Below are 132,012 nucleotides of genomic sequence, written 5' to 3' on the forward strand. Positions count from 1 at the left end.
TCCACACGTGATTTCAACTGGTTGCTTCGAACATTGAGTTAATACAGGTGTAATTTGGGCCTCCATGTGTGGGTGTGGGGGTGAGGTGGGTTTGGGGTAGGGTGTGGCCCTGCATGTTGAACCCAGACGATTAACAACAAGTTGACAATAACTAACAATCACCTGACTGAAAGCATGATACAGAACAACAAAAACAACTCGAAACAAAGAAATTAACAATGTGTCGCATTGAATGTACTAAACTTTTCTTTTATAATTCAGTTCTGAGCCTTCGAAGGTTTTCAGGATAAACGTGATGGCGTTATCGAATATATGATTCAGCTGGATTTTCACCTCCGTTTATAACGAGCAGTCCTCACACGCAGCACATGCGCAGAACAGACGGCTCCCTCCTTAATCATGGTATTTGGCAGGACAAAAATCAACTGAGAACTGTCAGCTGGTGGGTGGTCTAAAAATGAAGAACGTGGTTCGAGTTTTCAAAGCTAAGTATTAAGGAGCAATTCTTATTTTCTTTTGTTAAAACGGGGATATTTTAGGCATATTTTAATAATTTTATAGCCCATCTATATTCAGTATATTGGGATTCTCTTCTGTGTTTTCTCAATGCTTGAAGCAACTAACCCAAAGAAGAAATGGTAAAACAAAAAAATTTGTGCCGGGAATGATTTTTTACGAGGATATTCCGGGAGTGATCTTGTCTGTACGCATTATTTCAAATGAAAAAATAACGCAAGATTTTATACACTTTGTTTACTAGAATACTAGTAGATCAATAAAATTGCACAATGCACACGATAAACCTTTCACATACACTCGTAGTGATAATTTTCACTAGTGATCAGTTATTTGAGAAAAAACGATGACTTTACTCCAGTGATTATCATCCAGTAAGTCATTAGTTTAATTTCGATCATTCTGACTGTCCTTGTTTGACAACACAGTCAAACTGTGCACACATAATTTGATTATATTTCGAGCACTATATGCCGAAGTAATCTGGAAACTTCGTGTAGTTATGTAGGCATGACTCAATTTCAGCATTTTATTTAAATTTCATGTGTATCAGTAAGGCATACAGTTGCATCATGATTCAATGTCAGCATTTTATTTAAATTTCATGTCATGTGTATAACAGTAAAAGCATACATTTGCATATGATAAGCTAATGAAAAAAGTTGCAGCAAATGTCCTTCACAAAAGTGCGCAGTTTGAAGTCGAAAAGCATTCATGAATAACTAAATTAACATAATCCGCTCCAGACCACCAGGCTCGTCTGACAAAGCCTAAGAATGTCTCCCCCCCCTGTTCATCACACAATGACTTGTTCCTGCATGGTCTTATTGCATGATTTCCTCACTGAAATGGCATTGAAATTTAAGGAATTTGTCAGACGAATATTACTGAATAACCAATATTAAAATATAAACACCGAGAACTCCGGTTTATGAAAAAGCAATCAATATGGCGAATCAATATGGCGACTCGACTAATATATTTGACAGCCGGTCAAAGATGACGCAATAAACCGGGGGGATTGTGTAAAGCAATAAATTGGGGGGATGACTGTCCCACTCTTCAATGTCGGAATTTCAAAATCAAAAATATCAAATTCGGACCGCCGTATGGTAGTCTGCGTTACAGCCTTGGCTATGCCGCAGACCACCTGGAGGGTTTTTCACCGGGCACTCCGGTTTCCCTCCTTTTCGTTTGGCTTTAAAAAACAGTGTCCATGTTTGGGGCCAAACAAAGATATCAAAAATTACTCCCCCTTTTTTATACACTATATACAGTCTAATGCTAACTCGTAGAAAGTCGGTCTTCAGTTGATCAGTTCTGGGACTGAAATTCCCAGTTGTACAGTACACTAGGCGTTGACGAAGACCATGCACGTCATATCTTTTAACTGCAACTGAATAACATTTAAATGCATTGTTTGGCTTCTGGGTTAAAATCCCGGAACACTGTTCAGTATCAGAATAATTGGCAAAAAAATTGGTATATTATAATTGTAGAGACAAGCGACCATGTTTTCGAGTGCGGTTTGACATTCGAGCTATGGTTTGGACTTGTGTCCTGCGGCCGGGTGTACGAAGGTTGCATACACTGGGTTGGATAGCGCTATCCTCCAGACAGTGATTTTTCAGTGTGAAAATGCTTAAAAATAGTAAAATTTTCCGATATTTGGACAACAATGAATAAAAATAAACATAACAGAATAGGCAGGTTCGACTAAAATTGTGCAAAAACACCGGCAACCTGGGAACGAGGATGACAATGAGATGGATGAGATAATCTCGTTCCCAGAGCCCGCGAGATATCACATTACATTAAGTCAGTGTTTAAGTCATATGATAGCTGTTCACTCTGGTCTTTGAGTAACTACGAGTTTTTCAGTTAACATCAGGTTCTACAATATAAATCTACTAAGTTCTTGGTTGTTGGCCGATAGCGACGCCCGTGAGGTAGTATTTTTTCTGTTCTGGGTCTCCAGAAGTTAATTATTCTTGTTTTATTTCTTATAGATACCATTCAGTGCCCTGCCATATTGTGGCTATATCACTGGGCAGTCTGGGCTATATTGGTACAGCTGGGAATCTTGGGATTTCACGAAACATGTAATCGTAACACGTGACAAAACCAGTATTTCCTGTATCCAAACGCTATAGCGACCATCGGACATCGTCTGATCGTAAAAGGCGTTGTTCCGTTGTTCGTTCCGTGGACCGTGGTGTGTCGCAGTGTCTATCGCTAACTGGCTTCGACTCTTAAAACTGGTTTATTGCTCCATAAATCAAACGAGTATTTCCCAAAAGCAACCAAGAAAACGCACAAGGTATTTAATATTTACATTTATTTATGCTGGCACACAAAACATCGAATCGACGTTGGACCACACGACACTTCGAAAGCTCGAATTCGGAACTTTCTCGTCAAATCATTGATTTCAATGCTTCAAGCACGCCTATTTACTATGTAAATTACGATGTAAATGGTGAAAATATAAACGTGTCCAAAGTCGTGTCCGTCCATCCCAAAATACATTTCAAATCTGCGATTACTTTCTTTGACTGCTCACATTCTCACATGCATGTGTTGTTTGTCCCAAGTTTGTCCGTGGTTGATGATCTCTTGCTGAGTCAACTGAGATTATCCACAAATGTAACGAGTGATGTAACATTGTCCACAAATGCACCTACATGTTCCTACATGTACCCAGTAACAGCACAAAACGTGATTTAATGTTATTGCCATGGTGGATTTTTTTGAAATTTCTGAGCGAAAATCGTTTGTCGTCTTTTCTACATTCTGCTTTTTGTTCCAAATCAATGTAAGTTCACGTACTAATATTAATTTAAGTTTCCCAGCGGGTCTCATGACTTTGAGAAATATGAATTATATAAAAAGCTACTAGTGAAATCTAGCCCGTTCATTTATGTCGATTGTCGAGTATTTAAAGCCATGTTGAATGATGATGTAAATTCCTGCAAACAGCAAAGTGAACAAGCAATTCATACTGTACACGTACCTAGTCTCTAATGATGTTATTCATTTGAGCTTTAGTCTGTATTACTTTGATATTGGCAATGTGTACAAGTAAATATTTTGTTTTCCAGTTGAAAGTTTTTCCAAAATGCCTGGAATAAAAATTACTGATGAAGATCGGAAAAAGATTGATCGTAAATTCATTTGCACCAGTTGTAATCTACTGCTGTCAACTCCAATGCAGACTTCTTGTGGTCATATGATGTGTTCTTCATGTGTTGACACCCTGCTAGAGTAAGTTATTATTTCAGACTTTACTATAGCAAATCACCTAGCTTAATCTAAATCACCAAGGTTTTGATGGTCACATCTGCAATCTTTATCTAAAATTATTCCAAGAACCTTAATATTTGTAAGTTGTTTCAAAACCCTCTGAATTAAGAAGGAAGAGTTTCAGCCAGAGCTGTTTCAGGCAGAGTTGTTGATTTTAAAATCCTAAGAATTGACATGTACTCAGACCACATTATATGAAACTGCACATGCTTACTTCTGGGCCACCTAGAAATCAGTTACTTTGCCAGCTAATTACTGGCTTTAATTTACTGCAAAGAGAATGTTTTCTGTGGTCCTGCGCACGGTATTTTATAACATTTTTTGAATCCGTAAACCCAGATCCTGTGCACATGTTCTAAAAAATAATTGTTATTATAACCTAAGATCCGTGATGATACTTGTTATTACAATTTAGGAGCTCAAATCCAAGATGTCCTGATGATGGCACAGAATTGACGAAAGATCAGGTATAGGTTTCAACATCTTTCTGTCTGTCTGTGTGGATCCATAAATCTTTAATAAACAAGGCCGCCGAGAGGTTTCTAGTTAATCGGCACTCGAGATTTTCTGTGAAGTTTCCCTTCATCTCTTTCAGGTATTTCCTGATGCGTTCACTAAACGTGAATTGCGAGCATTGTCCTTACATTGTGCTAACCCTGGCTGTCGTTGGCATGGCACGTACGTTGAACTGGAGGTGAGCATGTGGGGATATGATAGGGTATGATATATGGTATCATCATAATTGTGTTGAAAAACTTTTCGAATGTTCGAATTTAACAATTGATGTCATAATTTTATTTTGATGCAGGGTCATTCCCAGGTGTGTGAACATGCGCAGATCAACTGTGTCCATGCCCAATGTAAGATGAAGATCCAACGTTCTCATTTGGGTGAACATTTGAAAAACGAATGTGAATATCGCAGCGTGAAGTGTAATTATTGCCGCAAAGATGTTCCATTTGCTTCTCTTAAGGTAAGATTTAGAATGCTTTTATATTTTGGATAAAACTGTGCTGTAAAATCGCATTTCGTTAAATATGAAAATGGTTCGTTTAGGATCATGTCACTACAAGCTGTGAGAGTACGCCAGTGACTTGCAAATTCTGCAAGCTAAAGGTTTTGAGAAGGGACCTTGAAAGACACGAACAAGTTGTGTGCGAAGAGATTCCAGGAGAATGTGAATTTCAGGCCGTGGGTTGTAATCATGACAAGGTAAGAATTTGATTCCCTCCTGTAGTAACACTGGATCAATAAGAGATGATCCTTACTGGACCTCTAGGAAGAACAGTTTAGAACTGATAGAGTTATCCAGTATAAATAAAGTTAGTTTAGTTTAGGTTTCCTCCTGTAGTAACACTGGATCAATAAGAGATTTTTAATCTGTATAATTTGTAGACTTCAACACGAAGGGAGCTACGCCAACATATGAATGATGGTTTGATTGACCATGTTCGTTTTTTGCTCCAGTTTTCTCTCAATTCGCTTTCCCAACTCGGTGCATATATCCCACGCCCAGAGTTCGCAGGAATCGTTCAAAAAATACGCGATGATATCACCGAAGTTCGAACAGGTTTGGCTGAAAAGTTTGTGGCCTTGGTTGGACTGTTGACTGGAATTGAGGATGGTGGTCATGGGAGAGGGAGTGATGAAATCCATGAGTTAAGAGCGAGTATTCAGAGCATGACCACCGAAATCAACAGCTTACGTGAAAAAGTTAGAAATTTGGAGCAAAAAAAGAGAGAAAAAGATGCACAAATCGACCTGATGCAAAGCAGAATGGATCAAATTGACGAGTCTCTTACCCTTAACACCGTGAAAATCACTGATTTGGAGTCGCAGCGAGGACCACGTGCGCAGCAGCTCATTCATAGCTACAATGGTACCTTACTGTGGAAAATTGACGCCTATCAGAGGAAACGTCAGGATGCTATCAACGGAGTGAAGACTGCCTTGTATAGTCCACATTTCTATAGCGCTCAGTACGGGTATAAAATGTGTGCAAAGATTTATATGAACGGAGATGGATTTGGGAAAGGATCGCATTTGTCCTTGTTCTTTGTGGTCATGAAGGGTGAGTTCATAAAATGTAATGTTTTCTTTTGTAAATATGTATTTTGTAAGTTTCAACATTTTGTTTCCAATTACGATATAATTTTGTCTTGAATGTCACACTTGGTGGCATGGGCCCAACTATTTTTTTCCTCCCTGCCCCCCCCCCCATAATCCTTGCTACTCCTCTGAAGGGTACCCTCAATTAAGATTAGATCTTTTGTTTTGAACATGCGTTGTGATAGAGGTATTATTAACAACAAGAGTGACTCAAACAGAGGGAGGGGGGCACCCTGTAGTTACTCGATGGCCCGAAAAATAGTTAACAATGGTTCTTATGTTACTATTTCTATGGTTATTTCAAGGTGATTATGATTCTCTTCAAACCTGGCCATTTCAGAAGAAGATTACCATAATGCTCTTGGATCAAGGTAACGGTGATCACATGGTCAATGTGTTTCATTCTGATCCTCAAAGTTCCTCTTTTCAACGCCCAACGTCTGACATGAATATTGCGAGTGGTTCTCCATTGTTTATGCCCATTGATAATTTAAGTAATCGTCAGTATATCAAAGATGATGTTATGTTCATCAAGATCATCGTCGATTAAGGGACTTTTCCCAGTTTTCTAGCTGGAAAAGAGGTATTTTCCACTTTTTCTGGTTATATTAAACAGGAAAAAGATTTATTGTAGATATGACTCAGGTTAATTAATACTGTGATGGTTCTACTCGAAAGACCAGAATGAGTTTTGAAATAGCAAACCAAAATGAGTTTTGATGAGTAGCACATCACTTCCGTTTAATTAGTCTGGTTATTTTCATTTAATGGTCTTCAGCTTCTTTCAATTTATTATGTTGTCTGTGCTCCAGGATGGGTCCATAATGCAGTGATGGTATATTTGTCTGGTTTCTGTTTGATGAAACATTAACTTATAAACCGTAGGAAATTAAAAGTAATCCAAACGTTTCAACTGAAACATAAGCTGCATGTTCTTTTGTCTTCTCTTTATGCATTGTGCTTTTAAAGTTTTGAGCTTTATTGAGCTTGTGTTGTGTTGTTAATAACAGAGCTTTGGTTTAGATGCAAGGTGTGCATTTCGGTTGCATGGTTTTGTGCATGTCGTTCCTGCAAATGGATCAATGCGAAACTTCAAATGAAGGAAGCTGCAGAATATAAATATGATTATGCAAAATACATAATTATAATTACAATATAACTATGTATTTTTCATTATTATTATAATGATATTAAAACTTAGTTATGACTGGTGTGTTCACATTTTGTGTAATATTTTTTTCCACTGGGGATATTTGGGTCTATTCTATTCTTGCATAAATGTATAAGTTTGTATAATTATTTTGTTATTATTATTATTATTATTCATGCACCATAAACATATAATAGTTTAAACTAAACATGGGCATATAAGTGTAATATATGTAATTGGGGGTATAATTAGTAGGGGTTAGGTGACAGTGGCATGATTGACAGGGAATATGATTAGGTGTAATACGAGAAGTGCGATATAGAGAGCTGCATGTGTGTTAGCAGTGAGATATTGGAATAATAAAATTCTGTTGTTAATACTTAGTACTGTGGTTGGTTTAGTAGCGTATAGTATATAAGGGTAAAGGTAAATATATGTTGGGTCAATAAGGCCAATAAGCTAAATGCAATGTATTGTAATAAAAAGTGATGGTATCTCTTGTTGGCATTTAATAATAAAATACTTATCAGAAGTGAATTGAAAACTTTGTTTCCGAAAACTTGTAAGAACCGAAGTCTTGATTCATAGGAAGACAATTAAATAGTAAAACATTAACGAAAACTGACAATTTTCCAACCAAATGACGTAGGACATTTTTTTCGTTCCTAGTTAAGAATCTACAAAATTTGAGATAAGCATTACAATTGGACACTCGATTAGACAGGGCCATCTTTTTGAAGATTCATTTGATTACATTTTTTACAAACACCTCAAAACTGTTAAGCATGCATGTATGCATTCTGTGAATTCTGTGGTGTCATCAACCCACATGTTCAGGTCAGCAATATTGCAACATAAATCAACAAGCAAACTATTTTCGTTCATTTAAGTAAAGGTGTTCATATCGGAGGGTCAAGATTTTCTCGCGACAAAAAGTACAGTTTCATTGAATTGCCGGTAAAATCTACCAAAGTGCTATTTTAAAGTAAGTGCTGTACGTATTTTTATTTCTGATATTTTGACATTTCAAGGATTAAGTTTATTTGGAAGTGCTAAAACAATTTGCCAGCGTAAATTTAAGTATTTAAGAAATGTAGATAAATATTTCTCACTTCCAGCGTCTTGATATGTCACGATATTGATAGTAGAAGCCAAAAAAACTTTAATTCAAGACTAAAATATAGATTTTTACTTTTACTAACTATTATAAAGCACGTGAGTCCGTGCATGCTCTCCACGTGAGTCTGATCATATGGTCTGATAGATGCTATCAGTATTTACAGTTAAATGACCTTAAGTAATATTTTTCCTTGACCCAAAAGTCACTAGGTAAGCTATATTACATTTAGCCATGGCCGAATCTAAACCGCTTAATTGGGGTGTGTATTCATAAATTCATGTTTATGTACACCGTACCATGGGAACAACGGCGCGTACAAAAGGAAATAAATCGAGAACTGTGATTAGACGAATGTATGAATAATTCCAGAATAAACACCCCCAATTATGCTTTTAGCTACGGCCCTGTATTTAGCACGAAAGGTTCTTAAGTTTTTCGGCATCGAAGCGGTGAAATTGAACGTTTACGAAAAGTAGATTTCGATAGTTTTAGTATGAGAAACTTGATCGTCTTACTGTGCGATATTTGACGTGTGATGCAACCGCACACGGGGGGAAGCCCCTTTTAATGACGTCAAACGGGGAAAGTCTGATGACACGAAATTTGATTGGCTCCACAAAACTACCGAGGTAATCAAACTTTGTGTAACATCATACTTTCTGCGTTTTACATCATTATGAAAAAGGTCTTTTATATAATGTGATTACGCATCAGCCCAGATAATTGTTATAAATAATGTCTTGCGAAGCTAAATGTAAATAAATTTATGAATGACAGCTGCTTATATGTGCCCCGATTTTATGCTCTCCGAATTTTCGGAACACAGACTCGGGTCGTTTAGTCTGAATACCGCGGAAATTTTAATTTTTAAAGTTAAGACGGTGTTCTAACATTTCCTTTTAAAATCGAATTTATTTACTTTCGCAAACTAGAAATTTACAAACGTTGTCGGTTTGTATTAAATACGCGGAATTATATTATTTGACGTTGTGATGTCTTAAGCCCGTTTTTCACTATATGCGCATTTATTCGCACGAATTGATAAAAAGTAGGAAGCAATTCTACATTTTCAATTTCGCCTAGTGGTAAACGGGCTGTAAGCATATCGTAGTGCAGGCTGCGCAGCACGTGCGTGACGATGTTACCGTAAAGTTTAAATGTTTCTAAATTCTATAAAACTATGAAATTTAGCAGTCACTGATCATTTAGTTTGTATTTGCTGGAAGTATTTGTATATAGTGAAATAAAACCCTCAATTCGTTAATCAAAGCACGTTTCCAGCCATCAACACCGGAACTCGATTTCAAAAAATAGGAAGTTATAAAAATTGCCAGATGGAATAATTTACAAAATACCTTCTCTAATAAACAGTTTTCTCACGTATGAGGAAGTCTAAAGACTCTAAACAATCTACATTGACGCAAAACCTACAGTTTATCGATACTAAGCAGTTATACTGATTTGTATTATAATGCTGTGACCAGTAAAATAGCTATATGGACGTGCACTATATGGTTAGTAATATATATGCACAGAACTAACAGGAGTTATGAAATGTTATAAAACTACACTTCAAGTTGAAGGTGAGATACTCTTTGGCTATTTATACCATTCATTTTTTGACCCTACGGCCTGCATTACCTTCAGAGTTTAAAGCGGCTTTGACTCAGTGTTCCATGGCCGATGTGTTCCTTTAAAAGAGTGAATACTATATAAAGGTAGATAATAGCTTAGAAGAAGTATCATCTCAAGAAGAATTGAACTACTTGTTTGCTTTTATTTACATTCGTTCTCCCAACTTTAAGTTGAACAGGTTGTATATAGGTCAATTTATATTTTATTCTTCCACTTTCTCGATCAATTACTTTTGGGTAAACGTACATTGTTTTTACCGAAATATACTTGGTGAATCGTCCCAATATAACCAGGAAGAAGAGGGCCAGCGTCTTTTAAACATCTTCGCATGAATTGTGGTATAAAATGACAGCTGCCTGTAGGCGGCTATTATATATACTACATTTGATACGAACTAGATAAAGTTGATTATTTGTAACTATATCAGTCAGTTGAAGTAAAATTTCCGCTTTTTATTGTGATTCTGTTTAATCCCTGCGTGCATGGCTTTTTTAAAATTTACTTTGCGTGGAAGTCGCTAATTACAAAGCGAAGCAGTTTTTTAACCTGATATATATAATCCCACGTATCGAAAACAGTTAGTTCACCCACGTATCGAAACAGTTAGTTCACCCACGTATCGAAAACAGCTAGTTCACCCACGTATCGAAAGGCGTTAGGGAAGGCGTGGTTTGAGTGGGTAGGGAGTTCCTAGAATGCCGTATATATAGTATATGTTGGTTTTAAACTCAAATATATGGAGTTTCTAAGTCCCCTTACTACTTTTCAGTTGTCCTGATAAATTTAAAATATATTTATTTGGATCATAAATTGCGTGCAATTTCATCGTGATTTTAGTGCTCTTGTCTTTCTCTGTATACTTCCAGACGATAGTTTCTAGATTATATATAGTAGCTAACTGATAGATGGTATCGTTCCACCAGCTGATGCATGGTTTTCCCCCAATTAGATTATAGGATAAATAGTACTTATTTATAGTATATTATACAGTTTTGAAAGCTTTCATTCACCAGCTGTATACATCTGCAGCAGTCAATTCTTCCTTTCCATATAGTCTATGAAGAAAAAAATAAGTTTCCCAATTAATCTAGTTTCTCAGATTCTCATGCAGGGACGTGCTCTGTCTTTATACTGTTCTTTGAATTTGGCTTACTTTCCATGCATGCAGGTTTCATATTTCAGCGGGAATTCCCCGAGATGCATGGCTAGATAGTACATTAATTCAAGGAATTAGGGAAATGAAAGTATATATAAAAGTAGATGCTAAGTTCGTCGAAATCACTTTCACTGTGGACTAGTGAGGACTGCATGATTTCAGATACTGATACTTATTTATCGATATAATAAATTGAAGTAAATCACAAAATGCCTGGCGAATCAATAGATGTTCCGGTAAGAGCAAGTCTATAATTACAAAGAAGTCTTCGCTAATTTTACATGCTTTGCTGCTGTTATAACTTGTTAGAAGTTATATGAATCTCTCTCCAATGAACTGACATGCAAGCTCTTTGTTAATAGTGCATGACTATATGCATGAGTTTATTCAGGACTGAATACTGCACGTGTAAAGGTATTCAAATTGTAATTTTAAAACAAAAAGTAGATACTTAGTATAACACATGTGTACATATATACGGCGTGTCATCATGCAGTTACGTTATCGTATATATTATCGTTGTTATTCAGGTCTTCAATATGCCGGGCGAGCAAATCTCAGATCGTAATAGAAAGAAGATAAACAAGAAATTCTTGTGTACAAAATGTTCGTTGTTGTTGAAAGAGCCGATGCAAACAATTTGTGGGCATCTGATTTGTAAAGGTTGTGTTCAAAATATTTTAGGGTAAGTTATAAGGTCGATTTGCCAGCTTGTATTTGTCAGTTGTCCACTCCGCTCAAACGACTTTCAAAGTGGAAAAATTCCCATACTTTTCTTTTCTTCAGAAGTGGAAATTCTGTTTGTCCAGTAGATGGAACTGAATTAAAGGAGAACAATGTAAGTAAACACTGAATATCTTCCGTTTCTTTGCCTGAGTAATCATTACATTGCATTGGTCAAAGGTTTTCTAGCACCAATTCAAATGAATCAGTCTTCCTTCAGGAACATAAATCATCCGTCATGATTAAAATGTTTTGTAGTTGCTCAACGCTCAAGAGCGCCAGTTGCAACTGAACCTTTTGCTAAACTTTCTTTTTAAAATATTTGCAGGTATTCTTGGATCGCTACACGCAGCGAGAACTCGTGACGTTAACGTTACACTGTGTAAATGAGGAATGCGATTGGTTTGGCGCTGGAAAAGAATTACAGGTAACTCACAAATATTAAAATATAGGTTTTAGGTTTTAGTAAATATTGCACTGCCGACTTTGACTGAGTGAACTCTAAGTACACTGCACTGACGTAGTGTAATGCTATGTGAAATGTTATCATTCGACTTTTTAACAATATGCCACTGTTTTTAGGCTCACATAAACACATGTGATTACACCGTGATTAAATGCGTTCATGGACAATGCTCGAAGGAAATCCAGCGACGTCTTTTGGCAAAACATCTAGATCAGGAATGCCAATACAGATCCGTGCAGTGTGAGAGTTGTCATGAAACGCTGGCTTTTTCGTCTTTACAGGTAAGTCAGAACACAGCAAACACCATTTGGATTCATATTTTATACAACTCATCGGTTGTAATTCATTGATTTTCGTATGTCATAGAAACATATAGATGAGGATTGTCCAGAAGCTCCACTCACATGCGAATATTGTGAGGTGACAAATATACCTCGCAGAGAAATGAGGAAACATCTTGGTGAAGATTGTGAGGAAAACGAGCAGGAATGCGATTTTAAACAGCTTGGTTGTGACCACATACAGGTAAGGTACATTCCTGCTGTATCTAATGTCGTTTTATAAGGTATTTGGGCAACTAAGAAATGCCGATGCAATGCCAATGGTAATTCAGTTAATGACCGTCTACCTGCCGTCGCAGGAAAATGAGAGTGATGATTTTTTTATTGTTCATGCTTATACGAAAGATTTGTGTCTGAATTTAATCACTATTCATCAAAGCACTTGGTCTAGTGTTAAGTTAAATCGCTTGTTAACTGTTAATTTACAGTATTCACAACTTATTTACGGCATCATTTAGGTCAGCAAAAGGAAGGTACTTCGTAAGCACTACAAGGATGCATCTCGTTTCCACATACAACTGTTAATACAGTTTATTTTCGCATTAAAAAGCGAAATGCAGAACTTTGTTTCAAGATTGAACGGTTCTGCTACGATGGAGGTGGTAGTGGACAAGGTGAACGAAGTAAAAGACGCCATCTCGGTTGAAATCATGAGCATCAATAATAAGATTGCTGAGATAATGACCGCCATAACTGAAATGACGAGACGAATGGATAATATGAGTTCAAATCAAGCCACTGGTTCTAATGGCGCAGCCAGGAACTCTGAGATAAGACGAGTTGAGGTAAAAATGGAAAAAGAAGTTGAAAAATTACAATTAAGAAATAACAGATTAGAGTTGCAACTGAGAGAGAAGACGGAAATAATTGAAAGGTATAAAAATAAAGTGGAGCAACTAGACGAATCTGTGGCAATAATGACGGCAAAGTTTGCAGACTTAAATCCCAGGGAGCCACTTCAAACGAAGGTGAATTACAATGGTACCTTGCTGTGGAAGATTGAAGGATATCAGAGAAAGCGTCAGGATGCTATCAACGGAGTGAAGACTGCCTTGTATAGTCCACATTTCTACAGCGCTCAGTTTGGTTATAAAATGTGTGCAAAGATCTATATGAACGGAGATGGATTTGGGAAAGGATCGCATTTGTCCTTGTTCTTTGTGGTCATGAAGGGCGAGTTTGACGCCCTTCAAACCTGGCCATTTCAGAAGAAGATTACCATGATGCTCTTGGATCAAGGTAATGGTGATCACATGGTCGATGCGTTTCATTCTGATCCTCAAAGTTCCTCTTTCCAACGCCCGAAGTCTGATATGAACATTGCGAGTGGCTCGCCATTATTCATGCCTATTGATAATTTAAATAATCGTCAGTATATCAAAGACGATGTTATGTTCATAAAAATCGTCGTGGATTAATAAAACTCCATCACCTGAAGTGGGCAAGCCAAATCTAGCATAGTGTTCTAGCACGGGGTTCTATATGTATAAGAGACTAAGTGTGTGGGAAATAGGCTTTTCTGTGAGAAAGGACATAGAATACCCTAAGAATCAAGCAAGTAATGACTAAATAATGAATAGAAAATAATGAATTAATGGTAACGACAGGTTAATATGCGTGTATTATATATAATACATTGTTTTTATTTATCAACAACCATGGCTATTTTGGTATATTGAAAGACGTAAAATACTTAACATTTCATAGCAACTTAAATATTACAATAAGTGATATGTTTCTTGGATGTATTAACTACAAATAGACCTTAGTTAATTAAATGCCTCATGACATATTTATTTAACTATCAAGACTATGGAATTTTGGCTAATTTCAAGGTAATTGCTAAGCATTCTGAGCTAGTCAAATAATGTCTTGAAAGATAAGGTGTATTTCTCCAAAGAATCATTCAATGTTACAATATCTTCTACTGTAATGCTTTAATATGGTGCTGGTCTTAGCCCAGATTAACTTACAGAAATAATTTGTATTTTACCATTAAACTATCCGTAAGGATAATTATATTAAGTTCATTTCTGGTCAGTTATTTTTATTGATCTTTTTTTGCACTTTCTTCATACGGCGGTGGTGGTGCAGATGGCGTTGCAAAGTTTCCCTAAATTACGACAAGTAATTAAATAGTTGTTGGTGAGGTTTTTCCAGTTAATGAGTTGATGTAACATGCGAATGAAATTTGATCTCAACCAGTGTGAAACGTACAGAAGTGTTTTTGTCTATTTTAGGCAGGTCTATGTTATACCACAAGTTATGTGAATGAAACGGCAATGGTTAGATTATATACCTGAGGGGCAGGAACATAGACATTTTGTCCAGATGCATATGCTTCGGCTGCCTTTCCACCTGAAATAAAGAGACCGAGAATAAAACAAACTTCTAAAATCTCAACCTCCCTTGAAACCAAGTCGATCTAGTCCAACCCTCCTGGATTTTCAAGTTATTTGTTGCATCAAAAACTAAGGTTCACTGTGTGATGGTACTTACTGGGTGGAACACCAGACTGGTACTGGTTATATTGCATTGGTGGTGCACCATTGAACTGTGGAGGGTACGGCTACATTTTCAAGAAAATTGAAAAGAAAATCTGGTTTAAAAACATTTGTAACAGATTAAATTATAACAGAGGTCTGTGTTAATTGCTTGGTACATTTAATGGTGGGAATTAAACTGGCCCTAGGAATACAAAAAGTGTTGTGCATAATTTTAAAACAGTGTGACCAAACAGCCAAGTTAATCATCATGAATAACTGTACCTGTGGTTGATATGGTGGTGGCTGGGCATAACCAGCGGCTGGGTAACCGTAATAACCAGGATTTGGTTGTTGCTGTGGTTGTGGTGGTATAAAGTAATGACCATTCATTGGTGGTTGTTGCATTGCTGGGTGGTGACCTGCTCTGGCTGATGAGATCAATGAGAATGGATTACATAAGAACTATCAAAGCCAGTAGAATTTAGCATTGCAATGTGTTTAGTTTGAATAAATTGAAGTCATACCATTCCGAACAGCTCGTTGAAAAGCCTCAGCAAATTCGATAGCTCCCCCTTTACTGAAAACAACTTTGAAAACAGCATCACCTTGCCATCCAGCTGAAATGATGAGGCTTATTTTAATAAAAAATACCGCAAAATTACAAATGAAAAATAGACTTGTGTTGAATTTATACCTCCAGGTTCTGCTGTAATGTCAGCCTGAAGATAATTGGCTCCAAATATTGGTTGTTTTATCTAAAATCACGGGAAAGGAGCCAGTTAGTTTGTGGTTTCTGTTGAGATATAGCTTGTTCTATGATTTCATGTATAATAAATACAGCCTGTTTCAAAATCCACATCCATTACCTCCAAATTTCGTATATAATGGAAGGCCATGGTTATCGTTTGACATTGGTCCGTCGCTTTCGCATTTACAAATATAACCTGAAAGGGAGAAAGAAGACAAATGTCCCTTTACGATATACGCAATTTCTGTAAGCGATCGAAAAGATTCGGGTACCTTTTGTCCCGTCAAGATGAGCCTTCCTGTCCGTGAAGCCAACAAATACCCAGGCAAGTTTGCCGACTTTTCAAAGCTAAATTCGACACCATTCTTGTCTGAGATGACGCTGTAACGGGGGTAAACGTGTTGAGAAGACACTCGATTACATATTCAACTAAAAATATTTCACTTACAAGTCGTTCGTCAAGAAAAGTTGACCGTTTTGTGATTTCGTTTGATTCACTGCCATTATCTTTTCGATTTTGTTGTTGTTTTTCCTTTACGTAATGATATGACTGCGCATAATTTTCAAGATTTGCAGGTACACTTGGGTACATTAGAGCTACAATAAGATACATTGTAGTACTCCAAGGTACATATTCGACGCTCGGGCAAGTGGCCGAAAGCACGCTTTCTTTGCGACTGAGTCATTATGGCGGAATTTGATATCGAACAAGATGTGACCAAAAAATTGGACTCTCTACGCAAAGACTCGTATAAATCAGAAAATGGTGAGCTGTGAAGATTTATGGTGTTCTATACTTGCATTCTTGTGGGAGAAAGTGGGCTTGTTTTATGCGAAATATGGCTGTTTTGTGGCCCTGAATTTTGCATGTTTGAAATAATGAAGATTTGATATTGTGAATGCGATGTATTGTAATCTGATCACAGTTTGTTTGTTTGACAGTGAAGTTTTCATAAACCTTGAGTAGGCTTTCTGCAATAAATGAAATATAATCAGCTCATTTTACTGCGAATACATGGACAATTTCTTAGCATATAAGTGTTGAGATAAAGTGTAAACTCATATAATAAATAATCTTGCATATTTTGTTTACTTTCATGGATCTGGTGTTAAAAGGAACTCCAAATTAGGACGTTTGCAAGTTAATGCCCTGTTATATTGTGTGATTACTGACATAATCAAAATTTCTTTTAAAATTGAAAGATCGGCCAGACAATGACAGGCGAAGAAGAAGATCCAGGTCACGGTCACCGAGGAGGGACCGCGACCGTGACAGACGACCAAGATCCAGAAGTCCAGACAGAGGACGACGAAACAGATCACCTGACAGGGGACGGCGGAGAAGGTTGGTAACAAAAATTGAAAAGAAATCTAAAACTCCACAAATGGTTGGATGATTATTCAATCGGTTTTGTGGTATTGTTCAACCAAAATATAAGGAATTTACTTTTTCATTTAGATCAAGAAGTCCATCGCCACCAAAGCGCAAAAAGTAAGCTTTTTTTAGATAGATTTACCATCAATTCCTGTGAAAGTTGCATACATACAACAGTAGATGATTTTCTAATAATATTGTGATTCATAAATTCATAGGATCCAATCATTATGGGATGTTCCTCCCGTTGGGTTTGAGCACATGGATCCTATGGAGTACAAGAAGATGAGAGGTGATATTTGGGGATATGTTATGATGCTTATCACATATACGAAAAAGATATACTCTGAATATTATTCACATTCAAAAGCTGAAAAATATTTTATCTTGTGTATGTAGCTGCTGGTGAGATACCCACGGCTGGTCCTGCCTTGCCCGGGGCTGTGACTGGGATCACCCAAGCCAGCAATATCAGTCGGCAATCTCGTCGTCTTTATGTTGGTAACATACCATTTGGTATCACTGAGGTAAGTCACCAGTCACCTTAGGATTATCCTTGCAGGAAGAACAGTTTAGAACTGATAGAGCAATCACTAAATTTTCTCTTTCAAATGCAGGAATTGATGGTGGAATTTTTCAATGCCAAGATGCAAGAATGTGGTTTGTGTACAGCCAGTGGTAGACCAGTTATCACGGCCCAAATCGATATGGAAAAGAATTACGCTTTCCTTGAGGTTGGTTCAATTGCTTTGCAACCGCACTTCAAAAACCAAAAGCAAAGTGTTTAAAATGATTGATATTTGTCTTGCATAGTTCCGTTCAGTGGAAGAAACAACACAGGCAATGGCGTTTGATGGGATTATTCTACAGGTTTGATTCTACAAATATCAGCTTCCTCCTGAGTAATTTTATCACCTGATGTTGCCGTATTGTCTGAGGAGTAAACAATTGTGGAGTAAACTCATATTTGTCATCTTGTCAGGGTCAATCACTCAAAATTCGACGTCCTAAAGACTATCAAATTGTCCCTGGTCTAAGTGGAGGTAATTCTTATTTTTCATTCATGTTAGATCCTACAAGAAGATGGGAAAGAAATAAAAAATAGGCTGGTAGAACATCTTCCTTTAACAGCTGTTTTGAAATTAGCTTAATTGAAAATTTTGTAATTCTTTCTTCAGACTCATCAATGGTCCATGTTCCAGGTATTTATTTCACAATAAAAATGATCAATGCATTATAAGGGTCCTGATCAAGGACCAGAATTGTAAACAGATTTTAAATCATTGAATTTAAACCATTTCTTTCTTTTCATCAAGGAGTTGTATCAACAGTTGTTCCCGACTCACCGCACAAAGTTTTCATCGGAGGTCTTCCAAACTATCTGAACGAAGACCAGGTCTGTTTATATCTCAGTAAAAAGAATATCTGCCTAGCGTTATTTGTCACTTCAAAAAAGAGATGGATTGCAGAAATTCGAGAAAATTTTGAGGTTTATAGTTATGGACAAGATCAAACGTGGTTTCACTTTTGTTCAATTCAGCTTTGCAGGAATTTTTAGATTGGCTTCGTACAGGAGAGAATGCATGAGATTTAGGTCAAGATTGGTCCAGATTCATCACAAAAGAAGGCTTTTTAGGCTTTCATCTCACAGGTGTTTGGTAATTTTGTAATTTTTATTCTTTGGGCATATTCAGTATTACTGATGTGGTGCATTTCTGCATCAAGATCTTGTCCATAATATGAACTCAAAATTCTCTTGTTTGGTCGAAAAAATATGTGTTGAAATCCCACAACATCTCATTTTGAAGTGACTTCTGTCGACAAACGATAAAACCCGAGTCAGGGGGGAGACTTAACATAGCTTTGTACTTTATAAAAACACACAACTGACGTCTTTCTCTTCGATTTTTTTCCAAAATTTTACTCCCTAGCTTAGGGGAGCCTAAAACTGTCAATCCAATGGTTGAAAGGCAAGTTATAAAGAACTTCAGTCATGCATACTACTTGGCAAGACCGTACCGCTTGATTGGTCGCCACAGCAAAAGAGACTTCTTAGATTTTTTCATGATTTTTTCGGCTTCTAACAATATATTTCTCATGGCAATGGCTCGATTGGGATAAATAGTCATGCATACACTCCAAACTGTAAAAATATCGCATGAAATTAGCCCAGTTCTCATGAAATACACTGGGCTAAAAGATGCGACGTTGAACTAACTCAATCAGTTGCCATTTGAAACTGTTTTGGAAACGTAAAAAATAAAAAAAAACAATAGGTTTTTAGGTTGGTCTGTTAACTAATGGCTCACTGGGGTAATGTATGCGATGTGTGTTTTTATTTTGATCGTAATGATAAAGAACATTGTTGGGAATTGTTGCATACAAGTGTACGGTACCTAATACCTCCTAACCATCTAACCAGGAACCAACCCAGATATGCCTCACTTAAACTGTATTTAAAACAAGGCAAATTTGGTCGCTTATTAGCGGCGGCCAGCCAGTTGAAGTTGAGCATTTTGAAATCAGTTTATGAGTTAAGCAGTTCAATGTAACATCGGCCCTTAGCATTTTGTTAAAATATTGAGTGTTTGGTTGTGACCAACTGTCATTCCCTTAGGTTAAAGAATTGTTGGCTTCGTTTGGCGAGCTAAAAGCATTCAATTTAGTCAAAGACAGTGCGACAGGTCTCTCCAAAGGATATGCATTCTGTGAATACGTTGACATGTCTATCACCGACGTGGTATGTTTGTGTGGGAATTCTTGTGGATTTCTTATAAAAACGTCTTGAATGGTCACAGATGGGGGATGGTCTTCTTCACTGTAAAAGAGTCGTGAATATTTTCTTTGCCACGGCTTGAATTGTAGGCGTTCTTCGTTCTTTTTTTAGGCAATCCAAGGTCTGAATGGAATGCAACTTGGCGAAAAGAAACTGATCGTCCAGCGTGCAAGTGTTGGAGCGAAACAGAATATGAATAATGTGAGATCTTGTTTTCTTTCCCCGTGGGTCGATAGATGGCCGATGATGGTTTACCAGGAAGAACAGGATAGTAATGCTAATAACTAATGCTTTTATTTCTGTCATTTGTTCAGCCTGATGCAATAAACATGGTCCCAGTTCAGCTGCAGATCCCTGGTCTTGAATTAAACAAGGTCACAAATGAAGTGCCTACGGAAGTTCTGTGCCTCATGAATATGGTTCAGAAAGACGAGCTTTTCGATGATGAGGAATACGAAGGTTCGTTAATTGAGATAATTAGGTTAATTAACACAATTAGAACAACTGAAGTGAAATTAGAATATTTATGCAATTAGAACAACGGTGATAACGGGATTAATACAATTAAAACAAGCGAGTTAAATGACATTCTTTTTTCCTTAGAAATCTACGAGGATGTTCGTGATGAGTGTTCTAAGTATGGTAATGTTGTCAGTGTTGAGATTCCACGGCCCACGCCAGAGTTTGAACCCCCCGGATGTGGCAAGGTGCGTGTATAAAATATCATAATTTATGTGACATTTATTCCGATGATTGCACTCAGAATGAGATCAACCATTCACCAGGTCCCTGACATCAAAATATTTTGATATCTTCAGATATTCGTCGAGTTTTCGTCGGCAAGCGAGAGCAAGAGTGCTCACCAGGCTCTCACGGGCCGCAAGTTCTCAAATCGGGTGGTCGTTGTCTCGTACTTCGAACCTGAGAAATATCATCGCAAAGAGTTTTCATAAATATTGTATCATACTTAGCAGAAGTCGATTTTAACAAGGTTCTTGCGATCCTTGGAAAAGTAGAAATGGCACATCTTTGAAAAATCGTTGCCACAGGGATGTATTTCCAAACTTATGTCAAGAAAATCTGTGTTGTTTAGCAAGCTTGTTTGGAAAACACGTTTTACCCGCATAACCGTTTGTTATTTCTGATGTGTCATTTTACTTCTCGAAGATCCCTCAGCTGTCAATAATCGGGAAAGGTTGTAGAGGAATCTTTTCAAACAAGTTGCCGAATTGTTTCTTTTGTACTTCCCAAAAGTGTCCAAGGACCTATATATTTCTGCTTCCAGCTTGAGTACTGCTTTTGCTTCTCGTTTTTTAAATGAAATCTCATACCACTGTACTGTAGTATAAATGTATTTTCAATAAAGTATCAAAGCCGTCTGTTTTTATCAGCTTTTTCTTCGTGTTTCAAAGGATAACTCCTGATAAAACTCTGTTTTTAACAACTCTCTCAACTTAACAACTCTCCAAGTTTTGTCTAGTTTAGTTCCAACGAACTGCTTTACGGATTATTTCGAAAGTTTTACAACTTAAATAACTTACATAAATTTTGTGTAATTTTTTTGCAAGTTAAACGGCTCAACTCGCAAGGAAAGTGCGTGAACCGCATTCACTGTTATACTGTAGAGTTCCAAAAAATTTAGCACACCTGCAAATTTAAGATATGCCTCTGATAAAATAAGTTTCACAGTAGCTGCAATATTGGAAAGAGGTGTTATCAGATTTTTGAATAGCCAGGCGGTGGGCTTTGTTAAAGTTAAAGTGAAGGACTGGATTTAATACGGAGCGTCGAGGGTGAGTTACGGTGAAGATGTAGGTAAGTGAGACTTGAAAAATTTATAATTTTTTAATACTTCGTAGAACAAAGTAATATTGATAAGTTTTCTAGAGTTCGCTTGGTTAATCTGGAGAACAAAATTGGCGTTTTAGCTAGTTCCAGGATCAAACAAATCTCTACTGAAAAACCAGTCAAAAATTTTAAAGATACAGTTGCTACCATTGACATCTGCCCCCCCCCCCCCCTCATAGGACATAGGAATTTGACAAAGGGACTGACGTTGAACTCCCTCTACCGTCCGACTACACTCACTGCTAGCCTTCCCGCCAAGTTGGTTACCCAAATTCGTCATTTCCATGTCCCAAGGTTTCACGAACTCATCTTATGGGTTCAAACCTACACTACAGAGTTAATCTATGCAACAATCGGCTGATCTCAATGCAGAGACTGGACTGCGTATTATACTGTATTTATTTAGTGTCTTAGCATTTACTAACACGGCCAGATTTTTTGCGGCCGACAAAGGCATCAGGTATGGCCCCAGCGGCGTTGGATGGAACTCGCTTTAGTTGGTCGAATGCATTCGCAGACAACATTTTGAGATTAGGAGCTCCGTGTAACAACGGTATGTGCAGAAGAGAATCGTGGTATTGTCGATCTGGATTTTCCGTTAAAATTGCATCCAACTTCGGGTGGCAATCTGGGCACAACATTTCGAGTTCCGTTTTGAGAACTATAAATTTCTCTCCGGACTCCATGGCCTTTACCTCATCTGTTAAGAAATATATGAATTTATAACTGATGAAGACACTAGACCGGAGTGTCGAAACGTTGGGTCGTGAAAGTTAATCTTTGTGTGGTGATTAATTTCATTTATTAAAACCACAGTAGCGATAATTACGATGGAATTAATAAACTGTTAGCATTCCGTTGAAATTATAAGAACATGATAATTGTGTAAGAATAGGATCATTTGCACACGCTGTATTGTCGATATTAGAATGCCTCTAGGCTCTAGGCTCTTGTAAATCGGGCACTTACAAATGCTTAGACGCATAAAGAACCCATGGGGGCGAAAACACAATGGGATAAAATTTTATGGAGATAGTTATTCTACCCATTTATGATTAATCATTTTGAATGAAACGTCTCCAAACTCCCAACGTTCAGTTCGATTCTTGAATGTGTTTTTACACGTGGCTTCAGCTAGTCTACCGTCCGTTAAGGCTCTAAGAACAATTTCCCTCAGTGAAATCTAACATTTGAGGAGGCCATAAACCAAAACGCGAGTGAATAAGAGTTAAAAGGACTGTTTTTCACATTTCTACTGCTGAGTAATTTATTCATGCTTTGAGCTTAATGGAATTAAAACTTATCGAAAGTTTTATGGGAGCACATAAAACAACACTGGACTTACCACCATTATTGTCGTTAATAGTTTGTCGTTGTTTTGGAATAAACACGAAGTAATGCCAGACACATCCAACGCCAAGCAATGCAAAGAAAAATGCAATGAGAATATAAAAGAATGATTCGTCTTCAAACAATGATGTCGATTCGCTCGGCTTAAAGTCTTGCCATGCGTTTGAAAAGTCGCTCAGAACTTTCTGAAATGGAAGAAGTTTCAAGTGTGAATGGTACCATAAATACTGTACATATCATTTGACTACACAGCATTGGTTTGAGATGGTACGATAAGGAACGTGTGGTAAGTACATGCGTGTTCTGCAGTTGTCTGAGCAATAATTTACTTCCGAAATGCCGCATGTGTCGTCAGTGAGTAAGTTAATACAACTATGCGATTGTATGTTCAAAGTCCGTTTGGCGTTTTTTATAGCTGGTGAATAATATTGACTACTCTCTCCACAATAATCAAAGGACAAAACAACTTGACGATGGCCAACTACATGTAAAATTTCCTGTTGTCTATTAAAACTTATTTCTTGCTATTAGCCGTGTTATCCCAATTTTTCCAGACCCTAAACCAACTTTCCAGAAAGAAACACGAGTATATCACTCACCATAGGAATCTTCTCTTCTCCCAAGATGTCCAGCACGCATTTCTTAAACGCAGTGCAAGTTTCTCCGTCGCGTCCAGTGATAAAACTGGGTGCTTGCATTCCCACTTTGTATGGAAAACGTATCAATGTCCCCAGTTCCATTCCTAGCTCTTTGTACTCGTTGTAATAAGCGCCTGCCACGTATCTCTCCACGAGAATTCCGTCCACTTTACCTCGCTGCAAACTACTTAATAGTTCAGCGACTGTCTGATGATCTAAGGGCAAAGACAGTAGTGCACTTAGATTGATGTGATTCCCTTTGATAAGTGATACGATACAGCTTTATTTAGATCGTTTTCTGTGAAGTATTATGATAGTGTTGCTTACTGATAATACGAGCGTTCTCCAGTATGGCTGCTTTTGCGTCCAATGTTCCTTCAAGAACACCAACCTTTGTAAAGAAATAAGCTCGCTGATATAAAGTTCTCTCTAGAGTTGATGTGGCTCTTATTGATCCAGTGTTACTACAGGAGAAAACCTGAACTAAACTAACTTTATTTATACTGGATAACTCTATCAGTTCTAAACTGTTCTTCCTAGAGGTCCAGTAAGAATCATCTCTTATTGATCCAGTGTTACTACAGAAGGAAACCTAAACTAAACTAACTTTATTTATACTGGATAACTCTGTCAGTTCTAAACTGTTCTTCCTAGAGGTTCAGTAAGGATCATCTCTTATTGATCCAGTGTTACTACAGGAGGAAACCTAAACTAAACTAACTTTATTTATATTGGATAGCTCTATCATTTCTAAACTGTTCTTCCTAGAGGTCCAGTAAGGATCATCTCATACAGGTCGGGGGTAAAGTTTATGGTTGTTAAATATATAATCTCACTCTTTTTCCAAACATTTTCTCCTCTGCATCAAAGGTCTTCTGCGACAAAGAGCTGGTTATATTTGCGGTGAGAACTGAGAAAGCGATCATACCAATAATCATCCACAGAATACTGTACAGTCTGGCTGGTACTGACCGAGGAGCGGTGTCACCATACCTTAAATATGATTTCATAACAATTAAAACATAATAGTCCTCGTAGGAAAAACTAAGTTTGGCACAAAGTGTAGCCAGCTTACCCTACAGTTGTCATGGTTACAAAAGCCCACCAAAAACCCTGCCATACTCCAGTGAAGAAATTTGGTGGGAAATCTTCGGGGTTAGAGCCTCTGTCCTAAAAAGATAAGCAAATAACCGCAATAAGAGGTGATCATTACTTACCTCCAGAACAGTTTATTCAGTATAAATAAAGTTATTCAGGTAACTCGTAATAAACATGCATGATATTGCCTTACCATAAGCCACATAAAAACCCCAGATATTGCAGCTAAAACCAAGGTTAGCGCTATAACCTGCCACCCCTGAAGCAAGCCTTTCCCAAGCAGTGTTAGGGGAACAATTTCTTGGATATGAATGATGTACGCTGGACCGTTGGTTGATAAAACTGGAATATAACAGCTCTTGTCGTCGTCTTCTTCCGCCATGACTGGGAAATAAATCGTGTTATTTCTCTTGTTGTTTGCCATCCCAGTGAAATTCACAAAGTTCTTCATCGGCTCATTGTATTTCAGTCTTATCCCAGTTTGATTTGTAACGTGTTTTAACACTGTAGGAAATATACCTACGAGGCAAAAAATAATGGTGCACGAGTTGAGAAATTTAAAGAGATTTTTACCACCTTCAAAACAAGTTAGAACTGGGTTTTTTTACCCAACTCAGTCGAAACGTTTTCAAAGCAAAGCGATGAGGAACTTAAAAAGGTTACATCAATAAAAAGCATTGTGGAACAGAAGGAGAGAAAGGTTTATAAGATGAGCATATTTGTTTGAAGGTAAATCAGATATGACAACGAGTAATTCTCCTTTTTTGTTTTAGGTTTGGTGAGAAACTCTATTTGTTATTAACTGGGATCGTAGAACAAAATACCAGGGATAATGTTCCGTGAAATCATAAGAAAAGTAAGTACAAAATATATCGCTTATGTATTCTATTGAACTTTAAAATCTAAGCTCGCATTGGCTAAACGAAGTCAGCCCGAATTTCGCTCACGCATATGGCTTCGCTACTGATCCTTATACAACGGTCATTAGCATCTGGACTGTAGAATCGCACAGCCGTAGCAATGGTTCGTTCCCAGTCACAAGTATAGTAGCGGCCAATATACGCAGCCTTGTTCTCAGGTTTTCCGCGTACTGCTTGACGTCAACCTCGTGCCCAGCTAGGGTCTTCACGTGTTCTGTAGCGTGTTCTGTGTGGACGCATACGCAAGGCAGGTACTTGCTAAAATTATCGTGAAATATTTATAAATTTGCGGTGAGTACCCGAAAGCAGCTGTCTTTATTGCGAACCTAAGCCTGTTTGACAGAAACGCATAAAGAATCACAAGCATGAGGCGATAAAATACAAATTCGTATGTCAAAGTTCCTTCATGTAATCTGAGGAATTAAAGAGGTGTTTGTGAGTTAATTTTCTGCGCCTAAAAAAGAGAGTTGTTTGTAGATCATTCGGCAAAGGTTAGGATATTCTGTAAACCAATTGCATTTCAAATATTCCGTTAATAGTCTCCGCTTTTGTTGTAATACAAGTAAAACCTTTAGACAACAATCTTCGCTGCCCATTATGATTAAAACCGTCAACGTGGATGCCTGCATAAAAACGCGCAATAGAATTAGCAATTCTTTTGTCAAATCACGCATACAAAGTTGAGATATTAGTAATCAACGGTAGTCATTTGGTCGTGCAGTAAAGCCAGATCAATTTGAGCCGTAACTAAAGAGGGCGGGAATTGATAAATCAGCAAATAATTGCACAAGGATGGGTTATCTTTTCGCCTGCATTGGATTGTGTTTTTAAGACAAAAGGAATGAAAAAATTGCTTTCATCTCATCTCATCTGAAGAAAACAAATAGAACCGTCATCTCATAAGAAAACAAACAGATACAGGCTATACGAGAAACTTTTTCCTACATGATAAAACTCTTGTATGGCCAAATTGCCGGGCTGAAACTTGTTTGTTTCTTCTGTCTATTATAAGTTGCGTTTTATCACGTCAGTAGTTTATCCAGAATATTCATGCTTCGCAGGAGAACGCATTAATAACTGTCAAATTCATAAAATGACAATCACTTTTTCAATTGGGAAGTATACGATTGAATCGATTCCACTTACACACTAAATCTATTTGCTTTACGTGTTAGATGTTATTATAAACATCACTCATACACCGCAGGCAAAGTTTATTTTTCTAGTTAGCCCTTTTGAATTATAGCTGAATTTTCTAGATGAACATTTCTTAAATACACCTGTCCACGGCAAGCTGATATATATATAGCTCCATGTTGTTATAGTCAATTTGTCTAGTCAATGCAGCCGGTAAACAAGTTTTTCCTTCGACAAGTTTGATCACGCATTGAGTGCCCTCGTTATATACTCTTAAAAACTTAAAGCGTTATACATTTCCTCATAATAACAACATTTCGAGGTTGGTACAGTGAGTATTCGGCCTAGGAATCAAAATGTCAAAATAAAAAACACAACTGAAAACATCCGGCCAGCTTTGAGGCAAGTAAAATGTTTTTAAAATCCCAGTTACCCTTTTCAGTCGGCCTAGTCGCCGTTCTTTATCACTACCAACAGTAAACCTTTCAAGATACAATCACCAATCATTACATCCATCACCCAATCTAGCTGAGCTGCATCGCAACACTATATTTGCTTGCAGAGGATGTTGTGAGCCAGATATATTAACAGCAGCGCTGTGCAAATTATATGTACTACCTTTTAGTTTAAACCTCTCTAAATATCATTTCTCAGTTCCGACATATTCAAAGATGTTTTCAATTTGCACTTCGCGCAAAAAGGACCGTTATAATAACTATAAACATTCATATCAGTGATAATCTTAAACGATATACGAATGTGAATGTTGCTTGTTACAACATTGTAAGCGAAGTTCAAACTGACAAAACATGCTTACCACTGTATGTGAAGTTTCCATTTTCATTCTTTTCACGAGAGGAGTAGGGCAAGACGTTCCACCAATCTACATGGATCTCCAAAGGAGATACGAATTCGGAACACTGTCCAGAAACGCCAGGTTCATAAACTAGCAATCCTAACCCGACAAGGAACGTACATTGCAAAACAAAGGAGTGAATCCGAGCTGTCATTTTCAACTGCCCATTATAAACTTATTTTAACAGTTATGAGTTCGTATTTCCATCGGAGCTAAACAGATGTGGACTGAATTTTCTCGCAACTCTTTTGTTGTATGACTACCAACTGCTTAAAAATTCAATATCTGTTCAGGGTTATTAACTATTAATCAGCACTATTGCGATAGCACTTTATTTACAGGCGCAGTTTCACTGTTAGCGCAATTCGGCACCAAAAAAAATCATTTTGTCTGACCAGTGTTACATAGTTCAGTGATATTATGCGCTTTGTTTTACGATTGTGATCAGTTAATAGACTATCTCGAGTGTATTAGGGCAAAAGGTGGGTTTTAGGGGTCGTTTTCTTGCAAAAAAAAAATACCGCAAGACAATAATTACTCAACAACTGACTGAAAACAAAACGCACGCTCAAACCGCAGCCAGAGTATATTTTGTGTGGCTATCGCATGTTTTCGCGTAAAATTTGAGATTTGAAGCAGTCGGGGTTACAATAGATTAGTGGAAACTACACTTGATATATTATGCTTTGTATAAGTTTGAACAACTAGTTTATTCAACAGACAATAACGTTAACAGATGATAATTGCAGCGATGTTAAGGTAGCGGTTGTGTATCTACTGGGTGGGAAATAGAAAAGCTGAGTTGTCAACGAGTTCTCACATCCTACCAAAGTAAATTTGTTTTTATTTAATTGTATACGTTGTACTTGGAAATATATTTTTTGTTTTGATATATTTGGGTTTGATATATCACTGATTGCTATATAAACACAGTGTCGTGGCGACAATGACCTTGCTATATAATGCTTGTCAAAGCATGTATGGCTAAAGGATTTTGATTGGCTGTTTTGCTTATATTATGAGTCACCTGTTAGCACCAGCGAAGACTGACGTCAATTATCAGCGGTTCAATACTTGCAACGGGTTTTCGGGTTTTATGCACTACGTGAGTGCTTACCTTTTTTATAAATATTATTCAACTGCTGTTTTGAAGACGCATCAGTCTTACAGTGTTTTGAAGAAAGGCTAACATCCTTGCTTATCAAAGATAGGATAGACAAATTTGAACTGGGGTTAAAATCGTTTATGCAATGTTAAAACAATTTGTAAACAGCAATTATATGAACGATATAGTTTTATTGAAAAATTGAAAATATATTACTCAAATTTCGGTCAAAATTCGGGCTATGTGATGTGCATATGTTCGGAAACCTTTCGCAGAAACCAATTCCAACGCATTTTACCCAATTTAAATACTATAAGGGAACCAAGGCAGTATCTCTCTGTGCACACAGCTGTAACCCGGTATATCCAAGTGTGACCACAATTATCACCATTACCTCCTATGCACCCATGTGACCCCAAGTGGTAGGCGATTGTCGCCATATTTAACGACCATTTTCCTGTCATGCGCAAACCATCACCTTAGTGTACCATTCACGCTAATATTGTTAATTTCGGACTTCGGATCAGGTGACCTGGAGCTCCATGACGTCATCTCGCACTGCGCCATCCCGTCGCATTCCTGAGCCTCACTACCAACCGCGCATGCGTCCTCCATAGCCCAATTCTCCTTGACGAGAATATCTATCCATTCGTATAACTCTTTCCCAGTTTTCTTTGCATTCATTGTCGCGCCGTTGGCAAGCGAGTCAATGTTCGTAGATTCTCTGTCAAACTCTATCGTATACTGAGCAGTGTACCTGCCTGCAGGCGGGCCGCCGTTCGAAGCAATTGCCTGATCAGGCCCGACAGGCACGCCGTCTTTGTAGGCTAATGGTATAATTAGAAAACTAGTTTGGCCTATAACGAGATCTACTCCCCCTTCCCCACGATAAACCATTTTCACAGTCCAGGTACCAGGGCGAAGTGGTTTGTTGTATGTTGGTTTATGGAAGGATACGATCCAGTCTTCTTTCACTTGCATCTCGTAAACTCCGGTGACAACACTGATAGGATCAATCCACATAAGTTTGACATTGAAAGGCGCGCCTTTCTTCCAGTAATGCACCAGGACTGGATCATCCCATGGTCCCATTAACCGACCATAGTTTCTGAACATGCGTTCTTTCTCATCCCAGCCTGTTCCAACCTAGAGAAACAAGTTTGCAAGGTTATGTATATGCACAATAATATAGATAGTTTGATCACTTTGGTGTGGTAGTTGGGTCAACTCACATTCCATTCATATCGAGGGGTAAAACATAAAAGTTGTGTTCAAAGATAACTAACCTGTAGCCCAGTTAATCTGTTAGGACCATCGCTCATGTTCAAATTCATCATCTGTTCCTGGTCAATTCTGGACAACCACGTTTCTATTTCAATATTTTTCCCTCCTTTCAAAGCGATATCTTGCAACATTAACATTCCACTAAACTCGTCGTTTACATTCAAATATGTCACCTCCTTAAATGGACCGACTGGAAGATTCTTACAGTACGTGGAGCTGACGTGCTTCGTTGCTAAGCGACTAAATGACGCAAAGTACGTCCTCAGTCTATCGCTAAGTCGACGTTCATCGTCCTCGTGATGGTAGAAGTTCTCCCAGTAGGTATTAAGTGCCGGCATACCCGGGGTAAAGTTACCGAATAAGTATTCGTCCAAAAGATTAATAACTTTTTGGTTGACTATCGCCTCGAACTTGCGCGCGAACAGGTCATACTTGGATTTCTGCAATAAATATTATTGATTTGATTGTTAGGATCCATTCGAGACGGCTTAGGACTGACGGGATTATTCAAGTTTCCTCCTGTAGTAACACTGGATCAATAAGAGATGATCCTTACTGGACCTCTAGGAAGAACAGTTTAGAACTGATAGAACTACCCAGTATAAATAAAGTTAGTTTAGTTTAACGTGTTTTTTTCTTACCTGCAGTCTTGGCAAGTCCTCTGGTTTAAAGTCATTGGGAGAACAGCCACACCAGTCAACAACGTGCTTGTATTGGCAACGACATCCTAACTTGCGCTTCCAGTTAGTCACACGTAAGTTTGTTTTCACGAATGTCTCGCACTGCGGACCATTCCGTAGCACAGTATGGAAAAATGACTAGAAAATAGAATAGGTATATCAATGTAGTGAAAAACGCTGCATGGCTTTGGCGCCTCGCTGGACCTCCAGAGAGCTTATAGCTACTGATCGGCTGTTGAGTGTTGAATAAAGCCCGCTAGTTATCTGTTTTTCATGCAATGAATAAGATATGACCTGAATGAATCACTACGTATAGACAACGTTAAATTTAGTTTTGCTCTAACGAGACTCAATACAGTCTCACTTTTGAAATGAACCCGGATTTATTTATACAAGCGGAAATGAATTGTAAAAACTAGGACGGGCAATGGCCATTACCTCGGCTGGCAGTAGCGCAAACGCGTATATTCTCTTCAATCCTTGGACTAGGCTGTCGTCTGACTTTATAATATATTCAGCAAATTTTCTATTCAGACCAATCCAATCGCTTCCTCCATCAACCTGAATGTTCCTGGGCAAGGCACGATCCCCTATTCTCCACATATGTTCATCACATTCCACAAACGTCCTGTCAAGACCCTGCTTGTGTATAAACCTATTTGAAAGAGATAGGTGAAGCTATGATGATGGTCTATCTAGGCACTTGCATAATTTGCATTTGCAATTGAAGTTCTGCTATTCAGTCAATGTATAATTTATGAAATAAGCTAATTGAGCAATGCAGACAAGCTCAATCCCAACATTTCAACACAAGATATTTTAATGAAAATAAGATGCTATACCTATCTGGCTCTCTGCCATGAGATTTTAAAAAATTATCATTTCTATGTGCGGTAAGAAATCTTGTTAGATGCTCGTTTGATCTGTGAAAAAAGAAGATCAACCTTCAGTACAGATGTTAAAATCACTTATTCACAATCCAAGACCTCCCTAAGCATTTTGATATAACATGACAACACACTTCCACTGAAGAGTAAGATATTCTGCTAATGGACTGAGTAAGATACTAAACTAGTCACATTTGAGCTTGCTTCCAATCAATGGATTTAAAAAACAATTACTTTATGGGATAATCAGAAGCACTCAGGTTGATAAAGAAATCCCATTTCCAATCATCTCTCTTAATCAAATCATCTAAAGCTCTCAACAACATCTGTAATAAGCTACTTCCTCCCCATATGGTAGCCATTCTCCATGGAGCAACATCTATATTTGGAAAGTTCGATGCTATTTCTTGTAATTCACGGAATAAATAATCTGACCTCTGTAAAGATACAAAAAAGAAAGGAGAGTTAGGTTTGCTTTCTCCTTAAAATACACTACTATTATGTCTTGATTCGGTCAGGGCCACTCACAAAAGTAATGCTAGACAGTTTGCTATATACAAGTCAGTTGTAAACACAGGTGGTTTTTATACTGATTTACAACAACAATAGCCTACATATGACTGCAAGGGATATATCATCAGTATATATAGAAAAGCACATCAGGATTCATCAATAATTAATGGTAAATTAATAAGGTCATTATTCAATCCTTGTAAGGAAAGTCGCTTCAGAGGTTTTGACACAATCTAGAGTTGAATCAAGCAAATGCTGATAAATTTGTTTTCAAACAGTCTTAACTTACCAAGTCAACATGAAAGTAATAATAGTGGTCCACATGATATATCGATTTCAACAGTCTTTTTACTTGTCGTAAAGCTCTACCATGAACCGTCAACATAAATACTACCCTAACAGGAGCACCTGATGGCTCGTTATCTGTGACACCTCGCGGATATGAAGTATCCCGGATGGGAATTTTACAACTTTTCTCTATATAGTCAAAATATAATTTATGGTTTTCTAGTAAGCATCCTGTCTTCTGAATGATTTTCCGGCATTCAGGAGTTTTAGCTCTTGATAACGCTGACTTGACATCTTTGTGTCTCAACGAACAGTCAAAGTCTTTGTATTTACTCAAAACGTAAAGGACAAAGTCTGTTGCCTGAAATACAGAAAAAATAAATGTGAGAAGTTCTAATGATTTTCAGGACACATGCAAGAGTTTGTTTTGGGTAGCCTGGTGTCTTTTTGCAATAGAAGATTTGAATTGGGTAATCAGTATAAATAAGGTTAGTCAAAGAGGATTTCTTGAAGTCTATAGTAACACTTTCCTCCTGTAGTAACACTGGATTAAGAAGAGATTATTCGTACTGGACCTCTATGGAAAACAGTTTAGAACTGTTCGGGTTATCTAGCATAATTTCTACAATCTCTTAGCGAAAGATTATAGCCATGTAGACTGACACTACAAAGGTGAATTGGCTGGGGCACAGAATTGTGGATGGTTGATAAATTTATTGGGTTAATTGACATTCCTGGACAAAATAAATAGCGCAAATGATTGATATCCAGGGTCAAGGATACAAAGTATTTAAAATTAATAAATTCACCACTCATCTTGTTAATATTGCTGGTGACATGCTGACAGCCACTTTCAAGTGTCAAAGACATGCAACTTTGTTTTTGGGATATTGCATTTCGAGATGGGGGTTCAATCAAAATTGAAGCATTTAAAAGAACATATAAATCAAGGTAGCAATTCTTCGTAATTTGACACAGTGTGATATTGGAATGCATACACGTGGCAGAAAGCTCACATATGTGGTCACCGCATATCCAATACTATTTATTACCGGTCTTATTTGCACAAGTAAATAATTAAGCAGTTTAAACAATAGAGCATTCTATAACGCTCGAGTCTCGCGATATCTCAAGCCAAACCAAACTATAAAATCCCACTCTAATTGTCAAAAAAGCTGGCTATCCCCAGCAAGGTTAAAAGGCCACCGTAAGGAACATAATATCGCCGTGACAAACCAAATTTTGCAAAGATTTATTTCATATATACTTGTCTTGTTATGATTTTCCTAACACGATAGACTAAACTATTTTTAGTGAATTTTAAAACGTTGTCTGTGGACCATGATTCCGATAACACTTTACCTTGCTTTTCCGGAGATCGAAAACGGCTGTAGTTTTAGCCGAAGTCGGCTCGTTTGACAGAAGGCTATGTTGATGTGTACGAGCGTCATCTCGCCTCGTCTTCTGGCGTGAAAAATCGCCCGGATCGCTGTTATGTGTCGACGAAAAGTGTAACGTTGTTAGGATCTGCACAACGACAAAGAACACGCCAATTCCAAAGATAAATCGTACAATACGGCGTCGACACAAACCCATGTCATTGCTAACACATCAATGAAATGAATTATGAATATTTATTTTAAAATTTGATACATTTCAACTATTCGCCGGCGCTTCTGAAATATTGTAATTTGACACATTCACTGGGTACCAGATCTCTCCGGCCTCTGCGCGCGACGCGATGACGACGCCGATGACGACGCTGATGACGTCGCTAATCCACTGGGGTCGGTTGTTCGAAAGGCGTTTAGCTTAATCGGTGGATAAGTCAAGTCGAAAATGGGAAACAAAATGATCGATTTATTGAACAACCTAGCCTCCTCCACAGGCATCTATAGCTTTCTTTGGGGCTTCCCTTGGGGTTGCGCTGGCTTCCCCTAGGATTGCGTTGAATATTTTAATGTAGGAAGTTTAATTTTCAATGGAAGTACAAATTAAACGCATAAGATGCAAGTTCAGTCATTCCATCCATGACTCATGAGAGTTTTTTTAAACTTTGGCTTATCCACGGTTTAAGCTAAACGCCTTTCGAACAACCGTCCCCTGAACTCTAGCTGCATATCCGGCTGTAATGGGATTATGGCACATCACACTGCGTGGTATCACTGGTATGCTCTTGTCCTGCAGAAAATCGAAATAAACATGACTCATGGAGCACGAATGTTGTATGCGCCTTTGGTCGAATATATACCATATGCCTGTATATTCTCGACCATATCAAGGTGAAATATACCACTTTCTAATATTTTAGACCTTACGAAAGTCGAGTATACCCATACTCCTGTGTATTTGACAATACCAAGGTCGAGTATACCATATTCCGGTATATTCAACTTCACGAAGGTCGAATATACCATATTCAACTTTACCAAGGTCGAATATACTATATTATATTCAACTTTACCAAAGGTAGAATATACCATAGATAATTTCACGTCTTTGCGCGTTCTTAAATCTCTATTAAATCTCCAATCGCTATGTTTAACTCATTTCGCAAATATTTTTAAACACTCCCACAGTTTGTCTCCAAAATTACACCTTACACACTTGAATCTCCAATAAATTCCGACATTTTCCATTAACGTAGGCGCGGTCCTTTCTCATCTTGCAAAATATTTACATTGCAAAGGTTGCAAAATATCCGCAATTGGAACTTGGAAGATCCGACTCAGACCACGGAAGCAAACATTGTACTAATCATTAAAAGCATTTTACATCAGTCTAGCAACTAATAAAATGGCTTTCTTTTGCATCAGAAAATTCCTCGGTGTGCTAACATTGTCTAATATTATTTGGATACTTGCTACAATCACGACAGTACGAGGTAAGTTAGTATAAATGCCATCCAGTTCATACCAAATGGTATTCTATGAGTACATACGGTCGGGAAACATCTGTATGTTAATGGACAATATTTCTCAGTTGTATGTTCGTGAGATACCTTACGAGTGTAGTTCGACTCGTCCCTATGCAATTGTATAATTTTCCTACAGATAAACATCATGCGGACCCTAATTCTTAGCGGGCAATTGTCATTGGTGTATAGAATTATTTGTCTGTCAGGAAATAATGTCGGAAAGTATTTTTGATTCAATATCTAATGGGGGAAACCTCAGTTAAATTTTCAGACAGCAAATGGTTGAAAACTTTTTTGTGTCTGCAAACAGAAAGAAAATGTAAAGAGGAAAGCTTCTGGTTCATAATATTTACCAATAACAACGAAAGGCGATTGATTCTGTTTTGAGTTTTGTGTACCAAGGAACGACTTCATCGTCATAATCACTCCGACTAAAAAAGGCATCTTCACTTTGATGCATTTCAGTAATATTTATTCATTTGTTTCTTAATTAAGGTAGGAGATTGCCTGGACTACGTTTTACCACTGAACCCAAGGATACTGCAGCCGTTGTTGGTTCAACCGTGGAACTGAAGTGTGACGCTGTGTTTGGATTCAACGTAGAACCTGAATTAAGTTGGGTCTTCAATGGTTCTAAAGTAGTTCTATCAAATCTTGTTTTAAGCAAGACGCTTGATTATAATTTTTCTCAAAAGAAGCGAGGTAACTTAAGGATAGAGAATATCAGTGACGAGGCATATGGAGTGTATCAATGTGTCGCAATGGCGAGCACTGGTTCCATCATCAGCAGAAAAGCACGAGTTAGAAAGTCGTGTAAGTGCCACTGTCTAGCGCTCTGTCAATTTGAAACCTCGTTCAGTATCATCTGCCGCAGACTATACTGTATGATTTTAATTCTATCAATTCTAAACTGTTCTTCCTAGAGGTCCAGTAAGGATCATCTCTTATTGATCCAGTGTTACTACAGGAGGAAACCTAAACTAAACTAACTTTATTTATACTGGATAGTTCTATCAGTTCTAAACTGTTCTTCCTAGAGGTCCAGTAAGGATCATCTCTTATTGATCCTGTCTGAATGTCTTTGTCACTGTTTTACTGCTGTAAGGTTGATGAAGATGCTGATCTAATACATAAATGTTTGATGTTTATGAATGATCTCTGGTATTGTTTAATTCAGAGATTCAGCCATGCAGAGACTGGGGAGAGTATTCAGGGGTTAATTAAGGTGGTTTTTAGTCGATATAATTTTTTTTTCGAACCATATCCGTTCCATATATGTTTAATAACAGTGTTTTTTTTTGTATGTAAAACAAAAGTTTGGAAAGCATGCCAAAAAAAAAAATTGGGAAAGAATGTAAAAACACCCAAAAGAGATCATCCAGCCTATGCCACAATCTAACCTGGTTATACAACCGGCTGCAATATACCAACATAGTTACAACTGCGAAAGGTGCAAGGACAGTTGCTATAGGAAGAACTCCCCCCCATAACTCACATCTTAACGGCCGTCTAAGGGGGAGATGCACTACGGCCCCCAGACCATGATGTATGTGCACCTAACCGTTACGTCTCAGTGAGAAACAGAGTATGCATCGCCACAAGCCTAGCGTCATAGACGAATCAGCTACAGTGGCTAGCCCTGAGAGCGAAGATAAATTTAACGTATTTAAGCTTTTCCTGGTCTCGGGGGGCGGTCCCTAACAAGTATATGCACAGAAAACGACTAATAAGGCACACGCTGCGTCAACCTTGTATTCGATCAAAGGAAGGTAGAGGTCTTTTTGTTTCTTTACAACTGAAAATAACGTACAAGTCATACTCGGTCAGTTCTAAACTGTTCTTCCTAGAGATCCAGTATAGGAAAATATTTGAAATCAAAACAGGTCTTAATTAAACTTTGTTTTCCCTCAGATTTACGCATGATACCTAATCAATCTTCAAAGAGAATCGTGTGTAGTGGAAGTCACCCATGTATTCTCAGACCTCCAGACGTGGTCAGTTTTCCTGAGCCAAGTTTTGCTTGGAAATTTCGCAGACACGCAAACGAAAGTTTCATTAAGATCGAGAACAGCCATGACAGGTCTGCCGAGTTTGTCGTTTCCCTCGATGGTGTGCTCGTTATTCTTGAGGTAAACCAGAGCAGACAAGGAGAGTATAATTGTACGGTAACCAACGGTGTTGAAACTGTGAACAAGGTTTATGATGTTGTTGTTGGTAAGGCGTTTTGTTGCTGGAGCATTCATGCAGATCAAGTTGATCAACGTGTGTTTTCACAACTAATCTTCCTTTTGAATATATATTTCAGATGGAACAAACGAAACCAACAAGCATCCTCGACTTTCTATTTTGATCAAACCACAAAACATTACAGTTGTTGCTTCGTCATCTGCATCGTTTGACTGCATTTCCAGTGAAAAGTAATTCACTTTCAGATAGCATTTTAGTGAAATAGTACGATAAAGTTCATGACCTTCATTATAAGCGAAAGTTAAATGGATTTTAAGATGGATATTTATTTAAAAAAGAATCTATTTATCATCTGTAGAAATGCGCAAGTGAAATGGTTGAAAGGAAAGACGCCGATTGGCCCTGGGGAAAAGTTCGACATTTCATCACCACACAGACTGACTGTTAAGAAAGTCTCTTTGGAGGACGAAGGATGGTACACGTGTATAATTTCTAATATTTCTCAGAAAGCGTACCTGGATGTCAGAGGTGAGATGAGTTTGAACTACCAGTTTAAAATCTTCGCCGGCTAGCCTAGCTTCAAGTTGCAGTCAATCAATTTCTTAGTGATAGCTCTTATGAAATGTTCCACTAACTCCAAGAATTTTAGTCATTTTGACCATACTGATGATAAGTTGTTTGAAGAAGACTGTATTATTAGTTTAAACTCTTCTTGCAGGCGCTGTGAAATTGACTGGATTTCCACACAGGAAAGAAGTATTGTGGAATGAAATCTTGATTTTAAAATCAACCGCGAATGACGGTGAAATTGAGTGGTATTTTAATGCAAAACCAATCCATTCGTTCAATGGGAGGAGATCATCAAATACCTATAATATCACTAGGCATACGACAAGAAATGGAAATGAAATCGTGACAGATAAGCAGACGTTAAGAGTTCGAGGAATATCCAAGAATCAAAGTGGCATTTATCAAGTTCTAGCAAATGGATTTCAAAGCCAAGACTTAAAACATACTGAGGTCACCTTTTATGGTATGAAACAAAGAGATGTGCTTTGCTTCTCGCCTTTATAGTTTAGGTTTCCTCCTGTAGTAACACTGGATCAATAAGAGATGATCCTTACTGGACCTCTAGGAAGAACAGTTTAGAACTGATAGAGCTATCCAGTATAAATAAAGTTAGTTTAGTTTAGGTTTCCTCCTGTAGTAACACTGGATCAATAAGAGATGATCCTTACTGGACCTCTAGGAAGAGCAGTTTAGACCTGATAGAGCTATCCAGTATAAATAAAGTTAGTTTAGTTTAGGTTTCCTCCTGTAGTAACACTGGATCAATAAGAGATGATCCTTACTGGACCTCTAGGAAGAGCAGTTTAGACCTGATAGAGCTATCCAGTATAAATAAAGTTAGTTTAGTTTAGGTTTCCTCCTGTAGTAACACTGGATCAATAAGAGATGATCCTTACTGGACCTCTAGGAAGAACAGTTTAGAGCTGATAGAGCTATCCAGTATAAATAAATCCATACATTTTTCTTCTAGATTGTGGTGGAAAACTAACGACAGATTATGGTTCAATCAGTTCACCAAACTCATCAGAACCACATCTCTTCGACAGGGAATGTGTATGGGTTATAAAACCTGAACGTAAACGAACAAAGTCGATATTATATCTGGAAATTCTCCACTTCGACGGTGATAAAAATTCCTTTAAGGCTTGTCTCGAAATTAGAAGTGGCGAGACAGCCGATTCAAGTATATTACCAAGTTATGCAATTCAGACACCGATTAGTTCTGGACTGGATGGCGTGTTTGCATTCAGATTAGTTTTCAAATTTCATGCTTCTGGTAAAAGATGTTATGGATTTAATGCAACATACTGGGTTAAGGGTAAGTAAGCCGAAACACTTTGCATTGGATAGCTCTATCAGTTCTAAACTGTTCTTCCTAAAGTGCATTGAAAAACTGCAACCTTGTATATTATCTGAATTTTTAGAACCCACCACTCCATCGATAACTGAATCAACTTCCCAGCCAACAGAGCCTCAAACAAGCGAGACTGAGACAGCATTTACAACGAAAGCAATATCCAAAATAATAACAGGTATAAAAATTCTCTAGACAATTCTTGCCGGAATTGAGAGAGTAATTGAAAAAGATGACTGTACAGTTCTTGTTTGGGAACTCGTTTTTAGACACTGTAGGAACTGAAACTTCTAAAAAGACTCCCACGAATCGAATATCCACAAAAGAAACTCATACAACAGAAAAAGAAAGTGAAGCAGGGAACGTAGAGAAAAGTTCACTAAAGAATAATAGTATGATATTGAGCAATTTATATCGGATTGTTTTCGCTTTAATACATCTTCCTATATCTGAATGAATGTTTCGTTTTCCTTCTCAGCTGTTGTCTATGCTGTCGTTGCTGTCTTTGGTGTTATTTTTCTGCTGTTGGCTTTGGTTTTAATCATGAGGTAAGTTTGAGAGATTATCATCATCTTACTCGGAACTTCCTTCTTCTGGATATTTAATACGAATTTGTTTTTCATAGGAAGGGATATTTCTTTTTATCTTGTATTAAAGGAAATACCAGGGAGAATAAAAGAGGTTAGATATGGAAGCATGTTGATGGTTAAACGATTTTGGTTTTAATAGAATAAGTTTGAAGTTTCTTTACAATTATATAAGAAAGAAAATATATGGGCGATTCGAATTAAGATGTATGGACATGTATTGACTAGGAATAATATATTTCTAGGTGCAGAAAGACAGGCGAATGCAGTGAACGAGTACGCTTCTGCGTGTGAAATCAGTCTTTACGATATCCCCTCAGAGCATGATTCATTAAATTGTCAATCAAATGACGGCCCAGTATACGACGTTCTTGAGGGACCTGGTGACAAACAAAATACTGACCAATCACAGAACGTCTACGCGAGTGTGAACGACGGGTGTGTGGAAGAGGAGGACCCGGTGGACCCCATCTCTCGCTCGGGGAATTTTGAGGTAAGTTTTCTCGAAGAGATATACAGTACCCTCGCTGAGGATCGCGGAAATGATGCTGGGAACATCTACGAATCATTACGTCGCGATCAAAATGAAAATGAAAAAAATGACGGATGGTCGGTTGAGGGGATGAAGAGTTGTGATCAGGATTATGTCTCTGTTGTAAATGAATAAAAAAACCGGGGCTCTGAGATACTACAGTTGTACAAAAATATAGAAAAAGAAACATCTTTATATGGGAAATTTCAGACAATAATATACAGTAAGTCTGAAGATGTGTGAAATCTTTGAATCCAACTCTTAATTTGTGTACATTACTGGCATAATTATAACAGACATTACTGGATGAATCCAACTATTGTGTATGAACAATTCTGGCACAAAAAACATATTATAAAATGTACTCAAACAATCTGACAACAATATTTTGAAAAAATTGGATCATTTATTGAAGCGGCATTAATTTATATGAATTAGTAAAATTGTACCTTGAGAGTACAAATCTTAAAATTATATTCGTTTCATGATAGTTTCATGATTAGTTTCAATGTAACAATACTAATCAATCAATGTCTGTTTATAAAGTTGCTCATACAGTCATCTAACATGGTGCATTTATTTACTGTTTCTAACAGGATGAAATTGCTGAACATAGGAAAATCATACTTGCAGCATGTCTAACATATTTTTATGTTTTTCATTTGTCATATTGTGACTAAGATATCTAGGCTTTCATATCATGCAAGTTGTATCATTCTGGTTTGGCTCGTTTCAACAACTTGTCGGCAAGTTCCTCAAGTCTTTTGCGGTACTCTAAATTTTTGTAATTACAGAGGGGTACCCCTTTCAAACCATACAATCCCCCCCACCAGGCAGCAGCCATAACCCCTGTGCTATCGCTGTCCCCACCATGGAACATGGAGCCTGAACACAACTCATACCAGGAATCTCTTGCTCTCAAGAGCGCATCGTATGCAATCATTGGAGCATCATGTCCGCTTGCTCCACCCCAGCCAGAATAGCTAACAGATTTATAAAACGCATCACGTTCCGGAATGCCGTATTTTTCTGGGAATTTTGGTTCGGCTTTGCCGTCGGTTAATCCTCGCAACTCAAGATAGTTCTTCCATTTGCTGGTGAAATAATCCCAAGCATTTTTATTCTCTTCAACATCCCGGTTAACTTTCACGATGTAGGCCCATACCTTTGGAAGAGTGTTAAGTAACGAAGCACCCCAGCTCACCAGCGGTTTTCTCTGAATGGAATACGCCGTCATCAAAGCTGTTGCAACTGAGCCAAGAAAACCTTTGGAATGAAATATAGGATGTGAGTGTAGGTAAGGTATATCACCCTAGAGCATGGTGTATTATTAAAAGGATAAGAGTTACATATAAGTGCTAACCAGTAGGATGGTTGTGTGTCATTCTTCCACTTTCCACAGCAACTTCGATCAGCATTTCTTCTTGATTTTCTTGTGGAAACATCAACCCAATGCACATTGCCCTCATGGCAGCACCACATCCTCCCCCACGAGGGTTGAATGGTATCACATAACCTTGCGGACGCGAGGGTTTCAATGTGAAAACTGCACTAGTCGTGGTCAGGCCTGGTGCTCTATCCCACATATCCTAAGGAAAGACAATTGACATCTGTATTTCGATTCAAAACAATAACAATTCTTGACTCTGGTAGACCCACCTCATCACACGTCTTCTTGTAATTTGCGGCCATTGTACAGAACAATTGCTCGGTTGTTGACCAATCGGAGACCAGAGCTTCGCCGGTTGCTATGTGCAGCACTGTATCGTCGCTTACTCTCCATCCTTTGATGTCAATCTTTTCCAGCCCACCAAGATGTTGTAATTCCTGATGAATGGCAGCACCACTGTGACAGAACTCCCACGAACCATTCTTATAACCCAGTGCATCACCAACACCACTTAACACCATCGCAGCCTTGTATCTCTCGGCCAAATCCACTTCCGACATGGCTAATTCATACACTAGAAGTAACAGAGATATTATACAAAGGATCTTTATGTATCCAACTGCATTTTCACTCCACGTTTTTGCCCTGAGTCGTTTCCCTTGTACCATAACATCATTGCATGACATGGTGCACGCAAAAGTTACCCAGATATTTTCATCGATTTTTCATCTACATCGTATTAAAAACATATAAAACTTTATCTCCAAAAACTTATACTTTATAAATACTACCCTTACCTTTGTTTCGGGGGCTTAAGTAATTATTGAGATAAAGAACTTTTGTTGTATAAATATGTAGCGTTAGAAACTTGTTTGTCAATTTCGCTTTCAGTATTGTCAAAGATTAATACCATTAATCCGTGGTAATAATCTATGGTATTGTAAAAATCAGCCAATCACATTGCGCCTTATCTATAATTATTATGGTTATGTATGATAATTATTTTAATTATTTTCTTCCCCAATTTTGTATATTATTAGTGTCTCCACTTGCACCCGAGGTTTAGTTGTTCTTGGGACAAAAATTTCCCTTTGCTTTTTTGGTCAGTCGGTGTTCACAACAGAACTTGGAAACAAAAGGTGGTAGGTACTTCACTTTTTTATCATTGGCCTTTTGCAAGACTATTGAAAATGTTTTTTCTTTTTAAAGAAGATAATACAACACACAGATATTGAATGAAGAAAGTTTTATTTCTATTCATATTCACAAAGACATTCACATATTACTTATATGATTCCAGCCTTGCAGATATGCCTGAAAATAAACAGAAATAATTAATCCTTGGCTCAAGTAAGTAAGAAGGGGAGGAGGGGTAGAATTTCTAAAACACAGCCATAGGTATCTAATTTCATTTTAACCTCACCATTTCTAATCTTCGTCCTCATCTTCTCCACCTGAACCACCTTGCTGTCCTTTCTTCATGTTTTTACGCTTGACGCGGCCTGGTCTGCCACCACCATAAGGCGACTTTGAGCTGAAGTCAATGTGCTTCTGGGAATCCAGACGGACAATAAAGGATGGCACATTGACAAGCTGTTTACGTACTCTGGAAGAAATATGGAATCAGCTTAGACATTGTTGCTAACTTAGATGAAATGCAGTTTAGTGAAAGTCAATTCATCCTTTCCAGAAATACCATTTTGGAATGACATGTCTGGTCCACTAAAACTACACTTATCACCAGTTTGTACAATTATAGCCTGACATTTTGAGAGGCAACTGTCATTGCTATTTTTTCATCCTTTTATGAACAGTTTTTTTCAGCGAACTTTTGAGACATTTTATATAAAGTACCATCATATTTTGGTATGAACCAGTATATGTGGAAACTACCATTATCATAATGGTATGACCATACATTATGGTTTTTACCATAATATTTTTAGCCCCAAACCACCACAATGTGATACCACTTTTCGGGCTGAAATTACCCATTAAAACCCACCTAATGTGACGCTGGAAAATCAATACTCTAGCGTGGTGAATTGACTTGGCCAAACCCAATTTAAAAACTTGTGTCTGAAGTCTCCTTTCTAAGAAATCCTCGATTCGCAGACCCAACACGTAATCTAGTTTCATGCGGCTCTCGTCCAACACACCGATTCGCACAAGCCGACGAAGAAGGGCATTTCCTTCAAATAAACGACGAGGATCTTTTTCGTCAAGAGTTAGCAACTCTCTCGCGGCCTTGCGAATTTTGGCTAAAGTGTACTTGACACGCCAGACTTCGCGTTTATTTCTCAAGCCATATTCCCCAATGATCTTTAATTCCTGATCTAAGCGCTCTTTTTCGAAAGGACGACGCGGTGTCGTGAAGGTTTTCGAGCAAACTGGTTTCGGCATCTTGACTCTTTCAAGATGGCGGCGAAAAAAGAAAGAAGAACGAAAAGAACACGTGGAAATCCCTACCTGCACCGCGGGCTGTGAAAGGAAATCTAAACAAGGAAGTTTGTATGGAAATGATGGAAATTTGTCTAGTTATGAGCTTGTGTTTTGCTTACTTAGGCAGTAAACAGACCCATATAAACAGCCCGAAACCTTTACCGCATTTTCACGGCACTTCCACCGCACCTTCACCTCTAGGTAACCCAGAAGTGCCAGAGATATGGGTGACTGGGGTGACCATACATAGGGGAATGTTGGTCCCTCCGCAAGTGAAATTGCGTTATTCCAAGTGGCAGCCCCCGCCGTCGACAAACTCAAGATGGCGACTATCAAAGGAGTGATGGAATTGCTTTTAAAAAGTGTTGCCAATAATCCGTTTTCCCGCAGAAGTAGCAGGATTTTCTTTCACAGGTTTGTTTGTTATTTCACTTGGTCCTTCCTTACTTGGTCCCTCCTAAAATGTTCATATAATGAAGTAATAAGATAAAGCTTTCATGCTGGTTTTATAAGGTTTTATGTATTCATTTTCTCTCTTTAGAGCTCCTGCTGTTAACATGCAAATGATATCAGTTCAGTCTCAAATTAGGCACAGTTCTACCGGGAATGATCAGGCTGAGAAAGACCAGCCAATAGCATATTCCAAATCACCAGCACAACAGCACACAGTTAATGACACTCTGCATTATGACTCCAACAGAATAAACTCATATCGGACATTTATAGTTTGTTTTGGAGTGTTCTCGTTTGTGATGTATTATGGGTTTATACGAGAGGAAACAGAGTCTGAGAAGAAACTATTTGAGGTGAATGAAATGCAAGAGAATTCTTTGGAATCCAAGGCAGAGCAGGTCTCCGTATGAAGAATTGCCAAAGTTATGGCAGGCTAGTGACAATTGTCAGAGACAGCACAAGAAGATTCATTTTGAGCTTGCGTAATCCTTTACCTGACTGACTTATTTACAAATTGATTTTTATAATATGTGAATATAAATATATGACTTTATAAATATTTATAGCTTCAAGTACTAGATCTGCTGCTTATGGGATAATTATTATTGAAGTTTGTTGTTAGGAAAACATAGCAGTTTGTATGTATACAAATATATATTTATTGTTCAATGGTTATTGTCTCGTTGGCTGAGTTTTTTTAATCATGTTTTATTATCAAATTTATTCACCTTCACCGCCCTTCCCCCCTCCGACGCACCGCCTTCTCCCCCCCCGTCCAACGCGGCCTTTCAACGCACTGCCCCCCCCCTCCAACGCACCGCCCACACGCAGCCTTACATGAACAAAACACACCGGCATAATTGCCCTATTACCGGGTAAAAACCTCCCAACCTACGCTTGCAAAGATGATGATCTTTGATCGATAGCAAAAACTTCGCTGAAAAAATGTATCTTCCGTCGAGCGCGTTTGCTTTTGAACGACATAAGAAAACAACCAGCAGCAAGAAGATTGCTAAAGGTACAACTTTGTATTTCATTGCTCTTTGTGATTCATTTCAGAGCTTGCTTTTAAACGCCGTTACACCTCTATGAGCTTGTCAAATGGCGCTGTGATACGTGTTCATGCATGAAACCTTATTATTTATTGATCTCTTGCTGTCGCTTTAAACTGCTTTTGCACAGAACTGTTAAATAAACGCTTCGTTTATCTCGCTTGCCGCGTATTTATTTTTGAATTTGAAATATGATCACTTCGGTTTGTACGTTCGCTATTTAAAGAGCAATAAATCGATTTTTACCGATCAAAGGTTCAGATACGATGTTTTGACCTCAAAAAACATAAATAACAGAATGCTTTTAAGTATTCTCGTTGTATTTTGTCTCCGAAAAACCAAGTGATTCTGTTGTTGTTTCCCAAAATACTGGAAAAACGTTTCCAAGAAGAAATCTTAAAAAAAGTTTTTGACTTGTTGTAATCTGCCTGCGTAATGTTTTTATTTCGTGGTTTAATTACAATTCTTTTATGCTTATTTAAAAAGCGTATGCATTTTTGTAGTCTGAGGGTTTTAGGAGTCATAGATTTGAAATTTAGGCCACTGGAACCTTTTGGTGATCAAATTTCAAGATCACCATTACAGGATTACTAAATTCTGGCAATTTTTGCTCTATTTTTGCCTTTGCAACAACATCAAAGAGTTGCAATATTGCTGGGCTAATATTAATCAGTGTTTTTTATATGGAGCAGTATGTGGTCTTTTAAATTGTTCTGATTCAATACGAGATGATCTTTTCTAGCCCTCAGAACAGTTTGGTGCTGCATACTAGAGCTATGTGATATGATAGTTATCCAGTAAAAATTATGATTTAGTTTAGGTTTCCTCCTTTAGTAACACTGGATCAATAAGAGATGATTCTTACTGGACCTCTAGGAAGAACAGTTTAGAACTGATAGAGCTATTCAGTATAAATAAAGTTAATTTAGTTTAGGTTTCCTCCTATAGTATACCCACACAAAATTAAAAAAAGTATGGATTCTTTTAAATTTACAAAAGATAGTGGAGATGAAAGCAGTGGAGTGGATGATGACTTGTTATGGGATGACATGACAGTCAATGGTACAGACAGTCCAATCAGTGGTTCATTTGTTCCTCCTGCGGGTGCACCATTCTCTGCTCTTACACCAAGTATATGGCCCCAAGATATTTTAGCTCGGATCCAGCAGGTACATTTGTGGGCATTTCTCACTCAAAATATCAAATCATTTCCTTTTGCTGTTAATATTTGCATTGATTATGAGCTTTGCTCTGTGTGGTTAAATATTTAGACTGAAGATGCCGGTGTCAGTCCTGGAGGAGAGTACGATGAATTTGGATTTTCTGTTGAGTCAAGTACGTTGTGAATCTCCTCGGTCACCTTTGAATTAACCATGAATGAATTTCTTCATTGTGAATATTTCTTATTATGGCTTTGCCTCCTTGTAGCGGAAGCAGAAAGCTCAGAGTCCGTCCATTATGTAACAGATGAAGAGCCAGGTCAGAGACTCAAATGGCAAGCACATCTCGAGTTTACCCAAAACCAAGAACTTGGTGAACTTACTTGGGACAAGGTTAGTACAGTTCACAACATTTTGTGGCCAGTGAGCTCAAGGACACAACTTGTGGTTAAACTGTACCCTTTGGTATCTGTCTTTAGGTCTCTTCAACATTATCGAGAACTGATAAATTGAGAGAGCTAATTCATGCGGGAATTCCTCATAGCATGAGAGCACCAGTAAGAATTTATGATGATTTATGGTTACAATTTGTCTTTCCTGATCATCTGTATTTCTCAGACAGCTTTTCTCTCTTCTAGATATGGATGAGAACATCAGGTGCAATGCATAAGAAAGAGTCGATGGATTTTTCGTACAAGGTATATTGCTTGTATGTTTAATAATAGGTTCCATTCTATTATTCACTACTGTTACTCAGGTCAAGCTCTAATCGATTTAAAGTTCAACAATTGTTATCTTTCAATTTACCTGAACGATTTTGTCAAAGAAACTGTCATTGTCACTGCAATAAACCATCAATATTATCCGAATTTTGAATTTAATTTCACCATTGACATCATTAACCATCCTATTGCTAATCAATGACATCAATTTCTATCATTTTCCAGCAAATTGTAAAAGCCAGCGGAAGTGATAATACGACCGCTATGGCAAAACAAATTGAGAAGGATCTGTTGCGTACGTTGCCCAGCAACGCCTGCTTTTCAACACCAACTAGCACCGGAACAAGGAGACTGAGGAGGATATTAAAGGGGCTCTCCTGGCTTTACCCTGATGTTGGTTACTGTCAAGGAATGGGCGTGGTGGGTACATACAGGCGGGCTAGCTCAGGGATTTGAATTATTTTTCTTTTAATATACAATGTTGTTTTTCATAATCTGGAACTGTTTATTTATGTTTGTTAGATTGTAGCAACACTGCTTTTGTTTATCGAAGAGGAGGATACGTTTTGGTTGATGTGTACCATTATTGAGGATCTCGTACCACCATCCTACTATTCCAACACTTTAATTGGTGTTCAGGTAAGTTAGGGAACTACCATAACTGCTTTAGTCTAATTTCCAACCACAGAATGTTATTATGCATTGTACGTAATTTCTCTTTTCTCTTCCTAGGCTGATCAAAGAGTGCTGAGACAACTTATTGTCAGCTATTTACCAAAACTAGACGAATCTCTGAAGCAACATGACATAGGTACTGTATGGTATGACAATACCTTGCACAGCATTATCAGGCAATTCAGAACTTATTTTCCATATATTTTTTCTCTCGATAGAGATATCACTGATCACACTTCACTGGTTTTTGACTTTGTTTGCAAGTGTTGTTGAGATGAAGGTGCTGTTAAGAATTTGGGATCAGTTTTTCTACGAGGGCTCTGTGGTTCTGTTTCGTATCACACTGGGCATGATCAAAATGAAGGTAGAATTAAATTTTTTTGAATTTAGAACTACATATACAACAAAATATCTTTGAGATTGATGCAAGAGGAAAGAGATTGTAGTTCTTTCAATGAAAACATTAGTTTGTTCCACTGACTTGTAAAAGATACAGTATAGGTATAATAGATCTAGTATAGGTCATTGCTTTGCTCTTATGAAAATTTCTCAAGATATAACAGTTTATAGTTTGTGTGCAGTTAATTGTTTTCTGGTGGTAAATGTATCTCGCTTATACTTCTCTCTCCTATATTTATCTTCAATAGGAAGATTATATCATTTCACAAGACAACTCAGCGCAGATATTCAACGCGTTATCAGACATCCCGGGAGAGATAACTGATGCAAATGAGCTATTTGAGGTGATGCTGCACCCGCCAACCCACTCGATTGACGTGAATTCCTTGTGACTTTCCAAACCAGAAGCTTAAACTTTGTTTATCTTTCTTCCAAAGATGGCCTCGAAGGCTTCAGGATCGCTGACTGACGTTATCTTAGAGGCACATCGAAAGAAACATTTGGCCTTCTTAATGGCGGATCTTGGCTCCCTGACAGGAATTGATGGACCTCGTTCAGGCGACAAACAAGCAAGTTCTTCCCTCTTTCCATAGTCATGTTGCCTCCATCCTCTGGCAAACATATCTAATCACAATATTCACATCCTCTTATGACATTCTGTATAATGTTTTTCAGAAAATCCATCGTCGTCCCATTGTAAGATCCGAGAGCTCTACGTGGATTGGATATCTCCTGGGTAAGGTTAAGTCTAATGATTGGACTCACAGTAGTACTGTAGCTTCGTATCCCGAACACGTAACTTGCCTGGTACGTAAGCAAAACTTGCGCATGTGTAGAACGAATTTGATCGTCTCTTTACCGTTCCAGGTAAACATGAACTAGCGTTGGCCAAAGCAAAGAATATCCGCCAAACTGGTAATCATTAAAATCCTTAAATTATAAATGAAACCGAGCAAAGATTTCTTGCCCACAATTGAAATCGTTTCAACCAATTATCGTTCTTCCATCTTAAATCCCGTTTTGTTGCATTCTTCAGAGCTTGTTGCAGATTTAAGGGAAGCTATTTTGCAAATAGCCCGGCATTTTGATGCTTTCGATGTGAAAAAGGTAATCCTCGGAAGATTTCACTACAGACTGTGCTAAAGACAGTGTTTATCGTATAGTCCTTTCACTGTAAAGCATTTATACTAGTCTACATTTGTACAAAACCATGTTGTCTTTGTGTAGGGTCTGCAGGTCGATTATTCCGTTGAGAGTCACGGTCATGATTATGAGAATTTCGTCAACGTTGCCAAGTAAGTCGGGACGACGAGTATTGCTGTGCAATGTACAAGGTTTTAATTTATAGTCCTTTCTTGTCCAGAAATCGACGTCGAAGGGCGAAGGCTTTGCTGGATTTTGAACGTCATGACGATGACGAGCTTGGTTTCAGAAAGAATGACATCATCACGGTATGTCACGTGATGCTCTGCTGCTTTGGGCCTCTTGTCGTCTCTCAACTTGTTTGTAATTTTGAATCATTTTTCTTGCAGATTATCTCGCAGAAAGACGAGCATTGTTGGGTCGGTGAATTGAACGGTTTACGAGGTATGTTTATGGATTATATTTTGACTTGTAGCGGCTGGCAATGGGACAGGATTAAGACCAGTTTAATATAGCTATGAAGCATTCCAAATTCTCTGAAATTGAGTATAATGATAAGTCCTTCAGTTATTTCAGAATGCTTCATAGCTATTAGTCAACATACTCGTATCTAGTGCCTTAGCAAGTCTGTTTATGCTGGTTGCCTTTCCCGCTCAAATATAGGATGGTTTCCCGCCAAGTTTGTAGAAATACTGGACGAGCGAAGCAAAGAGGTAATGACGAGGAGACACTTTAAGTTTCTGTGTTTGACCTATTTTGTATTCATAATAAGTTCACCGTACAAAATCATGTTTGTTTCGTCTTTAGTATTCCAGTGCTGGGGATGATTCTGTCTCGGAGACGGTGACAGACCTAGTGCGAGGTAGCCTCTGTCCTGCTCTGAAGAATATCTTTGAACATGGTATGAAGAAACAATCCTTCCTTGGCGGCTCCTATCATCCGTGGCATTTTATAGAAGAGGTAAATCACGCTTTATACTATCCTCCATCACTGACTGCACTTTGGCATGAGAAGAGAACGAGCCGTTTTCATTCAAATCAAGACAAGGGATCTTCAAAGAATTTGGATAAAATATGCAGGGCAGCCGAAGTTCAGCTCAATTTGACGTTCAATGAAATTGATGTTTTTTAGGCTAGCGCTCATCAGGTCGAGAAAGATTTTCAGTCAGTCTATTCAAGACTCGTCCTTTGCAAAACATTCAGACTCGATGAAGATGGCAAAGTTCTCTCGCCTGAGGAAATATTATACAGAGTAAGTGGAAGCAAATACCATCACAAATAATCAACGACTACATCCTGTGGCAGGCACCTCATGTGAATTTCTGTTCGTTTTTAAGGCAGTACAATCCATAAACATGACCCACGATAGCGCGAAAACACAAATGGACGTAAAGGTATGTTATATACCACTGTATATTCATCGATAAGTTCCCATATTCCACTTCAACAGTGGGTTTAAAACACGCGCTAATCATTTAAACTTTTACATTTTAGCTGCGCTCACTGATATGTTACGGTCTAAAGTAAGTTAGTAAGATCCTTTGCATCTCAGAGTTGTGTGTTGTCAGAGTCTTCGTTTATATTATAACATTCAAATCTTTCTCCACAGCGAGCAATGTCTTCATCTCTGGTTCGAATCATTGTGTGCCTCAGAAGACATCGTTAATAGATGGTAAATCTAATGTTTTAAACTTTGTATCATGAAAACACATTGTTTCATGAGAGAATATAATTCCTTTGTGATGTTGTTTTGGTGGCTGCTTATAGGACTCCAGAGAAGTAATATTAATTTTAACTTATTTTGTCCTCGTTTTTGTTTCATTTAAAAGGTTCTATCCGTGGTCATTCGTCCGCAGTCCAGGATGGGTTCAGATTAAATGTGAACTGAGGTGAGTTAGCGCGCGGATAGTTGGCTATCTGTCGTACATCTAAGACTGCTTGTCTGTTTTTCGAGATCTTCTCGTTGTACTGACTGTTGTGTTTCGTGTTTTTTCTTTGTGTGTTTCCAGAGTGTTGGCCTCGTTCGCTTTCAGCTTAAATATTGACTGGGAAATCCTGGATAAAAAAGGCGTAAGTATACACTACATTGTTTACAATTCCCTTCTGATGTATGGAATGTAATCTGTTATTAATAAAGCGGTACTGCATTGGCTTTAGTTGATTTGCTGTCCACGTACTTTGCAAGTCAACAGACTATAAAACATCCATCAGAAGTGAATTGGATCCAACAAAATTGGATCATGTGAATAAAGAATATATATTTTCAATATTTGTGATGTTTGTATTGTATCTTGATTATGAATTAACGCGTTTTTTTTCTTTTTTATGTGTCTTGATGTTGGGAAACAGGACGCAAGTGTAAGTTGACGATATTTGTTCTTAGTATTTATAACCTTCCTTGCCGAAGTCTAGAAACCTGTAGTAAAATTAGCATGCAGTGTGCAAGTTGTTGAAACAGGAGACCATTGAATCTTTTCACAGACCTTGCTTTTTAGGTGCATATACCAGTTTGTTTTTTAAGGTAAATGTTTTATATTTTCCAGGTGAGCAAGCCATTGAAAGACAGCGTTCAAGATATGCTGGTGAAACACCATTTATTCAGCTGGGATTTATAGTCCAGTTACGATTTGCAGTCCAGTCGTATCCTTACAACAGAAATTTTCACGCATTCACAAAATCATCCCCAAATAAACAGTCTGCTGTTAAATAGAGTTAGGAAATAGTATTTAAATTGTATAGGCTGGTCAATGGCTAGTTTCTCTGAAAACGTATCATGCAGGAATATTTATGCTGGACCGTAATACTCAGGAAAAAAAACACGTCTTTGATGTAATTATTTGTGTGAATTTAGACCGAACAAGTCAGAATTGAATGAATTTAATTATACTGATAAATTTAATGGACGGCAATATCGTCAAGTTTTGAGAATAAAATGTATATTTGCTAGTATTATTTGCTGAAATATTTACGATAGTAATCCCATGTTTAGTAAATCCTAAATAGCCGAAATTAATCTTTGAAATTGGATTAGTCTTTGATTTAGAATTCGGGTTCAACTTAATCCTAATCCTAACCTAAGCCCAAGGAATTAATTCGTTTAATTAGGATTTACTGAACATGAAATTATTGCGGTATTTACTTCTGTTGTATTAGCTGTTAATAGTCACTAAACAGAACATAATGATTGAATGAAATTATTTGAATATTCATCTCTACATTTTGGAAGCGTGTCAAATAGTTTACCAGGTTGTATTGCTAATAATATTGTTACCAGGCTGTCAGGGGGGGTAAACCAGTATAATATATAATTATTAGTGTAAAGATATTTTCATCTGATGATCACGAGCATGCGATTTTAGCTGATTTTAAACGAGTTCTAGCATTGGGTTCATACATAGGATCCAGCCTGTTTTCCCAACTCGTTTTTTCTCAGAGTTTCTCCCCTCAGACCTCCAGAAGAGAAGGGTAGTGCAATCCGTCAATCTTGAAGGGTAAACTTGCGCCTCCTATATCCCATATTATCTCCCCAAAGTCAATCGTACCCCCTCATGACTTTAAGTTGCTGTTCTAAAGCGATGCCTCTAAACGTCAGATTGCCTGGAGTAAAGATCTACCGACTCAAACGGATCCTTCATATTGCATTGACAGTCGCTCGGGAAGGCCTCGATGGATGTACTAATTGTGCCGAGTGCAAGCCGACCACTCTTCGATGAGTCTTGACCACTGTACTCGTCAACTGAAAAAACATGTCGGTTACTTTAGGTATCACTGTCTACTATGTTAGAAATTAACAGTTTACAACTGATAGAGCTATCCAGCATAAATAAAGTTAGTTTAGTTTAGGTTTTCTCCTGTAGTAACACTGGATCAATAAGAGATTATCCTTACTGGACCTCTAGGAAGAACAGTTTAGAACTAATAGAGCTATCCAGTATAAATAAAGTTAATTTAGTTTCCTCCTGTAGTAACGCTAAATAAAATGAGAGATGTAGTTAAACAGAAGTGGAAATTTCTTAAATCCAGTTACCGTTTCTTTCCTCATTCATTAAAGCTAAATTTCGCATTTTATGCAACTCCCAGATAGCGCCACAGACACAGAACGTGACCAGCACAGCGATCATACAGTACACGGATATACTGAATATTCCTCCACTGCCAAAATAATCTTCTGCGGGACCTGGCTTCTCCTGAGTGAAAAATATCAACTGCACTTAGGCAAAAATCACAGAGTGATATCATACTAAATCTTATTTAATCGTACCTTTTGTGTCCCAATATGCTCAGACATTTTTCTGATTATTTGTTGTTCATGCTTTTCAAGATATTCTTGGAAACATGATGTCAGATTTTTCGCTTGTTCTCTTAGTACAATGCCGTAAAATATTTCCTTGAGAAGCACCCCAGAAACTCTGATATTATGTTCTTTCTGTAGATTTTGAATAACATCTTGTAAACTGTTGATGTCCACTAAAGCTGCGTCAACCTTGTACTCGATCAAAGGAAGGTAGAGGTCTTTTTGTTTCTTTACAACTGAAAATAACGTACAAGTCATACTCTGTCAGTTCTAAACTGTTCTTCCTAGAGGTCCAGTAAGGATCATCTCTTATTGATCCAGTGTTACTACAGGAGGAAACCTAAACTAAACTAACTTTATTTATACTGGATAGCTCTATCAGTTCTAAACTGTTCTTCCTAGAGGTCCAGTAAAGATCATCTCTTATTGATTCAGTGTTACTACAGGAGGAAATTAAAACTAAACTAAACTAACTTTATTTATACTGGATAGCTCTATCAGTTCTAAACTGTTCTTCCTAGAGGTCCAGTAAGGATCATCTCTTATTGAACCAGTGTTACTACAGGAGGAAAACTAAACTAAACTAACTTTATTTATACTGGATAGCTCTATCAGTTCTAAAATGTTCTTCCTAGAGGTCCAGATCCAAACTAAACTCCTGCTGGATAGCTCTATATATCAATCCTATATAGGAAAAAGCAACTCACCCTTGATCGTTGCGTGATGTTCGATTCCCAACCAATGTGCTTCGCTTCGATCAACAACGGTGATCTACGAACGGATGAGAAGCATGTAAGTTGTTTTAACTAATATTTTCCGCATAACTAAAAAGGAGCGTTATCTATCGGGTAAGATTGGCTTGTCTGCACCACAAGAAAAACAATTGTAACTTGCCTTTTTGTGCTGGATATCAAACGTTCCTTCCATGAGCAAAGTCATGAGTGTTGAGGTCAGGATTCCAAGAAACATTGTCACAAATAGCATTCCAGTTACGATCCAACATGCTCCCAGCAGTTTCCCGATTACTGATTTGGGATATTTATCTCCGTATCTATAGAAACAAGTTTATTTTTTAGCTCAGTTCAGATTTCCTCTTGTACGGTAGCGACTTTGTTCTTTAGAATACAACAAAGCAACATTGATTCGAATTAGAACATTCTGAAATGTAGCAGAAACGTTCTTTTTGTCAAAATGTAGCAAGCATGGGAAAAAAAGACAATTAGAACGTTTCTCATGTGAATAGAACCTTTTTCGTGGGAAAAGAACTTTTATCGTGCGAAAAGAATGTTTTCGTGGGAAAAATTTCAATTAGAAGCTTTTATAGAGTGTTTAGTTTTCCGAAAGAATATAATATGATTTAAAACAAGATGATATATAATTACTCACCCCACAGATGTCATGCTGATAAACGCCCACCAAAATCCATCAAATGCTCCGCTAAAAAACGAGGCTGAGAACTGTTTCGAATTGGAATGTCTTTCCTAAAAGTAGTGACAAAAACCTTTTTTAAATCTTACTGGATGAAAGCAAAGAATCAGAAAAATATCGCAGAGAATTTTAGTCTTTTTTGTGCTTGGATATTTCTAGTCAGATATCTTGTTTTTTTTAAAGCTTTTAATAACCGTACCAATCTTAGCTGAAAGTGATTATTAATAGATTTTGCTTGATTTAATTGTACTTACCACAAACCACATCATTACACCAGCGATACATGCTGCTAGTATGATAAACAGCAACACAGGCCAAGCTTGAACCAAGGACATCATTAGTTTCGCACTAGAGACATTGCTGTGTTTCAACACGGCTATTCCCAGTGATTCGGCCACAGCGATGAATGGTAATGTCTCAAACAAGGATTTTCCATATTTCGATGTATGAAGGGGCAGTGCTATGTCGAACTGAGGTTGAGAGCTAGGCAGAGTGAAATTATAAGCTGGTTATTAACGTCGTATTAGAGCAGGAGACAATGGCGGATTATTTATTTATCCTGACTAGCTCTATCAGTTCTGAACTGTTCTTTCTAGAGGTCCAGTAAGGATCATCTCTTATTGATCCAGTGTTACTACAGGAGGAAACCTAAACTAAACTAACTTTATTTATACTGGATAGTTCTATCAGTTCTAAACTGTTCTACAGTGTTACTACAGGAGGAATCTTACTGCAATGTAATGGCGAAGCGATGAGGTGTTGAAAGATGTGTTTTCTACCTTTGTTCTTCAACGCTCTCTTTTGTCATCCTTACTCTTTTAATTGCAGCATAGAAGTCCGAAGATCCTTTTGTTTGCTGGTACACCATGTGCACATCACTATGGCAACATTGCTTCACAATACTGCCGAGGAGGTTTGGAAATATTCCTGAGACTTGGCCAGATGGTAAGCTCATGATATACGGACAGTGTTGCCAATACATTATGGTGAGTTGTCCACCTTCATTGCAGGTTTCATCCAGGTGTTTACCACGCGCGGGCAGGCTGGTTAAGAGAAGCGCCAAAGTTGCGAGGAAATTGGATGCTTTTACCAACATTACGCATGATAGTCGTTGAAACTATTTCCACCGCGATTTTGCATCTAAAAGGTAGTTTTAAAGCTTGTCAGTTATTCAACTTTCATTGTGGAAGCGAATCGATCTCTCTGTTGAGCGCTGGCTTATGTTAAAAAAATGCCATCGAATAATGATGAAACTCGCGTATGATATTTTTCACCCAATTGATTTCTTATAATACATCATTTTAAGCATTAAAGATTTACCAATAATTTACTCAAAAATACCGCATGTTCGCGTGTGTAGTCAAAATACCAGAATTGATATTGACCAAAAGCTCCTCTTTAAGTTTCTATCAAAGAGATTATGAGGAATATGAATTTGAAAACGGTGAGATACCACGACGATAAAAATACATTGTGTATTTTATTGCCGGCAAAACAACTGCGTACGATAGATAAAAAAAACCGGCGTCTTGACGCTTCGACCTACGATGCTTTTTTTTCAAAACAGTTGGTGTTTATTTCGTCATTCGCTGTAGTAGTATATTTCACATTGATTTTCTGGGTTGAATAAACGGGGATATATCTCTGAGAGCTTGTCTCCAGAATCTAAAGTCAACAGACTTAATTTCCTGCAAGCATATTCCTTTGTCGCGGTTTTATCCAAACAATTTGCTTGTTTCGGTGCATCGTATGTAATTAAAAGCAACGCGACAGGATCAGGTCATTAATATAAAATTATTACTCCATACCCACGAATGTATTTAGCTTTTGAAATTAACAAAAACGTAATTTACATGCAAAACTATGATTCAAATTCAATTAGCGATTATTTCAGCCGGCGTAAATTGTAGCGTAATGGACATATACAAATTTGGAGAAAATCACATTTTGAATCCAAGTATATATGCATGAAATTCTTGATATATAGGGACCGAATTTACACTGTGCAATATAATTACAGGTTTAAGTTTAACACATATTAAATTAGTATTTTAGAGGTTGCAATATACGGCTTACTTTCATTAAAGTTTGTACGATTATCGCACTGTACGATATGCAAAATTCGTTGCATAATATATTTTAAAAAAACTCTTTTACGACTTCTAATCGTCTTCCAAATGATTCCGACATATATAACAATTATTTGTTTTTCTATCGTCTTGCAAAATGTCGTGTGTACGACGAAGCTTTCATATTGCCTTATGCTTGGGATCTACGGTTACTTTAACTTTACCTTTTTTTATTTCAGTATTATCCTGAGAAATACAGCAACACACAAGTCTGGTAGATTCTTGTTAGGCCTATCTTTCAAGGATTCTTCTATTGACGCTTCGTTCCAAAGGTAACCAACTTTCTATTTCACTGGTTTGATAATAATAATTTGCGAGTCGAAAGTATAGCGACGGTTTTAATGCATTATGACTGGCGATCTCCTTCTCTTGTGGTTGTTATCTTGAACTTAAGTTACAAGAGTATATGCGCCTCGTAAATTCGTTAAAAAAATTTTCTCCCATGCAGAAAAACAGCACTTATGACCTTGCGGAAAATATGAACACCCTGATTTGGCTATATGCCACCTCAGTTGCCAGTCTTTGCTCAAAAACACCTTTATATTGTTGTATCTCTATCCGTGGTGAGAATTCACAATGTTCAATTCTTGATGCACTACTATATATATAAATATATGGTCTCTCTTTTATATGTATATCGGCAAACGATTTCGGAATCTACCAGCTCTTTCGATAGCTTTGCAATATTAGTGTAACGTCAACAGTCCTGATGAATTCTGGTTCCAGTAACCGACACTACTCCTGCGGTCATTTATCACGTCCTGAAAATATCTTTCTTATTCAAAATAGGCTATGTTCTATATGTACACAAGCTTACTACTGCCAACGCATGTGGACTTTGAGAATTAACGCCGCATAAATCTTCTTTATATATATAATTTCATATGCCCAGTGGTTTCTCTCTGACTTGTCTGTGTCGTCAGGATTGTCAATGATTGTCTTAAAAGGGCATTATTACTTGCTTTATACGTTTTATCTATTCAAAAAACAGTCATATGTCTATTCATGAATATGCATATGTTGAAAATAGCTCGTTTTTCAGCGTGTTTGATTATATTCTACAGACTTAATTAACATAAAACACTTTTGCTAAAAAACACAGGTACTCATTAACAACGTGTCTTTTAGTTTTTCAGTTCTCAAATTATCTGCACGTTTCCCTAAAAAATACTAGTTGCAATTACGACTGCGTATATCATCGCTTAAATTATTCACTATTATCTCTGTTATCTTCGCTGAAATATGTTTGTATGCAATTTAAAAACGAAAATCATTTTTCCCTTAATGGGATGAAGCGAGCTCTATAGATTTGTATATGTGTGTGGTGAACTAGAAACAGCATGTTGTCAGTTGTCACTTGCTGGGTTTCGCTGTGAAATGAATTTGGAAAGCGATATGCCACGAATGTCCTATTGTCTCTTGCACAGCGCTGCCATGTAATTTTTTAATTTGAAAATAAAATACAAGTATTGTTCATGAAACATCGCTAAGTAAGATTGATGTACACGCTATACCTATATACTGGATAGCTCCGTCAGCTTTCAATTACTTTCCCAGAGGTCCAGTAAGGATCATCCCTCATCCCCCCACTACAGGAAGACGCTTAGACTAAACGTAAAACTTTATTTACATATAGGATGGCTCTATCACTTAAGCTTGGCCAGTTTGGATCATCCCTGATTGTGTTATACTTCATGAGGAAACCTAAACTAAGTTATCTATGTATGTACTGTGAATGCATCCATCAGTTCTATACTAGAATTTTTCATTGAAGCGGTTCGGCAAATCCCTCCCAAAGCGTGTCTTGTTTATATTTGAAAATTTGAAAAAGATCTACGCCCCTCGATGCATGACTTATCTTTTAACCTTATCTTAAATTTATTCATCAAATATTCCTCTTATATACACATCATACGAACGTGATATCAATTTAAAGCTATAGGTTGATGGATTTTAAGGCATGGAAACGGTTTATAAAGAGTTTTTTAATTTTGTATCATCTTAGAATACCCTCGTAACGAATATATACTACTTTACGTTTCGTTCAAGACGATTTCGTTGAGCTTTTGAAGTGGCGATGCATGGGAGCATAATCCATTAAAATGCCCGCGTACAAGGTATATTTGTTTCTTAATTTTCCTCTACTTATCTCGTTTTTCATATCAGCTAAGTGCCTCACAACGCCTACAGGTTTTCAATTTATGCTATCACCTGTAAATGGAAAGAAAATACGTTAAAAAAACCAAGCATTTTGCCAAATTTACAACCGCAAATTTGTAGCGGTTTCCTTTGCACGTCATTGTTATCATTCACTGTCGGGTCTGCTAGAATTTCTAGCTTCTTGAAACAATTCGGACTGTTGACGTCTTTCTTAATCTCTGTCGACTGGGCAAAACACCCAAAACGCGAATTTTTTTAATTAAAATTAATATTTATACAGGTTGCCTTTGATGAGATATACGACGAATAATGAATATATGAATATATTAGTCCGTATACGCATTTTATGTTTTTACTGCAACTTGGCGAGGCATTGCAGAAGGAAAAAAGCTTGAATTTGTTTATTTCCTGACATTTTCGTCGACCCAGTAGCAAAATTTACAACAATTCTTCAGTAAAAATCAAATATTAAGTGCAACTGGAAGCTTTCCCCATCTTTGACAGATGAAAGCCGCTGCACTTCTTATTGTGATTGTTTTAACAGATTTTTCACTCGCTGCGGATTCAAATGTTGAAGCGACTCCAGCTTTCGTGTGGTGGCTGAAAGAACCGCTTATTTTCTCGTCAGGATCGACTGCAAACAGCGTTGGCGATTTAGGCGGAATTTTACCTGAAATTTGGCAACAAGTCGTCGACAGTTGCAAACCCATTATATCTGCAGATGAATTTAACATTTTGAAACATGGACGAACACTACAGGAGCTGTCTCCCTTATCGAGAGTAGAGTTTTCAGAAAAGCTTTCTGGAAAGAGCTTGTTAATGCCTGTGAAACTACGTAAAGAAAAGGAGTCGCTTTTAGGGATGTCGTTTGTAAAGTTGATAGACTCTCCTGGTGTTGCTGTCCTCATTAAGAAGACCCTGACTGGCACAGGTCTACTAAACGCTATTCTTTTGGCATGGCCAATCTTAATATTCGTCGTCCTTTCAGCTTGCCTGAGTGGTTTTGTTATTTGGCTTTTGGTTAGTTAACCAAGTCATTGTGTGTTAAGACTGAACTAAACAAACGTCATTTATATAGTGGATAGCTCTATTAGTTTTTTCCTAGAGGTCCAGTAAGGATCATCTCTTATTGATCCAGTGTTACTACAGGAGGAAACCTAAACTAAACTAACTTTATTTATACTGGATAGCTCTATCAGTTCTAAACTGTTCTTCCTAGAGATCCAGTAAGGATCATCTCTTATTGATCCAGTGTTACTACAGGAGGAAACCTAAACTAAACTAACTTGATTTATTCTTGATAGCTCTATCAGTTTTAAACTGTTCATATTCGTTCAGGAATGTCGTTCAAATCCTCAGATGTTTGATCCGTTTTGCCCAAAGGGAGTTCTCAATGGTTTCTGGTGGGCTGCTGTTACTATGACAACAGTAGGGTGAGAATCATATGTGTCGCTCTTTTATTTATTTTATTCTATAAGAGCGTTGAAAATACTATTGGTGTTTTCAGGTATGGTGATATAGCTCCTAAGACTGTCCTGGGTCGTCTGTTCACGATTCTCTGGATCAGCGCTGGCTTGGTCATTCTTGCGATGTACATGGGCGTGGTTACCACATCCCTGACGACTACACGACTTGAGGGAACACAACATTTTTATGGTATTAAGGTAAGGAAGTCATGGTAAATTGGAAATCAAGACTGAGCTAGCTTCACCACAATCATCTCTTCACCGGATGATTTTTAGTTTTGACTTATTCTTCTGTACCTGTTGTGGTGGTCCACCCACAGTGATCCAGGGTTACTACAAGAGAGACTTAAGTAAATGATGTCTGGACTTGAACTTTATACTTCAGGTATCCGCTGCAAACCAAACAGAAGAAGAAAAGTTCGCGATTTTACACAACACACAACTCCAAGGTAAGTTCAGTTTTAAACTGTTTCTACTAGAGTTTAAAGTAGAGTTGGATCATCAATTGTGTTCCCACAGGAACCTCGAATCGACTAATTTCGATTCTCCTGGGTAGCTCTATCAGTTCTTTTTTTATTCGAGAGGTCCTTGCTGTAAAGACAAACGATTGTGACGCAGATTAAAACGGAAGCTATTTTCTTTTTAGTTGAAAAAAACGAACGTGCAGTCATTGATGCAGTCTCAAACAACGAGAACAGAGTTCGACTTGGTTTCATCGATTTTTACGTTGCTTCGTATTACTCGAAGCTGATAGGTCAAAAAAATCTTGATATAACACGAATAATTCCCAGAGACCGCGTGTATGGGGTATTGTTGGGAAAAGACTGGGCGCCGGAAGTGATCGATTGTCTGCGACGTTATTCCGAAGATAATCGAGACGTTATCCACAATGTGATAATGAACTATACCCAAGTCTCTGAGGTATGACTCGCTTGTAAGAGTTTGGAGCTGACTTAGAGAGTTCGTGTTGTGTTGTAAATGCATACGAGAGTTATGTTTCATTTTTTTCCTTTTAGCCTCACAAAGGAATGATGGAATATTTTGCAGGAAGTGTGTTTGGTTACTCCGTCTTTGGTTTCTTAGGATTACTGTGTTTGTTTATTGCACTTGGGCTCTGTTTTGATCGTGGATACTTCAATTACTTTTAATACAATTGTAAAGATAAGTTAAACAGGAATATCAGAGCGGAGAATAATATTATATTAACCGATAGTGTACAAAAGTGGATCCTTTTAAAACATAGATATAGCTACTAATATAATTCGAACAAATAATATATTTCAAAATAAATTACGAGTATAAAGTCTTCAGGTATTAAACTTTCAAAGCGTCCCCAAGAATGAATCCTCCTGGGCCAAACTTTTCATAGTCCATTCACCGTCAGTGCAGCGCCAACCATGCAGATAAAATGATTGCATCAGCTATTCTCTGATGTATCTGTTTCCTTCTCCAGAGCGAGATTTAGTTCTTTTGTTCGTTTCTTATCGATCATTTCCAGTTCTCGTATTCCCTAGAACACAAAAAACCGACGTTTAACTATCGTTTCAATCAATGAAATCCCGCAATTGTCAATCAAATCACTCGTATTGAGTGGTATCATTTGCAGTATCTGTAAACTCCACAGGCACAGCAATTTATGGATACCTGTGAGATTTCAGCGGCGATAATACTTCGATATTTCTTTCCTTGACCAAGCCTTTCCATGTCATCCAGAAATTCCTTTCTTTCTTCGATCAGCTGAACGACTGTAATGAAAAATAACGATGTTGACCGAGTGTTTGTCTGTTGTGGCTGTTCAAAACCTGGGAGTTTGCAACGTACCTTCATCAAAACGATCGACTTCGGGTTCTGGTTTCGCTTCCCTCTGAGGTTTTCTTGGTCTGGGAGTCTCCTCAATCATGGCCGCTCCTTCTTCACCGTAAGCCATCGTGTTCTGAAGAATTCTTTTATCCTTCTCTGTTATACATTCTATACAGCATAGGATGTACTTTATTTCAGTATTTAATCTAACTTTATCAGTTCTAAACTGCTCTTCCTAGAGGTCCAGTAAGGATCATCTCTTATTGATCCAGTGTTACTACAGGAGGAAACCTAAACTAAACTAACTTTATTTATACTGGATAGCTCTATCAGTTCTAAACTGTTCTTCCTAGAGGTCCAGTAGGGATCATCTCTTATTGATCCAGTGTTACTACAGGAGGAAACCTAAACTAAACTAAGATAACCAGAAGCCAACTAGATATAGAAATATAGCGTAAAGCAAGTCACCAACATTCACATACTTCCAGGGGGTGGTCTATAAGGCTGTTCTTCTTCATTTGCCAATCTTTGCTGTATCTCAGCCTGGGTGCGTTTCCCAGTGCCTGATAACTGCCTGACTTCTTTCCCAGTTGATTTGGGCGGTGATTTATTCCCTTTCCTCGTACTACTTGTTGGATTCACATCTGTTGGGAACGACTCTCCATCTAGTATAATTAGAAAAAATTCAGGAAGTTCAAACGCGGTGAGATGGAAACACTGACATAACAAACGACTATAATATAGTAAGTTTTTTTCATTACTTTTGCTCCGACATCGAGAGGGAAATTCAAACAGGCTAATCAAATATTCTAACCTTTCAATCGACCACTGAGTTGTCTTTGTTGGAAGTTCGTCAACTTCGATTCCTTCATCATAACTACGCGTGAAAATTGCGAAGAAATATGATCAAACCACGGCCAAAAAGCCATGAACTAAACGAGAAGGTAACCTATGATATACCTTTTAGTAAATCCTGGGTTTCTTTGCTAACAGGCTGTCTTGTAGGAGCCCATAAACCTCCCTTCGCGACTGGTTGCCGAGGACGCGAAGCCATCTTTGTTTTGATTGTAAAATATTGTTGCTTGGGTTAGCTGTGTTTGGAAACCGTCATCTGCGCATGTGCAGTAAGGTCGTCCCGGTCAAAATTTTCGTTTTAAAATATGGCGGCAAGCAAGGAATGGACGATGTTTCTCATTTTCATGATTTAAACGTTTTTGTCGTGTTGGTGAGTAAGGAAGCCGGAGTGCAGGATGTCCAAATGTAAGTAGTTGTTTCAGTGCTAATATAACAACATCAGGCTTCATTGTACGAGTTATAACACTAGTACACAACGCTCCAACTTACTACAGTTATATTTCATTACTATAGTATGGCAGCATCCCTACGTAAATCTTTTTAAACATTATAACATCTCAGAGTGGAAGAAATGTGCAAAAGAAGGGGATGTTACTGCCATTATGGTAGGATTTCAGATCTAGAATGTATTTCCTTTCCATCGAATTTACCATCAATTTCCATCCAAGTTATTCTTTTCAATCTAAAGATTGAACCATTTTCTTCACAGGACAAGCAGTTAAAATGCACAGTTTATCGTATCACTGGTTCAATTCCTGCTGGGAACTACATTCAGTTTCCACGTACATCAACACAGTCGCTAAGCCTAACTGGAAGACATCTTTACGTCCTGTTTAAACCGATATCAGGGAAATATTTTGTGACGCATATTGATGTCGCTACTGAGGATGGTTTGGCGATAAGAATCTCGTTCTCAAATCTTTTCAAAGAGTTCAAATCCACATCGACCTGGTTGCAATTTCCGTTTGTGCCGAGGCCCCCACCTGGATCCCTTGATGAGGCAATCTTGGCGACTTCCACAAGTCAAGGTAAGATTTGTGGAAGATTTGTGTTGTAAAGTGAAAGCAACATTGTCGCTCTCTCATTCTTGCAGACAACCTTGGTCATGTCTCTGTTTCCACACGCTACACATTCCTTATGCTTGATCTAAAATACATTGTCTCATTTTACCTGAATAAGAAGTACTCTTACCTGAAGAACATACGTCTGTGTGCAAATATGTTCGTCAAAGGTCTCTTCACCAGTGACACAGACTATGAACCAGGACTCTCCATCAGCGAGGCTCGAAGGCTTGGACTCATTTCAACTGGTTATGTCCCAGTCCCCAGAGACATGGCGTTTCATGTGCCCAAGGGGGCAAACTGGAGTGATCTGTATGATGTCATCAAATTTCCTGGAAAGAGTAAGCCGTCTGTAAAGAGCATAGGTATAATTCATGGAAATGGTATGGAGGACAAGACTTTAGGTATGGACTTATTTCAATGGGTAATGAAGGACATCAATGTTTTTCTATGGGTAATGAAGATATGAATGTTTTAGTCCCAGCATCTGATCAAAGCGACCATCAACCAAGAGATCATCAGGAGAATAACTGCAAAGTAACTCACTTCATATATTTAATCAGCCCCTGGTTTTTTTAATTGATATCTAATTGCTTTTTTGTATGCATGGAGATTTTGTCACAGATACTGCATGTACACGTACCTTTGTAATCTGATTCTGAAAATTCTCAATTTTTTATTCAAAACGTATTTTATTTAGCAACATCAAGCAATCTCCTCAAGAGTTGCTCTGGTTGACAAACTTAGCCCAAAGAAAAGTGTGAGAAAGGTAATTAATACACCAATAACACCAATGATTTTCCGAATATGGTTTGAAAATAGATATGATATGTGTCTAATTACAACCATGAACTTTTGTTGTGATTCAGAGGAGACAAGTGGTTGCAACTCATGTTCCTGTGGCAGGTTTAGAAGTCCCAGTTGGAGTTCAAACGAAAGATCATCTTGACACTCAAGTTTACGCTTACAAATCATCGAAGAAAGTTTCTTCACCTGGCAAAGACTCTTCCGTTGAGAACGACAGAAAACAACGAGAGAGCAAACATAAGAAAGTCAGTTTCCTTCGTTTTCTCTTCAAAAAGGATCGTAGTTTTGCATTTCTGTATTTAATTTTAGAAAATAATGTTTTCCAACACGGAAGAGCCGGAAAAACAAGCCAGACCTCAAACAACTCGTTCCGGATTCAAGGCAAGTTCTGCACTGAATTGCAATACAGTGTATTTGTTTCTACCTCATCAGCCAGCTTCACATGTTCACAACAATCACGACTAAATATAACCCAGGCATTATGTACTTCTACAAACTACAGAAAGATGTCTTCCTTTGTCTTATAGAGTCTAAAACCGGATCCAATCTTAAAACTAAAACGTATCGTTGGTTACGGTGGCGCAACGTACAAGGAGGTGCTGTGGACAAGGAATGGCGCATGCGTGGTCTATCCAAGCCACGCAATCATCGTATCCATGGAAATATCCACTGGCCATCAACGCTTCTTTATTGGTCATACTGATAAGGTCTCGCTTCGTACCAAAGCGGGTTTACTTTACAAGGCTTTAAAAGGCACGTCATTTGCTTCATTCTAACTGCAGGATTATTCTCCAACACAGGTCTCAGCTATCACCTTCAATGGCAACACTTCAATTCTCGCATCGGGTCAACTAGGACAGTCCACAGTCATTCGCATTTGGAGATATCATTCAGGAGATTGCATCGCGATATTCAACTCTCAAGTTCGAAGTCTTCATTGTCTCAGGTGGAAACAACATTACCTTGTCTTCATCTCTGGTTATGACTCCATTCTTTTGCTCGAATTACATTTGGTTTCTCTCTTGCAGTTTCTCCAACAGCGGCGGCGTTCTGTGTGGTTGTGGTAAGGACAACCATGGAAAACATGTAAGTATCTTGCAGAAACAAGCCAGAAAACTTGCTCAAAGTCAGTACTTTAACTGCAGTGATTTAATATTTGTTTGACACCGTAGATGGTCGTGGTTTGGGACACTTCACGCTGCGGCAAATCTGGTGAGGTATCCGTCATTACCAAAGCACACACAGACATCGATATTGCTCGAATCAAGATCTCTCCATCTGATGATACAAGGTTAGATTTTAACAATTCCTGTGTTGGTGCAAGACCACAAGGAAGGAAACCAGAATATGTTGAGAAGTGCTTGTCTTTTGTCACGATTCAATTTCCAGAAAGAATTTGGGGTGATTCTTATCCTATTTCTGCTTTGTATAGGATGGTGTCGTGTGGTGAGGATAATATCAGGTTTTGGAGAGTGAGGCACGGATCATTGCGGTCGTGCCCTGTTGATCTTGGCAGTGATCACTCTCTGGAGTTTACCGACGTTTGTTTTGGTCATGAAACTGTCGATCACAATAGTAAAAAACACAAAATGATGTAAGTGATGTGTGGATTGTGTCACCGTGGTTTGTGTCTGAACTGCCTGAGAAAGATATCTCAAACGTGGTGGTTCAGTGTAGGTAGTATTCTACAATAAGCTGTCGTGGTTTGTGTCTGAACTACCTGAGAAAGATATCTCAAACCTGGTGGTCCAGTGTAGGAAGTATTCTACAATAAGCTGTCGTGGTTTGTGTCTTAGAAATGGAAAACTTCATGCTTTCTGTTCTAAACTCTGTTATTCAGTTTTGTTTCCTGCAAACAAGGCACCGTATTTGAGATCAACTGTGAGCTAATTGTTATCCACAAGATTCATCGGCTTCTGCCGACGGGAAATCGACAAGATCTCGTCAAATTGACGACCAGTGAATCTGGGATTGGTATTAATTGTATATCAGTGAACGAGGCTTTCTGTGTCACTGGATCTGCCGATGGTTTCCTGAGATTGTGGCCCCTGGATTTCTCAGGTGTGATCCTGGAGGCAGGTAATTATTGAACGAGATGTAAATTGTTATAATGCTGCGTTTGATTTTCACCTTGGATTCCTTGTTGTAGTAAATCTGGATCAATGTAAAGACCCTTCATTTTTCCAATTCTGTAGTTATATTGCATTTCTCGTCAAATTCTAGAACATGATGGTCCTGTATCAGCTTTGGATATCAACTCAGATGGGCTCTCTGTTCTTGCTTCAACGCTAACGGTATAAATCACAAAATTAAAGCATCAATACTACCTTAGATTTCAGGTGACAACCAGGATATAACGACTCATAAAACCCATATTTTCCAGGGTAATATTGGAATATTGGACATCTCCAGCCGTTCTTACAAGACTTTGATGAGATCACACACGGAACAAATTTTGGACTGTTCATTTGACCCGACACGACGTTGCCTGGTAACCATATCTGATGACGAAACCATCCGTGTCTGGGACTTGGACAACCTCTGCCAGCTGTTTGACTTCAGAGCAGCCAACGAGAAACCATGCACAGTCGCCTATCATCCTCATAAACAAATATTTGCTTGTGGCTTCCGTAATGGCGCAGTTCGCGTGTTCAATATCGGTAACAGTCCATATTCGAACCTACTGACGTCCCTTAATCCTAATTTTTACTCTATTTGGATGAGACTAGAGAAGGGAAGAGGCACCCTCTCCCTTGCCTTTACCCCACCACCTTCCACCGATGTCCTTTTGTATTACCCTCGCACCTCTCTTTCCTGCCTTCCCCCTCACTTTTCCTTCTTCTTTCCTTACCTCACCCCAACTCTTACCCGTCCCATCCCTCATTTCATCCCTTGTCCCTCCCCATACCCATCACCCATCCTAGCTACCCCATCTTAACGCCTCTTTCTCTCACACCCGCAGCCACAGCTAGTATGTTGTCAGAACACAAGGAACATAAAGGGTCTATAACTGGTCTAGCTTTCTCACCAAACGGTGAACATATGTACACTGGTGGATCGCATGGGGTCCTAGCGCTGTATGAGGGGTCAACAGAGGACTTTAGTGTACAACGGATGTTAGTGAACACGGTGGTACGAGGGGAACATTTTTCCCCCGATGTTCTAGCAGTCAGTCAGGATAGTCAACGCCTGGCAGTGATTGGTCCGTCAGAGTACCTGATTACTGTCATGGATAGCAGGACTTTGAACGAGGTGAGCGAAGGATCCTCTTTCTCTCTCTCTGAGGATCTCTAGGAAGAACAGTTTAGAACTGAAAAGGTTATCCAGTATAAATAAAGTTAGTTTAGTTTAGGTTTCCTCCTGTAGTAACACTGGATCAATAAGAGATGATCCTTACTGGACCTCTAGGAAGAACAGTTTAGAACTGATAGAGTTATCCAGTATAAATAAAGTTAGTTTAGTTTAGGTTTCCTCCTGTAGTAACACTGGATCAATAAGAGATGATCCTTACTGGACCTCTAGGAAGAACAGTTTAGAACTGATAGAGTTATCCAGTATAAATAAAGTTAGTTTAGTTTAGGTTTCCTCCTGTAGTAACACTGGATCAATAAGAGATGATCCTTTATAAGTTCTTCTCTCCGATTAAAGGTTCTTCGTATTGATATCACGACAATGGACACAGACAATGGCAAGACAAACGTGGACACAGCAGTCAGATTGTGTTATGCCCCGGCTTCGTTAAGACAACTTTTGGTAGTCACTGCAAGTTGTAGACTGTTGAAACTTGATGCATACACAGGACAGTTGCTAAGTGAGGTGAGCCAATCTGGTAGAAAGACCTAGAGTTTTGTCGACTAAACAATTTATATCGCCGGAGAGTCGATATTAATCCAAATCTTTGCATGTAGGTCACAAATATTCATCGCTCTAAATGCACAAGTCTCGATCCATTCTCGACCGGACATTTCCTTGCAACAGCTGGCGATAAGGTGGTCAAGATCTGGGATTACCACATGAGAATGGACTTGAATTTTCAGGTGAGGATGAATTATCTAGATCACTGAATAATACTACGAGAGCAGGCAATGGTTTAGGGGTAATCCCTGCAGGTTTTTTCATCATCTAGATATGATATGTGTTGATCCAACAAGTTAAGATTTCATCAGCTGTAATTATAGGTTTTCATTGGCCATTCAGAAGCGATTGTGAAGGTTTGTTTCACTCCAGACCTTCTCGGTCTAGTCAGCATCGGAGAGGCTATCTTCATATGGGATTTCCTTGGAGATGGCCGTGTTACAAAGGAACCTGGGTAGGATTGTAGTCTTGGTAGATGAAATTGTGTTTATTTTATCCTTTTTTGCATAGGTCACGCTATGGATTATCGTGTGAAATGTCGGTGAAATATCAATGATTTTCACCAGTACATTGTTTTTGCTGGTATAAAATATAATTGAGATAGTTGATTGAGTTAAAATTGTGTTCTATTTATTTAATTTAGCGGAAGAGAAGAGCCGAAGAAATATCTCAGGGATGAACCAGGTGAAACAGAGAATCTGTTCTTCTTCTTGCCATCATATGATAAAATTTCCACTTCTGATATATTTTCAGACAAAAGTGTTCGAGTTTCTGGTGATATGACGTCACATCAAGCAGTTATCGACGATTCGGAATATAGTCCCAGGCCACCGGTGATTGCGACCGAGTTACCTCCACAGCCTCGTCCTAGTCCATCGCCTAGCAAACCGAGCAAGGCTCTGGTAACCTCTCCAGTGAAACAGGTCAACCTAGTGGATAGTTTTAATCCTTTGGTCACCAATGCAACGACCGTACCACAAAATACTCCGGAGAAAAAACAAAGGGTTTGTATGTTTATGACATGAGATATGTCTTCTGAAGCCGACTTCAGAAAAGTTGTCACTCGATCAGAGAAACACGAAATCATTTGAGTTTGTTTGTCTAGGAAGAAGACGTGGTAAGACCAACAGGTCATTCAAAACAGTCAACCATGACTCATCCAAGTCCTGCTGTTTCAAAACACTATAAAAGACGCAAAAGTTCATCCGCTCTGCCTGAGAGGAAGTATACTGCTCCACCAAGTCAGGCTGGCCTCTCCCTGGAGGCTATCTTGGATTACAATGGAGACGGGCGTGGTAATCTCTGCTGGCATCCCGAAACAGGTTTGCAAGGATCACTCATTCTTTTTTAGATCATTGTACTCTTCATATGCAGCGTACAATAGAACGGAAGAAAAACTGATAGGATAGAGCTATCCTGTATACAAGATTTTTACTTATTCATCTCATATATTTTCTCTCCCAGGGTTATTTGTGTACACCAGTGGATGTATCGTCATAGTTGAGGATCTTCACGATGGTCAGCAAAGACACTTGCTCCGCCATGTTGAGGAAATCTCAACGCTCGCATTACAACATGACGTTCAAGTTCTGGCCTCTGCTTCAGGATCGTCTGACATGGTTGCCTCTCGTATCTGTATTTGGGATATACATTCAGGCACTTGTAAAAAGGTACAACTAATCTAAAACAAAACGAATAGTGTTTGGCTCTATCAGTTTCAAACTGTTCTTCCTAGAGGTCCAGTAAGGATCATCTCTTATTGATCCAGTGTTACTACAGGAGTAAAACTAAACTAAACTAACTTTATTTATACTGGATAGCTTTATCAGTTCTAAACTGTTCTTCCTAGAGGTCCAGTAAGGATCATCTCTTATTGATCCAGTGTTACTACAGGAGGAAACCTAAACTAAACTAACTTTATTTATACTGGATAGCTGTATCAGTTCTAAACTGTTCTTCCTAGAGGTCCAGTAAGGATCATCTCTTATTGATCCAGTGTTACTACAGGAGTAAAACTAAACTAAACTAACTTTATTTATACTGGATAGCTTTATCAGTTCTAAACTGTTCTTCCTAGAGGTCCAGTAAGGATCATCTCTTATTGATCCAGTGTTACTACAGGAGGAAACCTAAACTAAACTAACTTTATTTATACTGGATAGCTGTATCAGTTCTAAACTGTTCTTCCTAGAGGTCCAGTAAGGATCATCTCTTATTGAACCAGTGTTACTACAGGAGGATACCTAAACTAAACTAACTTCTAAATATTTCCATAATTTCCAATAACGTCGATTCATAGGTCCTGACGTACCATGCCTACGAAGTTGTATGTCTAGCTTACTCTCGCGATGACCGATTCCTTATCTCAGTTGGGGATTACAGGGAATGTTCAGTGGTAATATGGGGTACCAAGGACTATAATGTACTCACATCATCCTACACCAACACTCCTATCCACGACCTTTCATGGGACCCTTATACCATGAATGAGTTTGTGTCTGTCGGACAAGATGGTAACGTCTTGTTTTGGTTGCTAGACGAGACCCGTGGTTCGTTTAATTTGAACGTAAGTGACATGCATTAAAATATTTCATTCCAATAAATCGTGGAGGTATCATATTGCTTTAGCATCATTCCGCCGAATTTGTCAGTATATATAGCAGAATAATGTATCCTCAACTTTTTTGTCTTAGGTTTGTGAAGCGAAAGTTCCAGAAGATTTACTCTATGCTTGTAAGGAGGTTGGTGTAATGGTGTTTCTATCACGAATCGGTGAATTTGCGTTGAAATTTTAAGAAAAGATGGCTTTCTTTCTATAATTTCCATAATTTTTTCCAGGTCGATTCTATGGTTCATTTCACAAGTGTCCGTTATGCTGGTGATAGCATTCTTTATGTTGGTAATAGCGCTGGTAAGAAACAAATCAGTTCTACAGAAGATCCACTGATATTTTTGGGAAAAGGCTAACATGTTTGGTCTTGAATTATCTTTGATATTTTTTCAGGAATTTTATCAGCATGGGACACCAGACAAAACAAATGTTTTATTCATTGGGAAGCTGATGACGCAGAAATAGGTGAATAAGATATTTGTGTTCCTTCAAAATATCATATCGGCTAGATAGATACGTTCTACCTAATTTTTACCTTTTTCGTGCAGACATAATAGTTTGTCATCGTGGCTCGTTAATTACCGGTAGCTCTTCGGGACATCTTCGTTTGTGGTCGGTAGTCGGTGTCGGTGAGATGAGATTACCGGGTGAAAACAATGTGTAAGTGGTTAATGAATAGATCAGTTGAACTGGATTGTTCCATCAGTTTCTAACCCACGGAATCTAGTTGGGATGTAAATATAATAATATAGTATTTCTCATTCAGATTGAGTCAGAATGGTTTGGTGATTGAAGATGAGATGTCTCTGGATGCTGGTGTAGTTTCAGCATCGTTCGATGCCTCGTTAGAAATGGTAAAAAAAATTATGGTTCTTCCTCTGCATGTTGTAAAGTTTGTAACCCAATTTTGTTTGCTAATGTGAATCTACCTTGAACCATCACAGGGTATTGTTGGGACTGCTGGAGGAACACTGTGGTATATAAACTGGATGGAGAGAACGAGTATTCGTCTGGTCAGCAGCCATAGGAAGAAGGTATGCGCAATGAGTGCGTTGATAGAAACGTCCAGGTTTATAAATCATATTTCCTGCCTTCGTCTACCTGAAAAACTTCCAACAAGCCCAAGTTTTGTTAGACAATTCACTGTTTGGTGGTATCTCTTTTGAATTTCCTGTTATTCTTGAAATATTTTAGATCAATTCTCTGGTGGTGAGTGGTCCGGACGATAAATACTTTGCTACTTGTTCAGACGATGGTAGTTTGAGAGTTTGGACGGCTGATGAACTCGAGCAAACTCTGCAGTTTCAAGTCATGGATCAGGTACGATCAAAGCAAGCTATGCAGCGTGATAGAGTATCAATCATGGAGTACATCTTCATCATCGAGACAGAGTTTAGGCGGGGCTGAGCTGGTATAAAACTAACGAACGTATCGATATAAGTAAAAATATTTTTTATGACTTCTTTTGTTGAGAATTTCTTTTTCTTTTGTTTCTTCATTCTAGAAATGTAATTGCGTGGCTTTTTGTCCAACGCCACAGCCAGAACCAACAAAGAGTCTAACTAGTGATGGTCAGGTCTTAGCCACAGTTCATCCTCATGAGAAACCAGTTGAGAAACCATTGAGGCCGTCTCACTGTGTGGCTGGTTACGATGATGGTACGCTCAGGTTGTTTGATCTGGGGAGAGTTGAGATGATTATGAAGATTCATCCTCATGGAGGGGCAGTGACTGCTGTTACATTCTCTGCTTATGGTGAGTGATTAATGTGGTGGTGTAGGGATGATGAGGGTGGTAAAGGGATGATGAGGATGATGAGGGTGGTCTAGGGATGATGAGGGCGAGGTGTAGTGAGGTGGTGTAGTGATGATGATGGAGGTGTATTGATGATTACGATTGTGTTGATCTAACATGTTTGTTGTTTTTCAGGTCGTGTTTTCATGAGTGGTGGCTCAGATGGTGTTGTGGCGATCAGTAGTCCTGCAACTGGTCTCACGGTCCGCTTGATTCAAGATCATAAAGGAGCACCGATTACAGACATGGATATTGCACCTGAACAGGTTCGCATCATGAACAACACGTACGAGGCATTGATGTAAATCATTAGGTATACATCTATCCAGTTTTAACAAATAGACCTTTTGTCCTGCCAGGATCATCATCCGTCGTTCAGCTCACCAAGACTGTGGCTCATTGCAAGCGCTGATCGTAGAGTGAGCGTATGGAGCACTGATTGGTCGAAAGATTTCTGCGAGCTCGTTGATTGGTTAACCTTTCCCGCGCCAAACTTTGCACCAGATGGCACAGCTTTGAAGAAAGATGCCGTGGTGAGTCCAACGCTGACTATCTCGTGAGGACTATTCACAATATTCTCTCCCCATTTATCAACTCTCGCTTCAACTACAAGTTCACCGTAATCATGAGACATATTATTGATTAAACTCCCGTAATATGATCCTTTTATTGTCTAGTCTTCGTATTCTCATCTTCCACCAAGCTTAGCGAGGTTTTCTCCCAGTGAACCTGATGTGATAGTGTATACAGGCTATGGACTGAGAAAACAAATACAGTTCTACAGTTTATCACAGAGGAAGGTGAGTTTATAATAAATGCTGTAGTGACCTCTAGGAAGAACAGCTTACAATTGATGGAGCTATCCAGTATAAATAAAGTTAGTTTAGTTTAGGTTTCTTTCTGTAGTAACACTGGATCAATAAGAGATGATCCTTACTGGACCTCTAGGAAGAACAGTTTAGAACTGATAGAGCTATCCAGTATAAATAAAGTTAGTTACAGTAATAATACAATATAGGATTTGAAGATAAATATAAGTTTATGTAAGCCTGTCTCATTTTTCTAGGTATTCCGAACTATATCGTTAACACAGTGGGCTTCGTGTCTTGAAATCTCACCTAAAGGTCATTTGATAGCCATTGGAACTAAAGGTACGTTCCTCCATTCTGCAGAAATCGATTGATTCAAACTCAAATTACTAACACCATTGTTTTTTCAGAACGTTTAGTAAAAGTTCTTGATTATCATGAGGGAAGCTTTCAAGATTTTGATGGACATTGTAATGCCATCTCTACTGTACAATTCTCTCCTTCCGGAGAAAAACTCTTTTCTGTTGGATTTTCTGACGTCGTTCTCTGGAAAGTTGTAATATAAAGTAATCTGTTTTCTAAAAGAAGACATTTGTGGTAATGACATGCTCTGGAAGAGAGTCAATCTTCCTGGAAATAGGTGGATAGCTTATTTAAATGAAAGGCGAATATTTTTCTGCCGTTGACCACTACTGGTCGTGCACGACATGAAATTCAGGAAGCTTTCTTTTCTTCGAGTTTTTACGAAGAAATAAAACAATTATCCTAAGTAAAAGAATCTTGTTGCCTCGATAGAGGTGCCTCATTCTTCATTCTAAGGCTGACCTACATGAAGTATGGATTTGGTCCTGTGGGAAGCCATATTTGATTATTGTAAACAAACTAATGTTTTGGCATCGAATTTCATTTCAATTATTCATTAGTATTCGATATTTGGGCCTCTCATGCAAACAGAAACAGAATATTTCGCATTTCCGTCGAAAACAAAGCATACCAATGTTTAAGAAAATTAAGAAATTAAATCTCAGTTCCGCTATCGGTATGGGGGTCAGCTCTTCTGCTCTGAAAGTTGAGGAAAAAACATCGATTTTTTACAACGGAGCCACTGTTTTAGAGAAGAATGACAATGGCCAGGAAACATTCCGGCTTTATCGAGTCCCACAGTTGGATTTGTACGAAGCAGTTTTATATAATCCGGAGGAGAGGACTGTGTGCTTGAGTGTGTTTCGGATCGAAGATGAAAGAAAGGCAAAGGATATGTTTAGGTATGATTAGAATAAGTTTAAGATGCGTAAATTTTGATTGTGAACGCTTTGTTTATGATTTTGCTGGTAAATTATTAAGTGGATGGGATGGATTCATTGTACTTGTATTTGTACTGTATATTAATAATATTTAATAAACTTTCTAGGAATTGAAAATGCAACTAATTAGTCTTCTAAATTGAAACATGAGATGCATTGTGTTTCAAAATTGCCTAGAGGCGGGGCATTTTCAGAATATCCTGCAATTTTCTAACCACCTATATATAGTCATTTGCCACAGCAAGTCTTGAAGTAGTCCGATATTGAACATTTAATTAGCATAAACTCACTTATTTCTGTGGAGGTATTGCTGCAAGCCTAATTGATAATGTTTACAGGAAATTTGAATTCCCACATCATTTGTAAAATATCCTGTTCGAGTGGTGAAACTCTTTTGAAACAATTCCAGGCAACTGTGCGAGCGTCTCACGCCATTCTACCAATCCTCGTCAAGATGTTACAAAACTCAGGTGTTGCAATCATTGTTGAACTGCCTCGAGGAACATCCAGACATGGAGCTTGCTGTGGTTGCCAGAACAACTGGCCTTACAGAATGTCTAAAACATGAGAAGATTGCCGCAAGTGCAAAAGCTGTTGATGCCGCTGATGCTGGAAATACTGAGACCTCTCTTCTGCAGGCAACAAAGGTATTATTTCATTTCATTTCAAGTCTGAATTTGCATGATTTATATAGCTTTGCATTGTTCAAACTTTGATTGTTTTCATTCTGAATTATTTGCCTTTCTAATTTATGATCTGATTTAGTTTGGTTTCAAAGGAAAGATTGAGAATTTTGTGTCAAAAGCTGGGGAGAAGTCACTCACAAAAGGAGACGAGAAAGGAAACACTGCAGTCCATTACGCTGTTGGACAGCCAGAATTACTGGATAGGATACTTCTGCGTGCAGCAGAGCTTGGTAATCTATACATTGCAAATAAGTTTGTAAATTATACAGCTTGGCAGAATATGGTATACTCATGAATATTGCAATATTACCATGCAGGAACCGAAGTTGTGAATAAAGTAAACAGCTCAAATGAAACTCCATTACATGTCGCTTGCATGGTGAACAATGCCAAAGGGGTTCAGGTATGCAAAATAGTTTTACTTTAGTGAATAACATCATTGACATTTACACACTTTACAATTCAATATTTAAGATGTTGAACCTACAAACATTTGTACAAATTGTCTAATCGTTCTTTTGTTCGCAATTACCAGCTTCTCCTGGAACATGGTGCTGACGTTAATACCCCAAGTAACCACGCCTATACTATCCATTCTGCTGTCAAGTATGACAGTAATGATTGTGTCAAGAAAATCTTGGAATTCCAGAATGAGAGTAAAAATCTCAAGGATATGAAATATGGAGGGACACCATTACATTGGGCCAAAACAAGACAGGTACATTGATTAGATCTAGTCAAGAATCTGTTTCGAAAATATTATTTTTAATATCATCTTTATATTTAACCAGCATACGAACAGCACCATACCCACTTCACTGTGCGGTGTTTTTCAGTGTGGTTCTGTATCTTCCTTGTCTTACTTAATTTGAAATGTTCATGCATCATTTAAAACAACTTGCACGTATAGACAGACTAGCCACAGTATTGCATACGTCATTTGCAACAACTAGTTAATTCTTCCTTTTTTCTTTCAGGCAGTGGAGATTTTATTGGCGGCAGGTGCTGATATTGAGGCGGGTAATAGTGAGGGGGAAACCCCACTGCATATCATGGTGCATAGGAAACGTCTTCAATGTGTTGTGTGCTTGTTATCACATGGTGCTGATGTCAATGCTTTGGGGATGCAGGATGAAACACCTCTTCACATGGCTGTCAAGGTATGGACATTGATTGAATTGATTAGTCTGTTTCGACACAGGACAACTGCTTCTTTGAACTTTGACATATATACCGGAAACCAAATTCTTCAATTCGTAAAGTATTTTTTCGTTGGTCTAGGTAGGAGATGTGAATATTGTGAAGGCCTTGATTGTGTTTGGTGCTGATATAAATGCTGTCAACTCTAAGAAAGAAACATCACGTCATATTGCAACTGTTTCCAAAAGTCGCTTCAGAAATCAGATTGTCCATGCTCTTTGTCTTGTTGGAGCAGCCCCATGTAATCCAAGGAGTTGTAACTACCAATGTAATGTCCCATTTTTACCGTCTAAATTTCCACCAGGTAAGATAGAGTTTAGGTACGTGAATCATTTGCGTACAACTATTAGCTGTCAGTATTTCTGTTTCTGTTAAACCAATTATGGAAACTAAAACAAGGATTTTGGTTGAAACATTAGGCAATGAACCAGGGAATGAGTTATTAAAGAAACAAGCTGAAAAAACTGCTATTAAACTTGATGAAATAGCAAAAATCATGGCAGCTGGGGCTCATGCTAATGTGAAATACACTAAATCCGGTGGTGGAGGAAATGAAAGTGATGGTCAGTCGATTATGAAAAAGAAAAGGAAGGATGATAGCGTACTTTGCTTAGGTAAGGTTGAAGGTGTGAGTGCAATGCTCAGAATCATTGAAAGATAATAAAGGGACTGTTCACAGTCCAGAGGAGTACTGGTTGTGTTCAGTTTTCGAGAATTTAACAATTTGTGATGTACAGACGGACCTCTCAGGCGGAGAGCAGTGTACTGACTGAGCTCACATCTGCTCCTACACAATCCCCATTGACCCATACATAGTTCATGTCTATCCGCAGATGGTGGTGGTATCCGTGGTCTTATTCTCATTCAAGTTCTTCTAAATCTTGAACGTGTTGCTAAACAACCAATTGTGAAGCTTTTTGATTGGATTGGTGGAACAAGTACAGGAGGAATACTTGCCCTAGGCCTCTTACATGGTATGTGTGAATGCTTGTTGGTGGAAACCATAACAAGCAAGCCAACTCCTTAGCAAGTAAACTAGCAAAATAGCATCCTAATTACCTATCCTATTATTCTACACAATTTGTTTACGTTTTCTTGTAGGAAAATCCACGCCATATTTACAACAACTTTACTTCAGACTTAAAGACGAGGTTTTCGTCGGTGCTCGCCCGTATCCCTCAGAACCTTTCGAAAAATTCTTACAACACGAATTTGGCAGCGATACAAAAATGACAAGCATTGGTTACCCAAGGTGAGCACCAACGTTCATACCAAGCGAATGCCTCTGTTCTGTAAAGCTAAAGCCCTTTTATATTTTAAATTTCATGATCTGCTCCTACAAAGTTTCAGAATTCACTGTTATAACTTTAGAGTATTAGCGACGTGTGCAGTGTCTGATCGAATTCCACCAGCTCTTCATCTTTTCCGTAATTTTTCCGTTCCTGAGGACGAGAAGAAACCGGACAAGAATTCTCAGTTCCCACCCATATCGAAACCAAAAGGTTGGCTTTTATGTTAGAGAGGTGTCTGTATTAGAGAGACGCCTGTATTAGAGAGATGTCTGTATTAGAGAGGTGTCTGTATTGGAGAGATGTCTGTATTAGAGAGGTGTCTGTATTGGAGAGATGTCTGTATTAGAGAGATGTCTGTATTAGAGAGGTGTCTGTATTAGAGAGATGTCTGTATTAGAGAGGTGTCTGTATTAGAGAGATGTCTGTATTAGAGAGATGTCTGTATTAGAGAGGTTATGGTATATCTCTTCTCATTTCAGACCAACTGGTATGGCGCGCTGCACGGGGAACTGGTGCAGCTCCGACATATTTTCGTGCTATGGGCAGAATGCTGGACGGAGGTCTGATTGCGAACAACCCAACATTAGATGTAATGTCTTTCATGCATTCCTACTATAAGAACGCCCAACCCAAGGCACCAGCTCATGACACATGCAAGAAGTTCGGCCTGGTGTTCTCGGTTGGAACCGGCAAGCCACCGGAAGTTCCCGTAACAAATATCGATGTCTTACGGCCGACGTCGGTAGGTGACGTAGCAAAGATTGCGTTCGGAGCCCAGGCATTGGTTGAAATCTTAGTAGAACAGGTAACATGGTCGTTTTATTCGGTAACACCAGTATCTTCCTTGCAAAGGGAGAGGAACATGTGATAAAACTGACCTCACAAAATATCTTGTATTTTACAGGCAACCTCTTCAACTGGAGCGGTGGTTGATCGCGCAGCAGCCTGGTGCGAGATGATTGATGTCTTCTATCGTCGCATGAATCCTCAGATGTACTCAGATGTCCCTCTGGACGAGAAAGGGGACCAAGTTTTGGTTAATATGTTGTGGGAGTGCCAGGTTTTCATCTTTGAACAACGTCATATTATAAAAGAAATTGCAGATCGTCTCACGTAACATACAATGATAAAATGTAAAGATAAAATAATTTATGTAATCAATTTGCACTTTCAAATTTATTGTCAATGTATTTTCAAATCGATTGTTTCAGATCTCATTCGACATTTTTTGCGGTTAATGAACGGTTGCCGTCAAAAAGTACGATATTTTGCAATGGTCGTTTGAATTTATAAAATAACTCAAAATACAATTTGTATTTGTTTAAATTGTGTTTTAATTGTATTTGTTATGGTATATTGGCTTTCAAAACTCTCTTTATCATTTAAGTACAACGTTTCCTTGACTACTTTGGTAAAAAATCTGAATTTTCGTGGCTTTAAAATCCGTAATTTTCGACTTTCAAGAATGGATTCTGTGAACGAGGCCGCCAGAGGATGGGCAAACCCTGAGATTTCAAATATCTACGAAAAAACTCGTCCAAACTACAACCCCGATTCTGTGGAGTTTCTTTTAGAAAAGACCGGTGCTTTAAAGCCACATTCAGGCCCAGAACCATTCACTATCGTTGAGCTAGGAGCAGGCACTGGGAAATTTACAAGAGCTGCCCTCAAGGTATTAGAAAGTCGTAAAGTGGATAATTATAAAATCATTGCCACAGAACCACTGAAAGAAATGTGTGAAACTTTCGCAAAAATGGTGCCGAATGTGGAAATAATGCAATGTCCTGCAAGCGATTTAAGTGGTGAGTGTAGATGTCTTGATTTTAAGGAAGGCCTTTTTAACTTTTAAGATAAAAATACAGTAAAAATGCTTATGTAAGAATGTAAGAACTTAATGAAAGTTTCTTGGTTGGCAAATGCATCAACTAGGCTGAAAGAACATCTGTGAACAGCATAACAAGTTTGCTTGAAAAACACCAACTGGAGTATTACCTTAGTAAAATCATCTGGCTTTGGACAGGGTTAAATTGGGCTGTTTAACAGCGAAATAGGTTAGTGAATTAGATACCTCTTTGCATTAACAGGTATGACTAGCAATAGCGCTGATGCTGTTCTAGCTGCTCAGTGTTTTCATTGGTTTGGTACGGATCAAAAAGCCCTTAATGAGATTCACCGTATTCTCAAACCTGCAGCAAGGCTAGGAATTATTTGGAATTTGCCAGATCGTTCCGTATCCTGGATTAAAACAATTGAGGAGTGGCTGGACCCAAAATTTGAGAAGGTTAAAATCCCTCGGCCAGCCAGCGAGGCCATGTTTGCGCCAATTCATAGCCATGGTGGGTTTGGAGATGAGGGCATAGATGAGACAAGTTTCAAATACTGCATGGAATTGGATTTTCATGGAATTATTCAACGATATGAAGGGAATAGTGTAGTGGCTGCTTCATCGGATGATGAAAAAAAGAGGATTCTGCTGGCAATTGAAAATGAAATTAAAAACAATTCAGATGCAAAAGATAACCAAAGTTATATTTATCATTTTGTTATAAAAATGCATTGGTTTCAGAAACTTTAAATTGATGTATTATCACAAAAAGGATTCTTAATAGTTATATCATTATAAATATCATTATCTTCATATAAATATAAGATTATAAAGAATAAAATTAAATCTGATTATATCTATCTTTTATTGAAGGATGTCTTTGGTTATATTGTTATATCATCAAGTAACTGTAACTTGTCCTTGCTTTTATCATGTCCAACTCCAGATGATTAAGAGTCAATGGGGAATGTCAACCATGACCCCAAGCCTTTTAAGTAGAAAAGTTGTTGATAGTTGTCAGGGTCTTAGTTACCAAATGTAGCCATATGCTTTCTGTGTTTTATTTCCAGACAGTTTTATTACCAGAGTGAAAAGACTTCTGTTTAATTTGTCCAAACTTAATCTAAACTTTGAATTATTTCAGGATTTGCTACCAATTCTGCAGATGCTATTCTGGCTGCAATGAGTTTTCACTGGTTTTATTCAAATCAGAAAGCCATTGAAGAAATTCATAGAATCTTAAAACCCAAAGCAGTGCTTGGGCTTATATGGTACATGCCTGACCGATCTGTATCATGGATAAGAAATATTGAGAAAGCTCTTGATCCAAGATTTAAGGCAGCGAATCAAGTTTATTCCTATGAAGAAAAGGTGGTAATTCCTTTACGAGATCATGCTGGGTTCACGAATGAGGGATTTAATCTTACGGATTTCACATATGCTCAGGAATTTAATTTGCAAGGTCTCCTGGAGAGGTATAAAAGTGTAAGTGTTGTATCATCTGCAAAAATGGATGAAAAAGAGTTGATTTTAGGCATGATTGAGAAAGAAATGAAAATCAACCCTGATGTAAAAAACAAACAAGAATATACCTTTAAATATAAAATGATGATCCATTGGTTTGAAAAGGTTTAAATGCACTGAATTTTTCGTTTTATTTTAAAATATTTCAATGCAATAGATAGTGTACTGTCATAGTATCGACTAAAACTGTGTCGTAGAATTTTTTACACTTGCAAGCTAACTAGTTTTCTAAAGGAACACAATTTAGGACCACATTGATATTTCACAATGCACCATGTATAGTTTAATCTGCATAAACGTTTATTAACAAGGAATCGTAGTGTTAACAGTATCTGAATTGTCACTTATTGAATTGAGATTTTCATAAAAACGATCCTTAAATTCTAAAATCTCATTTACTGGACGTTTCGCAACATACTTTGCAAACAGTTCATCTGTGACATATAAAACATTCAACAAATATGTATCATCGGTGAATTGATACCCTATCTGACATAAATAATAATATCGCCACTGAAGTCTTTCCAGTGAGTATCGCAGTACAAGTGGTGACCTATGTAACGAATGATTAGTCAATCCCATCTCATCCTTAATGAAATTACTACGCTCTCGCATACGCTCAACGCTGGCTGTTAGCACCATCGGATTATTTGTAAACACCTCAATAATTCGTTCTCTTGTGTAGTCCAATTCGTCCATGAAAAATCTTACTCTTTTTTCAATTGCTTCCCAACGGAATGTTATTGATCTTGGCTGTTTGGTAAAGAACTTGTGAATAGTTTGATCTGGTAGCCCACTGTCCTTTAAATATTTAACAAGATCTTCAAAACTATCCTCCAGTTTTGTTAAGATGGTCATGGGGTTGTATCTAAGTAAAGAAAGCAAATGGTTACGTCCAGCATAGGTAACAAAATTGCTAGTACATTTGGACCAATTTGGTAGTAAGATTTAGCTTGAAAACAGGAATATTACCCATTGGCTTGCAATGTACCCAGATGCGCTCTACTTTAGTATTTTACTCTAATGCAAGATTATTTTACTTATTGGTGGAAGAGTACTGCAAGTTATTGAGGAAATGGTATAAAACTGGTGCAATGCACTCATATTTGGATGCACCCTACCACTTAATTCCCAATCTCATGTCAACTTTGATATTGTTGTCTTCTAGCTAAATCTGTTTATTACTTCAATTTGATTACCACACAGGCGTTCTTTGTGATCAGTGTTAAATGAGGCTAACATAGGATAGAGTTAGGATCTTGGTACATCACGTCAGCCATGACAAATGCCTGTGATGTAGTCACATCTCATTACCTGAGAACTTTAGCAATCTCTTCCTCATTAAGGTTACATGTCTTCAGCAACTGAATACGTTTCTCCATAGCCTCGACTGAGTGAAACAACAGTGGTGGATACTGAGGGATAAGGTGGGTGACCAGGACATTTGGATCCCTAAATTTTGTTGTATAACCAGATAAAAACACGACCCTTTTATTCATTTCTGACACATCAGACGTCATAATAGGTCTTGGAAACTTCCTGAAAACCAATTCAATATTCTCTTGGGTCAGTCCTATAGATTTAAAGTACTCCACTCTCTCCTCGATATCCCCAACTGTACACACTTGTGATAAAAGTTTGGCTGATTTCTTTGGCACTTGAAACTGTTCACGCAAGTATTTTTCTGTCCCTTCATTTTGAGGGCTCGACTCTCGCCGCTTGCGAGCCCCACGCAACAATAGTATGCTTGTGCATTGAACACGCAACACCGAGCTTGCTTGGAAGGTATATATTCGACCCAAAAAGAACATTTTCCTGGTCAAAAAAAGTTTGGTTCGAAGGAAACGTGGGCATTCACTTGCGCACGCATCGCTCGTAAACAAACTGTGCTTCCATTACTTGAATAAAAATTTATCTAAGCTGCTTTTTATATAAAAATAAAAACCATAATTATTCATTAGATTTATAAATTTTTATTCAAAAAGCCATGCGATTTTGTTACTTATGCAAAAGTGTCGATGACTGCGATGAACAGTTAAAAATCTGCCTAAAATTGATTGATCTTTCAGTTCCAAATTCGCAACTTACTGTAAATTTCGCTTCTATATCTTAAACAAAGTTTGACAGAATTCTACAAAGAGTAAATTTTTTACCGAGTATTAAATAAATACTCAAGACAACTGGCGATTGAAATTGGGTAGTTGAAGAGGTATTGATGATAAATCATCGTATATTATAGTATACAAAAACCCAGAAAAGAATTGTGTTGAAAGTATTTTAGATACTAAGTGGAAGATATCCTAATCTTTTCCTTGAGGAAATGAGTCAAATGACCTTTGCTCTCTGGTAGAAAGTAAAAATAAAGAAAAACGATCAATTTAATGGTAAGTACTTTCAGTTTTCTTTTATTCACTTAGTATGAGAAGCTAAGGTTAAATTATTAAGGGTGCATTCCGTACAATCGCTAACGTAGAAGCTTAAAAAATGTATCGGTTTTTATACCAATTCTGTGGGGAGGAACGACCACTGGGAAAGACTGGGTACCGTTATCCTACTTGTCCACCACCTGCAGAGTTTTATTTTAATGTTTTATTCAATTGCAATTTACCGCCGTTCTTCGGTATAACCTAGAAGAAACCTTAGTATTTTAAAGTTGGGAATTGTCTTTTTACATTTTTGCAAGAGTTGGTTACAAAAATTACCATTCACCAGGCTTTATAGCATTCAGTCAATGCAATGCAAGGCGATGCATTATTTCCTGGTTCCTACACCTGTCTTTACTTGATAGTGTTTTCATATGTGATCCGGAAACAGAGCTGAATAAAAACGTTTTCTTCTGGACGTAATTTGTGGGCATTTTGAAGAACCGATCAGGTGCGCTCTTGGATCGATAAAGCTAAATAAATTGTATAGTAAAACCTGGCCCAACCCGTTCGTCGCAAAGTTTTGCCGTTCAGAGATTAGTTGCCTCGTAAGAACTGCACTAAACCATTGAGTTTGTAAAATGCCAACGATAATACTAAAGCATTATGTAAATATTTCACAATCGTTTGCATGGGGCTTAAATTATGCATGTCTGAGTGAAGCTTTTGACAGCGTTTAATGCGGTGGCACAATGGCAAATATAATTTATTCTGATCTTTTACATAATTCGGTCGTCAGGTGAAGCTGCCTTGCCTTCGCGCTTTGTTTGACCTAACCCAAAGCAAGACAGCTTGTGTCGAAACAAAATCTTGTGTGGCACTCGATATTCGTTTTGTACACGCTTTTAAACTTCGACAAGAACAAGATATCTTTGAAAGTACGCCACTGTACAAAATGGAGAAAGTAAAAGCAAGAATCAATAAACTGAAACAGGATATCGAAGATTGCGAACAACAAGAAGCGAACGCCAAAGTCGCTTTGAATGAAGCGAAAACTCGACAAGAAGCAGCCGAAATGGAAAAGGAATCGTTTAAAAGGCGCCTTCAGATTCTACGCGAAGAGGTGAAGAAAACAAACGAACGGTTAGCGCATAAGAAAGAGCTGTTGAATGGCTTGGAATCAAAAACTGCCGAGCATGAAATAGCCGTGAAAAATTTGGAAAATCAAGAGGTTGAAGGCGATGAGAGATTGGCCTCGCTGGCAGACCAGATCAGTCGAGGTAAGCTCGAGGTGGATGGCTACGACACGCAATATCAGGAAGCCCAGCGTAAAGAGGTTGTGCTTTTGAGTGACTTAGAAAAGGCGGAGCTGCGCTTCGAGCAGAGTTCCCTTCGTATCGAGGAACTGATGGATACGATCAGGAACACGACGAATAAAATTCGTGATTTAGAAGCGCGGGAATCTGATCAGACTCAGCGAGAAACGACGAACGAAGAGAAGATGGTGTTCCTCTCCGATCAGAAAAAGGAAGCAATTTGTCGTGCGGAATCCGGGGAAAGAGACACAGCGAGATTGCAGCGAGTTATTGATACTCTTGGACACGATATAAAACACTGGAAAGATAAAACAGCTGATGTTTTGGCGGAAATCGAGGACGTTAATAACATGGTCGAAGATATGGATTAAAACATGTACATTATAATTAAATGTTTTTGTTTGTAGAGCTAGTGAGCCTTAATACTGTACTTGTTTTGAACAAATTCACCGAAAATCGTAGGCTATTATATTGAAATTGCATTTCCGAGACAAACTGCTCCCAGCCCATCCTTCGAGTCAGTTCCGAAAAGCCTTTTAAAGGCGTTAATTATTCACGGTTCAAGCAACTTTGAAATAGATGTAAAACCCTAAACTGAATCTCGTTTAGCAGTATGCTAAAAGTATGAAATTCCTTCATTGCGCGAGTTCCTAACTTCGCTGCACCTAAGTGTACTGAACAATTTAATTACATTGCTAATTTTCTTCCTCGTTTGACAGTAAACCATTTCCTTGTAAATCAATTCCAATATTCCATTATAATACCTAAGCTTGGTTTGAGATTTCATTTTCATTTTGGCTATGTAAACGCCTCCCACAAATTGTTTGTTTTGTTCAACATTATACCTTAGATTTATGATTTGATCATAAATAGTTTATCAAAATTGTCCGGAGCTGTGATCTTTGCCGTGAGCATCACGAACTAAGCCTCAAGAATGTTGCTTGTTTGAAATACTTATTAGGATTACAAATATCATCTTTGCTTTGCCGTAGATTTGTTTTACGTTTAGACAATTTTAAAATAATTGTGTTCTGTTGCCTAGCCGGAATATTTATCTGGACTAATAAGATATTTATGTTTATCCCAGATTGCTTGTATGATACGTGGAATAAATTAGTTTTCTATCATAAGGGTGATTTCATTTTTTTAAAAGCATCTCTGCAGGAATTGCCCTAATGCAGGCAGAATATGACCATACAGTTGCATGTAATGAAATAGTTTAATTTTAAAAAAGTCCGCGGTTTTCTGTGATACTGAAGTAGTTGCCACTGCGATGCATGCTTGAAGTTCGTGGGAAAATGGGAAGGTCTTGAAAAGAAAAGAAAAATCAGTTGAAGCTCGCTGATTGCTAACAGGTATTAACTGTTTAACCGAGATACCTGTATGATTACAACAGGTTGCATTCTCTTCTCCGTGTCAAAGTTGTCTAGTAAATAATGCTTGAACTGCGAATAAAAATCTTTTCCGCGCTCGTTTTTCTTGCTGTGCTATCAAATTGCAAGAAAGAAGAAAGTCCTACGTTGAGAAAACTATTACTGAAGAGCATCGAGGCGCCATCTTGGAAATTTCAAAGTATCGATCATGAATGGTCGTGGCATCAAAAGTACAACGACAAAGGATTTCAAGCGCTATCACTTTTTGTTAAGAAATTCGAGAAATCGTATAAATCCGCCAAACACGAGTTGATATGGATGTTTGGTAGAGAAAGCTTGATTGAAAGTCGATTGAAGCCACTGGAAAGAATCAGTGATCAGCTGGATGAGAATGGGAACTTGACCGTCAAGGATATATATGACGTAATAACATGGAGAGTCACATTCCCCACCGTTCATCAGGTTCGTTTGTGAATCATTATTAAACTCAATTAATACTAGAAATATAATTAGTTTAGTTTAGGTTTCTTCCTGTAGTAACACTGGATCAATAAGAGATGATCCTTACTGGACCTGGCTAGGAAGAACAGTTTAGAACTGATAGAACTATCCAGTATAAATAAAGTTAATTTAGTTAAGGTTTCCTCCAGTAGTAACACTGGATCAATAAGAGATGATCCTTACTGGACCTCTAGGAAGAACAGTTTAGAACTGATAGAGCTATCCAGTATAAATAAAGTTAATTTAGTTCAGGTTTCCTCCTGTAAGTTCTGATTTGTATGTTATATTTTAATAATTTATTTACTATTTTAAATGATATGCTTCCCATTTTCTGCAGTTAGTAGAGGCGAAGTCTCGGTTCATCAAAAGCTCTCGTTTTGGCGTTGCCATTGTTAAATGTTTTGGTGTGTGTCCACGAGCTGGTAGATTTTCAGCCAGCGGCTATAGAGGGATAACTCTGATTGCAGAGATTGACGGGAAGCCTCTTGAGATCCAACTAATGACACCATATATGGTCATGTGGGCAGATTGGGCTTATAGCGTGTTACTTGATGTAAGTTTGTGTTTTATATCTTCATACATGGTGTATCTGTTTCATGAAGTAATTACTTTGCTTTTCTTCAGGAGACGTTGGGTTTGAAGAAAGATGTGGCGGAATATGGACGAAATCTTTCAGAATATTACTACAACTTAGATTCCATTCGAGACAAGCGACCAGCTTGTCCTAGGACTCTTGCTCAAACAAACATGAAAACACTTACAACAAAGTTGGTAAAAAGTAGCAAAATATTTGACGCATTGGGCGACCCTCCGTCGGCTTGTCAGTTCTGGAATGATCTCGCTGTGAATAAGAACCACAACCCCGGGGTACGACGGGAAGTCTTGAGTGCTGTGGTCAAGCAGAAGGCGAGTGGGCATGGGAACAAGCCTAGTGTTATCGACATTGATAATATATTAAAACCCGGAAATCTTAAAGAAAGCAAGAAAAACAGCAAGGATAAGAAGGGAACCAAGAGAACATTGGAGTGGCCAGTGTATTATTACTACTAGGATATAAAAGGATGTAAGAGAACATTGGATTGGCCAGTGTATTAGTTGCAACTAGGATACAAGGGGATGTAAGAGAACATTAGTACCAAGTATATTATTGCTAGTAGGATACGAAGGGATGTCAGAGAACATTAGTGCCAAGTATTATTGCTAGTAGGATACGAAGGGATGTCAGAAACATTAGTACCCGATATATTACTGCTAGTAGGATACGAAGGGATGTAAGAGAACAATTAGAGCTCCAAGTGTATCATTACTACAGTCATTACTCGCCTTGACCAATCTCATGTTATTACTAGACTCAAAGAGAATAAATAGACCAAAGATTTCTGTGTTTTTTACTTTAATGCTAAGTTTATTGATGAGTATTTAATTAATAAAGGTTGTATACCGAATAACGAGGCAGTACGTGACAGAAGTGTATTTTCGTGATAGTACTGTAAGTAGAGATTAATAAGTAATCTCAGTTTGGTTTTAGCCATCAAACACTTCGGATTAGCGACCGCAAAAGACAAGAAAATCTAAAATATATCATTTCTCTGAAGGCCTCGTTTTAAAACACGATCTTTCCGTATCGATTTTTTATCAGGCCATTACCTCCAGAATCTCATGCTAAATATTTTAATTATAAATTTATTTATATTGTATCCATATTCCATAAATAGTCCTTCTAGAATATCAACGTTTCATCGGCAGCTTGGAGTCAGCTGTTGGCGTTCTCTCGTCGGTTCCTCACATTTGCATATCGCCATTGCGGTATTCTTGGTCAATTTATCAAAAATCTAGAAGCAAAAACGTTTTATTCACCCACAAGTTCCGTATTTGAAATGACTGAATCTTTGCCGCTTACAATATGCGAAGAAACCCAGTGAAGAATCTTAAGAATGTTCTCTTAAAAATCGTGGTTGAAATGCATAATCCGCAGACACTACTAAAATGCTTCTCTTTAACACTTGAAAATAGACAATCATAGTTTCGTATAAATATAATCATTTGCATTAGGATTTTGAGAATTTCAATGGATTACATAAGGTAGTATACGCTAAAACCAAAATAGCGCATTCAGATGATAAGGTAATCCAGTATTAATGTATTTATCTTAGTCTAGTTTAGGTTTCCTCCTGTAGTAACACACTAACACTGGATCAATAAGAGATGATCCTGACTGGACCTCTAGGAAGAACAGTTTAGAACTGATAGAGCTATCCAGTATAAATAAAGTTAGTTTAGTTTAGGTTTCCTCCTGTAGTAACACTGGATCAATAAGAGATGAACCTTACTTGGATGGGCCATGCACAAGAGAAAAAGTTGTAATTTGAAATGATAAAGTTGTCAGGGCTTTTAGTCTAGGATTGTTTAGAACAGTTTATAAAACTGATAGACACTGATAGATAGCTTAATATAGTTCGTCCAGATATGCATTCAAAGTTTATCTCAAGTCACCGTTTGTAAACACTGTCAGGCAAAAATTGAAAATCATCAGTAAAATCTAAAACCAAACACTCGTGCATGAAACGTGACAGTTATCTTTGTATGTTTTGCCCGGAAAAGGGCCTGTTTAAACAGATGGCTCTTCCTAATCAGTGCAGTGGAAAACGCGTAGGTATATTGTCTCTCTGCTGTTCTAGCGAAAAATCACCGTGTCCACCTGCGTTATATGCAACTATTTCTAGAAGTTCACCTTACATAGCGAGTCTACTTTGCGTGAAGGTTGCTTGCCTAATTGTAGACAAAAGCATTCAATTATGACTTTCCTCACTATCGCATTATGTCTCGGCGTTGAAATGAATTATGCAGTTGCCCTTTATGCACATGTAAATGAAAAAGATCTCCAGATATACGAACATGAGGTCATAAAGCATGCAGCAAATGAAAACATCTGCATGTATGATGCATCATGAACGGATTCATTTTGTACATGCATGTTTACAATTCCCTATATATAATGGAATTATATTAATTAAGAATTGTGAAAACAATGGTGTTTCCTCGACATCGTTTGGTACTATATACTGAGATTCAGTTTTGCATGAGATCATCTCTTATTGAACTTGCACCTGCTAAGATTTTTTTGTATAAATGAAGTAATAAACAATACTTAAATTAGCACAAATTATATCTCGAGTATTCTATATGACGAAATGCTCTATGTATTTATTATATCTTAGCGAATGTCCACTGGTTAAATAGTTTGATCATCAGTAATAGTGCCTTGTGCAGTTACATACAGCTCAATGGCATTCCCGCATATTAACCTTACCTTCATGAAAAACAGTTCAGAGCTGATAGAGCTATCCATGTATAAATAAAGTTAGTTTAGTTTAGGTTTCCTCCTGTAGTAACACTGGATCAATAAGAGATGATCCTTACTGGACCTCTAGGAGGAATACTTTAGAACTGATAGAGCTATCCAGTATAAATAAAGTTAGTTTAGTTTAGGTTTCCGCCTGTAGTAACACTTGATCAATAAGAGATGATCCTCCTGCTGTAGTAACACTGGATCAATAAGAGATGGCCTTCTTCACAATGTGTCAACTGCAGCTCTTTAGTGTTTCTATTCTCTGGCATGGACATAACTCTAGTGCTGTTGACCTATAATTAAGTCAACGTCACTCTCATTAGATCTTTCCTTGGTGGAATGAAGCATGTGCTTCTTATCGGCCGGAAAGTCTATTTATATCGCTACTGCGTAAATTTGTTAGTCTCAAATCATTTTTAGTTTGAACGAATAAAGCAATTGACGTAAATATGGCGCTTTTTAAAAAGGCAGACGATGAGCCATAGGTAAAACCAGACTTCTTTAAACAGTATAACGTCACAGAATCCTACTTTATCCTCAACCGGTGCGGAAAATAATCCGTTTATTGTAACATGGGAAGTAATTTCTATCCCATCGTGGAATGAGAGAGTGGGCGTTTTATGATGATGAAACAGTAAACTACTTTTCATCAGCGGAGGTAGAATTGTACTAGAGCTATTGTTATATTGTATACAATAAGCCTGAAAATATTGGGAAAGACAAGTTTGAGTGGGAACTGAACACAAAGAAGCTTGTTTTTCATAACATACGACAATTTTTTGGCATTTTCTGTGCACGATCGCTGCGGGAAACATTTTCCACAAGGGTTGGCAGGCCGGTACATTTTAAGCGTCTGTTGTTGTTTTTTTCGTTTCGTGTCCTACATGAATGTGGTTGTTTTACATATATATGTATATATAATAGCACATGTACTTCACTAAAAAAAACTCATTATGCACATCACGAGGTTCATTTTCAATTGAACTGGTAGGACGATTTCGAGAGAGCACTTAACCGAATATTAGTGTTTATGTTCAGTGGGCATAAGATGAAGTGTTTATAACTTTGCATGAGAATACATGCATCCAAGTTTAATATATGCTGTTTCATTGTGCTCTTCGGCTTTGCATTAATATATCTGGTGTTATGTAACCCCGCATTTTCATCTTCAATCATATCTAACTCAGATTCCGTTTCATATACAGAGTAGTATACTAATACCTCGCTATTACAGACTTCAATGACACGTGCCAAAAAACATGTCCTTGATAATCCTCTGTTATTTTCAAAACAATAGAATACTGAAGATTATATAACATCCGGAGATATTTTAGTGCATTGTATAGTTATATTTTTATCGCTCCTATGCAGTATGACTATTGATGCAGTTTTATGATCTTGGGTTTTTTATTACCCCCAAAAAAAGTAGACAAAACATCTTTATTGCTCTAAATATCCCAGTGATATACATGGAGTAAAATTTGATATCCTAAATGATAATTTTGTTTTGAATTGCAGTAGAAATTGATAAAGAAAATATATTCGGGGATGTTCCCAATGGACTGCCTCTCGACGCGAAGAATTAGGCATAAGCAGCGAATATATACGACTTTGTTAATGATTATTGAAAGCAAGCAATTCTCTGTGGTACCATAATCAGAAATTCTGCTCATTGTTTTGATGGGTTTTAGTCCAGAAAGTGCTACACGTAGTTCGGGAAAAAATCATTAAATTTTCAGCATATGGTAGACTTCAGAACTTGTATTAACAAATCAAGGGCATTTTCACCTCACGACGACGGTGGGCGTTCTATATTCCACTATGCGTTTATTGCATCGCTCCCCACACGCGTGAATTATCAATGATATATAGAAAGTTCTCTATATAGAAATAACTACGGGGCAGCTGAGAATTTATGTCATATATTTGCTAAGCGCCTGTTGCTAGTGACCGTTATTACCGTTAATTCACGAGGATGACGTCACGAGCTGTTTAGCCAATCAGCGTGGGTAACGAGCGCTCGCCGACTCGTTTGGATGTCGGAAATTAGCATTTTAGCCGATGACGCTTGTGTATTCGCGATCTATATAAAGGATCCTGTGCGATCCTGTGGCACATGTGCATTATATACTGCCCGCTAATCTCAACGTCTATAGCACTGACTAAGAGGGATAATTTCTGCTTCACTGGAACATTCAATCGAAGAAAAAGCATTTCAAATTATACCATGAGCTCGCAAAAGGAATTGAAAAGTTCAGGAGTTTACATCAGTCTAAGCGACGTCTGTCGAGATCAAGCGGCAAAAGATGTCGAACAATTGATTCAAACGGCTGAAGAATTATGCAAGAACGAAACCTGTCCATCGGCTCGACGCCGAGGAACTTTTTTAAAGAAGTCAGCAACAGATATAGAGAAATTTCTGTTTGAATCAGCACAGCAATCAATGTTTGATGAGATGTGGAATAAAGCAAATAGCGCCGTGTTCGGAGGAGGATTTCAGTAGAAGATAGAAATGTTTTTGAGTTCATAACGGTCGGCAGTCGATGCGTCGCCGTTGCCAGCAAAAACTTCTTTCAATCTGATGTTCCCGCTGAAGATTCTGAATAGAGCATTCTGAACTTGCTAACTATTCGTGGTTTAAACCACACGGAAAGGACAACTAATGCATTTTTAATATGACATTTTAGCACTTCCAAATTGAGTGATGATAGAAAGTGCATGCAAGATGACGATTCACGAGACGTTTTCACTTTTGGAAGATCATAAAATAGGTTTAGTTGTGCTAACTTAATAAATTTTATTGTCTTTTTTAAAGAAAAAATGCGAAGTCGCGTGGCGAGCGTGCATTAAGCTAAAGACATTATTTATTCAGGTTAGCAGATGTTTTATCTCAATATCGGCTGATATCAGCTTTTAAACACATTTGTGGCTTAACGGTTGTAGCCTTTGACCGTTGAATTTTGAAAGAATAGTGTTTTACAAATTGTTGTATATACATATAAATATATATATATAAAATTGAGCTTAATTTTTAAGCTTTGTATCAACCTAATTATGCGAATTGAATCGAAAAAAAACAAAATTGTAAATATAAGTTTTAATTTTTTTCAATAGAAAATTTATTCATATATGGTTTGAATGATTATTTTTTCATATGATCGACTTCATTCTGGGAAAGCACGAAACAGCTCTCCCGTTTAGGGGGATTATCGGCCTCATGATTGTACAAAGGATATATATTTGAATAATTCAGGAACAGGTCTTTAAAATGTGGGGTATAATTCTTTATCCGGTAGTATAAACACACACTGGCATTTGTTTTGATGTATTGTTCTTGTATAGAAGTGAGGCTGAACGAGTGATGGGACATCTGCTTCCCTAATAAGTGTTCCTGTGTTGACATTTCGTATTAAGTCACCACGCGGAAGTCTCCTGAAGACCTGTACGACTTCCTTCCATATTAGGTTGTCATGCAGAAGTTTTAGGTTCCTTTACGAGATAAGCATCAACTGCTGCAAACAAGCGCTGCTTTTCAATAGAAAAAAGACAAAAGACGTCCAAGCTGCTGTTGTAGAAGATGCTATTTGCTTTACAGATAGGAGTTGCAGACGTGACCTGAGCGAGCTTCAGCCAGCGTAATTGCTCAGCATTGAACGTCAAGATTTTCCACTGAACTAAGTTGTCTTATGGTTGCAATGCAAACGAAACTGACGGGATTTTAACTAAAATAGGAGCTGTTATAATAAATATTCTGCAATGTGATACACTCATGTAGCAAACCTACGTTTCCCAGAGTTTCTTTCACTCGCATTTCACTGATAGTCCAGTCAATTCAAACTGAGACGAGACGTGTCCTAACCATGGTAAAATTTTTTTACATTCCGGAAATAACGAATCAGCATTTTGAGGAAAACACGTACTATACCAACTCAAGGATATCTTTGAAAATCGAGAATTGAATAAAGTGTATTTGAATAAATGCTAGAAAGACAAGTGATAAGATAATAATTATGCACAGCGCCTAACTGCAGATGTCCATCGTTTAAGTTGACTGGGGTTTTAAATGCCCAACTATATCAAGATTTTCTCAATATCTTGACATTAATCTTTTCCATAGCCTTGCAGTACGTGTTTGTGTTCATTCAATGAAGTGAAATTTAATCAAGATCTCGTTTGTTTCAGTTTGATTTTTTTTCATATTACCACAAGTGTTTCTTGGGAACCTTGGCACGTACGTTTGGAAACAACGTAGTTCATTTCAAGATATTCTCACAATTATTAAGTCAAGGCAATCGTGAAGTGTAATAACACTTATAACAGAGAGTGAACTCTGGGAATTTTTTTACTTTGAACATCAATGACTCTTTGAGAAGGAAAGAAACAATTCTTCACTAAATGCTTCAGTCATGGCTCAGTTAAATAAGGATTAGCCGTGCATGGTGTGAAAAAGTTTGGCCTTACCCGTCCAGCCTAACTCTTATGCATGAGAAGGCGTTATCTCTTGAACTTAAATGTTTCATACAGAATCTCTTAAGTCCTCATGACATCGGCCTAACCACATGAGAGACCACATGCGGTGTGATGATAGGCGCATGGCAAAAAACTTATTCAAAATCTTGGTGATCTACGGAAAGGGCAATTCATACGGAGAAATAACTACCACGATTACACTCTTTCGCGAGGCAAATGGTCGAAATTCTGATAGTTTTAATATTACTTAGAAGCTGCCTCCTTCTCCTCCCATCCCCTCCCCTCCCCCGCAAAGAAATTAATGTTTACACATGCTCATCTCGATCTTGATCGTGTGCTTTTTTCGCTCTATGCGCAGGGGTTCTGCGCAGCAGCGGGGGTGGTTAAGGAGATGTTTACCATTTGGCAAACTGATAGAGATTTTTTTATGGCAGTTAATCGCGTTCTTCATGGATAAATGAACGTTACATAATTCTATGTGTTAACACGGATTATTTATGTGAAACAGATTTTAAAATTTATCAAATTGAAGTAAAATATCGAAAAATCTTTGAAATCAAATCCATTTTTATTCGAATGCTTTAATCACGCGCCTCACAAATGTGAACCATTTTTATCTAAGCATTAAATTTGTGAGGATTTTTTATGTCAAAACACATCCAACAACACTCAAGCGTATGTATTTTTCATAAACAATTTTCAAGGTTAAGAACCATTTAACCAGCGCGCGCGAATCATCTGCACAGGATAGGCAAGTTCAAGACCTCGACTGAGCTGACATTGTCACACGAAAACTCTGAATATATTAGACACGATAATTAACGTCGATTATCCTTTTGTGTGAACAGGTGACAATTAATACCGAAATTTAAATTTCTGTTTATCATCTGTTATAGTTTTTGTGATGATGGGGCGAACAACTTTACTCAATGCCAGGTTTATTTTGTTTTCTGAGCTGTTTTTATCCCCTCTTAATACACAGTTAGCCTCTAGAATACTTTAATATCCACGTGTAAGATTAATGTCACCGAAGGCAAGCTATGTGACGAAATTGGTTTTTGAAGACGTATTTGAAAGCCTGAACTGAAAGTCATATTTAATTTAGAAGTCTTGTTATTAAGGATTATCTCTTATTGATCCAGTGTTACTACAGGAAGAAACGTAAACTAAACTAACTTTATTTATACTGGATAGCTCTATCAGTTCTAAACTATACTTCCAAGAGATCCAGTGAGAATCATCTCTTATTGATCCAGTGTTACTACAGGAGGAAACCTGAACCAAACTAACTTTATTTACACTGGATAGTTCTATTAGTTCTAAACTGTTCTTCCTAGTAAGGATAGGCTCTAATTGATCCAGTGTTACTACAAAAAAGGCTCAAGATTAACACCTCGTATGTTTGACTGAGGTAATACAAAACTATTACGGAAACAGGCAGAAGCTTTGTCGAATGTATTTTAATTTTCTGGTTTCGATTTCCTTGCGTGAACACGTGGAAACAGAAATATCTTCATCCAATCGTTATACTAATACCTGAAGTCCTGCATCAGATAAACCCGAATTCATTAAAACCTTAGACTCAGCCAAAATAAGGATCTTTTCGAAGGTACGACGAGAAAGTAGCTTTCGTGCACCTGTCATGCAAAAGCTGTTCAAGGCAACGCGTGCGTGGTCTGTTTCTACCAAGATCAATATTTATCAGACTCGCCCCAACATTACAATATTACTTGTGTACATTTGTCTGCCAACTGTCAGAATAAGATTGTCATTATTTTTCGCCCATGCAGACAATTTTGAACACTCATCTCACGTTATTGTTTTAGAAAGATGATGAAATATCGGATCGTTTCCTTTTAGTTTCATATTCACTGAGCAAATCCCTGCTTTGTGATGTTCATTCTTTCTACTTTAATAATGGCCGGTTTCTTACAGACTTATATTAAATAAAAACCCGGCTTGTAGGGCGAATATCGTTGAATAATAGTCCAGGTAACGGGTTGATTCCCAGGACATTTCTTGATTGGAATGACGAGAGATAGTTACGAGTTCCTGTTTCTATTTTGACAGTAATATTTTAGTAAAATATCAACCACGTGGCTTCGTTTACATTTAGTTTCTTCCCTCCTCAGACGAGCAATGTCATCTGGAAGAGCTTCCGTTGAAGGGACGTCTGGATAATACAATTTATATTCCCAGACGTCAGATGATCAATGCTTAGATTTGAAACTTTTTTATTATATAACCAGACGGAATTACTATAAGCACGTTCGCTTTTCACGTTTTCCCAATTTTATTACGTAAGAGTTATCTTTCAAGTATTTACGCAGCTCTTACGTCGCTTTAAGGTTATATAATTGGCAAAAGAATGAAAATAGCGCAAATGGGAAGAAAGTTTAACATGATTTAACTGATAGCGGCATTCCTAGTTTTTCCTGATTTTAATAATCGTGGATTAAGTTACTGGATATGAATCCTAGACTAATGAATTCGAATTCGTGGATTCTACAGTATTCCACCGGATATTTTAAGAGCATTTTCACGCAAGGGCGTCAGTTTTCTGACAAAAACTATCCACGTACCCTTTGCGTACCTATTTTTCATCGTGCAGCAGATGCTGCTGATCAGCGGATAACGTGTTGAAACTCGTTATTTTCTAGCGTATTGGAAATATATTTCAAGGTAAATAAGAATCTTCCCCAAAAAAGTCGGATTTTCTTCAGAATTTCTACTCGTAAATGATCCGTGGAGATAAAGGGAAGCGGCCTTCGAAAGGAAGAGGTAAGAAGTATATTTTTAAGCTGTTTAATTTTACAAATTACCTTCAAAACTTTCATGGCTTCCTGGAATAATGTCCCAGTGACCCAGTCCAGGACTCCAGGAGTAGATGTCTTTACTCTTTAGTCATCTCATCGAATGTATTTCATTAAAATAAATCAAATTATTATTATTGTGTTTTTTAGGGCATCCCCCTCAAGGAGAATTTATTGCTTTAGGTAAGGCAAAAGTTGAAGTATTTTTCAGTTTGAGATGAGATTTTCATTCAATTAAGGAAAGAACGACCAGGAATGTCTTGAAAAATCCAGGACTGAGGTCCCTCCTACAGGAATTGGACCTAGAAGTTTTTCCAAAGCTGTTACCTCAGTATTACCAAAGCCTTGAAATCTATTTGAACTCACTTTTAACTGCATTTTTCAACATATGCCATTACAATTAATTTTCCTGGCAAGCAATGGTACAAGCCATGTTCGCTCCTGCTTTTTAGGCTCCAAAGGTCCCTCAAAATCCCAAGATGTACCTGAACTCAAACCCCTTCCGCCCCTCAAGTCTTTGGCGGGACCGGGGTCAAAGAAATTGTCATCAAGCTTACCAGATCGTAAACGAGACTGCCACAGTCCTCTTCAGCCACTGCGGCTGGGAAAGAAAGCCAAAACATCATCACCACATTCACCCAGCGTATCGATTGATATTGAGGGTAGCTTGAAGTCATCTACGAGCGCACCAGTACCAAGCATTGCTCCTATAGATGGTAAATGTTGCTTGTGTTGTTAAATCTTTAAACTAGTATATTAAGTAAAATGTCTCAATAATAAAAAAAATAGTTCCTAAGACCCAAGTGGCAACCCGTTCCTAACATGAATTGCCCCAAATGCCCATTCAAAAAGCATTCTAAAACCATTTTAAAAGCATTTTAAAAGCATACAAAAAGCATTCTAAAACCATTCTAAAACCATTCTTAGTGCTTGTATTGTATCAAATTATTGTTGTAAATTGTCACATCCATGATATTAACAGTAAGTGCTGATGAACTGGAAGAGAAAGTTATGAAGGCAGAAGATGCTGGTGATAGAACGAAAATTGATGGTTACCTCACAGGAGCTTTAAAAGTTTTACGAAGCAATCGTAGCAAACCTGATCCTGCCATGTGTTTGAGCTTGTTTTGTTTAGTTAAAAGACGACCACATTTGTTTAGATCGCATCGTGTGATGGAGGTAATGAAACAGATGTTTAAATTATTTCATATTTCTTCCTAGAGTTCCAGTAAGGATAATCTTGTCTCAATATGTTTTAGTTTCTTACAAGCTTTCTCAAAAGAGATTCATCTGTGAATCTGAAAGGTGCAAGACCAAGTCCAGCAGTGCCGATAATTGCATGTAATATTTTGTTGTGTGCATTTCAAGATGAACAAGATTGGCCAGAAAGTTTTATAAAAGTAAGATATAACTTCTGGGTTCAGAGCAAATATCAATCACATGTCAAGTGACACACACAGTCTTAGGAATATATCACTACCTACATAGTAGTGATAATACCTACCACAGTCTGAATTGTGGGGCATCACAAGTACCAGAAGGCGGCTTTTGTGAACAATAACTACATTATGAAATATAATAAAGTGATAAAGATCCATTTTTCTTATTTTGCCAGGTCTATGTTGAAGACTCTCTCGGTGATCGTACTTGGATTGAAAATGAAAAATGTCGGTTTTTTGTCGAGAACCTTTTGACAGCTTTTGATACGAAAATCCCACCTCGCAGTGTTGGGCAGCCTGGATCTGAAGTAACCAAGGAGCAGACTGTGGAAGGTTCTGAGCTGTCTTGAATTTCATTCGATTTTTAGAAATATTTTTATTAAAACTAGCAGTTTGACCAATTGTGATATTCACATCATGTTTTGGTACAAAATAACATAATATGTTTGCAAGGCTTTAGAGAAATATTATTTTCTGTATTTAAATATTTTTTACAGCTGCAACAACAGTATCTCCCAAGCTTATTAAAACTGAAGAGGAAGATGTCTTCTTAAAAGATGTGGAATGCAAAGAAACCATCTCTCCTGATGTTTTCCCTAGGTAGATTTTAAAAACTTTGACACATACAACATATTAAGATCATGCATACATCTCATATTGATTCAGTTTTTATTGCTTCAGAGTCCAGAAAAACAAACTAACCTCTTCCAAGAATTCTAGAATAATATAACACATACTTCACTTGTAGGTATGATCTTCCATCTACCCAGGAAAATGTTCAAAGTTACGTCGTTGAACTCATCAAAGATCAACTCACTCGCAGACAGTTGGTAGACAACACGACTCGTAACTTACTGCGTCTTATGTCTGCCGCTTGTGGCGTTAGTGATGTCCGCTTGTTAGCATCACAAAGACTCGAAACTTGGCTGCAAAATCCAAAGGTTTGTCACAATGCAGTGATCTTGACATGAACCAGAGAATTTGAAAACGACATCCTTTTCTTTTCCAGCTCAATCGCCCAGCTCACGAACTTCTGATGTCAGTCGCTCTCAACTGTAATTCCCATTCTATGGAAGATAACGAAGTGATTAGTAACATCATTAAAATGAGACTAAAGACAAAACAGTTAGCGGGACATTACATTACTTGTGTCAGGTATTACTGCAGCTTGGGTTCTGAATAGAAAGATAAAAGATATCCTGCAACCTCAAATCTCTTTTTACTTTATCTCTTGCAGAGTGTTGGTGGAGCAACATGAAGACAACTTGGGCACTTTAATGAAACATATCATCTATAACGAACTCTCCCAGACCAGAAATCCAAACAACATGTCCCTGTTCGCCCTTCTCTTCCAGTTTGCCCCCAATAAAGCTGCCAAAGAACTTGCGCTTGTCTTTCAAGATCTTCTCGTACAGAGGTAAAACAACGTTTCCTCCTGTAGTAACACTAGATCAATAAGAGATGATCCTTACTGGACCTCTAGGAAGAACAGTTTAGAACTGATAGAGCTATCCAGTATAAATAAAGTTAGTTTAGTTTAGGTTTCCTCCTGTAGTAACACTGGATCATAAGAGATGATTCTTACTGGACATCTAGGAAGAACAGTTTAGAACTGATAGAGCTATCCAGTATAAATAAAGTTTAGTTTAGGTTTCCTCCTGTAGTAACACTGGATTAATAAAGTTATTGACGTGTATTTAAAACCCTGTTTTTAGAGAGGATTATTTGCGTGCTATCCGTGCACTTCTACGTGAAATAGTTCGTGCATTACGTCATGATCTAAACTTCGTTGCCCTGTGTCGTGGTTTGATGGCTGAACGAAATGACGTCGCCTTTCAAGAACTTGCAACGACTGTTAAAGTATGTCTGGAAATGCTTTCTCTAAAGAAATCGAGTGTTATGTTTGCTAAATGAGAGTAATATCTTTCAGGAAAGAATGTTCTCTTCCCTCACCGATGTCATCTGTGCCACAACTCTTCTCAGTATTACTCCAACTATCAGAGATGCAATACTTGCAATTAAACGAGGCGATTCGAGAGGTAATGGATGGCACCGCTATCAAACTTGTTGAGAGAGCATCATCTCTTATTGATCCAGTGTTACTACAGGAGGAAACCTAAACTAAACTAACTTTATTTATACTGGATAGCTCTATCAGTTTTAAACTGTTCTTCCTAGAGATCCAGTAAGGATCATCTCTTATTGACCCAGTGTTACTACAGGAGGAAACCTAAACTAAACTAACTTTATTTTACTTTGATTTCTTTTGTAGATTTGAAAGTCCTGCACGTATTTCAGAAGAACATCGCCATAATTCAAGAGGAAGCCACGAGCTGGTTTCATACGATCGTTCCTCGCATGTTTCCTGTTTCATCTTCAAACTATCCTCAAAGGTATCGTTCATTTCCTTGTCATTCTCGTCGTCAACGAACCAGAGACAAACCAGGGATGAATGAAGAAAGTATTTAGGTCATAATCCTGATTTTTTACTTCTTTTCAGTCTTAGTAAAGTTCTGTTCATGGAACCGGCGGAATCGTATTCATCTAAAGACTCCTGGCCTTCGGAGTCTGAAAGAGCGTAAGTAGGGTGTGGGGTGATGCTGTTGTGGTAAGAGGTACTTCTGTCGTGGGTGTTGGGTGATGCTTGTGTAGGTGATGAGAGATCTTGGTTTGGAGCACCTTACTTTACAAGCCTGCAGTTAAAGTGAATTTTTGCGTGCTATTTCATTTATTTTTCATGCAGTATCCAATGTTCTGTTTGTGTGTTTAGTTTTCTATTTTCCATCATCACGGATGTGCCAGTCATGGATGACACATTAACAAGAGTAACAGTCATCGGCTTATCGCCTGAACTGCCTCTTGATGCTCCGAAAGCTTTGAAATTTGTCGAAACCTTGGTTCAGAGAGCGGCTTCTGTAAAATCTGGTACGTTTAACCGTTGATTGTCAGGGATAACTTTGCTGTAGTCATTTCGTGATGTGGCAGGTCACTGCACTGGATGCAGTTTTTTCGATTGGAAATATATTTTGGGAGTACGACGTAATAATGTTATAATTGCAGGTGTTCATCCAATGGAGGTGAATCGATTAAGATTTATCGACGCCATTCTTGATTTGTGTGTCTATCATTACCCTTCAAATATCATGCTGCCTTCTGGCTACGAACCACCGTCGCTGGCTATTTCTAATCTTTACTGGAGTGGTTGGATCATCATACTTCTAGTGGCTGCATTTAATCCTTCGAATATTGGTATCACATTCAGTTTTTTCTTCAAACATACTACGTTTGATATAGAAGGGCATTCACTGTACTCTCTATTTATACTAGATAGCTCTATCAGTTCTAAACTGTTCTTCCTAGAGGATCTTCCAGCAAGGATCATCTCTTATTGATCTAGTGTTACTACAGGAGGAAACCTAAACTAAACTAACTTGATTTATACTGGATAATTCTATCAGTTCTAAACTGTTCTTCGTAGAGATCCAGCAAGGATCATCTCTTATTGATCCAGTGTTACTACAGGAGGAAACCTAAACTAAACTAACTTGATTTATACTGGATAGCTCTATCAGTTCTAAACTGTTCTTCCTAGAGGTCCAGTAAGGATCATCTCTTATTGATCCAGTGTTACTACAGGAGGAAACCTAAACTAAACTAACTTTATTTATACTGGATAGCTCTGAGATTCAAACTCTGCACGTATCATTACCGTAATGCTCTGCGGCACCAACATTACTAACAACTTGGTGTTAATATTATGTAGGCGAAGAGATTTGGAAGAGATATCCAACGATGAGATGTTTAATGGAAATGGTCATGACGAAGTATGTAAAACTCTACATCCAGTATCATAGAAACTTACATCAGTCAGTTGCATCGAAAAATCTCCATTTCTTGCAGTAATTTCGTGTTTCCACCACCCACGATGGTTGAAGATCCTGATCAGTTGGAGGAATTACAGAGCCTCGAGACTCAGGTTAGTGCGATATCCCATTGCAATATTTAATATGGAATCACTGCATGAAACTAATCTTCATCAAAAGTCTTGTACAGTTGCTCAAGAATGTCATTTCAATGTAATAGATTGTTGCCGCTGAGAAAGACGATATTTTGTTGTTTGAGACGCATCTCGCCGCTGCGACGTCTGGAAAGAGCATCACCGAGGAATCCAGCTTGCTTTTGAGACAGCTCATATCATTAGGTCCGGAGTAAGTGCATATAACTGTCGTTTCTTTCCCCACAATTGTTTATCCATTTGCCCTTTATCTCTCTGGCCGAGGTTTGACTCCAGTTATCTTATTTAAAGCTTACATATGAAAGCAATGCTCTTGAATTTTCTCTTAAAGGGGTCCTGCACGCAAGCCACCTCATTATGTAATTGAACAACTGAAAACATTGAACGCTACAGTCGGGGTTGGGAAACGATTCTGTTGCTGCAGATCACCAGATTTTCTTCTTGAGATCATTCAGCGACAGGTAGACCGTAAACTCCCTAATCTCTGGACAATTTCATCGCAGATATCAACAAATTCTTGTGTTCACTAGTGTATATTTTGTTCCAGAGTGCAGCTCAGAGTAGACCATGGTTGGCAGATCTTGTGTTATCGAGTCAAGAGTCTCTCGATGTTCTCCCCGTTCAATGTTTGTGCGAGTTTTTACTCCAATCTCCTGATGATAAAGAAACAGAAACAAAAAATGAGCGAGAAAAGGTTTGATTCCCGTCTGCTTCATATATTTCCCATGTTACATCAGCTGTTATAATCTGTGTTGCATCCAATGAAATGTTTGTTGAATATCTATTTTCATGTTATCAGGAAACTGTGCAACAAGTGTTGAGTCGTCTTCATATCTTGTTGTTTGGCGAGGAAGCATCTTCAGCATCCACTTCTGAAACACTGGAGTCTTTTCTATACAGACTCCACTCAAGGCCAGCAAAACAACGCAAAGCTTCTGTTAAGGTGATGTCACGTTCTATAACTTCGTACCCTGGCTTCGGTTTAATCTGTTCCAGTTTCTTTATTCCCACTCCTTTGACCCAACGAGAAAGACTTGTCTAAAAAACCCAGCGAGAAACCCTAGTCTAAAACACTTCAACACTTTTAGGCATTACATTTGATCTTCACCTATGACAGAGAAAATTGCTCATCAACCGAATCGTACTCTTGGCTTCTGGAAGCTGTGCCAACATTGCCGTATTTTGATGCGGTGTTGGGGTCCTTAACCTTCGCTCTACGCAAGGTAGTTTGTTTTTCCAATACATCAACTCGTCTGATTATGATTTCACCTCAGTCACATGTAAAAGAAATGCTTCCAGTTCTACGAAACACACTGGTTATTGCATTTGTTTTTCAAGTTTTGCAGTAAAGTTTACTCACATCAATATCAGATTTTATGATTATATTTTCATCTTACCTTGTCCTCATGCACATAAAATGGATACTTTGTTTTTATTCTTTAGGCGTGCGCAGAAGAATTGGATCTTGAGCGACTTCAGGCGTACATAATCTTTCTCTCAGAGTACAGTACCCAAGGTTATGCGCAAGATGTGTCTCTGGTATGTATTCCTCTGTGTCTCGTGGTATTTATTCTCAACTCTGTGATATAGCGAGCTCTGACGGGATCTTTTTCATTCTCTTAGGATTTATCTCAACTTGTGCTGGAGCGTACAAACGTCTTTAAAAAAATCCTGCAGAATGACTCCCCCAAAGGAGAAAAAACACACCAGGCTCTTCTCTTTGTTTTTGCGTCCGTGGTCGCCAGAGCCCTGGAAACAAACTCCAGTGAACTGTCTTGGGTGAGTCGCCATTATAGATGAAGTTAGTTTAGTTTAGGTTTCCTCCTGTAGTAACACTGGATCAATAAGAGATGATTCTTACTGGACCTCTAGGAAGAACAGTTTAGAACTGATAAAGCTATCCAGTATAAAAATAATAACAAACTATTAACGCTTTTAAGGATGATGTCCAGGAGTCCCTTTTCGTTCGGTGGTCAAAGAACACAACCCATGCTGGGAAAGCAACAACAATGGGTCTTTACATCATTCATGCGTCCATGGTTTTACTGAGCTACGGACCTCCACATGGTACAAAATACTCCCTCTATATTGCTTGTCAAAATCTGCAGTAGTTTGTGAATATTGTTTTGTTATTTTCAGAGGAAAGTCCGATTTTTGATGAGTTGTTGGACACGTGGTGTCCACGTGAAGGGAACGTGAAAGCATTCCTGGCAAACACCGGCGAAGAAGTAGTTTTGATTCCTGAGTGGTTGAGATTAAAAATGATTTGTTCCAATGAACAGCGTGTCAAAGATTTAGGTAAAACACCAGCGGAATGCTGTAATCAAATGCACTGTTTTGTGTGTTTTCTGTTATTTATGCTCGTCTTGTTCTTCCAGGTTTTTCCAACATTAAACCAGCTGAGTTGATTTCGTTCGCTCAGTCGTTTGGTGTCCCAGTGGAAGCAACAAGGTACGATGATAAAGCAATAGCTTGCTCTTTTCTGCAAAGCTGAGTATTATAACCAAGCAGTTTGTTCAAAATTTACGCTGGTTGATTGTTTTAGTGGGATCTTAGAGCGTCTTGATTATTTTGCTGAAAGAGAACCACAGCTTATGGAGGAACTTATCGTTGACAAAAGTAAGCTTTTTTCCCTGTGTCTGTTTGAATTATATACACTCTTATTGAGTCATACCTTACTATCATCCCGTCTGATCTTAGGCTGTATGATACACTGGATTGGCGTGCACCAGTCACGCGGTGCTTCAGGTGGACAGCGGATTTCTTCTTTACTAAATGAAGGCGAAATGGAACAAAGTAAGTGGCAATTGTGTTAAACTATCCAGTATAAATAAAGTTGGTTTAGTTTAGGTTTCTCCTGTAGTAACACTGGGTCAATAAGAGATGATTCTTACTGGACCTCTAGGAAGAACAGTTTAGAACTGATAGAGTTATCCAGTATAAATAAAGTTAGTTTAGTTTAGGTTTCCTCCTGTAGTAACACTGGATCAATAAGAGATGAGCCTTACTGCACCTCTAGGAAGAACAGTTTAGAACTGATAGAGTTATCCATGCAGTATAAATAAAGTTAAAATTATAGTTTAACTCGTTGTCAGGCAAGCCATTCAAAGAAGAATTATTACTTCCACTGCGTTCATCACGGGTTTCGATGGAACAAGACGAACCAACTCCAGAACGACTTGACACGATTGAGAAAATAGAAGAACTTCTTTTTAGTGTTTGTATTCTCCTTTGTCAACCAGTTAAACAAAAGAGAACAAACTGTTTATAATTTCGGTATTTTCTTTTTTTCTCAACAGATATTCCCTTTTGGCAAACACAAGGAAACCTCTCAAAAGAATAGAACTCACTCTGCCTTCCTTCTTCAAAAGGTAACAACAATTTAACACGAGGTTTAGTACGTGAGATCTCCTTCTAATTAAATCCAACTTTAGTCTATCCTTAGAATAACTGGAGTCTTTTTTTGTTCGTCCTTTACTTTAGGACATCAGTGTAGAAGTCTCGCACATCCATAAAGGATTAAATTTCTCTCGTACCGTTTCTGAGCGACTTATCAACCTTCTTATTAAGGTTTGTAATTTGTACTTATGCAAAAAACTTTGGAGTTTCCTTTTGAAATTTTGAACGTGGTTGAATGTCTGTTGAACAGGAAATTAGGTTGGGAAGTTTGGTTTTTATGAATTTATTGTTTTGATTCTAGATTCTTGAGTCACAAGATGGCTTTTTATTTGGTAAAGTGTTTACAAACTCTCCAAGATATTCTCATCCTTTGCTGAAAATTTTGATCGCGAGAGAGGTAGGTCTGGTTCCTAGAATTCTGACTTCTCTTCAGTCATAGTGAAAAGAGTGCTAGTGGGAGATATAAAACAAGCTTGCTCTTTTTCTCTTAGACGATCCTGGAGAAACAAGGAGACCATTCAGCGTTTCCACACCTCATGGAATTGCATTCCAGGCGAAATTCTAGCGGTAATATACCGAGTTTGTTGTCAAATTGACTGATATGACCAGTTTGTAAATCAACCACGTTTTATTTGATATTCTAATGGTTCTTGATTATTGATTTAAGGCGGTGTTGTTTCTTCACTCGTCGCAAAATACAAACCCAACTCGCGAGCCAGACATGGAAGAGTTGCTACTACTGAGGGTAGGCATTTATGAATATCAACTTTTTTCCCGAGACATACATTCAAAAAATCATTCAATTCAGCTGTCAAAGATCATGAAAATCTTGACTTCGTCCCAAGCGCCTTTTCTCAGATGCCCAAGTCAGGAGAGGATATTCTTCCAAAGACTTTCACCATCAATTTATCTTTTTTCGTCGTTTAGTTTCTACAGATGTTATTCGCGAAAGTGTGAAGAGAATTCAATCAGGAAATGCACTCAGCGATAAAGAAATTAAAGATATTATTTCTGTGCTCAAGAGTGATAAAAATGAGAGTATTCGTCTTGGAGAACTTATGCCAGGTACGTCTATCGTTCTTGTACTATTTTTTTTTATTTCTCAGTCCATCCAGTTTACGTATTTTGTGTATATCATTATATAGTGTTGTCATGGCTACTGTCATCGCGATCACATTTTGTCGACGAATTTCTTCGTTCCCTGATCAACCTGCTAATCCCTAGTAATCCACGATCTTCTATACATTACGAAGCGAGTCAGTTTGTCCAGGAACTGATTGGTCTATTACGACGTCACATGGAAAGCAAATCACGTGTTGGAAATGGTGCGATTCTGGATTGGTTACAAGTCTTAGACCCAGCTATTGTGAGCGTTTCTCCATTACAACAAAGAAGAGAGTTATTGTTTTGTAATACTGGTGGATTTGGTGGGGATAGTGATGGATATCAGGGTCTGTTGCTGGTATTGCTGGTACATAGTGGTAGTTGGGGACATCTGCAGGATACACTTGATTGGCTGCTCAGTCAGAACAAGGAGAGAACAACGTGAGTTTTATCTTTTTTTCCAGTTGAAACCATTGTGCTATAATATTTTGTCAAAAAATGACAACGATTTACTGAGATTTTAATCTTTCGTTTTATCACAGGGTGGATCCAACCCCTGCACTGCAATTCATCCAAAGTTGTTTGAATATTCCCCAGTTATGGCAGGGCCGAGACACGAAGTCATCGCAGGGGATTGAAACGAGTGCTGACGACACAGAAGACGAGATATTGAGTCTATCAAGCGACCAGCTTGGTTGTCTTGTTATGTACATCTTGATGGAGGCTGAACGAATGATGGAAAAAACTGATGGTAAATATTCACTTATCCATTGTTGTAGGTTTGAGGCAGAATAAGGACTGAGGTAAACTAATGCTAGGTGAATATAACCAGGGAGCAGCGTGGTAGCGTCTTCAAACAACTTAGCATCAAATGTGGTATAACAACTGCCTGAAATACACAAAACACTAATGCTGGGTGAACTTCAAAGATGTTCACATGTACATCAGTATGATTTGTCTATTCACCGAAAAAATTATTATCTTAATACACATATCCTTGCTTTAGTAACTCCTTTTAAATAGACTAACCAGCTCAGGAAGCGTTGAAATAAGATTTGAATTTCTTTAGATGTTGGCAATCAGGGTGAACTTGGTGGACTTCTGGAGAGCAGAGTTTCTCTTCTGTTGCGTTGCTCAAAAGGAAAGAAGCAGAATATTCGTCCTGTTGTTGAACAATTGGAGGTTGACACGAGGTAGAGACATTAACATTTTAGACAATTTTAAAAAAGGCGCCTTCCCAACAAAGAAAACTTGAACTAAACGATTGTAATTTTGATTTTCTGATCTCAGGTGGTCTAAACAGATTCTTCAGCAATTTCTAATCAAACTTTACCTATATCTACCTGAACTTTCATCCTGGGTAAAAGACTCGCAGTCCCTTGTTAATTTAAGCTACATTGCTTCTGCAAAATATGGCAAGGTGAGATACCACGACAACCACCCGACAACCACCCCAAGCATCAATATTTGGACTGACTAGTTCTTTTTTTACTAGTTTGATGGTTTATTTCATCGGATGATCTCCATATTGAATGATTGTCAGTCGGGGAAAGCCTGGGAAGAACGCATTGACGGAGTTGTTCTTCTTTTTAAAAAAATGGCTGTCTGTCACCCTGGCCATATTTTAAGGTAAGTCTGAAAAGAAGATACTGAAGATACTGGCTGCTGATGAAAGACGAATTGAAAGATGTTCTCACGAGTTCTCACATCTGCCTTTAAAGCCATTCTTATTAAATATTTCTGTTCACACAAAAGTCTTTGCAGATGAAACATTTCATCTCGCAATCAAGTGAATTTCGTCTGTAATTTCCTTTCAGATCTCTTCCACTAATTTCGTCTTTGCTGCGTGGCAGAACACATTTAACATCAAAAGAATTTTACAATCAAAATCATTTCCTTTTTTTCACCCATATCTTGGGATTGTTGGACAGCTTACGACCTCACATCTTTGACCCGATAAAGGTTTGTTTTGCCCAGTTTAAACTTATCTTTTTCACGGACTTGTCAGGAGCATTCTGTCATATATTTTTAGTTGATTGAGGATGGTCTTAACGACGCTATCGACAGTTTTCTTGATCTGGTTCAGGTATGTTTCTGTAGCAGTCAAACTAAGCCATCTGAAGGATGTCTTTAATTAAAATATACCGAAGGTTTTAAAACCTTTTAATGTTTTGCAGTCGAATTGTATAAAAGCAAAGGAACGTTCGTGCATGATCACAAAGCTGGTGGAATTCCTTCAACATTATCTTGTCCAAAATTCAAATGCAGCGTTGACGTATCTTCAAACAAAAGTGGAACTTCTCGAGTAAGATATTTGTGCAGTTTTTCTTCCTAGAGGTCCAGTAAGGATCATCTCTTATTGATCCAGTGTTACTACAGGAGGAAACCTAAACTAAACTAACTTAATTTATACTGGATAGCTCTATCAGTTCTAAACTGTTCTTCCTGGAGGTCCAGTAAGGATCATCTCTTATTGAACCAGTGTTACTACAGGAGGAAACCTAAACTAAACTAACTTAATTTATACTGGATAGCTCTATCAGTTCTAAACTGTTCTTCCTAGAGGTCCAGTAAGGATCATCTCTTATTGATCCAGTGTTACTACAGGAGGAAACCTGAACAAAACCAGTTCTATCGGTTCCAATATTTTCTATACAGCAACGCTAAATGAATTCTTTTCTTTATTTCAGAGATTTACGTTTAAAACATCCCGATCTTATATCTCTTAAATCGCTCTTGGCTGTTTTATCTGTGCCCAGGACTTTGAACCGTACAAATTCTGAAACGTCCACCAGTATTGTGGGCTCGTCAACAACGGTTCCCAGTCCCTCACTCATGATGGCGCCGGCAGCAACGCCCTGGACACCAAGTCAGATCGAGCCTTTCTTACAGAGGATTGGGCCTAGCCAACCTGTGAAGGGTAATTTGGAATGTGGTTTAAATAAGTGAAGTTAGTTGTATTGAAAGTGACAAGTTTATATTGCAGAAATGAATGTACTTAAACCACTGTGTTTGGTCGAGTCAAACTAAAAGCACTCTTCTCGCATGTGACTGAGGTTCAACTGCATAATCGGGCAACTGCATATTATAGGAATCTAATCTCAATCACAGGGGTTAAATAAAGTGCCCTCTGAGGAATTTAAATGGTGTCCTTGTTAACCAAAGATATTTGTGTCTTTAGAGGTGTTGAAAGTTTTGAACGATCTCGACGAGACATCAAAAAGAAGAGTTGATATTTTACAATTTTTCTTGGTAAGAAAATTTTTGGAAAGTTTTCGTGTAACTCGATAACTGAACTCTCTCTCTCTTTGTCTTCTCACGTTAGCAAGACCTGCTGCGTCTGACGCACCACGAGAATGAGGCGTGTCGCGATACAGCGCACAGTTTGATTGCAAGGCATTTGAAACACAATCCAAGGTAGAGTTTTCTTAAAAACATATCAATATACGGTGAGCAACAACCATGATTTGTTTTGGGATTTCTGTCTCTAGGGATTCCAAACTCACAATCGAAGCTTATCTGGAGTGTCTCAGTTCTGATGATCCTGGGATATTAATGAGCGCGTCAAAGGTTTTACCCGAAATTGCAACACTGTCAGCAGGTTGGTATTCCTTGTATGTGGTGATCTTGTCTTAGTTTAGGATTCCTCCTGTGGTAACACTGGATCAATAAGAGATGATCCTTACTGGACCTCCAGGAAGAACAGTTTAGAACTGATAGAGCTATCCAGTATAAATAAAGTTAGTTTAGTTTAGGTTTCCTCCTGTAGTAACATTGGACCAATAAGAGATGATCCTTACTGGACCTCTAGGAAGAACAGTTTAGAACTGATAGAGCTATCCAGTGTAAATAAAGTTAGTTTAGTTTAGGTTTCCTCCTGTAGTAACACTGGATCAATAAGAGATGATCCTTACTGGACCTCTAGGAAGAACAGTTTAGAACTGATAGAGCTATCCAGTATAAAAAGTTAGTTTAGTTTAGGTTTCCTCCTGTAGTAACACTGGATCAATAAGAGATGATCCTTACTGGACCTCTAGGAAGAACAGTTTAGAACTGATAGAGCTATCCAGTATAAATAAAGTTAGTTTAGTTTAGGTTTCCTCCTGTAGTAACACTGGATCAATAAGAGATGATCCTTACATGATAATCCTTACTGACAAGATATATTGATATATTGATTCTGAACTTTAATTCTTCAGAGTATTCAGAAGAGTTAATGGACAAGGCGTTCACAACGGCTACGACAAAAGTAGCAGAAGTTCGCCCCAACGTGACGAGGACATTTCGAATGTTTAATCTAGAATAGAAATTAAAATTTCAAACGTTATAATACAATGAAAACTTTTTAATGAACGTAGTTGTGTGGCCTGTATTTTTCGTCTCGTCTTCCCCCATGGCCTTTTCCCCGGGTGAGGTAAAATACCTCGCAATAGTAATGTCCGAGTACATTTGCCCGGCCATGTTCGTCTTCTGTTCGTCGATCACGTTGTGAGACAAAATGGCGAAGCACCATCCAGATTTGATTATGTGCAGAAAACAACCAGGTGTTGGTAAGATCTTTGTTGATTTATCGCTTTGCTCTTAGAAGGTAAAAGTTTAATGTTTTGTATTTCTTTTTACTAGCAATTGGACGGCTCTGTGAAAAATGTAAGTTTTATAAATTGTACTCAAATCACACGACATTGTAGAATTATTGTAGAATACTAGTTAGTAGTTATACTACCTACAATAGACCACGACGTTTGAGATATCTTTCTCAGGTAGTTCAGACACAAACCACGACAGCTTATTGTAGAATACTACCTACACTGGACCACCACGTTTGAGATATCTTTCTCAGGTAGTTCAGACACAAACCACGACAGCTTATTGTAGAATACTACCTACACTAGACCACCACGTTTGAGATATCTTTCTCAGGTAGTTCAGACACAAACCACGACAGCTTATTGTAGAATACTACCTACACTAGACCACCACGTTTGAGATATCTTTCTCCAGTAGTTTAGGCACCAACACATTACTCTTTTATTTACGCACCCAGGTGATGGCAAATGTGTGATTTGTGATTCATATGTGAGACCATGTACTCTAGTCCGGATCTGTGATGAATGCAACTATGGTTCGTATCAGGGAAGATGTGTCACTTGTGGTGGACCTGGTGTATCTGATGCCTATTACTGTAAGGAATGCACAGTGCAGGAGAAAGATGTAAGGAACTTGTTCAAACTTTATAAACCAACGCACTATGAGTTACTAAGCTTTTTATTGCTCTTTCAGAGAGATGGTTGCCCAAAAATTGTAAATCTTGGTAGCTCAAAGACAGATTTATTCTATGAAAGAAAGAAATATGGTTTTAAAAAGAGATAATGCAAAAAGAAGACACACAATAACCACAATTCTCATCAATGTGTAAGAGGCTATACCAGCAAAGATATGGGATAGAGCAAGTGACCCAAACTTTGTAAACCTAAGACACTGTGCCTTTCATGACTAACTATATCTGCTTGTTACTACTATTTATTAAAATCTTTTTACTTAATTTGTTTTGTTTGTTATGTTTTGATCAGAATTTATGGGGTTTGTTTGAACTTCTTGCCTTAGCAAATAATAAAACCTATGAACTTCTTATTTAGAAATATGATGTTTTTGCATAAATCTGGAGTCTTGATCATAAATCTAGAGTCTTAATCATAAATCTAGAGTCTTAATCATAAATTTGGAGTCTTAATCTGGAGACTTAATCAGAAATTTGGCGTCTTAATCATAATCAAGGATCAATAAAGTTTTTGTAACAAGGTGCAGCTCATAACTCTTCTAAAATTCACCCCATTGATTTCAAAACAGCATGAAAAGTCCGCCATGAATTATTTTAGGCGAGTATCTGGTGGAAAACTAGACAGAACTTTGAAACTCTCTCATTCCTAAGTTAATCGAACCCTGATCTTAATCCAAACCACTAATCCAAACTAAATCTAACCTCGTGGTGAAGATAAATACGGAAATCGAGAAATTCTCGTCGTTTTCGAGACATTCTTCGGGCGAATCGGGCAGTTTGTAGAATTTATAATCAGCCTAATTTTACAACTCTCGTGAGAAAATTATGTAGTTCAATACTTTATATTTTATTTTTGTAAAATTTCGCATCTCAATGAATGTGTTTTGTAAAGAACAAATTCTCCAAGTCTTCCAAAGGTTTTATCGTTTGGTTTCTAATGAAATATCCTAAATTATCCTTGGTTGTAGGGTTAATTATTAGTTTCGTAGTAATCTCGACGTGGTTATCGAGGTAAGGTAACGTATAATTTTGCATTTAGCGCTTAACATTCATGTATATTACTGTATATTGATGTTGATTTGTTTAGTATTGCATGTTTGATTTTAATTTGGTACAAAAGTACATAGATTTTGAATGAAACTTTTGGTGTGCAAGCTTTGTTACATTTGTGCGATTGTGATTGGTCAATGGCTGAATGGTGTACTTTTTTGAAAATTTGACCATATGACCATACCATACTAAATCTAGAACTTCTTTTATATATCTTTGATCTACTACGCTGCTTTGTGTAAAAAATCTAAGTTAGATTTCAATCAAGAGTTCCATATTATAGCCTTGCTCCGCAGAAGTTTAGTATACATTATGCTAACCACTAATGGCATCTCTTAAACTTCTCTAGAGGTTTGTGTTTGCATCATTCCCATGTCATATACCCATTATTCCATGCTGAAAGTCCTGTCACAGATATCAGTGATGGCTCAGTTAACACACTGCATCTGTTATTGCAACAAAACAGTATCTCATTGGTCATGTTTTATGCTCAATGGTGTTCAAAGTCCGCTAAGTTGGTCTATCATTTCCACAGAGCATCCAAAAAGTTTCGAGGGCAGGTAATATGATGCCGAAATCAGTTCAGGTTGTTGCTATGTTGCTCAATCAATTTTCAAACAATCCTTTTCAATCTCTTTCTATCATTTGCAGGTCTCCTTCCTTGCAATAAACTGTTGGACTGGTTCATGCAGACAGCATAATTTTCCAAAATCCTATCCATTAATATACCTTTATCATATGAAATATGAACCTTTAGAATATCAGGGAAGACAAAAATTTACAGATTTGGTGAGTTTCTACACCATATGCTATTTCATGTCTTGTTTGTTTTTTTTGCTGTTGTCTGTCAACTTTATTGCCTTTGTGTTCTATTATTCTTGTTAATATTCTTCTGTTTTATTCCAGGTTTGTTTTCTCCACCAATCAATTAGACCACTTACCTATATCTCTAACAAGGTAATCTTGGAGGGATTTGTGGGCAAGGGAAAAGTAAGTTTATTTAAATGCTATCATTATAGTTTTTGTGCAAATGTCTGTTAGTATTTTTTGAGAGTCAAATGCTTTTTCAAGGCCCACATACATTAGAATTCCCTGCCAGAACTATCAAGATAAACACTGCTATTTTTGCACAGAATTTATGTCACACAGACTTGTCTGAGATCACAATGCATAATGTCTATTTTTGTAATGATTTGTAATAAGTTATCTGATGTCTTTCAATCATATTGCAGTCTTCTCTGCTGGCTTTCTTTAATGGCACAAATTACAAAGATGAAAATTACAATGAATTTTTTGGTGCTGCACTTCACACAATTCACACAGGTTTGTGGCAACATGGTTATGGGCTCCTGTTTTCAATCAACCTGTTTTAAATGCCTAAGTAAAGAAGATTTTATTTCTTAGCTTCTAGTCTTCAGTTTGGTGTGATAACTTCGTCGTCTGTAGCTGGGTTGCTTGGCTTGAAGAGAATTGGGCAGATTGGCTTAATCAATCCTTTAAAAGTTCATAAAGTAAGTCACTTGTAAGTCAAAGTTGAAATGTTTCTTGCTATTAGTTTTGCACCATGCTTGTTTTATAGTGTTAGTTATGACATTTAGGTTTACCCACAAGGATTGAAGTACAATTCAACTACTCTGAAACAGTGGGCTGAACAATGGAAAATTCAGGTATGGTGTTGTGGAGTGGGGTGTGACGTGGCATGCTGTCAGATGGTGTGGTGTGGTGTGGTGTTCGTGAGGTGGTGTGGCGTTCTTGGGGTGGGATGGGGTGACGTGTGTGGTATGGCATGGTATGGTATGGTATGGTAATTGGTATAGTATGGTATGGTATGGTATGGTATGGTATGGTATGGTATGGTATGGTATGGTACAGTATTCACAAGGTTTTTGGTAAAATTTTTATTTCAGTACGTTCAAGAGTTAGATCCAGACATTATCAAATCAAAGACATTTGGCAAGATGATAAAGAACCAGCCATCAGTTATTCTTTTTATTCCATTGGATGGGAAGGATGCAAATGAAAGAATTTTACACATGGTATGTGAGGACTCAACATTATCATAAAGAATCTGTTTCCAGATCCCGTTACCAAGTCACGTTTTACGGAGTTCATATTTTATATAGTATCACCATGTTGCTATGAGTTACCACAACTGCTCTTGTTCCGAGCCCGAACCGACACATTCCGATGAGTCCCCGACCTCAGCACGTGACGGTTGTCATGACAATGCTCACGTCATATCCTGTCAATCACTTCCTGTCAGCTTCATTCGTGGAATGCGGAACAGTTGCGACGTTTGTCGTGAGTGTTGCGAAGTGCGTTCTTGCGCGAGAAACTCGTTTCCGTTACGAAACGTTTTCCGTGTTGCGAAGTTTCGCGTTACCACGAAACAGTTGCAGGAGTTTGCGTAAAAATTCGTACCAGGAAAAGAATGCTCTGAGCGTGTGTTGCTTCGATAACAAAGTTCCAAGACTGCAGGATTTAGTGAACTTTGGAAAGAGCTCAGGTGAGTTTAAATATTAGTTAAAATAAAAAAATAACCTCTCTTTCTAAACTGTTCTTTCTAAACTGTTCTTCCTAGAGGTCCAGTAAGGATCATCTCTTATTGATCCAGTGTTACTACAGGAGGAAACCTAAACGAAACTAACTTTATTTTTATGGATAGCTCTATCAGTTTTAAATAGATTTATATTGTTAGGTGTGGTCAGCGAAACTGGATTGAGCAGGGAAGAACATTTAAAAATCCTCGCAGAAAGATTTCAAATGTTAAACAAGGATATAAAATCTAATCCTTCTAAGAATGACCTCGGTGTATTCAAAAATCTTCTTGGAAACTTCATGAATATTTTCAAATCTCCTGGTGAGGAAGATAAAGGCAAACTTGATAACAGATTTACACAAACGTTTGAGAGTAAGTCACCCCCCGGTTTTAATAAAAGTGATCAGTACCCTCCTGAATTTGGTACCTGTGAGTATCCTGGGAAGATAAGGGTATTTGCTGGTGCCAGTTGCTATAGCAACATAACTGTCAAGTTTTATTACATGAATTCTCGGAAGTATTGGAATTATGCGGAGGCCTTTGGTGTGAAGTATCACACTGCGCCACGAGTTGCTTTGGTTATCGTTGATAGTCAGGTAAGACCTGACCCACTCTGTTGCTACCACTTTGTATTTCATTTTTGAACCACCAAACACAACCATCACAGTTTGTCCAATGTTGTTAGTAAGATAATGATATTTAAGCGTTGTTTTTAGAACGAAGCACAGTATGTTCTCCCAGAGGAAACAACGTTAAACAATGCTTCTGTTGGTACGTTTCTTAAACCTAAACCAAACTAACTTTATTTATACTGGATAACTCTATCAATTCTAAACTGTTCTTCCTAGAGGTCCAGTAAGGATCATCTCTTATTGATCCAGTGAATAATTCTTTTGTAGTTAATTTTCTTATGAATTTTACAAACGGGATCCTATCGAGACGGCTACGGTCTGCGCCAGTCCCAAATCAGCCATGTTTTACGACCAGCGGTTGTCTCTACGAAGTCGTATCGAAGACGTTCTCTAAGATTGTTCTAGATGATGAAAAGGTAGTTACCAGTCGCTTCTGTAAGCGCTTATATAGCAGTCACATAACTCACATTTATCAAGAAGGAAAATCTCAGAGGAAAACCGCAGAGAAAATTGTAATTATGAGAAGGGCCTTTACAATTCCTTAATGAAAGCAGAATCTTACGGAACGTCTGTTTTTTTCCAGGATGTGTTTTTAATGTATTATACTTCTTGGTGTGGCTTTTGCAAGTCTGTTAACCACATCATCGTCTCTCTCGTTCAACATTATAAACATTCTGAACACATCAGAATTGCCAGGTTTGTTCACTCATTATCGTCGGAGTTGATGTTTCTTGCTGTTCTTAAAAACTATACTTGACGAAGGACGACGATCTCTCTTTCTTTCCCTGCTAGATTGAACGGAGATTTGAATGATCTTCCCTGGCAATACACATCGAACTCGTATCCTAGTTTCATATTTTTTCCTGCAAGAAGGTAAAATTTCATTAATCGAGAATGACCTGTGAGTCTTCTTTAGAGATCCAGGATCATCTCTTATTGATCCTTAGTTACTTACTACAGGAGGAAACCTAAACTAAACTAACTTTATTTATAGTAAGGATCATCTCTTATTGTCCAGTAAGGATCATCTCTTATTGTTCAATTTTATTGATCTTGTTTTTTTTCGTATTTAGGAAAGATCTCTCCGTAAAATTTCCTGAAAATCAGGCCCGCACTTTAGAGAATTTTATCAAATTTATGGAAACGCACAAAACTGGTCACGTGAAAATACGTCAGAGATACGTCACTGGATCAGGTCACATGAGAGTACATAGCTTACAGAGAAATCTTAATTATTTAAAAAGACAGAATACTAATTTAAGACGGCGTCTAAATAGCGAAATTGCTGCGAAAGAAAATGCAAAAAGACAAGTAGACGCGCTTTTAAGCGAAAGAACGGCGGTTGAGTTGGATTATAATGCTAAACTACGGAAATTATCCGTTGAGAATTCGAAACTTCTGCGCGAAATTTTACAAGCAAAAAAGCGGCTGAGCAAATATCGTAGCATTGCCCAGAGGACGGTGGAGGAGTTGAAGAGAAGGAACTGGGAACTACACTCAACTATAGTTAGTTTAGAAGAAGGAAATTTACTACTTTCTAAAGAAACAACTGAAAATTAAAATATAAAATTTATATATAGATATTCGTCCACTTGTATTTTTAGGAAACAAACTAAACTAACTTTTTTTTATATACTGGATAACTTTATCAGTTCTAAGCTGTTCTTCCTAGAGGTCCAGTAAGAATCATCTCTTATTGATCCAGTGTTACTACAGGAGGAAACCTAAACTAAACTAACTTTATTTATACTGGATAGCTCTATCAGTTCTAAACTGTTCTTCCTAGAGGTCCAGTAAGGATCATCTCTTATTGATCCAGTGTTACTACAGGAGGAAACCTAAACTAAACTAACTTTATTTATACTGGATAGCTCTATCAGTTCTAAACCATTCTTCCAGTAAGGATTAAGTCCGACGTAAGGTCTGACGTCGACGATTTATTGGTCTCAGAATTATTAATCGTAATCATTCAAGCCAACGATAACTCAATAACACAATCTAAACATGCTGAAAGAAAATTGTAACGCCATATAAAGTCATAATTCTAATTGGCTAACTAGTAAACATTGTTTTGGTTTTAATTTATATCCTGAGAACATGAAACGGGGAAGCCAAGGCGAAAATAATAATTAAATTAATTAATTTTATCCCCTGCAGCTTGTTACGAGGTACCGCGTTTATGCATTTATTATTTTGAGGAATATTCATTCGATAAATCGAGGGAAATTCTTCCTAAAAGGTCGAGGCATTCCTTGGTTCACCAGCTGCAGGAAAACCATTTTTAATATGTTAATTTTGTCCATGCAATGGAAGGATTTTGTGGCCGTATGATGGACAAAAAACCTCAAAATCATCGGCGCTCTTAGATTTCATTTGTTTACGCTTAATACAGGAAGAACCCGTACCAAATTTTCACCCCTGCTGCAAGATAATTTGAAGCAAAACTTTTAATTTAACAACTCGGACTGTGTGATTGAATAACGCTCTCTCATGTATATAGTTAAAATAGTATCCATACAGCTGCTCTTAAACCCAGCTGTTGTTGCATAGCAATATATATACCAACTTACACTATACAAACATTGGTTCTTGTGTTCAAAAGATGGCTTACTCTTCGAACCTAAAGCTCGCTGTTTTGATTCTCTTTTTCAGCGTCTTTCACGAATGCAAATCTTGCAAAACAAACATCACAAATGTGACCGCCGAATTTAATTGTTCAAACGCGAAATCAACTGAACAATGTCACCAAAAGGCCTGTGTCACAATCCATTGGTCTGAGATGATCCCTTACGCTTATGACAACGGCAAAAACAACACAAACCCACGCGGAATTTTGATAGGTGAGTTCGTCATGAAATTCAGTCATTTGTATTCTTTCCTTACCTCGAGTATCTTTACAAGGTTCAACTAATTTGAAGCAATGAATTTTTGTTTAGGAGTCATGGAAACGCTGTTAAACCTTTGCTGTGGAAAATGCTGGAGTATCCAGGAAACACCCTGTGTGGATTTGGCAGATTTTTACGAAACTGCAAATTCAAAAGACGCTGCACTTTCCTTTCCTTATATTATGAGCGCGTATGACAAACATCTCAACGATAAATATGTGTCTGTGATTAAAGATCCGTCTAGTGCTTTCGTGGTAAAGAGGGAGGGATGGAAAACGATGATGAAGAGATTGATGTTGACCATTTACGATGCTTGGCCCGTCTTAATAACGGCATTGTTATTCTCCTGGATCTCTGGAATGACTATGTGGGTTTTGGTACGTATTGCTATTCAATTGTCTGAACTACCTGAGAAAGATATCTCAAACGTGGTGGTCCAGTGTAGGTAGTATTCTAAAATAAGCTGTCATGGTTTATGTCTGAACCACCTGAGAAAGATATCTCAAACGTGGTGGTCCAGTGTAGGTAGTATTCTACAATAAGCTGTCGTGGTTTGTGTCTGAACTACCTGAGAAAGATATCTCAAACGTGGTGGTCTAGTGTAGGTAGTATTCTACAATAAGCTGTCGTGGTTTGTGTCTGAACCACCTGAGAAAGATATCTCAAACGTGGTGGTCTAGTGTAGGTGGTATTCTACAATAAGCTGTCGTAATTTTTTAGGAAACCTGGGTGAATGATGAACAATTTCCGAGAAGGTTTCTAAGAGGGTCATGGGAAGGATTTTGGTGGGCATTTGTTTCCATGACAACAGTTGGGTAAGAACCTCCAGGATAACCTCCAGTTATCCTTCAGTGTACCTTAAGGTCAACCTCAACCTCCTTAGTTATCATTCAGTGAATCTCTAGGATAACCTTCGCTGATCCTCTGTCTTTTATTCAGGTATGGTGACCGCGCACCACGAACGTTACTGGGACGAGCCTTCGCTATATGCTGGATCATGATTGGTATTTGCATTTGCTCAATATTCACAGCCACCTTAACATCAGCCCTGACTATGAACGTGTTTGCAAGTCAAAAAGCCATCACTCGAACGAAGGTACACAAAGGTTTTACCCAAGCCGTATCAGTCTTCCCTGAAGAATTGTTGCATGGTTGGTTGCCTAGCCAGTGAGTCGGGCGGGACTCTGAAGGAGAGAGTCACACTCCACACGTCACTACCCATACCTAAATTGAAAATGAGGGGGGAGAGGAGCTCTAGGAATACCCTAATCTCTAGCAACTGCAATATTCTCAGCAATAAAATAAAAGAAAACTCATCCGCATGCACTTGTCTCTTTTTCTTGCATTAGATTGGAGTCCAACTGAACTCAATGGAAGCCATAACTGCAATTCAGAACCAAGCTGATGTGATATGTAAGCTTCAATATTGACTATGATTTCATGCAATGGTTGCACGATTGAAGTTCTTTTTAACATTTTGAATGTTTCGTTTTCCTCCTCATGCAGATTACAATTCATCTGAAGATGTCCTGAATGCTCTACGTGAAGACAAAGTTGACGGTAAAGCGTGGATATAGAAAGCTGTATCTGGTATATGCAGCGTTCAGCGCGGGTTAACGGACGAAAAGCTCTGCATATAACAAATACATTTGATTTTTCAACAAATTCATAATTCAAGTCATCAGTTTACCATGCCAAATTTCACGCACGAATCTTAAATATGTTGTATAGTATTCATTTAGTTAAATTAAGTTAAGGGGTCTTGTTTGATTACTACTATGCTCTGGTTCATGAAGACGAGTTTGAATCATATGATCTCATGATTGTGAACGTGTTCAAGCCAAAGGACTGGTCGTTGGGTGTTAATTTGAAATCCAAAGACCTCGCAGACTGTATGAGAGAAAAATTACACCATCATTACGCTGAGATTCTTCATAAATCGATTGTGAATGAAAGCATACCAGATCCAGTTAGTGTTTGAAGATTTAATTCATGTCGAAACGACGCCATTATTACTGGACCTCTAGGAAGAACAGTCTAGAACTGATAGAGCTATCCAGTATAAATAAAGTTAGTTTAGTTTAGGTTTCCTCCTGTAGTAACACTGGATCAATAAGAGATGATCCTTACTGGACCTCTAGGAGAACCGTTTAGAACTGATAGAGCTATCCAGTATAAATAAAGTTAGTTTAGTTTAGGTTTCCTCCTGTAGTAACACTGGATCAATAAGAGATGATCCTTACTGGATCTCTAGGATGAACCGTTTAGAACTGATAGAGCTATCCAGTATAAATAAAGTTAGTTTAGTTTAGGTTTCCTCCTGTAGTAACACTGGATCAATAAGAGATGATCCTTACTGGACCTCTAGGAAGAACCGTTTAGAACTGATAGAGCTATCCAGTATAAATAAAGTTAGTTTAGTTTAGGTTTCCTCCTGTAGTAACACTGGATCAATAAGAGATGATCCTTACTGGATCTCTAGGATGAACCGTTTAGAACTGATAGAGCTATCCAGTATAAATAAAGTTAGTTTAGTTTAGGTTTCCTCCTGTAGTAACACTGGATCAATAAGAGATGATCCTTACTGGATCTCTAGGATGAACCGTTTAGAACTGATAGAGCTATCCAGTATAAATAAAGTTAGTTTAGTTTAGGTTTCCTCCTGTAGTAACACTGGATCAATAAGAGATGATCCTTACTGGATCTCTAGGATGAACCGTTTAGAACTGATAGAGCTATCCAGTATAAATAAAGTTAGTTTAGTTTAGGTTTCCTCCTGTAGTAACACTGGATCAATAAAAACATTTATTTTTCCATTTAGAGTAAAACAGAAGATTCAAGTCAAATATCTGGAATCTTTAACCCCGAAGGAGTTGTATTTCAAACCATATTGATAGTCTGCACCGTTGTCGCAATATGTTCTTTCATGATTGGAGTTTCTTGGGATTTTTGCTGCAAAGCAAAGAAAATAGGTACGAGGATAAAACTTAATATTTTGTTCATCGATGAGATTCTTGAGGGATTTAGGTCTATGCATGTTAAAAGTTTTATAAAGATTAGCTCTGATTTTTGTTCTAATTTTTTACGATGTCAACTTTTCTTCTGTGGTTTTATTCAAGACAATAAACTGTCAATGTTTTCCTGCAGGCAGTAAACATGAGAAAGCGGGCAGACTGGATGACATCGAGAAGGAATTGATCTCTGAGCTTCACGTTGTTTTCACGAACTGGAGAGAGCAATTGGCGGATAAAAAAGAAGCTTCTGCCTTGAAGAGTTTAGGCAGCAGAGCGTAACTGTTTGATTGGTCTGAACCTTTTGAGATTTCCTTGTTTAAGATGACACTATAACTGTATAACATATATTGCATGAGAAATATCGTTTTTTTTCAATGTTTTGCCATGTTTCTCTTTGTTGGCAAACACCAGTTGGAACATCTGTGATGATCGTTTATCCGTTTAGGATAAATAATGTATATTTATATATCGATGCATTTTAGCGACACAACAATTCACTTAAGTCAAAAATAATCTATAGGACAGAACATTGTTTCCGTGACAAAAATCACACTTATATATATAAAAGGCCAAGATTTTCAGCCATTTTCCGTGCGATTTTGTTCTTTTGGTAGATGTGAAAGAAAAGATAAGTTACGGATAAGGGCATTTGGCCATCAGAGAATTCATAACTATTCGCTCATTTGCATGCTATTAGTAATTTATACAAGGATAGCTATATTTATATCCTGTGTAATAATTCCACAATGACAAATGAAGATAGGAAATGACCCCGTGATAGAGGACTTGTGCTTTTATTTGTTTATTTCATTCTATCGTTTACTCCATTTAAGAAATTGTGTATAACGAATAAGTCAAACATTGGATATAATTATTTTATAACTCTTTTCAAATATTCACAAAATTATCAATCTACAAGGATATTCTACTCTCGTGCATTTTAAGTTTTCATAGAGAGTTGAAACGAAGGACATTTTGGCGAAATTTTCATACAAACGGTCTTGAGGTGATTGTGTTAATGTTAGACTAACTATAAACTACATTAGTGTCAACATTGAAAAGGTAATAATTATTTGTGCAGATGTGAAAAAGTCTACGTGCACTTTTATTAAACAGACATTCATGAATGTTTGGATATATGATGGTTATGGTTGTCCAAAGTCGATAAGACACACAGTTTTCTAAAAAGGTTGATGAAGAGTGTGTTACCATTCGTTCTGATTTGATCTTCACATGCACCTGACATATTTTTCTGCTTTCGTGACAAGAAAATAAACATGGCTCTGAAACGGGACGTTTCCCCATCAATTATTAAAACTAACACAAGCGAGTTGACTTGGCAACTCAGGTCAGGTGGCAAAACACTCTTCAAAACCATAGCTTTACTGTATTAGCTACAAAAGCACAAAGTTGTGTCTGGGGATACATATTTACTGCAACAGAGACGTAAATACACGTATTTGATACATTCTCTGTGGTATAGCATCGTCAACCGTCTGTTCTCCTAACTCATTTTAGGGCGCCAGGATAGCCACTACTGTGCAAAAGAAAAATGAATCTTCAAATTACTTCAATATTCTTTTGTCTGCACTACTTGGGTGGCCTCGTCGCTGGAATACCAAGCTCGCATCAGTGTTCCTCAAGTAATGCAACGCGTTCAAACTGCCAAAGTGCAACATGTCCCTCGTCTGGTGGATGTCTGAATGTCTTGTGGGCAGAGTTCAAGCCTTATGCGTACAAAACCGGGACAGATTTTGATGGAATTATACCAGGTTACAATCCTGTTTTGTGTTCAGTTTGTTCCGCGTCTCTGATCGTGCACAACGCCGAAAATCCTGGATCAATAAGAGATGATCCTTACTGGACCTCTAGGAAGAACAGTTTAGGACTGATAGAGCTATCCAGTATAAATAAAGTTAGTTTAGTTTAGGTTTCCTCCTGTAGTAACACTGGATCAATAAGAGATGATCCTTACTGGACCTCTAGGAAGAACAGTTTAGAACTGATAGAGCTATCCAGTATAAATAAAGTTAGTTTAGTTTAGGTTTCCTCCTGTAGTAACACTGGATCAATAAGAGATGATCCTTACTGGACCTCTAGGAAGAACAGTTTAGAACTGATAGAGCTATCCAGTATAAATGAAGTTAGTTTAGTTTAGGTTTCCTCCTGTAGTAACACTGGATCAATAAGAGATGATCCTTACTGGACCTCTAGGAAGAACAGTTTAGAACTGATAGAGCTATCCAGTATAAATAAAGTTAGTTTAGTTTAGGTTTCCTCCTGTAGTAACACTGGATCAATAAGAGATGATCCTTACTGGGCCTCTAGGAAGAACAGTTTAGAACTGATAGAGCTATCCAGTATAAATAAAGTTAGTTTAGTTTAGGTTTCCTCCTGTAGTAACACTGGATCAATAAGAGATGATCCTTACTGGGCCTCTAGGAAGAACAGTTTAGAACTGATAGAGCTATCCAGTATAAATAAAGTTAGTTTAGTTTAGGTTTCCTCCTGTTGTAACACTGGATCAATAAGAGATGATAACACAGAATAACTCTATTAGTTCTGAGCTTATCCTCATGGAAGTCTGGTATCGGGATAATCTCTTTTAGAAAAAAGCATGACAATAACATCATGCATGTATATATTCTCATGTCCAATAAAATTTAATTTCTTTCAAGATATACTTGAGGATCTCCTCGATATCGGTTCTTGTTGCAAAACTTGCTGGAAGTTAAACATAACAAACAAAGTGTCTCGACAGTCGATTACGGCGGGAAAAATCGACAATAATATCGATATGGTTCTGCCGTATTCCGGCAAAGACGATGAGAAAATCCAGGAAATGGAATTTGTAAGTCTTGTTCAAAATCCTGCAGTAGTTTACATCACCAAGAAGGAGAGCGCTGGTGCGATACCAAGAAAATTGATCGGTGCAATTTGGAACGCCTGGCCTGTGATGATCATGGCCTTGTTGCTCTCAGTCGTCTCTGGAGTTGTTCTTTGGTTTTTGGTAAGTATATCTCTAGAAATATAACAATATCCACGTTCACATTAATATCATGAGTGTATTTTTCGTCTATGCTTTCATTCAACTGTGCTAAATGACGCAACGGTTCAAATTCCCTCTTCAAAAGCCAGAGAAATTTGTTTTAAGTCGTTGCAGCTCAGCAAAAAGTGTTTTTGCGGATATGTAATATCTCATTGGAAACTTATGAAGGTTTAATTGTCGGTTTTTAAAATGGCTTGGCTAGCGTTAAAGGTTTTGTATTGGGAATATCCTGTTTCTTCGAGGTCTTTTGAGACTTAATTTGTGAACCAGCCCTATTCTTTGCAGGCTCTTGAATTGTCCAAAATAATCAATTTACTCTACAAACAATAAAAGATAATTTATTATAGATTTAAATTGTTCTCGTATTATGCAAGCTGCAGATCGTTGGCGTCTGGACACCTGCATGCATCTAAAACATCTATAAATTAATATTTTACTTCTCCAGGAACTCTGGCAGAATGAAGAACAGTTTCCCCGTTCGTTTGTGAAAGGATCATGGGAAGGATTTTGGTGGGCCTTTGTTTCCATGACGACCGTAGGGTGGGTATATGAATGGACAAATATACATTTTACAACTTTACGTCTGCATGAAGAATCTTTCATAGTATTGCTGAGGTATTGTAACTTGTTTATTTACAGATATGGTGATCGTGTTCCACGATCAATCTTGGGACGGATTTTTTCAATCTTCTGGATCATGATTGGTATTTGTATTTGCTCCATCTTCACAGCCACCTTAACAACAGCGTTAACCACAATCACACTTGAAGAAAAGAAGACTCTTGATCGAGCGAAGGTGAGTAAATTAAACCACGAGCTTTGAGTGACTTTATTTTCACCTCAGTAGAAGATGTGAGAAAAGTGTTGTGAGTTTGATCTCACTGAACTACGTGCAAAATACTCGTGTCTTTCACATCTATGGGCGCTTCCCATTACGCGGAGTGGTCATATTTTAAATTGAAATAGAGTATCTCTTTAATAATTCCCGCGCTAGGCAGATGTAGATAACGTTATACTTGAATGCAGAGTTCTTGAAACACTCTAAAATACCAGAGAAGAGTGCTCCAGTTTTCTCAACTGCAACTCATATCAGTTCATCCGAATTATACCTTTTTGCGAAGAATCACCCTTGGTATTATATGCAAGAACAGCCTTGGTATTATATGATTTATTTATCATATCACTGAATCCTAGGTCGGTGCAATACGTGGATCACTCGAAGCTTACACTGCTGTTAATCACAAGGCAAAAGTTATAAGTGAGTGAAGTTTCGTCGTGTTCGAGGACGTCGGTTACTCCATTATTGTTTATCAATTTCACAGACACTTCATCTGTGTTGCTTTGCGTTTTTTTAGTATATAATTCCACAGCGGATTTATGGCGTGCTTTAGATGATGAGCAAGTTGAAGGTATGAGGTTTGATTCATGTTATCTCAATTAAACAAAGCGGTGACTCTCGAGACCTGCTTAAAAATAATCTGATGTTGTATGCGGAATTTATTGCTGTGTTGAGCAGAACTAGATGATGAAAAGATAGTAAATTCATGTTGGGGAATGTGAGCTACTATAGCTGATGTTGCATGGGTGGATCCAGCACTAGTGCACTCATTTGCATGACACAAGAAAACTGCTCAAAATAGTCATTTTGTTTTGTAATGCAAATTAGTGCACTAGTGCTGGATCCACCCCTGTGATGTTGTACAGCAGAACTCACTGCTGAGTTAAGCATGGTTAGATCATGCACACAGGTGATACATCATACTTGTTCTTGAATCTTCACCACTCAAGGTTTAGAGTTTTTTCTCCATATTAAGGTATCATTCTGGATTCGTATTTCTCAGCGACGGAAAAGATTAGCAATTACATAGAAGATAATGATTTCCGAATCTCGCAGACCGTCGAAGAGGATGAAAAATCTTACGGCATTTTGGTCAGGAATGACAGCCTAACAAAATGTTTAAGGAATGCTTACAATGAAGTGTCTAAGGACATAGCTGAAATAATTGCTGACGAAATTGAAAGCGAGGTAAAATGACGTTAACATCTTGTGAAAACACAAGTGAAAAGTAGCGGAGAAAGGCCGAGAGATTTGCCTTTTTTGTTGTCTGCTTTGTCGGATTTTAGTTCGACCCTATAATCGGCTCTTGCAGCGGCCTGATGAAAACAGAGCTGCATATATGCAAAATGCATATAAAACATTTACGTTTTATAAACCTCTGCGGAGAACACGTAGAGACTAGAGAGAGTGTGAAGTTAGGCAAGGCTGCTTCAGTTGCTCACATTTCTTTCAAAGAGAATTCAACGTAAATTTATTTTTAGTCCGACGAGAACGAGGCCGCAGCACGCTCCGACAGTGTTTTTAACCCAACAGGAGACGTATTCTGGCCGTCTCTGTACACCTGTATCGCATTTGTCGTTGTAATGGCGATCCTTGGTCTGATCTGGGAGTATTTTCTTATGGGCAAATGCATGAGACATTGGAAAAAAGGTAAACTATGTATTCTGTAGAATGTCAGTCACTTGCAGGCATGCAGCTTGACAATACTGTGGTGTTATCCAGTCATATCCATTGTCTTTTCATCGTCTTTCATACTTCTGATAAACGATTCATAAGCCTTGGTGTTTGTTTCTGTAGGATCTATGATCGGAGCGAACGCAGATGCTAAAAATTTGGATCAAATGGAACAAGAAATGATCGCAGATATACAGAAGATGTTTTCAACATGGAGGGCTCAAAAAGCAGGCGGTATTGGTATTGTTGGACCATTGAAAGTTGAGGACATGGAACAACAACGTAACCAACAGTTTTCCATGAAATAAGCATCACAACAATAGTTCTAGTAGAATAAACCGCAAGAGAGGATGTCACAGAACACTACAGCACTCTCAGAAGTCGAGAAACTCGCTGCTGCACGATTGTATATACACCACGTAAATATTACACACCACTTACATTATCCGCGATAGATAAGTGTGTTGCTTCAGCTGCTGTTGTTATGTTGAGTGAGGCAGAGTTAATAGCAGGGTTGATTCATATGAAAGACACCGATTGCACACTTTTTACCTAAGAGCACTTTTTTATAAGCATTTTCACCTGCACATGCTTGTGATCAAGGATTGTTTTGTATTTATACTTAAAAAATTTCAATATATTTCACTAACTGTCTATTAAATATTGCTCACGTCAAAAATTTCACAACCCCCAAAATACTAGTAATAATAATAATAATAATACATCCTAGCATCGATAAAATCGTTTATATCCTAATTAGCTGAGAGCCTGGTTGGCATAGAAAGCTCCCCATATGAACGCCTTGCCGTATTTCGATGACAGTGCCTCTTTAAGTTCATTGCCATGGTCACGATCACGTACTTCAGCCACGACTTTGACCTACATAGAAAAGAGGATGGATGTAAAGACGTTTGATTACGCAGTGGGATTCAGGAACGATGAGGTAATAAATTTCAATACCTGTACGCTGAATATACTAGAGGTTAACCACGCTCGTTCATGGAATATGTCTTTAACGCTGGATATAAATTTGAAATAGTAAGAAATGTTGCTTTAGTATTTCCTCGAATTTAACAACGTAACTCGAACTATTACTAACTCTATTTATACTGGATAGCTCTATCAGTTCTAAACTGTTCTTCCTAAAGGTCTAGTAAGGATCATGTCTTATTGATCCAGTGTTACTACAGGGAAATCCTAAACTAAACTAACTTTATTTATACTGGATAGCTCTATCAGTTCTAAACTGTTCTTCCTAAAGGTCTAGTAAGGATCATCTCTTATTGATCCAGTGTTACTACAGGAGGAAACCTAAACTAAACTAACTTTATTTATACTGGATAACTCTATCAGTTCTAAACTGTTCTTCCTAGAGGACCAGTAAGGATTATCTTTTAGTGATCCAGTGTCACTACAGGAGGAAACCTAAACTAAACTAACTCTCTTGCAGATTGTAACAGAAGGGTGAAAAAGATGGAAGCGGATCACATTTAAGAAACAAAAGGTGCGTAATCTTACCTCGCACCAATGTTAGCCAACAATTGCGTCAACTCCGCGATGCCACCAGGTCTATCACTCACAGTTACGACAAACCGTACCAGTCTACCGTCTGCAGCCAGGCCACGCTCCAAACATCTTCCCAGTACTGAAGAATCAATATTCCCGCCACACAGGGCTATCACCACTCTACAAGTTAGACAGAGTTGTTTTTTTTCACAGTAAGCTGTCGTGGTTTGTGTCTGAACTACCTGAGAAAGATATCTCAAACGTGGTGGTTCAGTGTAGGTTGTATTCTACAATAAGCTGTCGTGGTTTGTCTGAACTACCTGAGAAAGATATCTCAAACGTGGTGGTCCAGTGTAGATAGTATTCTACAATAAGCTGTCGTGGTCTGTGTCTGAACTACCTGAGAAAGATATCTC

At 37.9% G+C, this 132,012-nt stretch overlaps 26 protein-coding genes and 1 long non-coding RNA gene across 33 annotated transcripts in view; 18 read left to right on the top strand and 9 right to left on the bottom strand.

Annotated features, from left to right (window-relative positions):
- The first annotated feature begins 2,333 nt into the window (after positions 1-2,333).
- Positions 2,334-7,542, top strand: LOC114539479 (TNF receptor-associated factor 3-like). The gene is made up of 8 exons (XM_028560119.1): positions 2,334-2,836; positions 3,618-3,780; positions 4,235-4,286; positions 4,415-4,513; positions 4,628-4,792; positions 4,876-5,031; positions 5,215-5,890; positions 6,234-7,542. Exons 2-8 carry the CDS (start codon positions 3,635-3,637, stop codon positions 6,476-6,478), a joined length of 1,539 nt encoding a protein of 512 aa, XP_028415920.1. The 5' UTR covers positions 2,334-2,836; positions 3,618-3,634; the 3' UTR covers positions 6,479-7,542.
- A 438-nt stretch (positions 7,543-7,980) lies between these two features.
- LOC114539477 (TNF receptor-associated factor 3-like) lies at positions 7,981-14,453 on the top strand. 2 transcript variants are annotated; one of them, XM_028560112.1, is made up of 7 exons: positions 7,981-8,063; positions 11,520-11,674; positions 11,776-11,827; positions 12,041-12,139; positions 12,295-12,459; positions 12,545-12,703; positions 12,978-14,453. In XM_028560112.1, exons 2-7 carry the CDS (start codon positions 11,529-11,531, stop codon positions 13,935-13,937), a joined length of 1,581 nt encoding a protein of 526 aa, XP_028415913.1. In that variant the 5' UTR covers positions 7,981-8,063; positions 11,520-11,528; the 3' UTR covers positions 13,938-14,453. The 2 variants fall into 2 exon arrangements, with proteins under 2 accessions (XP_028415913.1, XP_028415914.1); XM_028560113.1 differs by lacking the exon at positions 7,981-8,063 and adding an exon at positions 9,251-9,781.
- Positions 14,454-14,558: 105 nt separating this feature from the next.
- On the bottom strand, positions 14,559-16,304 carry LOC114539480 (WW domain-binding protein 2-like). Its single transcript, XM_028560120.1, has 9 exons — positions 16,202-16,304; positions 16,026-16,134; positions 15,872-15,949; positions 15,700-15,760; positions 15,530-15,622; positions 15,288-15,433; positions 15,019-15,088; positions 14,819-14,877; positions 14,559-14,632 (listed from the first exon to the last, which is right to left on the bottom strand). The coding sequence occupies exons 1-9, from the start codon at positions 16,255-16,257 to the stop codon at positions 14,567-14,569; spliced, it is 738 nt and encodes a 245-aa protein (XP_028415921.1). The 5' UTR covers positions 16,258-16,304; the 3' UTR covers positions 14,559-14,566.
- A 103-nt stretch (positions 16,305-16,407) lies between these two features.
- LOC114539484 (splicing factor U2AF 50 kDa subunit-like) lies at positions 16,408-21,283 on the top strand. Its single transcript, XM_028560122.1, has 15 exons — positions 16,408-16,519; positions 16,957-17,098; positions 17,213-17,245; positions 17,347-17,420; positions 17,528-17,655; positions 17,746-17,862; positions 17,942-17,998; positions 18,111-18,171; positions 18,307-18,330; positions 18,445-18,524; positions 19,746-19,868; positions 20,016-20,105; positions 20,219-20,363; positions 20,508-20,611; positions 20,723-21,283. The coding sequence occupies exons 1-15, from the start codon at positions 16,441-16,443 to the stop codon at positions 20,855-20,857; spliced, it is 1,392 nt and encodes a 463-aa protein (XP_028415923.1). The 5' UTR covers positions 16,408-16,440; the 3' UTR covers positions 20,858-21,283.
- Positions 21,284-21,964: 681 nt separating this feature from the next.
- On the bottom strand, positions 21,965-28,002 carry LOC114539464. The gene is made up of 8 exons (XM_028560095.1): positions 27,713-28,002; positions 25,032-25,357; positions 24,816-24,910; positions 24,577-24,733; positions 24,068-24,131; positions 23,702-23,955; positions 23,098-23,287; positions 21,965-22,452 (listed from the first exon to the last, which is right to left on the bottom strand). Exons 1-8 carry the CDS (start codon positions 27,903-27,905, stop codon positions 22,163-22,165), a joined length of 1,569 nt encoding a protein of 522 aa, XP_028415896.1. The 5' UTR covers positions 27,906-28,002; the 3' UTR covers positions 21,965-22,162.
- A 1,025-nt stretch (positions 28,003-29,027) lies between these two features.
- LOC114539486 (xylosyltransferase 2-like) lies at positions 29,028-34,211 on the bottom strand. Its single transcript, XM_028560124.1, has 8 exons — positions 33,871-34,211; positions 32,510-32,869; positions 31,942-32,144; positions 31,663-31,743; positions 31,259-31,475; positions 30,782-30,958; positions 30,143-30,580; positions 29,028-30,002 (listed from the first exon to the last, which is right to left on the bottom strand). The coding sequence occupies exons 1-8, from the start codon at positions 34,102-34,104 to the stop codon at positions 29,331-29,333; spliced, it is 2,382 nt and encodes a 793-aa protein (XP_028415925.1). The 5' UTR covers positions 34,105-34,211; the 3' UTR covers positions 29,028-29,330.
- A 468-nt stretch (positions 34,212-34,679) lies between these two features.
- On the top strand, positions 34,680-39,993 carry LOC114539427 (contactin-3-like). The gene is made up of 9 exons (XM_028560053.1): positions 34,680-35,392; positions 35,921-36,238; positions 37,337-37,639; positions 37,731-37,842; positions 37,971-38,140; positions 38,331-38,645; positions 39,153-39,500; positions 39,607-39,714; positions 39,806-39,993. The coding sequence occupies exons 1-9, from the start codon at positions 35,305-35,307 to the stop codon at positions 39,991-39,993; spliced, it is 1,950 nt and encodes a 649-aa protein (XP_028415854.1). The 5' UTR covers positions 34,680-35,304.
- A 27-nt stretch (positions 39,994-40,020) lies between these two features.
- Positions 40,021-41,059, top strand: LOC114539457. The gene is made up of 3 exons (XM_028560087.1): positions 40,021-40,084; positions 40,162-40,217; positions 40,369-41,059. Exons 1-3 carry the CDS (start codon positions 40,080-40,082, stop codon positions 40,788-40,790), a joined length of 483 nt encoding a protein of 160 aa, XP_028415888.1. The 5' UTR covers positions 40,021-40,079; the 3' UTR covers positions 40,791-41,059.
- A 110-nt stretch (positions 41,060-41,169) lies between these two features.
- On the bottom strand, positions 41,170-42,930 carry LOC114539455 (protein ADP-ribosylarginine hydrolase-like). Its single transcript, XM_028560086.1, has 4 exons — positions 42,843-42,930; positions 42,315-42,619; positions 42,019-42,244; positions 41,170-41,921 (listed from the first exon to the last, which is right to left on the bottom strand). Exons 2-4 carry the CDS (start codon positions 42,603-42,605, stop codon positions 41,368-41,370), a joined length of 1,071 nt encoding a protein of 356 aa, XP_028415887.1. The 5' UTR covers positions 42,606-42,619; positions 42,843-42,930; the 3' UTR covers positions 41,170-41,367.
- Positions 42,931-43,276: 346 nt separating this feature from the next.
- Positions 43,277-44,481, bottom strand: LOC114539451 (40S ribosomal protein S9). Its single transcript, XM_028560082.1, has 3 exons — positions 44,051-44,481; positions 43,469-43,651; positions 43,277-43,359 (listed from the first exon to the last, which is right to left on the bottom strand). The coding sequence occupies exons 1-2, from the start codon at positions 44,446-44,448 to the stop codon at positions 43,474-43,476; spliced, it is 576 nt and encodes a 191-aa protein (XP_028415883.1). The 5' UTR covers positions 44,449-44,481; the 3' UTR covers positions 43,277-43,359; positions 43,469-43,473.
- Positions 44,482-45,829: 1,348 nt separating this feature from the next.
- LOC114539444 (small G protein signaling modulator 3-like) lies at positions 45,830-53,068 on the top strand. The gene is made up of 28 exons (XM_028560071.1): positions 45,830-45,958; positions 46,992-47,161; positions 47,264-47,327; positions 47,421-47,545; positions 47,632-47,709; positions 47,791-47,850; positions 48,100-48,294; positions 48,397-48,513; positions 48,607-48,685; positions 48,768-48,913; positions 49,197-49,292; positions 49,386-49,517; positions 49,624-49,684; positions 49,816-49,863; positions 49,985-50,055; positions 50,176-50,243; positions 50,312-50,399; positions 50,481-50,535; positions 50,755-50,804; positions 50,899-51,051; positions 51,223-51,342; positions 51,428-51,484; positions 51,585-51,613; positions 51,700-51,762; positions 51,920-51,979; positions 52,100-52,160; positions 52,440-52,448; positions 52,634-53,068. The coding sequence occupies exons 1-28, from the start codon at positions 45,886-45,888 to the stop codon at positions 52,703-52,705; spliced, it is 2,400 nt and encodes a 799-aa protein (XP_028415872.1). The 5' UTR covers positions 45,830-45,885; the 3' UTR covers positions 52,706-53,068.
- A 342-nt stretch (positions 53,069-53,410) lies between these two features.
- On the bottom strand, positions 53,411-58,764 carry LOC114539445. Of its 3 annotated transcripts, none has more exons than XM_028560072.1 (9): positions 58,106-58,764; positions 56,592-56,952; positions 56,067-56,295; positions 55,771-55,865; positions 55,279-55,435; positions 55,092-55,155; positions 54,352-54,620; positions 54,118-54,277; positions 53,411-53,826 (listed from the first exon to the last, which is right to left on the bottom strand). In XM_028560072.1, exons 2-9 carry the CDS (start codon positions 56,906-56,908, stop codon positions 53,672-53,674), a joined length of 1,446 nt encoding a protein of 481 aa, XP_028415873.1. In that variant the 5' UTR covers positions 56,909-56,952; positions 58,106-58,764; the 3' UTR covers positions 53,411-53,671. The 3 variants fall into 3 exon arrangements, with proteins under 3 accessions (XP_028415873.1, XP_028415875.1, XP_028415874.1); XM_028560074.1 differs by having other exon boundaries at positions 57,154-58,764; XM_028560073.1 differs by having other exon boundaries at positions 57,133-58,764.
- On the top strand, positions 58,114-62,851 carry LOC114539447. Of its 2 annotated transcripts, XM_028560075.1 has the most exons (8): positions 58,114-58,213; positions 59,578-59,663; positions 60,646-61,121; positions 61,440-61,534; positions 61,609-61,765; positions 61,953-62,016; positions 62,214-62,488; positions 62,584-62,851. In XM_028560075.1, exons 2-8 carry the CDS (start codon positions 59,579-59,581, stop codon positions 62,713-62,715), a joined length of 1,284 nt encoding a protein of 427 aa, XP_028415876.1. In that variant the 5' UTR covers positions 58,114-58,213; position 59,578; the 3' UTR covers positions 62,716-62,851. The 2 variants fall into 2 exon arrangements, with proteins under 2 accessions (XP_028415876.1, XP_028415877.1); XM_028560076.1 differs by lacking the exon at positions 58,114-58,213 and having other exon boundaries at positions 59,561-59,663.
- A 41-nt stretch (positions 62,852-62,892) lies between these two features.
- Positions 62,893-64,500, bottom strand: LOC114539450 (UPF0193 protein EVG1 homolog). The gene is made up of 6 exons (XM_028560081.1): positions 64,328-64,500; positions 64,182-64,244; positions 63,850-64,032; positions 63,389-63,535; positions 63,212-63,312; positions 62,893-63,077 (listed from the first exon to the last, which is right to left on the bottom strand). Exons 1-6 carry the CDS (start codon positions 64,419-64,421, stop codon positions 62,985-62,987), a joined length of 681 nt encoding a protein of 226 aa, XP_028415882.1. The 5' UTR covers positions 64,422-64,500; the 3' UTR covers positions 62,893-62,984.
- Positions 64,501-64,538: 38 nt separating this feature from the next.
- Positions 64,539-75,918, top strand: LOC114539442 (WD repeat-containing protein 90-like). The gene is made up of 38 exons (XM_028560069.1): positions 64,539-64,627; positions 64,736-64,827; positions 64,932-65,250; positions 65,316-65,687; positions 65,762-65,820; positions 65,984-66,052; positions 66,153-66,335; positions 66,400-66,471; positions 66,618-66,797; positions 66,891-67,036; positions 67,119-67,176; positions 67,263-67,381; positions 67,523-67,684; positions 67,931-68,169; positions 68,314-68,384; positions 68,474-68,750; positions 69,053-69,342; positions 69,739-69,906; positions 69,999-70,127; positions 70,269-70,399; positions 70,589-70,629; positions 70,699-70,949; positions 71,051-71,267; positions 71,410-71,615; positions 72,245-72,511; positions 72,639-72,686; positions 72,784-72,856; positions 72,950-73,021; positions 73,105-73,216; positions 73,323-73,410; positions 73,501-73,590; positions 73,751-73,876; positions 74,061-74,310; positions 74,485-74,615; positions 74,709-74,882; positions 75,027-75,149; positions 75,416-75,500; positions 75,569-75,918. The coding sequence occupies exons 1-38, from the start codon at positions 64,618-64,620 to the stop codon at positions 75,721-75,723; spliced, it is 5,655 nt and encodes a 1,884-aa protein (XP_028415870.1). The 5' UTR covers positions 64,539-64,617; the 3' UTR covers positions 75,724-75,918.
- Positions 75,919-75,945: 27 nt separating this feature from the next.
- LOC114539443 (85/88 kDa calcium-independent phospholipase A2-like) lies at positions 75,946-80,771 on the top strand. The gene is made up of 13 exons (XM_028560070.1): positions 75,946-76,423; positions 76,872-77,109; positions 77,228-77,378; positions 77,466-77,551; positions 77,684-77,866; positions 78,126-78,308; positions 78,430-78,652; positions 78,768-78,962; positions 79,182-79,322; positions 79,450-79,600; positions 79,720-79,850; positions 80,120-80,445; positions 80,545-80,771. The coding sequence occupies exons 1-13, from the start codon at positions 76,044-76,046 to the stop codon at positions 80,755-80,757; spliced, it is 2,601 nt and encodes an 866-aa protein (XP_028415871.1). The 5' UTR covers positions 75,946-76,043; the 3' UTR covers positions 80,758-80,771.
- A 205-nt stretch (positions 80,772-80,976) lies between these two features.
- On the top strand, positions 80,977-83,129 carry LOC114539449 (uncharacterized methyltransferase C25B8.09-like). Of its 2 annotated transcripts, none has more exons than XM_028560078.1 (2): positions 80,977-81,442; positions 82,610-83,129. In XM_028560078.1, the coding sequence occupies exons 1-2, from the start codon at positions 80,989-80,991 to the stop codon at positions 83,098-83,100; spliced, it is 945 nt and encodes a 314-aa protein (XP_028415879.1). In that variant the 5' UTR covers positions 80,977-80,988; the 3' UTR covers positions 83,101-83,129. The 2 variants fall into 2 exon arrangements, with proteins under 2 accessions (XP_028415879.1, XP_028415881.1); XM_028560080.1 differs by lacking the exon at positions 82,610-83,129 and adding an exon at positions 81,725-82,232.
- A 148-nt stretch (positions 83,130-83,277) lies between these two features.
- LOC114539448 lies at positions 83,278-84,841 on the bottom strand. The gene is made up of 2 exons (XM_028560077.1): positions 84,304-84,841; positions 83,278-83,857 (listed from the first exon to the last, which is right to left on the bottom strand). Exons 1-2 carry the CDS (start codon positions 84,798-84,800, stop codon positions 83,293-83,295), a joined length of 1,062 nt encoding a protein of 353 aa, XP_028415878.1. The 5' UTR covers positions 84,801-84,841; the 3' UTR covers positions 83,278-83,292.
- Positions 84,842-86,117: 1,276 nt separating this feature from the next.
- On the top strand, positions 86,118-87,375 carry LOC114539491 (tropomyosin alpha-4 chain-like). Its single transcript, XM_028560133.1, has one exon. The coding sequence runs from the start codon at positions 86,308-86,310 to the stop codon at positions 87,037-87,039; it is 732 nt and encodes a 243-aa protein (XP_028415934.1). The 5' UTR covers positions 86,118-86,307; the 3' UTR covers positions 87,040-87,375.
- Positions 87,376-88,042: 667 nt separating this feature from the next.
- On the top strand, positions 88,043-89,948 carry LOC114539490. The gene is made up of 3 exons (XM_028560132.1): positions 88,043-88,503; positions 88,880-89,095; positions 89,167-89,948. Exons 1-3 carry the CDS (start codon positions 88,105-88,107, stop codon positions 89,590-89,592), a joined length of 1,041 nt encoding a protein of 346 aa, XP_028415933.1. The 5' UTR covers positions 88,043-88,104; the 3' UTR covers positions 89,593-89,948.
- A 9,084-nt stretch (positions 89,949-99,032) lies between these two features.
- On the top strand, positions 99,033-113,508 carry LOC114539453 (integrator complex subunit 1-like). The gene is made up of 50 exons (XM_028560084.1): positions 99,033-99,142; positions 99,325-99,357; positions 99,627-99,890; positions 100,157-100,353; positions 100,434-100,574; positions 100,790-100,946; positions 101,111-101,213; positions 101,362-101,554; positions 101,623-101,768; positions 101,851-102,030; positions 102,329-102,473; positions 102,544-102,652; positions 102,886-103,006; positions 103,114-103,191; positions 103,384-103,538; positions 103,674-103,862; positions 104,377-104,437; positions 104,514-104,589; positions 104,697-104,821; positions 104,960-105,089; positions 105,176-105,322; positions 105,428-105,571; positions 105,717-105,851; positions 106,072-106,167; positions 106,252-106,407; positions 106,569-106,695; positions 106,768-106,926; positions 107,007-107,079; positions 107,174-107,247; positions 107,329-107,424; positions 107,724-107,845; positions 107,928-107,999; positions 108,112-108,198; positions 108,329-108,424; positions 108,519-108,594; positions 108,695-108,772; positions 108,955-109,092; positions 109,173-109,572; positions 109,674-109,882; positions 110,201-110,324; positions 110,422-110,551; positions 110,627-110,760; positions 110,949-111,093; positions 111,164-111,217; positions 111,309-111,436; positions 111,822-112,051; positions 112,313-112,383; positions 112,457-112,548; positions 112,623-112,732; positions 113,331-113,508. Exons 1-50 carry the CDS (start codon positions 99,100-99,102, stop codon positions 113,435-113,437), a joined length of 6,456 nt encoding a protein of 2,151 aa, XP_028415885.1. The 5' UTR covers positions 99,033-99,099; the 3' UTR covers positions 113,438-113,508.
- Positions 113,509-113,591: 83 nt separating this feature from the next.
- Positions 113,592-114,642, top strand: LOC114539454 (PHD finger-like domain-containing protein 5A). Its single transcript, XM_028560085.1, has 4 exons — positions 113,592-113,681; positions 113,755-113,778; positions 114,176-114,342; positions 114,412-114,642. Exons 1-4 carry the CDS (start codon positions 113,630-113,632, stop codon positions 114,499-114,501), a joined length of 333 nt encoding a protein of 110 aa, XP_028415886.1. The 5' UTR covers positions 113,592-113,629; the 3' UTR covers positions 114,502-114,642.
- Positions 114,643-115,186: 544 nt separating this feature from the next.
- Positions 115,187-116,244, top strand: LOC114539493. The gene is made up of 3 exons (XR_003688887.1): positions 115,187-115,420; positions 115,809-116,019; positions 116,111-116,244. It is a non-coding gene; the product is annotated as an uncharacterized LOC114539493 (long non-coding RNA).
- A 120-nt stretch (positions 116,245-116,364) lies between these two features.
- LOC114539463 (thioredoxin domain-containing protein 11-like) lies at positions 116,365-120,258 on the top strand. The gene is made up of 12 exons (XM_028560094.1): positions 116,365-116,449; positions 116,692-116,782; positions 116,864-116,970; positions 117,058-117,126; positions 117,367-117,495; positions 117,583-117,965; positions 118,158-118,594; positions 118,715-118,769; positions 118,898-119,046; positions 119,214-119,326; positions 119,423-119,503; positions 119,704-120,258. The coding sequence occupies exons 6-12, from the start codon at positions 117,647-117,649 to the stop codon at positions 120,188-120,190; spliced, it is 1,641 nt and encodes a 546-aa protein (XP_028415895.1). The 5' UTR covers positions 116,365-116,449; positions 116,692-116,782; positions 116,864-116,970; positions 117,058-117,126; positions 117,367-117,495; positions 117,583-117,646; the 3' UTR covers positions 120,191-120,258.
- Positions 120,259-121,558: 1,300 nt separating this feature from the next.
- On the top strand, positions 121,559-124,829 carry LOC114539440. Its single transcript, XM_028560068.1, has 8 exons — positions 121,559-121,892; positions 122,236-122,330; positions 122,455-122,611; positions 122,865-122,928; positions 123,022-123,075; positions 123,273-123,484; positions 124,337-124,487; positions 124,663-124,829. The coding sequence occupies exons 1-8, from the start codon at positions 121,572-121,574 to the stop codon at positions 124,806-124,808; spliced, it is 1,200 nt and encodes a 399-aa protein (XP_028415869.1). The 5' UTR covers positions 121,559-121,571; the 3' UTR covers positions 124,809-124,829.
- A 644-nt stretch (positions 124,830-125,473) lies between these two features.
- On the top strand, positions 125,474-130,735 carry LOC114539437. Of its 2 annotated transcripts, XM_028560065.1 has the most exons (10): positions 125,474-125,535; positions 126,048-126,301; positions 127,208-127,539; positions 128,024-128,118; positions 128,218-128,374; positions 128,773-128,836; positions 128,934-128,987; positions 129,393-129,604; positions 129,898-130,066; positions 130,214-130,735. In XM_028560065.1, exons 2-10 carry the CDS (start codon positions 126,082-126,084, stop codon positions 130,396-130,398), a joined length of 1,488 nt encoding a protein of 495 aa, XP_028415866.1. In that variant the 5' UTR covers positions 125,474-125,535; positions 126,048-126,081; the 3' UTR covers positions 130,399-130,735. The 2 variants fall into 2 exon arrangements, with proteins under 2 accessions (XP_028415866.1, XP_028415864.1); XM_028560063.1 differs by lacking the exon at positions 125,474-125,535 and having other exon boundaries at positions 125,753-126,301; positions 130,214-130,734.
- Positions 130,736-130,745: 10 nt separating this feature from the next.
- LOC114539438 (L-threonine ammonia-lyase-like) overlaps positions 130,746-132,012 on the bottom strand; it is a 4,567-nt gene continuing 3,300 nt past the window's right edge. Inside the window, exons 10-12 of the mRNA XM_028560066.1 lie at positions 131,609-131,776; positions 131,051-131,108; positions 130,746-130,969 (exon numbers count right to left, since the gene is read on the bottom strand). Coding sequence (XP_028415867.1) covers positions 130,847-130,969; positions 131,051-131,108; positions 131,609-131,776 — 349 coding nt within the window. The 3' untranslated portion in view covers positions 130,746-130,846. The remainder of the gene's footprint in view (positions 130,970-131,050; positions 131,109-131,608; positions 131,777-132,012) is intronic.

Source organism: Dendronephthya gigantea, unplaced genomic scaffold (assembly GCF_004324835.1).
Source record: "Dendronephthya gigantea isolate DGI-Jeju-01 unplaced genomic scaffold, DenGig_1.0 000203F, whole genome shotgun sequence".
NCBI classification, from domain to species: Eukaryota; Metazoa; Cnidaria; class Anthozoa; order Malacalcyonacea; family Nephtheidae; genus Dendronephthya; species Dendronephthya gigantea.

Bases quoted from the DNA above. Each gene is read 5' to 3' on its own strand.
- LOC114539477 (XM_028560112.1), top strand. From the start codon at position 11,529: ATGCCGGGCGAGCAAATCTCAGATCGTAATAGAAAGAAGATAAACAAG. The intron at 11,828-12,040 runs GTAAGTAAACAC...AAATATTTGCAG, and splicing joins CTGAATTAAAGGAGAACAAT to GTATTCTTGGATCGCTACAC. The intron at 12,704-12,977 runs GTAAGGTACATT...GGCATCATTTAG, and splicing joins TTGGTTGTGACCACATACAG to GTCAGCAAAAGGAAGGTACT.
- LOC114539491 (XM_028560133.1), top strand. From the start codon at position 86,308: ATGGAGAAAGTAAAAGCAAGAATCAATAAACTGAAACAGGATATCGAA.
- LOC114539447 (XM_028560075.1), top strand. From the start codon at position 59,579: ATGGCTCTATCACTTAAGCTTGGCCAGTTTGGATCATCCCTGATTGTG. The intron at 62,017-62,213 runs GTAAGTTCAGTT...TTTTCTTTTTAG, and splicing joins ACACAACACACAACTCCAAG to TTGAAAAAAACGAACGTGCA. The intron at 62,489-62,583 runs GTATGACTCGCT...TTTTCCTTTTAG, and splicing joins ACTATACCCAAGTCTCTGAG to CCTCACAAAGGAATGATGGA.
- LOC114539457 (XM_028560087.1), top strand. The intron at 40,218-40,368 runs GTTAGATATGGA...ATATATTTCTAG, and splicing joins TACCAGGGAGAATAAAAGAG to GTGCAGAAAGACAGGCGAAT.
- LOC114539449 (XM_028560078.1), top strand. From the start codon at position 80,989: ATGGTATATTGGCTTTCAAAACTCTCTTTATCATTTAAGTACAACGTT. The intron at 81,443-82,609 runs GTGAGTGTAGAT...GAATTATTTCAG, and splicing joins TCCTGCAAGCGATTTAAGTG to GATTTGCTACCAATTCTGCA.
- LOC114539490 (XM_028560132.1), top strand. From the start codon at position 88,105: ATGCTTGAACTGCGAATAAAAATCTTTTCCGCGCTCGTTTTTCTTGCT. The intron at 88,504-88,879 runs GTTCGTTTGTGA...CATTTTCTGCAG, and splicing joins CATTCCCCACCGTTCATCAG to TTAGTAGAGGCGAAGTCTCG. The intron at 89,096-89,166 runs GTAAGTTTGTGT...GCTTTTCTTCAG, and splicing joins CTTATAGCGTGTTACTTGAT to GAGACGTTGGGTTTGAAGAA.
- LOC114539443 (XM_028560070.1), top strand. From the start codon at position 76,044: ATGTTTTGGCATCGAATTTCATTTCAATTATTCATTAGTATTCGATAT. The intron at 77,110-77,227 runs GTATTATTTCAT...GATCTGATTTAG, and splicing joins CTCTTCTGCAGGCAACAAAG to TTTGGTTTCAAAGGAAAGAT. The intron at 79,323-79,449 runs GTATGTGTGAAT...GTTTTCTTGTAG, and splicing joins TGCCCTAGGCCTCTTACATG to GAAAATCCACGCCATATTTA.
- LOC114539455 (XM_028560086.1), bottom strand. From the start codon at position 42,605: ATGTCGGAAGTGGATTTGGCCGAGAGATACAAGGCTGCGATGGTGTTA. The intron at 42,245-42,314 runs GTGGGTCTACCA...GTCTTTCCTTAG, and splicing joins ACAAGAAGACGTGTGATGAG to GATATGTGGGATAGAGCACC. The intron at 41,922-42,018 runs GTTAGCACTTAT...TTCATTCCAAAG, and splicing joins GACACACAACCATCCTACTG to GTTTTCTTGGCTCAGTTGCA.
- LOC114539437 (XM_028560065.1), top strand. From the start codon at position 126,082: ATGAATCTTCAAATTACTTCAATATTCTTTTGTCTGCACTACTTGGGT. The intron at 127,540-128,023 runs GTAAGTATATCT...TTACTTCTCCAG, and splicing joins GAGTTGTTCTTTGGTTTTTG to GAACTCTGGCAGAATGAAGA. The intron at 130,067-130,213 runs GTAAACTATGTA...TTGTTTCTGTAG, and splicing joins CATGAGACATTGGAAAAAAG to GATCTATGATCGGAGCGAAC.
- LOC114539484 (XM_028560122.1), top strand. From the start codon at position 16,441: ATGGCGGAATTTGATATCGAACAAGATGTGACCAAAAAATTGGACTCT. The intron at 17,246-17,346 runs GTAAGCTTTTTT...ATAAATTCATAG, and splicing joins TCGCCACCAAAGCGCAAAAA to GATCCAATCATTATGGGATG. The intron at 17,863-17,941 runs GTTGGTTCAATT...TGTCTTGCATAG, and splicing joins AGAATTACGCTTTCCTTGAG to TTCCGTTCAGTGGAAGAAAC.
- LOC114539451 (XM_028560082.1), bottom strand. From the start codon at position 44,448: ATGCCGAAACCAGTTTGCTCGAAAACCTTCACGACACCGCGTCGTCCT. The intron at 43,652-44,050 runs GTGGGTTTTAAT...TATTTCTTCCAG, and splicing joins ATTTTCCAGCGTCACATTAG to AGTACGTAAACAGCTTGTCA.
- LOC114539454 (XM_028560085.1), top strand. From the start codon at position 113,630: ATGGCGAAGCACCATCCAGATTTGATTATGTGCAGAAAACAACCAGGT. The intron at 113,682-113,754 runs GTAAGATCTTTG...TCTTTTTACTAG, and splicing joins CAGAAAACAACCAGGTGTTG to CAATTGGACGGCTCTGTGAA. The intron at 114,343-114,411 runs GTAAGGAACTTG...TTGCTCTTTCAG, and splicing joins GCACAGTGCAGGAGAAAGAT to AGAGATGGTTGCCCAAAAAT.
- LOC114539464 (XM_028560095.1), bottom strand. From the start codon at position 27,905: ATGACAGCTCGGATTCACTCCTTTGTTTTGCAATGTACGTTCCTTGTC. The intron at 24,911-25,031 runs GTAAGGCAATAT...TTATCTTTTTAG, and splicing joins GGGTTTTTATGTGGCTTATG to GACAGAGGCTCTAACCCCGA. The intron at 23,288-23,701 runs GTGAGTGATATA...CTTCCATTTCAG, and splicing joins GAGAAGAGAAGATTCCTATG to AAAGTTCTGAGCGACTTTTC.
- LOC114539427 (XM_028560053.1), top strand. From the start codon at position 35,305: ATGGCTTTCTTTTGCATCAGAAAATTCCTCGGTGTGCTAACATTGTCT. The intron at 35,393-35,920 runs GTAAGTTAGTAT...TTCTTAATTAAG, and splicing joins TACAATCACGACAGTACGAG to GTAGGAGATTGCCTGGACTA. The intron at 37,843-37,970 runs GTAATTCACTTT...TATCATCTGTAG, and splicing joins GACTGCATTTCCAGTGAAAA to AAATGCGCAAGTGAAATGGT.
- LOC114539479 (XM_028560119.1), top strand. From the start codon at position 3,635: ATGCCTGGAATAAAAATTACTGATGAAGATCGGAAAAAGATTGATCGT. The intron at 3,781-4,234 runs GTAAGTTATTAT...ATTACAATTTAG, and splicing joins TGTGTTGACACCCTGCTAGA to GAGCTCAAATCCAAGATGTC. The intron at 4,514-4,627 runs GTGAGCATGTGG...ATTTTGATGCAG, and splicing joins GCACGTACGTTGAACTGGAG to GGTCATTCCCAGGTGTGTGA.
- LOC114539463 (XM_028560094.1), top strand. From the start codon at position 117,647: ATGAGTCCCCGACCTCAGCACGTGACGGTTGTCATGACAATGCTCACG. The intron at 117,966-118,157 runs GTGAGTTTAAAT...TTATATTGTTAG, and splicing joins GAACTTTGGAAAGAGCTCAG to GTGTGGTCAGCGAAACTGGA. The intron at 118,770-118,897 runs GTACGTTTCTTA...ATTCTTTTGTAG, and splicing joins GTTAAACAATGCTTCTGTTG to TTAATTTTCTTATGAATTTT.
- LOC114539453 (XM_028560084.1), top strand. From the start codon at position 99,100: ATGATCCGTGGAGATAAAGGGAAGCGGCCTTCGAAAGGAAGAG. The intron at 107,425-107,723 runs GTAAGTGGCAAT...ACTCGTTGTCAG, and splicing joins TGAAGGCGAAATGGAACAAA to GCAAGCCATTCAAAGAAGAA. The intron at 111,437-111,821 runs GTAAGATATTTG...TCTTTATTTCAG, and splicing joins ACAAAAGTGGAACTTCTCGA to AGATTTACGTTTAAAACATC.
- LOC114539444 (XM_028560071.1), top strand. From the start codon at position 45,886: ATGTATCTTCCGTCGAGCGCGTTTGCTTTTGAACGACATAAGAAAACA. The intron at 47,546-47,631 runs GTTAGTACAGTT...ATCTGTCTTTAG, and splicing joins GTGAACTTACTTGGGACAAG to GTCTCTTCAACATTATCGAG. The intron at 50,056-50,175 runs GTAATCCTCGGA...GTCTTTGTGTAG, and splicing joins ATGCTTTCGATGTGAAAAAG to GGTCTGCAGGTCGATTATTC.
- LOC114539440 (XM_028560068.1), top strand. From the start codon at position 121,572: ATGGAAACGCTGTTAAACCTTTGCTGTGGAAAATGCTGGAGTATCCAG. The intron at 122,612-122,864 runs GTACACAAAGGT...TTCTTGCATTAG, and splicing joins AAGCCATCACTCGAACGAAG to ATTGGAGTCCAACTGAACTC. The intron at 124,488-124,662 runs GTACGAGGATAA...GTTTTCCTGCAG, and splicing joins CTGCAAAGCAAAGAAAATAG to GCAGTAAACATGAGAAAGCG.
- LOC114539450 (XM_028560081.1), bottom strand. From the start codon at position 64,421: ATGGCTTCGCGTCCTCGGCAACCAGTCGCGAAGGGAGGTTTATGGGCT. The intron at 64,245-64,327 runs GTATATCATAGG...TTTCACGCGTAG, and splicing joins AACCCAGGATTTACTAAAAG to TTATGATGAAGGAATCGAAG. The intron at 63,536-63,849 runs GTATGTGAATGT...TATGCTGTATAG, and splicing joins TTATAGACCACCCCCTGGAA to AATGTATAACAGAGAAGGAT.
- LOC114539445 (XM_028560072.1), bottom strand. From the start codon at position 56,908: ATGTTGGTAAAAGCATCCAATTTCCTCGCAACTTTGGCGCTTCTCTTA. The intron at 55,436-55,770 runs GTGAGTAATTAT...TTGTTTCTATAG, and splicing joins ATCAGCATGACATCTGTGGG to ATACGGAGATAAATATCCCA. The intron at 54,278-54,351 runs GTACGATTAAAT...TTTTTCACTCAG, and splicing joins AGCATATTGGGACACAAAAG to GAGAAGCCAGGTCCCGCAGA.
- LOC114539442 (XM_028560069.1), top strand. The intron at 66,472-66,617 runs GCAAGTTCTGCA...TTTGTCTTATAG, and splicing joins CAACTCGTTCCGGATTCAAG to AGTCTAAAACCGGATCCAAT. The intron at 73,877-74,060 runs GTACGATCAAAG...TCTTCATTCTAG, and splicing joins AGTTTCAAGTCATGGATCAG to AAATGTAATTGCGTGGCTTT.
- LOC114539480 (XM_028560120.1), bottom strand. From the start codon at position 16,257: ATGGCAGTGAATCAAACGAAATCACAAAACGGTCAACTTTTCTTGACG. The intron at 14,878-15,018 runs GTAAGTACCATC...TCTTTATTTCAG, and splicing joins CCAGTCTGGTGTTCCACCCA to GTGGAAAGGCAGCCGAAGCA. The intron at 14,633-14,818 runs GTATATAATCTA...GTCGTAATTTAG, and splicing joins TCTATGTTCCTGCCCCTCAG to GGAAACTTTGCAACGCCATC.
- LOC114539448 (XM_028560077.1), bottom strand. From the start codon at position 84,800: ATGTTCTTTTTGGGTCGAATATATACCTTCCAAGCAAGCTCGGTGTTG. The intron at 83,858-84,303 runs GTAATGAGATGT...TTCTTTACTTAG, and splicing joins GAGATTGCTAAAGTTCTCAG to ATACAACCCCATGACCATCT.
- LOC114539486 (XM_028560124.1), bottom strand. From the start codon at position 34,104: ATGGGTTTGTGTCGACGCCGTATTGTACGATTTATCTTTGGAATTGGC. The intron at 32,145-32,509 runs GTAAGTTAAGAC...GTATCTTTACAG, and splicing joins ATTACTTTCATGTTGACTTG to AGGTCAGATTATTTATTCCG. The intron at 30,003-30,142 runs GTTAGTTATCTT...TTGTTTCTCTAG, and splicing joins ACAGATTAACTGGGCTACAG to GTTGGAACAGGCTGGGATGA.